The 123,920-nt window shown below is 42.6% G+C and overlaps 2 protein-coding genes across 6 annotated transcripts; one reads left to right on the plus strand and one right to left on the minus strand.

Annotated features, from left to right (window-relative positions):
• The first annotated feature begins 21,161 nt into the window (after window positions 1–21,161).
• Window positions 21,162–50,501, plus strand: SPMIP2 (sperm microtubule inner protein 2). The gene is made up of 5 exons (XM_060247319.1): window positions 21,162–21,340; window positions 28,851–29,083; window positions 32,667–32,725; window positions 49,635–49,749; window positions 50,369–50,501. The coding sequence occupies exons 1-5, from the start codon at window positions 21,226–21,228 to the stop codon at window positions 50,438–50,440; spliced, it is 594 nt and encodes a 197-aa protein (XP_060103302.1). The 5' UTR covers window positions 21,162–21,225; the 3' UTR covers window positions 50,441–50,501.
• A 3,908-nt stretch (window positions 50,502–54,409) lies between these two features.
• On the minus strand, window positions 54,410–121,579 carry FNIP2 (folliculin interacting protein 2). Of its 5 annotated transcripts, none has more exons than XM_060246586.1 (18): window positions 121,194–121,579; window positions 88,959–89,085; window positions 87,145–87,267; window positions 85,648–85,748; window positions 85,487–85,558; window positions 84,020–84,120; window positions 83,807–83,896; window positions 81,886–81,957; window positions 80,411–80,531; window positions 78,633–78,834; window positions 78,016–78,104; window positions 74,821–74,967; window positions 74,556–74,725; window positions 71,046–72,255; window positions 69,537–69,693; window positions 68,035–68,235; window positions 66,623–66,738; window positions 54,410–57,232 (listed from the first exon to the last, which is right to left on the minus strand). In XM_060246586.1, exons 1-18 carry the CDS (start codon window positions 121,316–121,318, stop codon window positions 57,154–57,156), a joined length of 3,303 nt encoding a protein of 1,100 aa, XP_060102569.1. In that variant the 5' UTR covers window positions 121,319–121,579; the 3' UTR covers window positions 54,410–57,153. The 5 variants fall into 5 exon arrangements, with proteins under 5 accessions (XP_060102569.1, XP_060102567.1, XP_060102571.1 ...); XM_060246584.1 differs by lacking the exon at window positions 121,194–121,579 and adding an exon at window positions 93,826–94,122; XM_060246588.1 differs by lacking the exon at window positions 121,194–121,579 and adding an exon at window positions 87,396–87,440 and having other exon boundaries at window positions 88,959–89,089.
• Window positions 121,580–123,920: the final 2,341 nt, after the last annotated feature.

Consider the following 123,920-nt stretch of genomic DNA (forward strand, 5'->3'; position numbering starts at 1 on the left):
CCTGTAAAAAGTTTGCCAAGAAAATGTCATAATGTGATGTCACCCCATGGGTCGGTAATGACTCAGTGCTTTCACAACGGGCCTATCTTTACCTTTTTAAGAGGGAGGAAGGGTCTGACCACCAAAAAGTCTATGCCAAGAATCATGGGAACTGCTTATAAAACACTGTGGACTGGAAGCTGTACTAAAAAAACAGAGTGGAGCTGAGTGAAAAAGGTGGCTGGATATAGCCCTTTGTTTTTTTCACAGTCCTATTGAAAATTATAGCCTTCATATTAGGTTCCATTCATGAAGACTTTAGGTTCCATTCTCATAGGGTTCCATTCATACAAGACAATTAGCTCAGGTATGAAAAGGATTTTTTTGGCCCAAGAGTTTCAGTAAGATAGATGCAATACCTGTACAATTAAGTGTGTCAACAGCTCTATTATCACACACAAGCCCTTGTTGTACAAACAGCTCTAGTATAAGAGGCCTGCCATGTCTGCAATCAGCAGGCAATCTTTTGTTGATGCTTCCCTGTCCTTGCTGGTGCTCGGTTGAGAGGGAGGCAATAGAAAGTAAGCACACTGGTGATGTGCTGAAAGTTTCTCAGTTCCAGCAGAAAGTGATATCAGCACTTTCCATTTATTTGTATTTCCCTCTTACAATAGAGGGAAGTAAATAGTGGGGTTCCACAAGGATCAGTACTGGGGTTGGTACTATTTAATTAGTTAATACATGATCTGGAAATAAGGATGATCAAATTTCCTGATCCCAAAATTATTCAGGATGAAAGCCAAGGACTGTGGGCTAGAGCTCCAGGAGACTCAACACAAATTGTGTGAGGGGGCAATAATGTGGCAAATGAAATTCAGTGCTGGAAATGGTAAGTGTAAAGTGACACACACTGGAACAAAAAAAGGGGGGCTCTATGCCTGTAGAATATCATCTGTAGAATGTAACATAATAAAAACAGAGGGCTGACTCGTTACCCATCAGCACAATGCTGAATCCAACTAACCATCAGCACAACTAGAACAACTAATCAATACACAATGGATTTTTCCTGTGTCCCTCTCAGTTCCTTTTGCCCCTGGAAAGAGAATGCCTGGAATAACAGGACCTGCACAAACAAAAAAACTCCACTTATGAACTTATGAAGCTGCCTTATACTGAATCAGACCCTTGGTCCATCAAAGTCAGTATTGTCTTCTCAGACTGGCAGCGGCTCCCCAGGGTCTCAAGCTGAGGTTTTTCACACCTATTTGCCTGGATCCTTTTTTGGAGATGCCGGAGATTGAACCTGGGACCTTCTGCTTCCCAAGCAGATGCTCTACCACTGAGCCACCGTCCCTCCCCTACTGGTGGTGATGAATTTTATGCAATGCCCCCTCCTCACTGCAGCCAACCCACCCACTCACCTTTATTTATCATTTAAATCATGATTATAGTGCTTTCTCTTCTCTTCATATGATTGTTAGGAAAAAGAGAACATGGGGGGGGGACTTTGTCCACCAGCACTTCCTGTTGGTAGCTGGATACAGCCAATAGATTTGGAGCACTCTAGAGTTCTGTCTTTGATACTAAACTTTCCCTGTATTCCAGCTCTGGATTCAGAATGAAATGCAAGGCATTTTACATCTTCCAAGTGAGCAGGATCTTGACGGTTCTTTCTCTCTAGTAAATTAACCACAGTAGAAAAAAGAGCTCCTTAATCTGACCAGATGTATATATTTCTGCTATTAGAAAGCAAAATTAGAGCATCTGATGTTGATGACAGCAAGCATAGAATACATAGAATGTTGATAATGTCTTCCAGCTGTATTTCCCTTTCCTTCAAATCCCCCCTCCCTTTGAAATTTCTCTATCACATCCATACATTTGTTTCCAGTTGTGAGCAGAAGGAAGGCTGGAAAATTACAAGGGGAAGGGGAAAACAGCATTCCCCCCTACCATGCAGATTGTTCACTAAAGGGGTGAACCATGTAAAACGTGGAGATTTAATTGGAACAGTTTGTGTTTGTTTCTTCGTCTGAAGCTGAAACTGGGTCTTGAAACATTTTGCACAGGTGTAAAGCGACGTCACCCCAGAGTTGGAAATGACTGGTGCTTGCACAGGGGACGCTCTCTTGGCTTGACTTTACGAACGAAGATTTAAGAAGGGTGCAGTAGTCCACGTCTGCTGCAGGCTCGCTAGTGGCTGACAAGACCAATGCGGGACAAGCAGATCCGGCCACAGTGGCTGCAGGGAAAAGTCTGATTTGGGGTTGGTGCTGTAGCAGTGCGATTCTTCCTCAATCTCCTTTTGTCCTCAAGACCAGCTATGCGTGCGTTCTCAAAGGAAGAGACAGCCTGGTGGATGGTGTGCCTCCATGCTTTGCGATCTGAGGCTAGGTCAGACCACTGGTGATGGTTGATGCAACAGGTGCCAAGGGATTTCTTCAAGGAGTCCTTGTACCTCTTCTTTGGTGCCCCTCTATTTCGATGGCCGATGGAAAATTCACCATACAGAGCAATCTTGGGAAGGCGGTGGTTTTCCATCCTAGAAATATGCCCTGCCCAGCGCAGCTGCGTCTTCAACAGCAGTGCCTCGATGCTTGTAACCTCCGCCCTCTTGAGGACTTCAGTGTTGGTCACAAAGTCACTCCAGTGGATGTTGAGGATGGTGCAAAGGCAGCGCTGATGAAAGCGCTCAAGAAGTCACAGGTGATGACGGTATAAAACCCACGATTCGGAGCCATAGATGAGGGTTGTCATCACAACCGCTTTGTAAACATTGATCTTTGTGCCTTTTTTCAGATGCTTGTTGCTCCACACTCTTTTGTGCAGTCGGCCAAATGCACGGTTTGCCTTTGCCAGCCTGTTGTCAATCTCCTTGTCGATCTTGGCATCTGAGGAGATGATGCACCCCAGGTAGCTGAACTGCTGGACTGCCTTCAGAACTGATTCACCCACAGTGATGTAGGGAGGGTGATAATCTTCCTGGGGTGCAGGCTGGTGGAGAACTTCTGTCTTCTTCAGACTAACTTCTAGGCCGAATAGCTTGGCAGCCTCTGCAAAGCAGGACGTCATATACTGTAGAGCTGATACCGAGTGGGAGATGAGTGCAGCATCATCAGCAAACAGTAGCTCTCGGATGAGTTTTTCCATTGTCTTGGAGTGAGCCTTTAGTCGCCTCAGGTTGAACAGGCTGCCATCAGTGCGATAGCGGATGTAGACACCATCGTCATCATCTAGATCTACTGCAGCTCTTTGAAGCATCATGCTAAAAAAGATCGTAAAGAGAGTTGGCGCGAGAACGCAGCCTTGCTTTACACCTGTGCCTATTGGGAAGGGCTCCGAGAGGTCGTTGCAGCGTCTGACTTGGCCTCGCTGGTCTTCATGTAGCTGGATGATCATGCTGAGGAACCTTGGGGGACATCCTAAACGTTCCAAGATTTGCCACAGACCTTTCCTGCTAACGGTATCGAAAGCTTTGGTAAGGTCGACAAAAGTCACATATAGACCCTTGTTCTGTTCCCTGCATTTCTCTTGGAGCTGCCTGAGAACAAATACCATGTCGGTGGTGCTCCTGTTAGCTCTGAAGCCGCACTGGCTCTCTGGGAGGAGTTCTTCTGCAATGGTGGGCACCATTCTGTTCAGGAGTATTCTGGCAAGGATTTTGCCTGCGATGGAGAGCAGGGTTATCCTTCGGTAGTTGGAGCAGTCTGACTTTTCCCCTTTGTTCTTGTGTAGAGTGATGATGATTGCATCGCGAAAGTCCTGTGGTAGTTTGCCTTGTTCCCAGCAGGTGACAAGTACTTTGTGAAGTGTGCTATGTAGTACTGTGCCCCCATGCTTCCAGATCTCTGGTGGGATTCCATCAACTCCTGCTGCCTTGCCACTTTTCAGTTGTTTGATGGCTTTAACGGTCTCTTCTAGGGTGGGGATCTCATCCAACTCTGTTTTCACTGGTTGAAGTGGGGTGAGGTGGATTGCTGAATCTTGAACTACGCGGTTGGCACTGAAGAGAACCTGAAAATACTCCGACCCCCGGTTCAGTATGGATGCCTTGTCTGTGAGGAGCACTTGGCCGGCTGCACTACGCAAGGGACTCTGAGCTTGATATGATGGGCCATATACTGCCTTCAGGGCTTTGTAGAACCCTCTTAAATCACCAGTGCCTGCACACAGCTGGGTTCTCTCTGCAAGCTTGGTCCACCACTCGTTCTGAATGTCTCAAAGCTTGCGCTGGAGGTTGCTACATACAGCGCGAAAGATTGCTTTTTTTCCCGGGACAGGAGGGCTGAGCAAGATGTGCTTGGTAGGCAGATCTCTTTTTCGCTAGTAATTCTTGGATCTCTTGATTGTTCTCGTCAAACCAGTCCTTGTTCTTCCTTGTGGAGAACCCGAGGACTTCTTCAGAGATCAACAGGATGGTAGTTTTTAGGTGTTCCCAGAGTGCTTCTGGAGAAGGGTCTGTGGGGCAACTGGGGTCCTCAATTCTTGACTGGAAGGCAGCTTTAACTTCGGCTGACTGAAGGCTGCCAACCTGAAGCTTCCTCCGAGGGATACCTCCTCTCCTGGGTGTGCGTTTAAAGTGAAGACGAAGATTGCAGCATACAAGACGATGATCCGTATGACATTCCGCACTGGGCATTACTCGGGTGTGTAAGACATCTCGAAGGTCTCTCTGGCGCACCAGAATGTAGTCGATAAGGTGCCAGTGCTTGGACCGTGGGTGCATCCAGGTTGTCTTCAGGCTGTTCTTCTGCTGAAAGATAGTGTTGGTGATGGTGAGCTGGTGCTCCGTGCAGAATTCTAGCAGGAGGCGCCCGTTATCATTGCAGTTGCCAATGCCGTGTTTGCCAAGTACTCCTTTCCAGGCTTCCGAGTCTTTACCTACTCTGGCATTGAAGTCGCCAAGGATGATCACCTTGTCCTCTGTAGGGGTCTTCCGTACGTGGTTGCGTAGATCAGCATAGAACTTGTTCTTTTCTGCAGGATCTGCTTGAAGGGTTGGGGCATGCACACTGAAGAGTGTTGCATGCTGCTTGTTTTGAAGTGGGAGGCGCATGGACATGATGCGATCTGAGTGACCTGTTGGCAGGTTTTCAAGTTTGGAGGCAATGGAGTTCCTGACCATGAAGCCAACGCCAGCCTTTGACTTACCCGACCAGTAGAGGGTATAGCCAGCACCATGTTCTTGAAGACTACCTTCCTCAGGGAAACGGACCTCACTGAGAGCTGCTATGTCAATATTCAACCTGAGAAGTTCGTGGGCAACTAGAGCAGAGCGTCGTTCAGGGCGACCACTGTCTACTGTGTCAAGCATGGTTCTGATGTTCCAACACGCAAGCTTTAGTCTTTGCACACTTTGTGAGGCAGGTGAATGCCTTTTCTTTGTTGTTATTTTTTGACCGCAAGTAAGGATGCCTGTTGACCGCGGCTAGCCAACTGGGGTGGGGGAGACGAGCTTTGTTTAGGCCACCTTTTCTAGGCCCCTCTCCGTGTGGAGCAAGCAGTGCTGTCCCTAGATAAGGCTGCTTGGTCGTTCAGGGTGCTGCTGAAAAATGCTTTCGTCTCCGGGTCAGCATCAGGCGACCAATACCCTGAACCGCCTACATGCAGGATCGGGACTGCGGCTTCCAGTGGCATCTTCCACCTGCCGTTTCGCCCCTTGCCCATCGCTGCAGGACTTGGTGTGTTGTGGGTTGTGGATGTGGATATGTCCTTCAGGCCTGCGCAGAGGAATTTTTAGGTGAAGCACAGTGTGCACAGTACTGGCTCCACCCTTTCACCTTGGGGTCATCTGCCATGGCCCAGTAAGCCGAGACGCCGGCAGCGAGTCCTCCAGGTGGTAGGTGTTACATTAACGAGCTCTATCTGCCCGGGTTTGATGTTACAGTTTTCCTTCTCTTGGCTGGCGTGGTTGGTGAGCCCAGCCTGCCCATCCAGTTATACCGCCAGACATTCGGTTGCACCATGACGTGGCAAACTCTGTGAGAAATGGGGGGGACCAGCGGGAAGGTGTTGCCACGGACGCAGTAATGCAGGAGAGGCCATTGCAGTGACCATCTGCCAGGCATAGCCGGACAGTTACCACGCGGCGTTCACTACACCGGGAAAGGAGAGGCTATGTATTGTGCATACACTTTCCCTGGGGGGGCAGGATACCCAAGAGGGAGCCCACCCCTCCCCCCCACAGGGGACTACCTTTACCTTTTTAAAGCAGAGAAGCAGAGGATGTTTCTCCCACATGCTGGAATCTGAATCCCATGTACTCTTTTCAGAGGTTCATTTCCATTAGCCCCTTCATGTTTAAACAAAGCCAAATTGTTGCAGGCCATTACTCACCATGCATTTTCCAATCCTATTCAGCTTCACTATACCATCTATGCAGCTCATCCTGGGATCCTAGAAGCACAACCCAGACTGGTTCTCCTACTAGGATTTGCCAGCTTTTAAACTGATCTCCGTCTAGCTGGCCCTTTACTATCAGTTTGGGTCAGCAGCAAATAAACTGGAAGAAGGTGTTCTGACTTAAAACAAGGAAAGGTCACCAACTTGAAAACTGATCTCATTGATTTTAGTGCATTTCACTTCCTAGGAAATGTGCATAGTGCTGCAGCCACACACCATAATTCCATGAAAATTGATGTAACAGAAAACTGCTTTGACTTCAGTGGGTCATGCCTCTGAGTAAACATGCATAGAGTAAACATGCATAGATCATAGATCATAGTTAGTACTTTAAAAATATATATTTCGTGCTACTTATTTCTCTAATATAACAGCAGTCACTCAGCTGTGAGGATTACTGTTTTTGAAAGCAGCAGTAATGTCCTGACTACCTGACAAGAAATAAGTAGCCATGGCTTTGCATATCAGTTCTGTAAAAAGCTGTGCTTATTCATATTTAAAAACTTTTTGTAATAGCATCCATATGCACCTTGAATACAAGAAAGAAATTGCAAGACAGCTTGTCTGTGATGAATTCCCCCCCACACACACACATCCTACTGTTTGGCACTTAGCCAATCTGAATAGATAGTGGAGGGGGAGCAAATAGTGCTAAAAGAAAGAATGTGCATGTTAAGCAGAGGACAGCTTTTGTGAAGGGTGAGAAAAATAAGGAAAACATTCTCCTCTGCCAAAGTATTTGGTGGTTAATACAAGACATGAGAGAGAAAAGAGGCAGGACACAGTCCCTGACCACCAGTACATTTACAGCAACTCAAAATGTGCATAGACTATCAACATTATTCTCAATGCCAATATACATTATTCATAAACCCCCTTCCCTATAAAACTCGGTTGGCTCCAGTAAACATAATGCAAACATTCATATGCAGCCAATACAATTTAAAAAAACCCATCAGACAAAATCCAATTAACAATTCATCCCGTGGTAAAGTCAAATCTGTCATCTATTGAAACTCAGAGGACATGTTAAGCATTTGCCAATAGGGTTGCCAAGTCCAATTCAAGAAATATCTGGGGACTTTGGGGTGGAGCCAGGAGACTTTGGGGGTGGAGCCAGGAGACATTGGGGCCGAGTCAGGAGCAAGGATGTGACAAGCATAACTGAACTCCAAGGGAGTTCTGGCCATCACATTTAAAGGAACAGCACACCTTTTTAAATGCCTTCCTTCCATAGGAAATAATGAAGGATAGGGGCACCTTCTTTGGGGGCTCATAGAATTGGACCCTCTGGTCCAATCATTTTGAAACTTGAGGGGGAGTATTTTGAGGAGAGGCACTAGATGCTATACTTAAAATGTGGTGCCTCTACCTCAAAATACAGCCCCCCCCAGAGCCCCCAATACCCACAGATCAATTGCCTAGAGTGTTTTCCAAATGACCATCACAAATGTCACCTTTAAAAATCTTTTCACTCTTGTTTGCTGCCTCTCTCAGCAGCTTTGGCCCTTTTAAAAAGCACATATACAGTAAAGTTTGATTATATGATAATATCATAAAGGCAAAGCAGAGTGAGGGCAGTGCTTCCTGTCCTCACATTGAATGGGCAAACATTATCACTTGATTGTAGACACTCCTAAATTCTTATCAAAACAAGGGATGTACTTTATAAGGAATGAAGATTCTCATGAAGCAGGTTCCAGTCCCCAGCACCACTATTTTAACAACTCCCATGTTCATCATGGCAAAGTTATGTTTGGTAGCCAAGGACAGCAACAACAAAAATTCTGCATCAGGATATCCAAACTCCTCACCAAGAAAAGCTAAATTATACAACTGGCATAAAATTGTATACACTGAACAGATTTGCGCATGTTTTGTATTCTAAATAATTTACTTTGTAATTTCTAAATATTTTCAATAATTTATTCAGATTTTGCTGGGAAAGGGAAAGGCAATGAGTTTTTCAGGGCATGTTAGCCCAAACCTAGCCACCTGAAATCTTAGTCAGTTCCAGTATGCAATGACCACATGCTTTGGGTCCTGGCTGCCACTAGCAGCAAACCTATATGCCAGCAAAAGGGACAGTTCCACAGAGATCAGTGGGGTGTTCAGACACTCATTGGAGCAGACTGCAAGTGGCATATAAGGCTGCCAGGTAGAAAATGCACATTTTTTACTTAAGTGAGGTGACACTCAGTGGCTCTTTGGCAAGCCACTTGTGATTATTGTGAGCACTATTCCCCTCTTCTAAGCACTATTCTTCTATTCTGAGTATTATTCCCCTATCCTAAACTGTTCTGTTTCTCAGGATGGCACCCACCCTATGTTTCAGGAAAGTGGGTAAGGCCCTTGCCTGGTAGGGCCTGCAGCTGGCATGTAGCTCCACCACCTTGACAAAGGAGGAATGGAAAAGCTGTAAGCGTCCCTGAGATGCAGGCCTTTGTCAGAGATGGAGGTAAATGTGGCTGCTTGGGTTGATGGTAATTGCAAATGTGGCTGTCTGTGAACGACTGAGTTAGTACCACAACATTAGCATCTATGAGATGAGGCTATCTCACTTCGTCCTCATGTCCAGAGAACTTACAGTATGCAAGTCACAACACTGGTGATACAAGCTTTTCAGTAAAATGACATGTTGCACAAATAGCAGATTCAATATAAGAAAGTTATATTGTTAACTCTCAGGAAACTTACAAGCAGTCTGCTTTAGAATTTCAGCAAGCAAAAAAAGTCCAACAGAAATCTTAACTCCTGTCCTCCATTGTATGTATTTCCTCCCTCAAGTCACAGCGCATCACAGACTATGTGAAGCCTACAGCAAGACCAGCAGAAAGCAATCAGATTGACTCCAGCTGTTTGATGGCTCAGTTACCACTTTCTCTTTCTAGCAGAGCTCCTGTGTTTTTGAAAGCTGCTAGACCCACAATAATGTAATAGCCAAGTGCAACTGTATCAAACTAGTCATGCTTTAAAAAAATGAAAAAGAGAAGCTGAAATCCATGTTAAATATTACAAAGGGTCATGGAATTGCAGAATGCACACAGCTTTGATTAAAAGAACATAAAGAATGAGACAGCAAACCGACAGAAAACTGGCATAATAGAACTAACAAGAGGTTTAGCTTCCTTAGTCACTCCTTTTCCCTTTCTCTCCCCTTCCTTAGAGTGCCATAGATGTTGCCATATCTATTCCACATGTCTAGCATAAGCACTGAGTCCGCTTGCGGCGAGGGCGGGATAGAAGTTTAAATAAATAAATAAATGTAATTGTTTTAAATTGTTAGGGAATTTGCAAGGTCAGCAGTTCCCAAATACAGGTATCTGTTGGGGAAGACAGGTTCATTGTAGGGGCAGGTTAATTGCAGACATTATAGGTTTGACAACCTCCAGTTGGCACCTGGAGATCTCTTGGAATTATAACTGGTCTCCAGACAATAGAGATCAGTTCCCCTGGAGAAAATGACTGCTTGGGAGGGTGGACTCTATGGTCTTGTACCCTGCTGAGATCCCTCCAATCCCCACCCTCCCCAGGTTCCACCCCAAAAATCTCCAGGTATTTCTCAACCCAGAGCTGGCAACCCTACTTCATGCAGGTTGTATCACCACAAATCAAGATGAAAGGATGAGAGTGGGTCAGAACGAAATAGCATCAGTATGGGAGTCAGAAACCTGAGTGCTTACTGGCTAGGTTGGTAGCTGGAGCTCCCTCATCATGGCTGGATTCCATGACAGGTAGCATGGAAGACAGAACTTGTAGGAACCAAGGTCTCCTCAGTAGTTAGAGACCCTTTGGAGCCCAAGACACAGCTTCTACAGGAAGCAAGGCCTATCTAGCACCCCCTCTACAAAATATGTGTGCTCAGTATCTCCAAGAAGTTCATAAAGTAGAATATATTGGAAATTTCCAAATGTTGTATCCCACAAATCAGAGGTAAGTTAAAAAACAAAACATGCCAAGAAGAACAGCATACAAGGCCACCATCCTATGCATTCACTTAGCAACAAGCCTCACTGACTTCCGTGTGGGAGCCAAAAAGTGTTGGAATGTTGGACTAGGCCCCACCCCCAAAGAGTCCCATTGCCTCACGCATGTATGGTGCCTGGAAGTGACATATTGTGCTGGGCATGCCACATGGGGATGCTCTAGGAATTCACAGGAAACTCTATGATTTTGCATGGGGATGCTCTAGCAATTTGGGGGGAAACTCTGTGGTGCCAATGGGGGACTTGGCAACCCTAAGACCCAAAGAGACCCTGGCTGAAATCCCTGCTTGTGATTAAGCTCACTGGGCAACCTTATGCTAGTCATTTTCTCTCAGCCTTGTCTGCCACATAAGGTTGTTTTCAGGATACAGTAGAGGAGAGACCCATGCACCACACCCTAAGCTCCTTAGAAGATAGGTGGGATATAAATGTATTTAATACTTACTCACTTGCAGTCCTAAGGGTACTTACTTTCTGAGTAAAGAGGTTTAGGATTTCAGTTTACCTTTTTCTGGCAAATAAATTTCCTATCCAGCCTCTGCCAAGGGCACTTTAGAATGTGGCTCATTGCTGGGGTCTCTGGGCCTTACAAGCCACTGTGGAAAACCATCAGAGATTTCTGTTGCCAGACAATATATCTCAGTAGCTTGTTTTCCTCCCCACCTCCCTTCTTGTTTCTAGCCATCTGTGGATACATTTCCACTCATGCTGTGCCACAGTTGTACATTAATACCAGACTGCTGGGAACAAACATACATAATTGCACCCAATGAGTTTTCCCCTGGTTTCTGATTATTACGCCTCTTGTACCTCCTTAGTCATGTTGTGCAAAAGCTTGAGGAACAGGTGCAACATGCAGAAATTGACTGTTGAACAAGGAAAACTTCAGACAGTCTTCCCAACTGAGCTATTAAAATCCCTCCGTCTCCCAAGATAAAGGGTCAGCTGTCATAGTCCTAGTGGAAGAAATGTAAACATGCTGCATGTTTACTCCAAGGAAATACATGGAAATGCATGCTGTATATTTCAGCTAGTTTGGGACGTGATGTTACTGGCATAGGCTAGAGGGAAACCCACTCCAATCCATAAAATAACTTCTAAAAGGAGAGACGTTAGCATTCTAGTCCTGAAGTCTAGTCAGAAACAATCTCTCAGTTCTGTATATGCATAAGATTACCGGGTGAGGAAGAGGCCTTCTGCACGCGCTTTAAGACATTTTTTTATAAAATTATTTCACAAGGTCAAAGCTAAGCTCAGTCTCCCAAGTAACTCCAGTGCCTGTGGCTGTATGTCTCAATGGCAGCCATGGTGAGCTTCTATAGGCAGAAAAGAGTGAAGTATAGATGTGCAGTAGCAGTGCCCCAACACTGAGCTTCCAGTTAACCTGAATCTCTCTCTAGAGCTAGGCTACGAAAGAAGGGGCTGTTTTGAGGGAGGGATGCACTAGCAGCAGAATGATCAGAGAAGGCCCAACTAGAAGTGTTTGAGAATGAAGCATCTCAGCCTCTGAATTTTTAAATCTAAAACATGGGCTTGGCTGAGTTCTACTTAGCTTTAAACTGTGATAAGATCACAGTAAGAGATAACATGATGTACTTTGTGAAATTTGTTTCCAACACAAACAGCATGCCAGTTTAAGTACATGATCCCTGCTGGATCAGATCTGGATCCATCTAGTTAAGCCCTGTTTTCCTAAAAAGTCAGACATGTCTCGTGGAGTTCGCATGCAGATACTACAAGCCTTCCCCCATTGTTTATCCTCAATATCTAATATTCAGGAGTAGGCTGGCTCCTCTGGACATGGAGGCTCTATTTAGCTGTGTTAGTTAGTCTTTCCTTCGTGAACTTGTCAAATCCTTTTTAAAACCAGCTAAGCTAATTAGTCATGGCATCACCATATTTAGTCACTGCTGGATGTGAATCATGTTTCAGGTTGCTGCTATCAATAGTCTAAGGACCACTTGCAGCATGTGTGATTTCAGGTCCATGAATCCAGTGCTCCTAAGAGAAGTGATTAATTGATCCCTGACTTCCATGCAATTGAGGGTGAACTCAGTCTTCACAAGTTGATGCCAACAGAATTGCATTGCCCTATAGATCTCAGATAATATAAAAGTATTTAGTTGTAGAAATGTCTTGCTGCTTAGGTTTCACATGGAAATAAGTAGCCATGCATGCTCAGTTGTACAAATTTATTGAAGGGGGGAAGTGGAAGGGCAAAACCAGTGAGTAGGATGACATTACACTTCAAGCTAATTTGATTCTGGGACTATCAAATTTTAACCTTCCTCCCCATCATATATTATATATTTCAACCTACATTAAATGTCCTTTTTAAAAATACGGTCTGACTTCTCTCCCCATCCCTGATATGTGTTTGGCGTTACAATATAAAAGGGTGTTTAGCAGATTACTCTAGCAGTCAGTAGGGTAAACTATGCAAAATTAGGAAAGCCCTAGGATTTAGTGATAGTAGACAACAGTTAGGAAGGTTGGAACTATGACAATGGAAAGAGGCATATGCTGGAGATGCCAGCAATTTTGTGTGCATTTTGGATTGTCAGTTACACACAGATGTACGCTGTGTGATCAGTAAATGACAGCACACAGAGTAACTGTCAGTATTGCTGGCGTATTGTGGCAGGTTTTTTCTTCCCCTAATTGGGGTAATTATGTAAATGGTGTGCTTTTTAAATAAAATGACCACATGCAAAACAAAAAGAAGGCTATTGATTCAGAATCTCTGGGAGGTGCTGATATAGAAGATGAGAAGAAAGTGCAACACCATGAAGGATGAACAGGGTGAAAGATCACATGCAGTCTGTGTGCAATGGCACAAAGTGATGAGCTTGGGCACCTAAGCATATACAAAGTGAACTGAATGAGACTGGGCAGAATACTGTGAACTATAGTCCGTAATAGTTGTACTTCAATCTTTCTCCTGAGAAGTCTAATGGAACTTAAGGCCTTCTGTAATTAGGCACATTTACCTGAACTGTGCCGTCGCAGTTCAGGTAAATGTGCCTAATTACAGAAAAGTTCCATTAGAGTTCCAGACCTCTAACCAAGGAGGGAATATTATTCTGCATGTTCACATTTCACATATTACTCTGCATGTTCACATGGAGCTATGGATAATATCAACATTCTCCTGAGGTAAGACTACTCCTCAGAGTAAAACTGAAATTCCTGAGGGAGCCCCAAGAATATGGACTTGGAAACAGGATTCTGTTTATTATAATGCAATAATGACTATGCAGATGTGTTTTAGATGCTCCTTTCCCTTGGATTTTTGCGTGTGTTTTGATGTCTTCTTTGTGCCATGTGTCTTCATGACAGCACTGTACATGCAAGAGAAATCTGCAAATTTCAATTGTATTTCAGAGGACTTTAATTACTACATGCTAGAGAACAAAGCAATTAATGGCAAGACTCTAGGGAGGATAATGCAGAGGATGATAATTAACGGGAGGGGGGGAATCATCCAGGGGCAGAAATAATAGATGTGGAGAAAGAAGATAAATGCTTAGGAGCCATTAAGGAAAGCAAAATTCTATTGTCTTTGTGATCTTCAGCAATCAAGTGAGAATCCTTCAAATGCCAATTTCTTTCCAGCTATTAAAACTTGTCAAAATCATGCATATTTCTAAGATTTATTGGGTACATAACAGCTGGAAGATGAGATGGTCTTCAATATATAAAACAATCCTAATTTCCTGTATACTTTTCACCTTTGTATCTAGTACAGAGATTTAGAATCAGGTAACAGGTAAACTATGAACAGTGGCAAATAGAGTCTAACCTAGGATAGATGTGTAATATATTCACCAATTCCACTTAGTGAGACAAATGGCTTCTCTATGGTTGCTTCCTCGTAGGGATTTTTCCTTGCATGGAACGCAGGATGTCCCTGATCTAAATGGGAGCTTCCATCTAATGGTGTACTCATTCTCAGCACACCTTCCATGATCACAGCCAGCGTGTCCATTAGGCAGCCTTAGGTGGCTGCCTGGAGTGCATTCCAAGGAGAAGGCACAGTTTCCACCCTCCCACCCACCCTCACCCCTGGCAAGGGGAATTTACAAGCTTGGTGGCAGTGGCACAGTTCACACAGTGTGCCCCACCACCAACCGCCATAGCTCTGCCTCCTGTGCTACATCTGTGCTTGAAGTTTGAAACACAGGTGCAGCATGAGAAGTGGAGCAATGGCAGTTGGTGGTGGGGCGTGCTGTACAAACCATGCCACCACTGGCCGAGCTCGCCCTCACTGGGGGCGAGGATGGGGGAGGAGGAGTGTGCCAGGCAGGGGCAGAGAGGGGTGCCATTATTTCCCCTTGAAACTGGATTTTTTTCAAAACTGCCTTTGATCCGATTCAAAGGAAGAACTGTAAGATGGCTGCAAGTGAAGTCTTGGGATGGCTGCTGTACCTGAAACAAGTATTGAAAGAGGGTGGCGTTCAACTCCACATTAAAAATAGAGGCCATAAACTCTTGTGGCTGTGGTCAGACGAGCAGTTTGATCCAGTGTCTGTTCCAGATTTAAAGTGCATGATCAGAGAGAAACATCTGCCTCCAATTTCCCAGTCGTTGGCACCTCATTCTGACTTGTCTTCAAACTGGAATTATTTGACAGAGAAACTCTGGTCTTTACAGATGCTTTCACCCTGCATTTCTGAATGTCAGTGCTTTCACCCTGCATTTCTGAGTGTCTGAACTCCCCAGTTGCAAAGTCAACCGGTTTGGAAAGTCTGAACCTTCCCTTCCATTTTTGCCATTTTTCCATTTTGGTGCATTTCTGTACAAAAACACTCTTTCAGGATCAGAATTCATATGTGGCGGTCATGCCCTAAAGTGTTACAGTTTTGGGAGAAAATATTTTCAAAATGGGAAATATAACTTATCAAATAATATATGCCACACCAGCATAGAGTTGCCAGGTCTGTGTTGGAAAATACCTGAAGACTTTGGGGATGCATCAAGGAGAGGGTGGGGTTTGGGGAGGGGAGGGGTCTCAGCATGGCAAAATGCCATAGAATCCACCCTTCAAAGCAGCCATTTTATTCAGGGGAGATGATTTCTGCCATCTAGAGATCAGTTGCAAAAGCAGGAGATCTCCAGGTCCCACCTGGAGGCTGGAAACTCTACACCAGCATTGGCTCTGTTAACAGTCTGGAGGAACAAAAAAAAAAGTGACATAAAGGATTAATAGTTTATGTTGATGGCAGCCCATAGGATAACAGCAAAAAGTTCAAAATCTGCAGAATTTTTAACATTACATTTTTGCTATCTTGTGCTATGACAAATAGCCATGGTAGAAAAACTGACATATCAATTTAAAATAATCCCTGGCTTGCTGCCGCCTGACTTGCATGACTCAAGCCTGGCTGCTTGTTATTGTTCAATAGTGGCCACCCTATGAAAGCCAGTAGCAGTTAGACCTAAGGACTGGGAGACCGAGATCCAGATCACCAATCTGCCATGGAAACACATTAGGTGACCTCAGGCCAGTCACATTCTTTCAGCCTAATTTACCTCAAAGGATTGTTGTGAGGATAAAAAGATAAAAAGGAGAATGCTATAAGCTGCTTTGGTCCCTACTATGGAGAAAGGCAGGGTACAAATGAAGTAAATAAATAATAAATATAGCTGAAGATGAAGGCAGTTAAAAGATAGGTTGGTAAATGGCTGAGAAGGTGAGAATGAGGCAAGGAAATAGATGATATGGGAGTTGCCAGGAAGAAGGAAAGAGGAAGTAGTGCAGGGAGAGGATATAGGGGAAAGTGAAGTGCCATCCACAAGTCCTTGACATTTTCCTACCATGAAAATGGGCCTGACCAAGTGGCTAAAATCACATAACTGTGCCATAGTTTTCCCTGGTAAAGACTGCCATTGGGGAGGGAAAGCTGAAGAGAGAGAGACACATAATGGTAGGTTGGGTGAGAAGGAAGCAGGAAAAGGGAAAGGGTATGGGAGCTTTTAGGGAAGGGAAAGAGAAAATACTGCAGAAGAGGAAAATTAGATATCATCCCACAAGTCTTTGTTGGTTGCCTGGCTGTATATTATAATAGTCAAGTGTGGCCACCTGCCAATTGACAGAAGGTAGATTTTTCTCAAAATTTGGAAATCTTAAACCTTTTTTTTGGGGGGGGGAGTGTGGGAGGGTTTAAAAAAAACAGGGAAGCATCATCAGTCTCACTCTCAGTGTTTTAAAAATGGATCAAGAGGGGAACCAGGCATTTAGCCTAATGTCTGTCCCAGGCAGATTAGCACAAACTGTAATCAAAGGTACATAGAAAAAGCCCGCTGAGAGAAAATCAGCATAGCTTCTGCAAAGAGAATCATACTTCACCAGCCTTTTGGAGTTACTTGAGAAAGTGAACAAGCATGTAGGCAACAGTGCCCAGTAGATATTATATACCTGGACTTTCAAAAGCCAAAGACTCCTGTGAAACAAGTCATGGGATAGGAGGACAGGTTCTATTATGAATGAGAACTGGTTAAATGACAGGAAGCAAAGAGTAGGAATCAATGGACAGTTCTCACAATGGAGGGAAGTAAGCAGTGGGGTCTCACAAGGATTTGTATTGAGACTGGCACTATTTGATGTATTCATAACTGATCTGGAATGGGGGGATGAGTGGTATAGCAGCCAAGTTTGCAGATAATACCAAATTATTCAGGATGGTGCAAACCAAGGCTGACCGTGAAGAGCTCCAAGAGGACCTCCACAACTGGGTAAGTGGGTGACAATGTGGCAAATGAAGTTCAGTGTTAGTAAGTGTAGGGTGGTGCACATTGTGACAATAAAATTCAGCTTCAAGTATAGGTTAGTGGGGTCTGAACTTGCTGAGAGGGGGAATGATCTCGGGATCATTGTGGAGAGCTCAATGAATGTGTCAATCCAGTATGCTACAATGATGAAAAAGGCAAATTCTTAGGGATTATTAGGAAAGGGTCTGAGAATAAATGGGCCAATATCGTAATGCTACTGTATAGATCTATGGTGCCGCTTCATTTGTAATACTGTGTACAGTTCTGGTCACCATATCTCCAAAAGGACATTGCAGAGCTGGAAAAAGTACAGAGGAGTGTGACCCCAGATGATCAGGGGATAGGAGCACCTTCCCTATGAGGAAAAACTGAAGAGTCTGGGACTTTTCAGTTTTAAAAAAGTCAACTAAGATGGGGACATGGTAGAGATTTATAAAATCATGCATGGGGTGGAAAGAGTTGAGAAAGATAATTTTTTCTTCCTCTTCCAGACTACTGGAACTTGAAGGGAACTAATGAAGCTGACAGACACTTGACACAGAGAATGATCAAAATGTGAAATTCACTGCAGGATGTAGTGATGGGCACAAGAATTAACAGTTTTAAAAGGGAATTATACAGATTCATGGAGGATAATTCTATCAATGGCTACAAGCCATGGTGACTGAAGGGAACTTCCACATTCAGAGGCACTAATCCTCTGAATCCCAGAGCCAGGAGGCAACATCAGGGGAAGACCTCCGTCTCTATGTTCTGGTGTTGGCTGTCCAGAGGAACTGTGTGAGATAGAATGCTGGACTAGATGTACTATTGGTCTAATCCAGCAGAGCTCTTCTTGTGTTCTTATGAGAACAGCTCAGGTGTTGGCAATGGAGATGGGAGGCTGGGTGAGAAGAATCTTCCTCACCCAACTGCCAACCTGCAGCACCTTCATCTGAATCTCAGCATTCAGAAGCTGAGGGGAGAATCTGGGAGGGCAGCTCAAGCTATTCCACTCAGGTTGGCCAGGTGGATGAGAAGCAGCTTCCCCTCACATCCAGTGGCATTGCCTGAGCCATCCTCCCTGACTTGAATCACTGCAAGATGCCAAAACTGAGGCAATGATGCTACAGGCAGGCAGCTGGGCAAAGATTCTTCTCGCCCAGCCACAGCACACCTAATGCAATCTCAGGGCTCAGCAGCCAAAGGGAGAGTCAAGGAGGATGGCTCAGACAACAATCCATAAAGCTTTTTGGTGGGCTCCCACCTGCTATTAGTAAAACTCGGGGGCAAATCTATCCCTGGAATGACTGAAACAACAGTGGCAAAACAAATACATCAACAGTGCCATCCTAAACAAGTTGTACTTAAGTGAAGTGAAGTCAGTTAGTTTAGAATGTTAAGTAGAATTGTGCTATAAGCTTGTTTTTACCCTTTTATTAGTAAAATAATGCAGGTTTCATCAAGAAAATCAGAACTTAAGATCAATTCACATCAGCATAGCTTTTGGGATCCCTACGCAGATTGACTTATAGTTGTGGCAAATTGGGCTCGCAATCATTTGCTAGGATTTTGGCCACCCTTGTGTGAACTGTGCAGAGAAGCCATGTACCATGGCTTGGTTCAACAAGCAGAAAAGCCTACTCACCCACAAGAAGAATGGATGCTCATTTTGTTGCTTGATAAATGCTGATAGTTGGACTGCTCTTTTGCTTGGTGTGGGGCTCGACAGCATTTTGTGCATGATAAATCCATGTGGTGGCTTTTGTAATAACTCCTGTCTGCCCAGTAAAATGTATCACTTTATCTGCTTTTATGTCTAACACATCAAAGAGTTCCCTCTGTCAAAATAACACACAGCAGCATTTGAAAGGATTTTACATTTGAAGTACCAAGCATACTTGAAGTGATGCCAAAGTACATGGAAGATGAATTATCAAAGATATCTGCTTTCACACTTCATTCATCCCCATGTCTTCCTGCTTCAAAAAGACAAATAAGTGTGGATTTCCGTGATCACAATTTAGGAGTGGTATATATATTGTTTGTGAAACCATATAGAAAGGTAATCCAGGGTCACCATCAAATTGGCAATGCAGGCTGTGTGGGCTAGAAAGATGCAGCTGAATTCAGAACATAGAGAAGTAATGATGTGAATGATCCACAGGGTATCTGGTTCAGATACCCAGCCTATGTATATTATCCTGCCACAAAGATACTGAAAGGAAGCTGAGCATTGGCATAGTGAATGTTGAGTTGTAAACTGCCTTCAGCATAATAAATAGTGGTTGAGTATATGCTTTCAGCTTACATCAGTTGCAGTGTTCTTCACTATAGTGAAACCAGATAGTCTCAAACCATCCATTTATCCAGTAGTAGTGCATTCCTCCACCACAAGGACTCTTTCTCTGATGCAAGAGGCTCTTAGGTTTGTGTTATTGGAACGGAAAAGTAGGATACATCCCATCTCAGTACATATTCTCCTTTCCCAATATGACTATGTCAATTAGCACCCCAAACTAAATGGGGCTTGAAAACCAATCATCGTGATTCCAGTTCTCTAAAGAAAGCCAAATCCATTTCATTAATGAAAGCTTTTGCCAAGAGCATATCGTCACTTTATATGAATACTTGCACACAACCCTTGCTGACAAGAAAGGTCACTCTCACTTGGAATGGTCTATTCCTGTTTGAGTCAGCTGATCAGTACAGGAGCAGACTGCCTGGCATGCTGGAATGCACATTATAGCCAGCATCCAAAACTCACAGTTTGGAAGAGGGCTCAGTTGACTAGTGAGCAGCTGCTGCAGTCCCCAATGCAGAGAATGCAGAGCTCCAAACCGCAAATGCTTCTGGCATGTCTGAGGAGACAAACTAGTAACCCCAGGGCCAGGGGGAAACAAAGATGTTGGGTTTCAGTTCCATACTTAGCATGAGCAAGGCAATTAGAAGGGAGTCCAAATGTCAGAGCTGGATGAAACCATGCTGGGTTTCATCCAGCTCCGACCTCAGGCGGTGGCCCCCTTTGCTGCTATCACCTCATTCATGCCCCTTGCCACACTGCCTGAGGAAAAAAGGAAAGCAGTTCTCCAGCTACTGGTGTGTATGCAGTGAGAAAAGGTGGGGGAGGGAAGAGACAGGGACCCATGACTTCAGGCAGCATCCCCACTTCAGGCTCCACTGACACCCAAAGACCATTCAAACCAGCCTCTCCCTACAAAGCCAGGTCAGTGACTTATCCACAGGAATGGCTCTGCCACTAGGCAGACTAGGCAACTGCTTAGTTGAATTCTCCCCATGTGACTCAGTGACGTTAGTTATCAGTGTGTGGGGGCGGAGGGACCAGAAGTTAGCCTTGCCTAGGCTAGGGCCGGCCCAGTTTATCCACCACCATTCTTGGGCACAGGGAAATAAGAGGTTTTCCTTCTCACAAGATAGATCCAGGTGGGTAGCTGTGTTGGTCTGAAGTAGCAGAACTTCAGTCCAGTGAGTCCAGTGGCACCTTTAAGGCCAACGAAGTTTTATTCTGGGTGTAAGCATTGCTTGAAAAAACCCCATGGTATGGAAAGACATCCTCAAGGCTGTTCTGTAGGCTGAAAGCATATCATATCACTGGATCACAGAAGTGCAGTTTCTCTTTCTGAACAGTAAATAGTGTCTAAATAGAAAGAAAAATTTCTTTGTTACAGGCCCATAGCTAGACAGATAAAAACTCCTGGGAAATTTATGAAAGATCTCTCCCTTATATTCTGGGTCATTTCCAAGAGAAAGCCCCTGACCTGCCAGATTGCCTGAGAGGACACATAAGAGCTGGCTCAGTGTCTTCCTACATGGAATGTGTGCAAGGGCTGCAAAGTCAAGCCTCCATTCAGAGTCTTACTCTCATCCTACAGAGTGGAGAAGCACAGGCAGCCCGTGGAATCCTGATGGCTTCCAAGGTCAGAAGGACAATATGTCACAATGTAGCAAATGACACCCAATAGCCTCTCATCCTCCCAAATGGCCTGGCTCACAATTCTTCCTGTCTGTGCTGTCTAGAGAGACAGCCAGCAACAACAGCTGCTGCAGTGCTCCAAACTGGAGGGAGTCTGCCAAGGAATAACTGATGGATAACTCTGCAGACGGTAGCCAGGCTGCCAAGGGCAAGACACAAAGATGTTGTTTGTCTTCTGGAGACCCACCAGAAGCCAGAGATACAGGGAAAAGAATTATCTTTACAGGTAACAGCAGTCATTCAGCAGTAGCTTATACGGATTAGAGCAGATGATGGCAGAACACTAACATCCATCAGATAAATGACCCAGACTGGAAAGTGACACTGCTTTGTAAAAGGCAGCATCATAGGTAGCGTTGCATATCCTGGCTTTATGTCATCAGGTACTATAAATAGGTACTTTCCTACAAGCACTGCTAAAGGAGCATAGAAGGACAAAGAAGTTATGGAACCTGACAAACGTCGAAGGCAGAGTTTATGGCTATGATCTCTATGGCTTGCCAGCAGCTCTTGTAACTGCATACATAGGGTTTCATTGCACACACAGAGCTGGATAGTCTATGAACACATGAATGTTCCTTATGCTGAGTCAGACCCCTGGCCTATTAACCCTGGTTGGCTCTGATTGGCAACAGCTCTCCAGGGTTTTGGATGGAGGTCTTTTCCATCACCTACTGCCTGAAATGCTAGATATTGAACCTAGGATGTTTTGTTTCAAAAGCAGATTGTCTAATGAGCCCAAGACCTTTCCCATTAGGAGGTATGATCAGGATCATAGCAGCAGCATAAGGTTGGTGGGAAAGAATGACCACCATAAACTATACAAATCTAACAAAAAAAATTAGAACTGTGTTAACATTTTGATCCCCATTCTGAGAAGGTGGGGCAATGCTTTATTTCTTAAAAGAAATTCTGGGGATCAAGGCTGCATGGGAGCGCCCATCTGCTGCCCTGGAAGGAAGCCGTGAGCATAAGGAGACAAGCTGCAGTGAGGAGAGCACACTATGTACATACTGATTGGTATTTTTTTATTACTAGTTTTGCTTCATACTTGAGGGTTTTTTTGGGGGGTGGGGGTGGTTATGAAACAAAGAGATGTCTGGTACTTGATAGGTGGTGCTAGGAGATCAGAGGGTTTTTTTCTTCTGATGCCACTTGGACTGGGAGTTCCCATGCACACCAGAGCAAAGGAAATCCTTCTCTCTCAGTTATCTTTGTTTTTCCATTTTCAAATGACACAAAGATTAAACAACAACAACAACAACAACGTTCAGCTGGTACTTGCCTTGCCACATACTGTTGCCTACCCCTTTCTTCTCAGGTTTTCTCTTATAGTTTGAATCAGTTTGGGCACCTTGAGTAATATTTAATGTTGCCTTTGAAGGGCTTAACTCTGCAAGCTAAGGAGGAAAAGAAATTATTCGAGGGCAGTAACAGCTTCTCTTATTCATAGAGGAATAGGTTTGTTTCTCTTTCTGCATTTCTGTATTCTAATTCCTCTGTGTTTTCACCCAGCCCCCTTTCACTTCCACTTTTTGCTCATTATTTTAAGGATATGCTATGTTTTCTTTGGCCTTGAAATATTTGATTGTGAACTCCCGGGGTTGCCAATCATCAGGTGAGATCTGCAGATAGGATTGCCAGGTCTGTGTTGGAAAATACCTGGAGACTTTAGGGGTGGATCTGGGAAAGGATGGGGTTTGGGGAGGGGAGCATGGTATAATTCCATAGAGTCCAAAGCAGCCGTTTTCTCCAGGGGGAGCCTATCTCTACCAACTGGAGATCAGATGTAAAAGCAGGAAGGTGGACATTTTATCTCTCCAAGGTCTGCATGGCTGGCAATCGTACTGTTAGCCTAGTGGAAGCCCATGCTTGTATGAGCTATGACAGAAGTCCTCTGAAGCTTCAGTTCTTTTCTCGTTTCAGTCCTTTCCCCCAAAATTCCCATTTTCTGTACTGCTCTCCAGGAATTTTCATTCTTCTTCAACTTAGACTCAAGTTCTCTCAGTTGTTGTTCCATGGAGCAGCCTGTCCAAGTTCACTAGAAGTGTTCAATTGGATTTTTAGAGGAAGCTATAAGAGCTATATCAATAATGTTCTAAGGGCATTAGTAAGTTAACATCTATGAGGTTTTTAAAATAAATGTTATGGTATAAATTAGTGGTAGATTTCTGATTTTAGAAGTGCTGATGTCTTTTTAAATGTTGTTATTCATGCCTGTGGCCATTTTTTTCTTTTTTTGTATACCACTTGGGCTTTTGGGAGGAAAGGCAGGTAATAAATATCTCCTACCAAACCACTCCGCAGTTCTTCTAGATACAGTCCACATTGCAACATGTCCACATCTCTTAGTCACTCTGTATTAGAATATGTAGAAAGGTACAGAGAGGATGCCTCTTGGAACTTAAGGCATGTAGTTCTAGGATACAAATACCCAATTAGATGGGGAACAAATGGCAATGTAAATGCCCCTTAACCGATTAACTCATTGACTTCCCCCTACACAAGCAACACTACCTTTCCTTTCAAGGGATCTCTATAAGCCGAAGGAACACAGTGGGGAAAAAAGGGGGGGATTAACAATTAATGCATTTCATGGATACTCTGCCTTTGTCCCCAATGGGAACTGAAAGCAGCTTACATAATTTTCCTTCTTCCATTTTATCCTCACAAGAACCCTGTGAGGTAGATTACACAGAGAGTACGAAGGTCAACCAACAGACTTCCATGGTAGGGTGGGGATTCAGATCTGGGTGTTCCAGAACCTAGTCTGACACTCTAACCACAAATTGTAAAAAATATTACAGCAGGGGAACATAAAAAAAAAGCTTAATCTCTTTAAAAAAGAAACCACGTTACTCTAACTACAGACAATCTCCCCCAGTCTTTACTGCCCAAATTATCCATGGTTGCTCCTGAGATGGAGATAGGGGACTAATGATGAGAAATAGCTCTTTGAGGAGTCTGACTAATAAGTTCTATCTCCACCAAAAGCTCATTATCTGCATGGTCCTCTGAATAATGAGGGCTCCAGCTCCCACTCAAATGGTAGTTTCTCCACTGAGAAGAAAAGGTGTTGGCCAGTTCATTTGCCTAGAAAGTTCTAATTCTTGACATAACAGTGGATAAATTTTCTGAAGCAAGGTGTTGACAAGTTAAAATAGATTCCTAGCACTTTCATAAGCCCTAATTAGATAAAGGGTTTTATTTGCTAGTATTCAAAAGGGGTTGGGGGTGGGACAGAAAAACTATTGCATTTTGATTTTTCTCCTAATACTGAAGAAAGATTACCTGATAAAAAGGTTATGATTTTCATGGAACATTACTGCTATTATCTAATAAAGACCTCGTCATGTTTACTTTTGCTTTGTTTTTATGTTTCCTTGTTAAGAAATGTTTAGCTTATTTGATTTTTTAAATGAAGGACTAAATCTTACATTTTCTCTGATGATGGTCCCCCAGTGTGCCCTGAGAGAAACCCATATTGTGATAAATTAAACAGGAAAGCATTTATGTAACAACTATTTTTGTTTTAGTTTATTTTTCTATTTACACTCCATGCATTCCATTTATAAGCTCTCAAAGCACCTTAGCACTGACTACAGACATAGTTTATATAACTTCAAAATCAAAAGTGAGCAAAGCGAGCTCACATTTACAAGGCTGAAACAAGAAGAGTAAAAACAATCCTAGATGCATACATGGATTAGGATTGCCAGTTTTGGGTTGGGAAATTCCTGGAGATTTGAGTACAGATGGGTTTTGTGAGGGAAGGGACCTCAAAAGGAATGTGATGTCATAGAGTCTGTCCTCCCCTAAACTGCCATTTTCTCCAGGGGAACTGATCTCTGTAGTCTGGAGATCAGTTGCAATTCCAGTAGATCTCCAGGCCCCTCTGAAGGCAGGCAAATCTAACATACATACATCTATAATAATAATTCCCTTATGGTGGTGGCCAAATGGGGTTCTTCCATTGGCTTACAAGTGCATTCCATGCACTCAACAAATAATTGACCCATCACAGCTCACTCAGTGTCTCTGGCCTCTCATTGGCTGACTCTCTTGTTCCTGTCTACTACAAGCTATGGAATGTTGAACAAAGCACCAAAACAGCCTTACTTCAGACACAGCCACATTTCCAATGCTTTTCCGTGTCCTCTCCATTAACCGGCCTAATGAAAAGCATCACCAGCAACAGACTTCTGGTGCCCCATCAACAGCCCACACAGATGGCCTCCCAGCACTCGCAGCCTCCGAAGGTCACAGAAATAGCCAAGAAGCTGCTGCCGCCATAATACAACTAGGCCTGGCCCTGCTGGAAGCATTTCCTCAGAGACTATGGCTGCAGCCTCTTATGTGTTACTCCCTCCCTCCTCCCCTCAGCCTTGCCTGTAGCCAGAGGCTGTTGCTAGGCAACCAACTTCTATCAGTAAAGGAAGAGGCCTTTGGTGAATATAATTGCATACAATCCACCCTCCAGAGCAGTTATTTTCTCCAGGATGGGGAGAGAGATCTGTTGTCTGGAGTTCAGTTGTGATCCCAGGATATCTTCAGGCTCCACATGGAGGTTGGCTAACCAAGGCCTTGCAGCACCTTTTGAGTGACTTGATGCCACCTGACTGGCATGACTTAACTAGGCCTGACCGCTTGCTCCTGTTCAGCAGCAGCCCACCTAGGACAGCCAGTGGGACTTAGAATGCCAACTGCAAATGGGCAAATTCCTGGAGATTTGAGGGGTGGAGCTTGGAGAGTGTGGGTTTGAGGAGGTGTGGGACCTCAGACAGGTACAATGCCATAGACGCCACCCTCCAAGCCAGTTCTTCCCCCTGGGGAGCCATTGTTGCCAATCTCCAGGTGAGAGCTGGATATAATTCAGAATTACTACTCTCCAGATGGCAGAGATCAGCTCCCCTTGAAGTGGGGGGAGTGAATGGCTTCACTTGGGTTGGTGGGAAGACAGCAATGGTGGGGGAGCACTTGCCCAGAGCCTCTTTCTAGAGCCCGTTGTATTTCTTAGTACACACATATTTCTCTCTTATCCTCTAGAAACAACAGAATGATTTCCATTTAATGCATTTTGTAATTATAAATAGGATGAATAAGTATTCTCCCTTTCCTGCAGCCCAGTCGTTCCAAGAAAGTAATGTTAGCTAGTCATCATCATGATCCATGGTTCAATAAAGACTTTATACTTTGGTCTGATGTTGGTAGTCGCTTAGAGCTACTATTGTTTATTCATCTCATGCAGTTTTAGCTTCAGACAGGTGGCAGTGGTGGAAAGTGCTATCAGATCAAAGCTGATTTATTCAGACTCCATAGGGATGAACAGAGGTGGTGTGCTATTGCCTGCCTCTGCATTGCAACCCTGAACTTCCTTGGCAGTCTTCCATCCAAATGCTAATCAGGGCTGACCCTTGCTTATCTTCCAAGATCTGACAAGCCTGGGCCATCCAGGTTAGGGTGTCAGACAGGTAGCCACGGTTATCATTACAGACTTGAAAAGAATTCAGTCACTGCCCCTCAGTCCAGATAAAAAGTTTAGCATTTGTTTGTAATGATGTTGATTACTGAGTGCCAAAGAAATGAGTCATAGGGTTCGTGGCATAACTTGCTGGGTGTTATCACATCGTACAATTTATACAAACAACACTGAAGCATTATGCCAAAGTGTTGCAGTCACAATATATAAAGTCAAGTCTAGTGTATTGGGAGCTTTTATTATATGTTAGGGTTAATGCCTGGGGAGAGAAAACACTGTATTCAAGGTATCAAAGGAGCCTGTGTGCACCTATTTAAAATCACATAGGCTCCAAATGATTGACTTCACCCTCCACTAAAAACAAAAAAAGACTGTGAATGGAGCTATAAGCCCCTGTGTAGGGTACATTTCAAATGCATGGATATTGGGGACCTCTCCACCCTACCCGCTACAGTCATTTTTTTCACATAATGCATATCTGCACAGGAATATGGTGGAAATACATTTGGTGATTAGTTGTAATTATGGGAGATTTCCAGATCCCACCTGCAGGTTGGCAACTCAGTTGACCGTGTCCTTAATACTTTCATCCTGCCCCCGAACTGTCAGCTGAGATTCTAGTCTCGCGCAGCTTAGAGTGTTCGGGTCTGATTCAACTAGAATTTTCATGGCCTAATTTTAAATAAAATGAGAACAGAGTTGTGGCAGTTGTTTTATCTCATTTTATTTTTTTTGGCCATCAGCCAACTTATAGCAACCATGTTCAAGACAGAAGATGAATTGGTTTGCCATTGTCTGCCTCCGCACAGTGACCTTTGTTGTTCTCCCATCCAAATGCAAACCAGGGCCAACTCTGCTTAGCTTCTGAGACTGGGGTAGCCTGGGCTATTCAGGTCAGGGCAGTTAAGGAGGAACAGTTTGATGAATGCCTGAATGCTTGTGCATAGCTGTTCCTTGTGCATAGCTGCTCTTTTCCTCTCTTAGTTGCCCATGTGGCAACTTCACACAGCATAATACTTGCTGATTGTCATTCTACTTTATTTATTTGGAAATGGAAGGTCTTCAGGCTCCACCCCCAAAGTCCCCAGATATTTCTCAAGTTGGACCTGGCAACTCTAAAATGGCTGATGTTTTGAGCCAACTTGCCTCTGCTGAATGGATCTGGGAATGGATGCCCGAGTGAGTATTCTAACATGGGAACCCACAGCCAAAGCCAAAGGGGAGCATTACAATTAGAGAGCCACAGGCACTCTGAGAGGATGGTGGGGGAGAGCAGAGAACCTTGCAGTGCCCAGCCATTTCATATCTTCCTAGGCTCAGAGCAGTTTATGTTTTTAGTTTCCGCTGTGCTGCTTGTGCTTTTTCTTGATGTTTTGTTTTAAAAACTGCACTGCCAAATTCTACTGTTCCCCAGCCTTTCCACTTTAGACAGGCATCTTTTAAGAGTGTGATGGGGAAGGTTTGGGAGGTAGGTGTCAGTTATCAAAGACTATTAAATAAACAAAATATAGCAAGAGTGTTATTGTTTAAAGCATGTTTGTATGTTAAGTTAAAAATATCTTTTTATTGTGTTTGTCTCCTTTATAAAGTTTGTGTATATGCTACCTGGCATTACATTTTATGAAACACGTGGCTCAGCCTGACAAAGTTTCATTTATGTCAGATCTGATCCTGTTTTATGGGCTTTTCAATAGCCACTGTGGCCCACTGGAATGAGCTTCCAGGAAAACTGATGAGGACTTTGATTCTGATGCATTTTCATATTGGGTTGCAAAAGCTGAAGTTTTGAGGCCTCCTGCCATTGGAGATGTTTGTGGACTGATACGCTGTCTTGTGGGGTTTCAGATGGAGGGTAGTAGCCTGTTAAGCAGGCATTACACATGGTAGTTTTGTCTGGGTGTGGTTGTTGTTAATGCTTTTAATGTTATTGATTCCTTCAAAACATTTAGTTGTTTTTTTCTTACCAGCCTTGGGCAGGCATTTAAATATGTTACATAAATTTAGCCTCTTGAACCACTGCTGCCTGCAGCTGTCTGATCTAAATGGTTATGGTTATGGCACAAGCACACACCTGTACCAGTTCAGTTAGCAAATACAGGAGACATGGCAAGGAATGAGTGAAGAAAAACTTGCATCACTCTGGAAAAATGCATGTTAAAACCCATTCAGATTCTATAATAAAGCAGCTAATCTTACTTTCTGCAGACTTGCCTTGTTTGTCCTATAAATGCCTTTTCAAAACTTTTTTCTTCTCAAGGTCCAGATGGTACTGGTGATTACAGGTCATGGCTCCCTGCTCATACTATTTATGTAGGAGCAAAAAGTTCACCAAAAGAGGGCACTAGTGAAGCTATGTACTTGTGGCGACCTGCACCAGACAACCCACCTGCGTGGCTCAAGAGACAGTGCACAGTGGGAGAAATCGGCTGGAGGGTAGTAGAATTTGGTTATCTCAACAGACGACGCATCCCCATCAGCAAACCTATTATGGTAACTAACTGATTTCTATTTCTGAAATGCCTAATGAGGTGATAGTCTAGCTGCCTAGTGGTTTTAAGCTAGGTAATTTTAGTGCAGTAGCTAATCTCCTCATGTTTAAATAATAGGTTTTTTTTAAAAAAAATCTCTATGTTAAAATGTACAAAATTAGTCTCACATGATGTAGTTAATAATTGTGGAAATTTAGCCTGAACAAAACATAATTCATATAACACAGAAATATCAGCTCTAAAATTACCCTCACTCAGTGCCAGTTAAATTCAAGATCCAGAAGATGTATCACCTAATATTACTTGTGTTATTTATTTAGAACATTTTAATGCCATCTCTCCAGGAACCTGTCCAAGGTGGCTTACAAAATAAATGTAATAAAAACAAACATTTAAAGATAGTAGTTAAAATCCAGCACTTAAAACCCAGCCCAGCATAATACAGACCCTAAAAACTGAGCACAGATAGCTTAAAATAAGAGTTTCTATACTAACATCGAATTTAAAAATCAAGCCCTTAATTAAAAACCTTGATGAACAGAAATGTTTTGGCCTAGCACCTAAAAGAAACCAGTGTAGGCACCAGGTGACTCTCAAAGGACATTCTACAAGTGAGGTACCACTACTAAAAAAAGTAGTCTCTGGTTGCCACCCACCTCACCTCTGAAGGCAGGAATACTGGGAGCAGGACTTGTGAGGCAGATCTTAATTGGCAGGTTAGACAATATGGGACATTATCAGTCGACGTTAACAATGAAGTTGTGGAGTTACCTACAGAGTCAAAAAGGGATCCATTATGTCAGGGGTGTCAAACTTATGGTCTGCAGGATGGAACTGGGACGCCCATGACTTTAATCCATCCTGTGGCTCTTTTCTCCCCCTCCTTCCACTCCTCTGCCTGTCCTCAACCTTTGAAGCTTAAGGCTGCTGAAGTTCCCTGCTCCCTCAGCCTTGTCTTTGCTGGCTTCAGCAGGAAACTCTTCTTCAGGTCCCGCAAAGAAAATGCCGAATGGATAGACTACTCTGGGACTGGAATGACAGCTCCCAGAGTAGAATGATGGTCCCTAGCAATAGAATCTGTGTTCTAGGACTGGAATGACAGGGCACAGAGTGGAATGACAGCCCCTGGAAGTAGCAGCAGCATTCTGGGAATGACATCCCACTCTGGGAATGGAATTCCACCCTGGGGGTCCTCATTCCAATCCCAGAACACTTCTGCTACTCCCAGGGACTGACATTTCGCTTGGGGGGGCTGTCACTCCAGTCCCAGAGTAGTCTATCTGAGCCCAGATACCTTAATGGAAAATCCATTCCACATTTTCCTTGCAACTTTGTCTGTGCTGCAGTGTATTTCAATGGAATGGAGCTCAAGCAGTTTCACTTTCCAGTGTTTGTGTGGCCAGCTGTTGCGTGCTGGAGTTGTCTCCTTGCAAATAAGCGGCTGATGTTTTGAGCCAGCTTGTCTCTGTTCTATACATACTGCTGCTATACATACTGTTGTAATGTTTAATGTTTTTAAGGTTTTAAATATTTTGAATGTTTTAAATGCTTATATATTTAAATGCTAATTTAACTTCATGTTTGACTATCTGCTGTGAGCCGCCCTGAGCCACCTTCGTGGGAAGGGCGGGACATAAATCATAAATAAATAAATAAATAAATAAATAAAAATAGACCTGAAAATGGGTGCGGGTGCCTGAGTGAGTACTCTAACCTGGGAACCCACTGCCAAAGGGAGACATTATACTGGAGAGCCACTGCCACTCTGAGTATATGGCAGGGGTGGGGGAAGAAACTTGTAATGCCCAGCCATTTCATGCTTTTCTAGGTACAGAGCTTTTTACATTTTTAGTTAATATTTTTTGCTGTGATCCTTGTGCTTTTTCTTGATGTTTTATTTTTTAAATTGAATTGGCAAATCCCACTAGTCCTCTACTTTTATCACAAGAGATTTAAGCATGTTTGTATTTTCAGTTTTTAAAAAACCCAGTATCTTTAATTGTGTTTGTCTGTATCCTTTATAAAGTCTATATCTCCACTACTTGACATTACATTTTATGACATACATGGCCTGATCCCACAAAGTCTCATTTATGTCAGATCTGGCCCTTGTAACAAATGAGTTCAACACTCCTGCATTATGTCTTCATGGTTCCCCAGTGTGATGCCTGTGTTCTGTGATTATAGCTCCTTTATTAGATACAGCTTGGTATAGGGCTGCACTTGGAACTGGGAGATGGGCCAACTATAAAAATACATTCAAGTTCCCATGCCAGCATGCCATTGGATCATTCAAACCAGCAGGGGGCCCGTGATTGGAGCAGGGCAGCAAGGATTTGGATCCTACTGCTCATTGTTCCTGAGTCCCCAAGCTCAGGTCTAAAGGCTCCAATGAGCCAGGCAGGAACCCCTTTCCAAAATCATGACATTAATTTATGTACACAACAGATCCCTAGATTTTTGTTTTTAAAAAAATGCTTGAAGAATTTGGGAAAGAGGGGAAATTGGATCAGGAAAGCAGCACTGGAATAGAAGGTGTTTTTTCAGGCACTTTTTTCCTTATCTAAATCCTTCTTTGTGTTTCCTCTTGTGGAGCAAATAGTAGCTTTGGAAAAGTGTTTTAGATCAGGAAAGCAGTGACAAGGAAAAGGCTAAACATCCCAACCCTCAGTGCTGCAGTCTTTTTGGAGGGAAGAGAGATCAATCAGGGGTCTTCTGCAATCGATCCAGTTTGGGTCTGAAACATTCCACTCACTGTTATCCCAGTTCCTTGGGATGTCTGTCAAGAACCAAGTCCAGTTATTCCATTTACACTGAGATAACACAATGACTTGGGGATAATACCAAGTAGAAAACAAGGCCTGAAATGGTTTTCTATTCCATTTGGCCCATTTCAATCATATCCACATGATCCTCTGAAAAAGAGGAATTGAACTGGTTGAATTCCAACTAAACAAGCCATGTGGGAAGTAACTGTACTAGAACCACCCATGTGGTTTACTTCTTTTCAGTATCACAAATATAACAGCCAGCACTGTTTATTGGCAACCACATGCATACATTATGCCAATATACAAGAATGGTTTACAGAAGGACATATTCCAGATTGTTGGCCTCAGATCCCATTTGTAAATGCTTGGTTATTTCAGTTACTATTCAGTGCCAACTAAAGGCAAGTTGGAAGTACTTGGACGCTTCCACACTAGGATTTTGCCCTGTGTGTCTAGCTAGAGGGAGCTTCCATATGATGTTGTGCTCATTCTGACCATGATGTGTGTGTTTCCACTTGTACTCGTTCCTTTTGTGCTGTATCAAAAAATTCCACTCCCTTTGATCCAAAGTGGGGGTGTAGAAACAGCCCTTGTGACTCTTTCACATATGTACCTTCACTTCAGTATGGAAGTGCACTAGGAATCAGTGCGTGCAGCAATTGTCCCTGCATTTCTGTATACACAGACATTTATTAGTCCTTTGTGCGATTGTGCTTACTAATTTAATAACATATGAAGTGGCCACCAAAGTTTAAGGGTCAATGTAGTATAAACATGCCTGATTAACATGCCGCTTTTGTTTTTCTTTGACAGACTGAAATATTTCCTTCACCTGAAGAGTTTGAGATGATTCAGCGATACACAAATCCTGGGTAGGAATATGCTAGTTTAAATAAAAAATCTTTTGAATGTCAATTTACCAGCCATTGGCACTTAAGAAAGGCATAAGATTGTCAATATGTATAACATTTAATAGAATGACTTCAATAGCTGCATCTGTTATTATTACACATTACTGCTGACAGGTCATCATCTGGTTGATGACAATGCCTAAAGGTAGGATTGATTATTGGAATTGATATTACACAAAGCTGCACAAATTTCAGTTGGCTGGAGGGAATTCACCAAAATAAGCACCCAATTCACAATTAATTGTGCCAAATTTATGGCGGCAGCTAGGAGAATTTGTGAGGATTATGTAAAGAAGGGGCCTTGAACTGACTGTTTTTTGAATATTTCCAATCTTGTATTTTACTTTTTCTTAAATGCCTGAGTACTTTGCATACCACAAATGCTATTGAAACTGATACAAATACAGAGACCATGCATAAAGTTGCCACATATTATTCCCATGCAATCAAATTGCATTCTATGGTTCTTACAAGCCAATGCCGAGGTAACAGATTGAAATTTTAACCAGTGTATTCTGGTTAATATTTTTATGGAGTTGTATAATCTTTAAATTTTTTATTATATGTACTATATCTATTAAGTTAGAAGATGTTTGACCAGTACTGTATTCTTTGTTATATTTCATTATTCATACTAATGTCCTATATTTTATTTTCACATTTATTTTTTAAATATCTTATGTTTTACCTATTTAGGTCCATCTTGATTTTTACAATTTTTCTGTGGTTGTTGTTGGCCTGCATTGTGTTGTGTATTTGGTCATGGACTGTAATAAAGCAAACTGAACTGCACTCCATGTTCATGTGCATCACTAAAATAAGAACCAAGATACTTGCCTTTCTTGGATCTTGAATTGCTGTTGTCTAAATTTGAATATATCTATACACGGCAAAATTTGGGAAAGAAAAATAAGTGACATACCACAAATGCTCCTTTTTCCAGCATCCAAGTCTAGTAGTTAAAGACTGACACTTTTCTTAAGGAAGAATTAACTATAGCTAAACAGTTGGCATCTAAATGATCAACCAAGAGGAGAATGAATCCTTATTAGAGTACAGTTAGATGGTGAACACTGCACAGCCAGGCTAGCTCAGTCTTGTCGAATCTTGGGAGCTAAAAATACTTGGCCTTGGTGAGTTGGGGGCATGAGAGACCACCAGAGATTACCAGGGTTGCTACACAGAGGCAGAGCAATGGCAAACCACCTCTGAACTTCTCTTGCCATGAAAACCCTATGGGGTTACCATAAGTCAGTGACTTTTTAAAAAAGAACCACTTGTCCAAGTGCACCTCCTTTTGCTTACACAGTTGTGGCATCTCAGGCATCCAGCTCCACAAACCAGGATGTAGGTTCAGTTCTCATTTGACAGTTTGATTCCTTCAGCTGTGAGGACAGATGATAAACAAAAAGTAAATGCATCAAATATATGTTACGACACGTTAAAATAATTATGTATACTGGGTTGTTCACAATGAATCTGCACCCACCCTGAGAATAGCAGGCAAGGTAAATGTTAAAAGTTCAAACCAATACTAATATTATGTTTGGCCCTAAATTAGATTTCAGTTCTGTGCTTCTCGTATAGGAATTGATAAGGATATTAGTCCAGATGCACTTGACTAACAATATTTGTGTATGTTTGATAGAGAAATTAATCAAAGCTGCACTTAGCCTCTGACATCCTTCTGTTGATTCAATCAGCACATTGGGTTCAGAAATTCTCAAAGGGGAAGGGCAAGTTACCATTTCCCCTCAATTCCAATTTTTTTTGGCCATGGATAATAATTCCATATTTGATGGAATGTCTAATCTCTTTATAAAGAACGCTGAGGTTTCAGATAGGTTGCAGTGTGTTTTTAAAGTGTATTTTTTGTGTGTGTTTGTGTGTGTGTGTGTGTGAGAGAGAGAGAGAGAAGGGGATTTAGCTATTATGCACAATGCATTATTTTGAGAGCCTCTTCTGATCACGTTTGCTAGATTTGTCTTTCATTTAGACATCCTACTCAGACAGTCAACTGAATTTAGGACTGCAGTAGTTTCCCCTGCCTTGTTCTGAGATACTTGCCCAGCTACAGAGTCTGCACAACATGAGTACTGGGCTTTCAAATTTAAATAGGGTCCTACACATGTAGGCCCAGATTGAAAGCCCTGTGCAGAGTGCAGATTTTGTATGATTTGGGCTGACATACCTGTTGCCTTACTGTGTGCATGCCAATCAAGTGCATTAGGGGCACACTGGGAGGATGTTAACTGAGCCAGCAGTTCCCATTGATATAGAAGGAAGCCTTTCTCCAGCTTCATACAAACATCTGTATGAGTTTAGAAGTCAGTGGTGCTGCTTCTCTTATTTACATTTATGACATCAGCAGATGCTTGAAAGGAAATCATTCTCAGAATAAATTCTTATCTTAGCTGAGGGGAGGAGACGAATATTGTTCAGAACAAGGACCATATTTCATTTTTGCGATTCACATAGCTACAGGTACTCATCAGTTCCTCTGATACTCATGATGATGGTATGGGAACTTCTGCCACCTTATTAAAGCCACCTGATGATCATTTGGCCATGAATGACAGTTATTTTGTAGTGAATCGTTTTGAGCTGCAGTGCTGTTTATCTTCTTTGATGAACACAATGGATGTGGGCAACCATAATTCACAAAAACTGCAACATGTGTTGCTTGAAGCTCGGGGTGAAAGCAGAGCAAAATTCCTGTAATGGGACTTCATGCTGGTGGCTCCCAGGTGGGCCTTATCCAAAGCAGACACACAGCTTGGAGGATATTGATATGCCCAACTGAGCACTATATCTAGAGAGTTTGCCTGATGCTGGCAACACAGCAGTTCCCATTGATAAAGGAGGAAACCATTGCTTTGTGTGCTGCCCAACAGTGGGAATTGCTACAGCAAACTGCAATCAGTGTTGCTGTTGTGTATGCACTTCCTCCACACACATATTTACTTACTAAGTCACATAATAGCAAGCAACAAACAGATATTAGTAAATAGCCTGCCAGTCTTTTGACATGTGCCTCTCTTCCGCCACAAGCTTGAAGTATTATGGAATGATGTGGATCTTTGACAATTAAAGGGAGGTAGGCATAACGGAAGTTTATAAAAATGATGTATGGTGGTGAGACCACTTTCATTGGATGCACCCATTTTCTAGCTTGTTTGAAGAAACAGAAGAAGTTCCCACCTTACACTTTTTCTTTCTCTCAGAATACTAGAATTTGGGGGCATGATGCTGATAGGCAATAGAGTCAGGACAGTTATAAGAAAGTGCTTCTTTATGCAACTAGTAATTAAATTATGGAATTCACTGCCAGATCGTGTAACTATGGCCACCTTTATAAATAAATTAGAGAGATTCATAGAGGATAGATCCATCCATAATTAGTAGCATTCATATACAGAGGCAGCAGACCTCTGAATACCAGTGCTAGAGGCAACTCTGGAATTCTGGGCACCTAGGCAAAGGCACTTACCCCACCCCTCCCCCCACATGTACAATGAGGAGGCAGGAAGTTAGTGACTGCCCTTCTCCCTGCCTGCAAAATGGTGAGAAGCTCATGGCCTCTCTGCTTTGTTGGCTTGCTCAGGCAACTGACTGGCCACTGCGTAGAACAGTGTTGGACAAGATGGGCCACTGGTTTGATCCAGAGAGGCCCATAGTCCTGATTTGAAAAAATGGGTCTGTTACAGCACATACTTTGCATGCAGTATTCCCGTGTTCAAATGAAATGCCTCCCAAAATCAAGTATTAATACCTCAAACAGAGCACGGGTTCTTCAGAATGATAACAAGCATGTATTAGTGATAGCAAATTTCAGTGATATTTGTTGTGAATTGTCATTGACTATCACTGAAAACTATGGATCCTAAGTTCAACAATCAGCTGTGAAAATTGTTCCTGAATGCTCAAACATTCTTGAGCAGGGGTGTCAAACATGTAGTTCGGGGGCCAAATCAGGCCCCCGAGCAACTGGCTGTCATCTGCTTCCTTCTCCCTATATCTGGCTTCCTTCTGCATAACAGCTTGCTTTGCAAAGCTTGCTCAATTGCACAGCAGAGCTACTGAGCCAAGCCTCTCTGCCTTCTGTTGGCTGAGGATCCTCCCCCTCCTGGTCCCTGGGAATTCAGATAACCTATTTAAACTACTGTCACAACACTAGAAAGGTAGATATGATGCAACTCATTGCAGCATATGTTCATGATGATGTAAACAGTGAGGCAGATGAAAGGTTCTAGTTAGCCTCATGCTTAGTTTCTCCTGCACACATGCAAGGTTGGATCATGTCCATAGTTTCACAGCTGCAATCACAGCTTGGATCCCATTTCCTGCTCTTTTTCCATTAAAGCCACAAAGTGTACATTTAAGTTTTTATGTAATCAACAAATCTTTTGGAAACCAAAGATCATCAAGCAGGGGTTGGAAACTAAAGGCACTTGCTTTTATTATCAAAGCATTTCAGCTGAAACACACATGAGGAATCCTTATAGTGTGGGTGGTGGTGACACACTCTTGCCCCCTTGAAATTAGCACATTCTTGAAAGGAATTTAACCATGAGCCAGTAGTTAAACTAGTACAGATGTTGCTGGCAGTGGTTAAAAGATACTATTATTATTTCTGATCAAATGTACAATTTGGTAGTAGTCTTTTTCAGGCTTTCCCACAAGACATACTATTTTCCTACTTAGATTAGGCAAACAACTAAACTGAAGCCAATCTTATATATGTTTCAAATAATTATGTAATTATTTTTGTGACAGACTACATACATAAGCTCTTCAGATGTTATTATCATCCACCCTGGGAGCCAACTGTTTATAGATCCGATATGTGTGGCCACCATGTTGCATAAAGCAGGAGTGAAGTGAATACTTGCCATGCGTCTACAGCCATGGTACACTTGAATGTGAACCCTGAAACATCCACTTTCAGCTGCTGGAATGGCCTTGAGTCAGCCACAGCTCTTGAAACGGCAGCTTCTTTGAGAGCTATCTCAGCCCCACCCACCTCACAGGGTGTCTGTTGTGGGGGAGGAAGATAAAGGAGATTGTGAGCCACTCTGAGACTGAGATTCGGAGTGGAGGCTGGGATATAAATTCATTATCTTCTTTTTCTTTACTTGCTAGTTATCTGAGCACTTGTTCCTGCAGTATCCCCATAAGGTGAAATGTGCCAGATGTTCTCAGCATGACATACATGCTACATTTATCATGCCTTGATCACAACATCCCAGTTCTATAGCTCTTGGGCAGCCCAAAATGAATAGGCTTGGGGGAAGCACTTTGGGGACCAAAAGGAAAACTCCATCTTCAAATAATTAATACAGTTCCTTATCTGTTTTTATGTGGCAAAGTGTGCAAATCAGGCAAACCTCTGAAGCAAATTTCTGTTGCAGGGGACAATTATGTTAAAAGTAGAAAAATATTTTAGTTCTTCTGACATCTGCAAATCTTGGAATTTAAAAATGTATTATAAAATTTTAAAACCAAGTCAGCAGAGAACTAGTTTTTGTTGTTTAAAATGTTTTGCACCTTGCTTATAGGAAGAACCAGATGGATGAGTTTGGGGGGAGGGGGGTTGGCAAGGAAATGGTGCTAAAAAGACTGACACATTATATGTTCAATTGAAGCTAGAATATCAGCTTTTCATCTCAATTAAATTATTATTGTATAATTGCAGTCAGCATGTGTCATTGTACGTCATATATCGGACAGCTTCAAGGGAGGCAAGGACATCAACAGCACGTCCTGTTTTCTTCCTGAAAATGGACTGAATGATGCATACCGAAGTTCTTTCACATTTAGGCACATAAATATATACAATAATGAACATGTTTACTGGTCAGATTTTAAGAACCATGGCAAAAACAGATCGATCTAGTAATTATGCATGAATATGGACTTTTAAAATATATATGATTGTTCCTAAAATAAAATACGCAGCCCACAGCCTATAGGACAGAGCTTGATATACATTTAAAGAAATCACACGCACATGATTCAAACATCATTCATAGCATTCCTGCTAGCAGCCCAGAGTCTATAGATTAGAGCTGTGTAGCAGTGTTAGTCTAAAGCTGCAGAACAAAGTTAGAGTCCAGTGGCATCTTTAAGACCAACAAAATTTTATTGAAGGTATAAGCTTGCTACCACTGCTCCTCCCAGGACTTCCTCCTTATTTGTTTGGCTTTCTATTATGACTCTGGCATTTTGGAATGCCAGCTCTGAGGAGATGCGGAGGGCTCCTCTTTCCTTTCATGCATATATCTGGTAGCTGTTTAATGTAATTTATTGCAGGTGGGTTAGAGTTGCCAGGTCCAACTCAGGAAATACCTTAGGGGTGGAGCCAAGAGACTTTCCCATTCCCTAAATAAAAATAATAATACAGCAGTGCAATTTCCCTGACTACAGTTTTCATTTTTTTGCCTTCAAAGGGTTCCACAGCAGCTGCACTTCTACTACATGAAACTGAAATTTCTAGTGCCCCCACACTTTGGAAGCATGTCTAAGCATGGCTTTTTAAAGGGATACGCACAGAAGCTCACAAAGCAGCCAAAATGAATAGAGTTTGCAGACCCACACTTTTGTGATCTCACTGGGGCGATTTAGTCATGGGAGTTGCTGAATGTAACAATCTCAGCTTCTTCAGACAGAAACAGGAAAGGAGAGCAGCCTAGGGAGTGGAGTTTTCCTCCATTCCATAATCAGGTTCTAGCTAACTCTTTCCTATTCATTTTACTATAGAAACAACTTCTAAAGCTAATGCAAACCAGAGGGACTCTGCTTTCTGCCTTTCTCACAGCTTTACACACTGGTGGCTCTGCCTGCTAGCCCCGCCCCCTGCTTCCTGCTGCTAAGATTTAAAGGCACATACATGTTACAAAACACAAACAGTTGTAAGTGACTTCTAAGTCTGTCGAGGTTTAAAGGCACATGGTGGCTGTTGGGGTGGGACTTTTCCCCACTGGGCAATTGGCTGGTGATGGGGAGGTGCCTGCAAAACCAGGGGATCCCCCACTGGGAACTGACAAGCTTATGGCTGATTTCATAAAACTGTTATCTGTTTGCTGCCTGCAGGCCAGGTTTTTGTAAACCGGGAGTCATCCTGGTCAAATAGAAAGGTAGAACGTCAACATTTTAATACATAAATCTCTTCCTTACACTTCTTTATTGGGCATATATTTGTTTCCCCATGTGGCTATTTAATCCAAAGCAATCCTTGTCAAGCAGCCATCACAATGAATCTTCTCCCCACTTGCTCTCTGCATTTGCAAAGACCTAGGAGGCAGTAGGAATCAGGGTGTGTGTGTGTAAGAAGACTTGAACCCACTTATAGCAAAGATCTAGTTCCCTGCTTTCTAATGTTTGAGATAATTCTGCCACCACTCCAACTTGCCTGCCCTTCAACCTTCCTCTCAGTGGCTTCAGTCATTGAGAGGGGGCTGTCTGTGTGTGTAAGGGGGAGGGAGGGGTGTTATTTGCTCTGCTTTGAGTGTAATTCTCTAGCCTGGTCAGCTGATTGGCTATAACCTGTTGGGCAATTGGACAAGACTCTGATCACAGCCTGAAACGGTTAAAAAGGGGGGGGAAGAATCTCTGTTAAACTAACATACATATCTATTAACCAGGAACACCAAACCACAGGATTAGGTATCTGAAAAATAGTACAAATGTTGCAAAAAACCAAAGAAAATGAAAATATGAGAGTAGCTATGTTCCACATGCCATTGTTTTTACCTTTTTGGCTGGCAGGCAAATGGCTACCATTCTCGTCCCCTTTTGTTTCTATTAATGGGGGGAGCTCTCCTCTCCACTTGTAACAAGAGAATTGTCTGGCTTGGTTTCCATGAGAATGTTTTCTTCAAGGCCAGGGCCTCTCATGGTGTTATTCTTGACATCCTGCATCACCACATCACAACACCCTCCTCTCTTAGATGAGTGTGGATGGGTCTTTACCTCAAGATTCTTGCCTCCACCCATTTCACCTCCAAACTTGATAGAGTATCTCATAAAACAAAATCTAGACATTTCCCAGAATGATAGATATTTCACTTACAAAGACTCTCTAAAATACATACATAGGTATTTGCATATGAAAGCTTATACCTTGAATAAACTTTTGTTGGTCTTAAAGGTGCCACTGAACTCAAACTTTGTTATACATAGGTTGAGTATGCATTCTTGTAATAACCTACCTCCTAAGTCACATTCCAAACATAAATCTTGATCTTGTGCCCTGACCTGGATAGCTCAGGCAAGCCTGACCTTGTCAGATCTCAGAAGCTAAGCAGGGATGACCCTGGCAAACACTTGGATCAGAGACATCCAAGGAATATCAGGGCCAGGATGCATAAGGGGGCAATAAGCAAGCCACCTCTCTGAAATGTCCAAGGCCCACCAGCGGGCACCAGAAGCCAACTGTGCCTTCCAGGCACACAAGCATGTGCACACACAAACACACAAATACCAGAGAGAGAGAGAGAAAGAAAGAGAGAGAGAGAGAGAGAGAGAGTGTGTTTGTTATCAGGTGCATTGTATCCAGGCCTGCAGGAAAGTACCTGCAAGATTGGTTTAGAGCAGGAGTGGCCAAACTTCCTTGATGTAAGACCCACATAGAATAAACATAAGGTATCTGAGAACCACAAAACCTGAACATCATGTTTTGAGAGAAGGAAGGAAGGAAGGAAGGCAAATAGATGTGGGAGGAGGGAAGGAGAGGTGAAAAGGAAGCAACTTTTCGATCTCCCCGTCAACTTTGAGGCAGTTAACGCAACCGAGGCCCCGAGCATGTCTTCGGATTATATCCTGGACGGTTTCAGCCCCCTCAGCCTGGAGGAAGTCGACAGGATCCTCTCATCTGCCCGCCCAACAACTTGTAAACTGGACCCATGCCCTTCCTGGCTTATTAAATCTTGCCAGGGGGATCTCAGATATCCTATACGGGATATCATAAACAGATCCCTAACGGAAGGGCTTTTTCCAGCGCCACTCAAAGAGGCTGTGGTCCGTCCCCTCCTAAAAAAACCATCTTTAGACCCGGCCCAATTTGCACACTATAGGCCGGTCTCAAACCTGCCCTTTTTGGGCAAACTCATTGAGAGGGCAGTGGCGAGGCAGTTACAGACTTTCCTGAAGGACGCTTCCATCCTTGACCCACTTCAGTCCGGCTTCCGCCCAGGTCATGGGACGGAGACGGTATTGGTCGCCCTAGTAGATGACCTTCAACGGCATCTGGATCGGGGTGGCTCGGCAGTGCTGATGCTGTTGGACCTATCGGCGGCGTTCGATACGGTCGACCATCGGTTGCTGACTTGCCGCCTCGCCGACGCAGGGATTCAGGGGTTGGCCTTGCAGTGGCTTTCCTCTTTCCTTGAAGGTCGGGGACAAAGGGTCGCGATTGGGGGGGAACTATCCCGGAGGCGCTCACTCGACTGTGGGGTGCCCCAGGGAGCAGTTCTCTCCCCGATGTTATTTAACATCTATATGCGACCTCTTGCCCAGATTGCCCGAAGGTATGGGCTGGGGTGCCACCAGTATGCTGATGACACCCAGCTCTATCTGCTTATGGACGGCCGACCGGTCTGCGCTCCAGATAATTTAGATCGGGCATTACAGGCCGTGGCTGAGTGGCTCAGACTGAGTGGACTGACATTGAATCCTGCGAAGACAGAGGTCCTTTGTTTGGGCCGTCGGGGGCCGGGGGGGGGGAAATCCCCCTGCCAGCTTTTGGCGGTGTCCCGCTGAGGCCGGCGGACAGGGTCAAAAGCCTGGGGGTGCTGCTGGAGCCGTCCCTAAATATGGAGGCCCAGATAGCGACCACTGCCAAGTCCGCGTTTTTTCATCTTAGACGGGCAAGGCAGTTGGCCCCCTTCCTGGACCCTGACGACCTAGCAACAGTGATCCATGCTACGGTCACCTCGAGGTTGGATTACTTCAATGCCCTCTACATGGGGCTGCCCCTGTGCCGGACCCGGAAATTGCAGCTGGTGCAGAATGCCGCGGCCCGGCTGTTATTGGGCCTCCCAAGATGGGGGCACATTCGGCCGGGTCTTCGGGCTCTGCAGTGGCTTCCAATAATATACCGAGTCCGGTACAAGGTGCTGGTCATTACCTTTAAAGCCCTATATGGCCTGGGACCTGCCTACCTGAGGGACCGTCTCTCCCCACACGTTCCCCAGAGAGTACTGAGGTCTGGGACTCAAAATCTTCTCACCATCCCCGGGCCCAAGGAAGTGCGCCTCAAAATAACTAGGGACAGGGCCTTTTCCACAACGGCCCCTATGTGGTGGAACCAGCTACCGGAAGAGGTGAGGGCCCTGCGGGATCTTACTCAGTTCCGCAGGGCCTGTAAGACGACCCTCTTCCGGTTAGCCTACGCCTGACTAGACAAATGTAGCTTTCTAGATCTTAGATTTTTGTGATTATACTGCACAGTTTTAATGTAAAATGTAAAATTTTAAGGTTTTTAGGTTTTAAATGTTTGAATTTAAATGTATTAATTTGTTCCGATTTTATTGTTTTATTATTTGTTGTAAGCCGCCCTGAGCCACTTGTGGGAAGGGCGGGATATAAGTTACGGAATAAATAAATAAATAAATAAACTTTAACTTTAAATATATTCTCTAGACTAGGCCATTGGGTGCCTTGGCTTGGAGAAGGGATTTAAAGAGAGAATGCCTTCTCCAAACTGGCTGACAGGGCGGTGGGGACTTTGAGAGCCACACAATATGTGTGAAAGAGCCACATGTGGCTCCCAAGCTGCAGTTTGGTTTAGAGTTTTTCTTCAACACTCTCAAAAGCCTTTTGACATGGTCAGTTCAGACTATCTTATCAGGCTGTTGTTCCCAGCATACATCAGTCAAAGGGGCAGCAATTCACTGTACTGCTTTATAGAACACCTGTAATAACCCACCATCTCAAGCAAAGACTGCACTTGCTTCTTGGGGTGTGCCATTTTTTTCAGTTGCCTCTACTTTGCAGCTGTATCTTTCCCTCTTCCACTCCATGTCCCACGTATACAATCTCTGGCTTCCCAGTCTGGCACTTACTGGCCCTTGGTGTGAGTCCTGCATCATCCAGAAGCTGCATGACAGTCTGCACACGCTCAAGCTATTTCTGGAATTTTGAAAATGAGGGAGGCAGACTTCCTCAGTTTCTTTCCATTCCCCAGTTCTTCACTTATGGACCTTGTGTAGACTGTGCTAGAACTCCTTGTGCCCCAGCTGGGAAGGTTGCTGCTTCACCTTTCCTGTAACGGGTTGAAACCTTATCAGTTCCTGCTATTCAGCCTGTATCCAATCATATGTTGAACATTCTTGGTATTTATGGTCTAGCTTAGACCCAGATTGGGATCTAGTACCACAATTCCAGTTTCTAGTACCCCAATTCCAGTTTTACCTGAGGCTTACTGAGTAGACACCCTGCTAGAGCAGAAAGCAAAATGCTGGCATAGGTGTGCATGCCTTCCTTCCTACCTTCCAGGGTTAAATTTTTGTGACTAGGACTGTGAAAATACCTGAACTCATCAGTCCAGCAATAAGTTAAGAAGTTAACATCTAATTCTGTTGGGCACAGATTTCAGCTATGGCACAGAGATGGCTGGATGATGACATGCTCTAACAGCACATTTCTCATCATTTTGGATACAATGTGATTAAAAAACACTAACAGCTGTTAATGCTAGTTCAGATTTCTTTTTTATGGATTTTGGATGTCTAACAGAGTCTGGGATGGAGTTGGGGAGAAGGGTGAGTGAGGAAAAATAATTTGAGATGCAACTTCAGGCTCCAGGAGGGCAGTAAGGCATCAGAAAAAAAAAAACAAAAAAACATCCAAAGTGCTGAGGGAGTCAAGAGGGAAGGACTGACCCCCTTAAGCCAAGCCAGCAGCAATCTCAGCCTCAATCTGGCCTGCATAGTAAGTGAAGGGAGGGCAATGAGGGAGGAACATATAAAAACAAATAATGAAATACAGTGAGGTATAATAAATTTGTTAAAATGCATTTTTGCACACACCCTTTTTACCCATGCAGTTAGTCTCTGCCTTTGTTCGATACATGCTCCTGTACACAGATATGCATATAAATGGGCAATTAGGGATACAGTCAGGAATAATTTCCAAGACCACAGCACCTACAGCTCCACATTCCCAGCTATAGCCTGTAAACTCAAGTCAGTTCATGCTATTTTAAAAGAGGGTACCTTTTTCCTTTGGAAGGGTAACAACCACCAGAGGAGAGTTGTTTTCATCAGCTTCCAGGGTTGCTGTTTTCGTAGCAGAACCAAACACTACAGGCGGCCAGGGGGGGGGGGGCACAGGGCTGGTAGCCACCCCTAAACCTCTGGAGCCCTAGACGATTGCCTGGGGTAGCCTAGTTGGCAGGCCATCTTGTGCCCGTTGTATGGGATACATACTCTGAAAAGTTGTTTACATTGGTTTTGGCATTGTGACTGGAATGTGTAAAGTAGCCTTCATATGACCACATGCCGCCCATGAGAGGCACAAAAGTGCTACTGACAGCAATGGTTCCATCTTGGCACTCCCACTTCAGCTACACCCCTTCTGCAAGATAGTGGCATCTGTAGGATCTGATGCCATCTTGTTTTTAGGGGGTCTGAAAAGTTTTTAACATTATTTATTATGATTTTATCTGTTATAACTGTTCTATAACTTGTGAACTGCCCTGAGCCCAGTTTCAGGAAGGGCTTTAACATTTAATTAAATAATAAATGTTTTCTCTGAGGTGCTAATCACCAGCGATTATAATCCAACAGCATCCATAATTCTAGTAATATCTAGTTGGCCATTTTTACCAACGAAAACATAACAGAGCAACTGTTTACTCTGTCCATAAGGAAAACTTCAACCTTCAATCCAGCTACTGCTACGTTAAAATATAAATTACATATAAATTCCTACAGGCATACTAGACTATCAAAACTGGCAGGCAATTAAAAATTTCATGAAGGAATCTCCCAAGGAAAAAAAAAGATTACAATTAATATATTATCTTAATGTAGGCCTATGCACATTTTTTCCCATTGTAATTACTGTGTACTTTGCTTTTCATATGCATTATGCAAGTATTCCAATGTTACCATTGGCAAGGACACACTGGAATACATGCTCAATGCATGTATTAGTCATGTAAATGCAGAGCAGTTGTTTTCAGTTTCCACAGAAGAATAAATTACTTTGTGTTTATAGGAATTATTAATGCCGGTAGAGTATAGCACCAGTTGCAATTCTGTTTCTTTCAAATGAGAGCTAGCAATAATGCTTTAGTTTTTACCTCAGCCATATCTTACAACAACAGGCTAGATATTAAAATATGGAAGCTTTGTAATGATTGTGAATATCTGCATCAGTTGCTAAAGCAGCAGGATAAGACAGTTAATAAACATTGCAAGCCCACTATCCTCCTGACCACAAAATGATTTTTAGCAAAGAGTCCTTGGCACGAACGCTTCTTTGGGAAGCTGCTTGTGAAGAGGAAAATAGGATTTGCTTAGGTTGCATTACCTCAGAGTAATTTGAAGCCCAGCTGGAATCCATAAGTAGCAATCAGCATTGTGCCTCTGACATCACCATGGAACTGAAACACTCCTCCCCCCCCCCCCCACACCCATACTAAGACAGCAGAAATGCCATTTGTCAGCGCAGGAAGTTATTAAACCCTCCAACATACTAGAAATGTGATAGCTTTGGGAGGACAATTTCAGCCTGCAAGTAAAGTTGGGAGTTTCAAGAGTAGGAAATATACATACACATTTTAATTCCCCCCCCATTAAGTACCATTAAGCACCTGATTAACCCAAGTATTAGCATTAGACAGCACCATGCTGTGGAATAATATGCTCTCCCTTCTTGCTCAAAAAGTGGTAAACAGATTAGCTGAAAGAGATAAACATATTTGCTTCATATCACATATATAAATGGCATATTTTAATATTGAAAATATATTCAGTTTTCTCTGAAATTCATAAACTTAAGTAATTTCCAGGAATAACACATTATTTCTTTGTGCATGAAAAGAGACTATATTTTCTTGTTTGCATCCATCATCTCGTACTACATTTATGCCAACGCAACACAGCCCAAGATATACAGTGAGATTACACTGCTTAATTTGTGCATTTCAAACAAGTAAACATTTGCTAGTATAGTCACCTTCCAAACTGACACACTTTTCTCATCCTGTTTTGTGATTGGGAATTCACCATGTTTTTAAAGACGTTTGTAATGCATTCACTAATGTGGAGATCCAGGGGGGGTCGGCATCTACTTTGTACTCTGCCCCTGTGGTCTCAGCCATGCCCCTGGGCCAGCCAAAGGCCTCAGATGCTGAAAGTGAAATGGGGTAACTCTACCTTGTTCCTCCTCAACTCTTCACAAGCCTCTCCTCCACAGCCTGGAGAGAACCTGGAGGCTCTTCCCTGGCCTGCTGTTTGCACCCTAATATGGGCCATGATTAATCACTTCCAAGCACAACAGCCCACCACATAGTCCTCCTGCCCCTGCCCCCCTTTTGCTTGATGACCTAGCTTGTCTGGCTTGGCCACAGTTACTGGCAACAGCCCCTTCAAGGAGCCAGTGAGGTGTAGTTGTTGGCAGCCTGTGGGAGGCTGGGTGGCTGTTTGGACTATGAAAGGCTGAGCCAGTGGTAAGTTCTCCCATTATGGCCAGGGCCAGCCCAGGGGGTGGCATGGGGGGGGGTTGAAAGAATGTCTGATTTAATTATTTAGTTCACCTTTGATGATGATTTAAGAATGGAATGGCTTTTAACCAGGGGTAGGTTATGTATTTCCACATGAGGAAACCTATGTTATTCTACATTAGCAATCATAGCTAGGGAAATGGAAATAAAGATGCCTCCACAAGATCAGTCATCTTTCAACTGGTCAAATATTTCAAGTAAGTAACTGACATAAGGGCATACTAGAAAATGTTATATTTCCAGAACCTCTGCTTTGTCTCACCCAGGAATTTTTTTGTTAGAAAAAGCCCAGCAGGAACTAATTTGCATATTAGGCCACACCCCAGTGTCACCATTGTTCCACACACGGCTTTTTGAAGAAAAGGCCCAGCAGGAACTCATTTACATATTAGGCCACACTCCCTGACACCAAGCCAGCCGGAACTGCATTCCTGTATGTTCCTGCTCAAAAAAGCCCTGGTCTCACCTCTTCCTGATAGCTAAATGTCTAGAATTTCAAAAAGCAGATCTTATAGATTCTTCTTTTGCTTTAAGTTTGTCAAGGAATCAATTACCTCAGTCAGAACAGGAGTTGACTGGGCGATTGAAACTGCTCTGGAGCCAGCTGGGCCACTTAACTTCGACCCAGTCTGTGATGATAGCGACAGTAGTAGGTATAGACTTGCCCTGGGTCTGACTTGAGTGAACCCTGTGGATCTGCCAGCACAGCACCTGAGGGGCTGCTTGGTTCAGCTTGCCTTTGGTCACCAGTGGCACTCCATAACAATGGCTCACCAAGACTTTGCTGTCAAGTTAGTGGGATAATCCACCCCGACAGAGAGCAATTTGAAAACTCATTCCCTTACATTATACATTCAACTGTGGATACTTACTGAGTATTTCCTCCTTTTTTGCTACCAGACCATGGGCTCCCAAATGGCCATGCCTGGAACAGATAAAAGGCAAAGATCTTCTAACAAGAGATGTAATGGACAAGAAGCATATTGCTCCATGGCCATAATAGCATGTCATTGCTTGCCCATCCTATAACATAATACATTATATACTATATAATGAAGGCCTAGAGGAGAATTTCCACTTATTTGATTTAATGAAGCAGTAGGAAAATAAAGCTGAATGTTTGTCTGAGCACCATCAATTAGATCAGTTTGCTGGCTAGGAGTATAATACAATGCTTGCTTGCATGACTTTTGCTTAAAGGCAGTTTATCTATGTCATAGGATTTTAAGAATGTGCCAAGAGATTGCTCTCTAAAAACCTTTACAGCAATAATCTTCTGATTTAAAAATGGGATGAAATATTTTCCATATTAGTTGCTAATGTTTTCTATGGGAATACTAATAAACACTATTATTTCTCTTCTGATTACCTAATGGCAAAAAGCCTATTGTTGCTATAGAAGAAATCTGTCTACAGCTTCAGGCTACTACAAATTGCTCATAAATTAGAGAGACATTCCCACCTGCTTCTGTTCTAGCCACTCAGCTGTGACATGATACACCTGCTGGATTTTTCCAGCTCCTGAAGAGCTAAAGGAAAGAAATAGTTTACCTACATGTGGCAATTGTTATCAGGGAACACTGCTATTAATGACCTCTCAAAGGAAAATAATTGTGCTCAATGGCTTGAATTGGTAATAGGTCCTTGTCTCTCTGCAGTGCCAGACATGTATGACAATATTCCAGTTTTCCACGTTCCAAAAACTTAGTGAATCAATTTTTGCAGAGGACCTAGGTCAACCCCACTTTTCAGAATCAGACAACTTCTCTTATCTCAGAAATTAACACTAGTAGTTCCATGAACTGCTTCTGGATGATAATTTGGGCCTGCGGGCCATAGAGGTGGTTTAGTGTTGATGTTCCCTTTAAACTGCAGAGTCTTGTGAGCAAAAATTCTACTTCGTGAGCTATTGTGAGTTACTGCATAAATTAGTGTGCTGTGAAGTCATCCTTCCTGAGCTAAGACAAAAATGTGTGAGCTGGAGGCTAAAAATCTGTGAGCTAGGTCATGCTAATTCAGCTTAGAGTGAACAGTAGTGTTGACTGGGTAGAAACATATGGACTGCAAACTGCAGAGAAGCATGGAATCTCAACATTAATATGCTTTCTCAGTTCAGTGTCACTCTTCTCTAAAACACAGGTGGAAAAAGTATCCTGCTCCCTGTCCTCAAGTTTTAGGTTGGGAAGGCTACCAGAATAATCATCCTTCTGTACTGACTATGGATTGCACACATACTCTTTCTCCACAAGGGAAGGTATGCTGTTTTTTTCTTTTATTAATTACAATACTGAAAATACTGGAAAAAAATCATGCCTTATTAGAATGCCTGAACATTCTATTTGTCATAATATCAATTTCCATCAATCTGATGTTGCCACAGAAAACCGAGCTGAAAAAAATTGGATAAATTTAGCAGAGGGGGGGGGGGGACCTTGATCTTTTAAGATGCAAGCAGTTTTTGTGCAAACAAAATATACCTTCCGTTTTTTCCCCAGGTTTGATTTCTGTTGTGCATTGGTAATGTTATGAAACAGCAAAATACTCATTTAAATTATCCACTGAAGTCAGAGCAAGCTATAAGCTTCAATAAAGTAAAAGTTCTCTGTGGAATGTCTATTATTCCTCTCTCTTGCCCTGCAGAACCTGGAGCCAGTAGGCAGATAATCAGTACAGCTGGTTATTTAGGGAAAGGAATCTCAGGGGACAGATGGAGTAAAAGGGGTTTTCAGACACAATTGCATGCATTTGTAAAGGGTGGGTGTGGTGGGGTTAGTTTCTTTTTGTCACAGGGCAGCACTGTAATGGTTTAGCAGCACAATGAACAACATAACAAATTCCCTTGGGATTAACCTCTCGTTTTTTACATTGCACAGGAATGTGGCTTCACTTCTGTGGAAAGACAAGAAAGAAAAAAACAACTGCTTCCTACTTCTCCCCACTTGTAGGACTTAAATGATGTTTCTTTCTGAACAGGGACATTTTAGAATAAAAATATCTCAGTTGGAAGAGTTAACCTAATATTACTTTTACACTAATAACTAATAGTTAATATATTCCAAAAAGCTTAGAAATTGGAAATCACAATTGTTGCCTTAAATTATATACTGTGTGAATAGTAGCAGTATCATACAGTCTGACATTCGCAGTGTAATCCAGGATTACACCCTTCTAAATCAATTGAAATCAACATTAAAGTGTAACACAGTTTAGGATTGCATTGCTAGGTATCATTTACAACTGAGATTCCAGGCAGTAACATCCCACTACTTTTTGTCCTTTCTCTCTGTTCTTCTGTAGGTTGAGGTGCAACAGAATACTTAACAAGAACTTGGGGGAAACCTCAAAATTAAATGCACAGAATGGCCATGTAAAGAAATAAAGGAAATGCAAAAACAATGCTGAAAAAAAATAAGACAAAGGAAAAGTGGTGCTATACTAACAAAATGCCAAACTACCTAACATCTGTGCAGCTCCCATGGTAGGGGAGTTGGTGGCAACTGTGATAGGCAACATCAGTTTTTTTGAAGCATGGGTAAATTTCGAAGTGCCTTAATTCCTTTCTTAGACAAAGGCATATATACACACAGGTAGGTGCCATCAAGCATCACATCCTGGACTTTGCAGGCAGTCTAAATTCCAAGACTCAATTTAGCATTTAAAAACAAATCAGATGGAAATAAGAAAATCCATCCTTCTGAGGCCTGAATTTGCATCATCTCAGCGAAAAGGATAAATGCTGGAGCCAGTAAGAATATGTACATTTAAAGACTGACTTAGCTATGCACTTTCCGATTTTTGTCTGATTCAGATACTTCCTGTCACATGGAGTTCATCCTGAAGGTTAATCTAAAGGCACTAAGTGGCCAAACGGAAGGGGGAAGAAATCACACAATTTCACTTCCGAGTGCTCTTGGTTTAAATCAAACCAGTTCTCCATACAAAGTGGGACTGCCGACTTATTCTCTCTACAGGAACTTTCTTGCTAGTATCAGCATGGAGCTTCCCCCTCCCCACCTCTAAGGGACTTTTGGCAGATTGTTGCAATGCTGAATACAAGAAATCCAATTTAGCTGAGATTACATTTATTTTTAAGGACTTGACAGACTGTCTTGCATAAGCTTCCTTACACTCTCTTGACCTTGCAGAATCCCTGGCTCTATGCAATTCACTGCTTGCAGTTCTTAGGACCATCCCCCAGCATTGGGACTCTGGCAAATAGAGATAAGTGCCTATAACTTGACATGTTTTACAGAGTAGCCAGCCAGCTTGTAGATTTCCAACATGTGGCCATTGAGCTAATTTTATGTGGTACCAGAAGTAGGTCAAAGGCTTGTGCTTTGCTTGCCAATCCCCTCAGCTGCTCCCTCCCCCATCTATCTTGCATATTTTAGTTCCACTTTGTCACTCTCCCTGCATGGACAGAAGTGAAAATGCATAACTGAAATCTGGTTTTCCCTTCTCTTTATTTACTAGTCTCACACTGTCTGCAGCTGAGTGGTGGAGTATATTTCTATGCAATCTGTTTAGAAAGACCTGGAACAGCATTTTATAGTATGGTGCCCCTAGGGTTGTTTGTTTTGTTTTTTGGTCCCTGGTTGGATGTAGAGGAAGGGGCTAGAAATCATCCTAGAGAGGGAGGAAGACTCCAGCTGCAAATAGAAGTGGGTACTGGGGACATGTGCAGCAGTTACCTGATTCTGCTCTACTGTAATTGGGAGGATCACTTCCTGTGGTTTAAGGCAATGCAAAAAAGAAAATTCTGTTAGGAAATTAATCCTTTCCTTCTTTGCCTGAAGTAGGAGCGGAGCATGGAATGGGCTGAAGGACACAAGGGACAGTAACACTTTATTCCAGATAAAAGAAAAGAACTTTATATGAAAAAGGTGAAAACATGTAGAATTCGAATTACGTACATTCAGTATTAATTGGGGAGTCGGCTGACTCTGCAAAACCGCCAAGAAAAATAAAAGCACAAGCATGTCATACTGTCTAAATCAATTTTCTAGTATAACATAAAACAGGATCCAGCCTCCCAAATATATTTTGTGCCAGCAGCAAATTCTGAATGATCTTCAAGGGCAGCCTCATGTAGAGCACATGAATCCATCTTCAAGGATACCAAAGCATGGATTGGCATGGCCAGATGAGGCATCAACAACTAGGAAGTCAGCTTTGCACACACAAACACACACAGAGTATTATTTCCATGAAAGCTGCACCTAGAACTACCCCATGTAAAGTAGTAGCACTCTTAGCTAAGATCACTTCCAATTTACCTAGATTCAGCTTCAGCTTGTTCTCCTTTGCCACCTGACCACTGCCTTCAGACACCCGTACAATTCATCAGATATAATTAAACCCATTATGCACAATAAGCCTGTGAGGGTTCTGCTAGTAAAAGAGAGTGGTAGAAGCAATTTTGTTTGATTCCTCCTCCTCACTTTAGCCCTCTATGCCATTTTATTGTAATTTATACCCCATCTTTCTCTCCAGTGGGGACCCAAAGCAGCTTACATCATTCTCCTCTTCTTCATTTTATCCTCACAACACACTTGTGAACAGTGCTGGCCCTGCAAACTAGGTGATTGCCTAGGGTGCTGCCCTTCTGGCGGTGCCCAATTGTGTGCCCCTTCATAGGACTTGGTGATGTTATCAGTGTGGGGGGCACCAGAAGTTAGTCTTGCCTAGGGTGCCAGACAATCTAAGGCCAGCGCTGCTTGTGAAGCACGTTAGGCTGAGATAATATGACTGCCCCAAGGTCACCCATGAAGTTTCCATGGCATGAATGGGGATTCAAACCTGGGTCTTCCAGACACTAATCCAACTCTTCTAACCACTAAACAGCACTGATATTCTATATGACAATTTGTTGGTGAGGTTCCCTTTATCCCTAAGCATCAGTTCTGGGATTACAGGAAGCTGCTTGTGGAAGAGAAAAGCCACATTAGTGTGCCTTGCATTCATGGCTCAAAGGATCTAAGATGCAACCAGACTCTGATTTGCTGTAACTGAACATGGCTACCCCCTCCAGAGCTTTTCAGTTCAATGACCACTTGGTACACAGGCATAGTATATAGCCTGAGAGATCTGTTAAAGATGGCTATAAAATGAATTCACACACACTGAAAAATTGATAAAAGTGCTGCTGACATATACACCCGGATCAAATTATGTAGTAAATGATCATATAGGTATCCAAATGTGCATAACACAAAGCCACCATAATTTATTTGGACCACAGCAGTAGTTTTGGATATATTCTGTGCTAGCTTACTGCTCTCACAAGTAGTTATCAGTGAATATAAAACTAGCATGACAGAGAAGAGCCTAAACGATTAATCATCTTCTTGATGTTTACGTTTTCCATAGGCACAGACGGTATTTTGATATGAGGGAAAATTTAGATATTCAATCACCCCAGCTGCAGCTAAGTAGTACTGTACAGTGTAGGAAGAGCTATACCCTATACAGCTTGGCTTAGTCTCTGCTGTTCAGGTTAACACATGGCACCAAGCTGCCAAGAAACAGATACCATGCACATGTAGATATTTTACAATAATCCTGTCTAGATATTACAAAGGGGTGAATCAATATAGCTAGGTCAGCAGAGAACTGTATGCAAAGTTCCTTTCATAGAACAGATCCTGATTCTCTGTCTTTTGCAGCCTCCAACATCAGCTGGAAAGTTGCTGCTAAGGATTGGGGACCCTTAAGTATAATGTGGGATGCTTCTGGAGGGAAAACAAATCTACAGAAACTGAACCCATCTTTAGCTTATGGGGAGGAGCTGCTTTGAGTTCAATTGATAGCATATGCACAACCTCACATATAATTTCATATCAAATATATAATGGTCAGTGAAACTAACCTGGTTCTCAAAATAGAGACAGTAATCTGACAGATGGAGAACTCCATTCAGTGATGAATCTGTAAATTTATTGCACTAATGCCACAAAGAAATTGACACAAATGATACTGTTCATTAAGAACTCCAAGTAAGAGGTTTCCACGGGTATTCATTCAAACACACACTACTCATCATTTCTCTCTGAAAACATGCTGCAGGATAACACATACATCTTCCATGGTCTAGTTTACATGTTACTTTCTTTAATTCAGGTAATATGGTCCATTGACACAGTTTGTGAAACAATTACGATTCTATAAAATGCAACTTCCGTGGACATCTCATTCCACCGTGTAGCTATTGGTTGGGAAATTGAAAGATTTAGTGGAAAGGGGGGGGGGGAGGCTGTCTAGAATGATGTTCAATATTTCATATCAATCTTTTATAAATGCTAGACAGCAAGCTATTAGCTTTTGATTGCATTAAAATATTATACAGTGTAAAAGTTCATCTATCTAAACAGTCACCAGTAGCCTTTCTGCTTCTGTTAATGAGTATTAAAATCATTTTGGAAAAACATACTCATGTTTTAAGTTGCAAACCACGGTCCATGGAAATCTGCCTCTACTTAAAAATACTGTTAAAATTCCAAGGAAACAAACAATAAAAGTCTTTGGAATCATAAAGATTTAAGACAAGCTTTCCTCTCATTGACAGTTTAAATGTTTCTTATGTACATTCAACAACACTTTTAAACTATTTAATAATACCAAAACCTAAACTATGTCGCTGAAGATAGTCACTGGTACAGCTTTTGCTCTGTCAATGCTACAACACAATGATGCAGAAAATTCAACAGGTGCGCAAACTTGAAGTAGCCCACTACTAGCATTATCCTGTCAACTGAGGTAGTATTTTTAGTGGGAAGGAGGAGGTTTTATTTTTCTTAAATATAGGATAAAAGCTACTTAGCCATCCAATTTAATTTAGGGTGATGTCTCCATGTGTTAATTTGGAAGAACAATCTGTATTAAGAATTTATTCTGAGGTAAAGAAACATTTACAGGAAAGACATGCGCTCACAAAATGTGTACAAGGTAATAAAGACTGCCAAGATATTTCATCCCTTGACCTTAATATGAGAAAACAGCAGGCATTTTAAAGCCAGTGTGGACCCTTCCTGCAAAAATGGAGCCTGTTTCAGTTTAGAACAATAAAGTCTGAGTGAAATTGATTTTTGAAGCTAATTTATGACAAGAAGAATTGCAGGGCATGCAGGGGAAACAATGCTGCTATGGATACACACTGGTATCTGTAACAGTGATGCCTGAAACTGGGTCTGTATGATTAAGTATTGTCACAAAATAAGACAAGAATGAAAGAGGAAGGAGACAAAACTGTGACAAGCCTTGAACAAAAAAATGTTACATTAGCAAACTGGTATTTAGAAGATATGGCATCGAACTGCTGGCACCATTGTGGTTGTAATATATGTCTTTTCTACTTCCATGTAACATTTTCATTTTCATATACTGGGACAACTGCACAACTTAAGCACAGTGCTGATTGGGGGCTTTTTCATGAGGCTTTGCTCTTCTTTATTCTAGTAATTTGCGTTCTTGATGTTAAAAGGCTAGCATTTATACTGAACCTCTTGAAAATAAAAACTTATGCTTGAAATACATGACTGATGCAGTTGCACAACAATCCAGAAAATGAGGTGGATATGATTAATTTCTAATTTAATTCTGAATGAGAAACTTCTGATTAAGACATACAAGATTGAAGGCACTGAAAGGCTAGTGCAAAACATTCTGTGGGATCGCTTTGAATACTTAGTCATAATAAACTGCTGCTGCCACTGTTTCTATGGCCACCCTCAATACCCTTGCTGGGGTTTTGTCTGTACATTCCATTTATTCACTTAACAAGCTGTTTCTGCTTCAAGTGCAGCTAAAGAGTGATCACCTATTCACAGGGCAATGAAGCAGTTATGCTTTAAAATAAATCTGCCAGGATTTATGCCAAGTTTGTCATATTGGTTCTTTTGTTTCAAACCCATACAAGATGAAAGTAGGATGCTTGATCTACATTTTAATAACACTAGGAAACTGGAATTCAAAGCAGTTGCATCAGGACAAGTTGGCCACAGAAATTATGCCAGGCTCCACAAGCATCCCCCACTTTCAAAAGGCCATTTTTATACAAAAGTGATGCAGGATTGTGTACATCCAGAATGTCCTTTTCCAGCAACACCATCCAATGAAGTGTCAGTTCTGGCCACTTCTTTTGTCTGTTTTATGAATTAGCCAACTGCATGACTAATTAGTTCCTCCAAATGCTGAATCTCTTGTTCCAAGGAAGGCCAGTAGTATAACACAAAAGCACATGCATACATGCTCCAAATCATCACGTCCCATCCAAACAGAGCACAGGAATGCTTAGGCTAACAGCTTCCCATTTGAAAAATTCAAAAGAACAAGACACTGACGAGTGCAATAATAGGAAAATCATACTTGGATAGTTCTGTTGATAGTTCTGTTTCAGTAGTGTTTAATCCTTTTGTCCATTAAAATACCAAGATGCATTCTTGATTAGCTTACTCCACAAAGAATATAAAAACCCTGAATGTCTTTTACATTATGTAAACTGAAATCCCACTGGTAAGCATCCAGACAAAATGCAGAAATGGATACGCAACAGAATGCAGTGCTGGCCTCCATTTGCCACCTCTTCATGCTTGGCATCTGTTTCGTGCCCCAAGTCTTTTCATTTTGCTGGAGGGGGGTGCTTTTCCTTCAAGATGATAGCTTAAAGGAGTATTTGAGCAACATATGGAGAATGAGTACTCGCTATAGCTGCCAGCAGAGGCAAGTCATTGGATTCAATCCTAGAAAGAAAAACCACAAAGAGAATTTTCAATATGCAGATTAACAGCACAGCTCTGAAAAGTATCAGCCTGGGAGGGTCTCTACTACAGCAAGGTAGAGGAGGTCTGCGATGAAATATGACGTTCAGAGAGGGCAGAGAAACAGAATTGATATGAGGACCTCTGAAGCTATGTATGCATGACTTAATTGCTCCTTGACAATTCTGCTTCCTCTTCCTGCATACATGCATGGCTGAACAGAAAGAAATGCACTGACCTATTACGTGATTCCACCGCATCCTCCATAAACTCTTCCTGTTTGGAATGACTAGAGTCAAGCCAAATAACTTAAAATGGCATCACAATGTTGTCACTGACCATTCAGCCTCTATGCTGCTGGGCTTGTTCCCTGCCCTTCACTCTGTAACCATTCCACCTATCTTGCCAAACTCTGAAAGGTCTAGCCAATGCTTAAGAATTGTTTGCAGAAAGAATTAGGTAAGCCTTAGTTGGAAACTATGTGCAAGAAAACAGGATGCAAGACTGGTCAGAAGAACAGCCAGCAACAGCCCACTTCACAACTCAATTTTAATCTTAAAATACAATTACTAACTAGCTTGTTGTGGAAAGGAATATCCCCGTGATGCAAACAGAGTGCAACAAGTTTATGAAGCACTGTCCAGTCTATGACTACTTTCTAAGCATTTCAAATTTAAAATGTCATTGGACATACTATTTGGTTGCCTTTTCTTAGTTTTCTCAAACAAACTTCAATAACTTCAGCTTCCAACATAATGAATTTTTATTTCACAGCTTCCTGTTTTAAGGCCCCTCCATGACATGCCTCCTTCCCATCTCAAAGCCTCTCCATTGGTCTTCACTGGGACTTCCCCTCACTTATCTCACAGCCTGGAGATAAATTAAATGTCTGCTCCCATTTCTCTCTGGCTCATACAACAAGAGTTGCTTCTCTGCTTTCCAAACCCTGCTCTATTCTAGATTGCATTTCCATACCCTTAGGGTCTACACTCACCTGCTGTCCCCCAGTCCTCTTCCATGTACTTTCCTCTCTAGATTTCCGTTGGATCACTGCTGCAATTGCAGCAGGAATACCTCTTGAGCTCCCCACCCCTACCAAAGGCTTCCTTCCTGGAACTCCAAACTTCAGTTCACTGTTTGTTGGAGGTACATTTGGATTATGCATACCAGTACTCATAAGCCAGCCTAGATAACATCCCCAGGCAGAAAAGGAAATTATATTACTTAACTCTTCTTGATGTCCCTGTTCTGTTTTCATGCCTTTGAAACTCTTCATTCTCTGAGATTCATGTTGAACAAGGGCTTTGTGCAGGCACCAGGACGGTGTACAGACATTTGTGGGCTTCTTAGTATTGAGCCATAATGTATCTGAACTATCCCTGCTACTACTTTCAAACTCTCCATCTATTCAGCTGAATTCTCACTTCCATTTTCCATTGATGCCTTGAGTTTCATCCCTTTATTTTAAAAGTTCCCTCAAAAGTGTGCTATTATTCCACTTTGGATAGGCTTGTTGTCACAACCAAAACCTGGAGCTCTGTTAGGAGCGGGAGGTGATGGCAGAGATGTTTCTTACACTTGTCTTCCTGGAGTGAATCTGGATCCAAGTAACAAGCAAGTCTTGCTCGCAGATTCATTTCTAGTGTACATGTATCATCTCAAGAAAGGTAAGAAAAATCAGTCTGCTATCAAGAAAAGAATACTGGGGTCCCAGGCACTAAATTAAAGCATCTTTCCCTAAGTGACTGCTAAGGGGCAAAATGAATCCCATTTTTTTTTTAAAAAAGTGGTGGCAATTTCATGAGAAATCATGTTTATGTATAACCAAACAACTACATGGATTAGGGAGTCTCATGAGAATATGCATAGATTCCACGAGGAGGAAAAATGCTGTTAAGTAACAGCCTGAATTGTAACAATACTCACTTTTCAGAAGCAGAAATCTACCAGATGGACAGGAAATAAGGTAAACACCACAAAACATGGGAGTGTTGTAAGACACTATTTCTAAAGGGAACGTTTCCGACCCAGACATGGTAAAAACAGGTTTCCTACCTGTAACTGATGATCTTCGAGTGGTCATCTGTGCAGTCACACTGATGGGATATAGGCGCCCGCGCCGATCTCGATCGGTATTCTTGAAAGCTGCGGATTTCCGCGCCCCAGGCCCAGTGCGCATGCGCAGAAGCCCCACCGCGCATGCTCACAGGGACCGGAGCGGACATCCCGCCAGTTCCTTCTGACCGCTGCGTAAGCCCTTAGAGATGGACCGGCAGCGGAGGGGAAGGAGGGCGGGTAGTGTGACTGCACAGATGACCACTCGAAGATCATCAGTTACAGGTAGGAAACCTGTTTATCTTCTTCGTGGTCTCTGTGCATCACACTGATGGGAGATTAGCAAGCCAGAGTCCTACCTGGAGGAGGGTGCAACGGTCCATCAGCGAGAAACCTCTTGAAGCACCGCACGGCCCACTGATACACGTCTACGCCAGTCCAGGTCCAACGCATAATGGCTCACAAACGTATGCGAGGAGGACCAAGTGGCAGCATCACAAATGTCTTTCAGTGGTATTCCTCTCATAAAGGCTGCCGAGGTCGCTAGGGCTCTAGTGGAATGAGCTCTAACCTGTCTTGGCAGGGGTTGTTTGTTCAACAGGTAGCACAGTTTTATAGTCTCAGTTATCCACTTCGAGATCCGCTGTGGCGAAACTCTCACACCTTGCGACGTTGTGGAATATGAGACAAAGAGTCTAGGGTCCTTACGTTCAGGCCTTACTCTATGTAAGTAAAACGAGAGTGCCCTCTTTACATCTAGTGTATGGAGTCTCCTTTCCGACTCCGTACTTGGATTAGGAAAGTACGTGGGTAGGTAAATTTCCGCGTTCAGGTGAAAGGCGGAGGTTACTTTCAGGAGAAAGGTTATATCAGGGCGTAGCCCCACTCCCTCCGCGCTGAATCTCAAATATGGGTCGTCGCAGCGCAGTGCTGCCAGTTCACCGACCCTGCGAGCAGAGGTAACGGCCACTAAGAAGGCTGTCTTCCAGGATAGTAATTGCAAGGAACATGTCGCCATAGGCTCGAAGGGTTTCCCTGTTAAAGCCCGCAACACTGCTGGGAGGTCCCAAGCAGGAGCAGGGACTCGTACCGCGGGGTACAATCTTGCCAGGCCCTTTAAGAACCGTTTCGTATCAGGGTGTGAGAACACCGAGTGGCCTTCAAGTTGCTCATGATTAGCCGATATGGCGGCTAAGTACACTCTCACAGATGACACTGTCAGTCCCTTGTCAAGGAGTGAGAGTAGAAAGTCTAGTATTAGTGGGAGACCTGCAGTTTTGGGTTCCCTGTTAGTTCTAATCACAAATTGGCTAAACCTTGCCCATTTATATCCATACGATTTCCTAGTGGATGATTTTCTACTGTTTAGCATGACATCCAGGGCTCTATCAGATAACCTTGTCACACCAGTCTCCACGCCGTGAGTTTCAAGTGAGGCACGTCGTGGTGAATCACTCGTCCCTCGTGTGATAGCAGAAGGTCTGAGTTCGTTGGAAAGTGGTGGAACATTCCGCCGGACAGCTTCAGTATCGGGGAGAACCATTGTTGTCTGGGCCACCATGGTGTGATGAGGATCCCCTTGGGGCGTTCGAATTGAATCTTGTGAACCACCCTTGTGATTAGTGGGATCGGTGGGAAGAGGTACACATGTAAGCGAGCCCATGGGATCAGTAACCCGTCTCCTAACGATAGAGGGTCCGCACCCCCTCTGCAGCAAAATTTGGCGCATTTCGAGGTGTTGCGTGTGGCGAAGACATCCACTTCCGGTGTGCCCCACTTCTGGAATACCGGTTGGAGGAACTCCCAATTGAGTTCCCACTCGTGGAGTGAGGCCCCTCCTCGACTGAGGTAATCTGCACAGGCATTCAGATTGCCCGGTAAGTGCGTGGCTACTAGGGTAGCGTCCGATTCTCTGCAGATTTCCCAAATCTTTAGTGCTAGAAGGCATAACTTTCGTGAGACTGTACCGCCCTGCCTGTTCACGTAAGATAGGGCTGTGGTGTTGTCTGTCAAGATCGCTACTGTTTTCCCCACAATTAGGTGTCTGAATGAGAGAATGGCATGATGTATGGCCAGCAGCTCCAGGAAATTGATGTGGTAGCGCAGAAGATTCTGAGGCCATCTGCCCCCCACACACATGCCTTCTGCGTGTGCTCCCCAGCCCCATAAGGATGCATCCGTCGTTATGGTCAACGTAGGGGTCTGTCTGTGGAACGGGGCCCCTTGGAGGAGGTTGTGCTCCTCCTGCCACCAGGATAGGGTCCAGACTACCGTCGCAGGGACAGTCAGTTGGCGCGAGGGGAGATCTGTCTGACAGTTGAACATGCGCAGGAACCACAACTGTAGTATTCGCATGTGGAACCTGGCGAATTTCAACACTGCTGTTGTCGCTGCCATCAGTCCCAGGAGGCGTTGGACTTGGAACGCTGTGACTGTAGGGTTGGTTAGGAATACATGAATCAGAGACCTGATGTCCTCCGCCCTTTGTGTCGGGAGGAATGCCTTGCAGGTTTGTGAGTCCAGAATGGCCCCTATGAACCGTACCCTCTGAGAGGGCTGCAGTGCCGATTTCTTTAGGTTGACCTGTAAGCCTAAGTTTCGCAGAAGGGTTAAGGTGACCTCTATATGCTGTAGTAATAGAGGTTGTGAGCTTGCCACCAGCAGCCAATCGTCTATGTAAGGAAAGATAGTGATTCCTTGTAGACGTAGATGGGCTGCCACCACCACCATAGTTTTTGTAAACACTCTCGGTGCCGTGGAGAGGCCAAAGGGCAAAGCTTTGTATTGGTAGTGGGAGTCTCCAATTGCAAACCTGAGAAACTTCCTGCAGTCCTGATGTATCGTTACATGAAAGTAGGCGTCTTGCAGGTCTAGCGTGGCCATCCAATCGCCTTGGTTCAGGAGGGGTAGGATGTTTTGCAGAGAGACCATTCTGAATTTTTGGTTTGGAATGAACTGGTTCAGGCCTCGTAGGTCCATAATGGGTCGAAGGCCTCCATCCTTTTTGGGAATGGTAAAATATCGGGAGTAGAAGCCTTGTCCCATCTGGTTGGTTGGTACCTGTTCTATTGCGTCTTTTAGGAGAAGGGATTGAACCTCTGTCCTTAGTGTGGGGGATACCCTGGTGTGGATGACTGTGGGAACTGTCGGGTTTTCTCTGAATTCTATTTGATAACCCATCCGGATTATCGACAACACCCATTTGTCCGTAGTGATTGTGGACCATGCCCGGTAGTATGGGAAAAGTCTGGTACGGTCCGGGTCCAAAGGGGAGGGGGTAAAACGGGGGGAAGGGCAGTCAAAGACCCTGTTTAGACGGTCTATTCCCCTTTTGTCTGGATTGCTGTGACGGAGTAGGTGAGTACTTCGTTTTGGGGTTGTACGGAGGTTTGGAGTAAGATGTGGAGCCTTTGGGCCTCCATTGTTGTTCTGCGGGTTGCTTGGAGAACGGCTTCTTACTCCACGGTTTGTTCCAGGAACGTCTGCTTTGGGTCCTAGATGAGATGGGAACCCCCAAATTGCGAGATGTTTTAATGCTTTTATCCATCTCCTGTAGTGTGGCATCTGTAGTGGAGCTGAACAATCCACTTCCATCGAATGGGAGATCTTCGATGCAGGATTGAGTATCCGGCTGGAGCGCTGTAGATCTCAGCCAAGAGTGACGTCTTAAGGTGATCGCTGAGGTAAGTGTCTTTGCTGCAATGTCACCTGCGTGTTTTGCCGAATTGATTTGTTGTTTTGCTAATGCAATGCCTTCCCTTTGTATCTTCTTCATTGCCTGTTTAGTTTGTTCGGACAGGTCTGGTAGAGCCGATAATTGGTCCCATAGGGCGTATTGGTAACGGCCCATACACGCTCCATAATTTGCAACTTTTATTCCTAACGAACCTGCTGTGTAGAACCTTCTGCCCAGGTTATCTAGCTTTTTTCCCTCTTTGTCTGGGGGAGCAGCGTGTGTCTTTCTGGCCTTCGAGGATGACGCTACTACTACCGAGTTTGGTTTTGGGTGTGTAAATAAAAACTCTGCTGTGGACTCCTGGACTCGGTACATATGGTCCAGCCTTCGGGAGCTTATCGGTGTTGAAGCTGGTTTGTCCCACGACGATTTTGTGGTGTGGAGCATGACTGTTGTAAGCGGTAAAGCGACGGCCGTCGAGGTGTCTAGCTGGACGACATCGAACACGTTGTCGGTAACTACCGGCTCCGGCTGGACCGTCGGTAGCGACAGGGTGTGTGCCATCCGTTTAATTAGGTCCCCGTACGATTTTAGGTCCTCGGATGGGGATATGGGGAGTTCCTCGCCCACCTTACTCGATGGTGCCGGTTCCTCTGGGGAGGAAATGTCGTGGACTTCCCGGGGGGAGCCTTCCTCCGATCTGGGGGAGCCTTCTATGGACTCCGAGTGCTCCGAAGAATGTCTGGGCTCTCGGCGACTCAGGGGTCTTCCGGCTCTCCGAACTCCGCCGTCGAGGGGAAGTTTTCTGTGTCTTTGGCGGTGTGTCAGGTGGTTTGGACACCGACGCTGTGTGTCTTGGTCGGTAAGATGTCCGGGATCTGACCGAGGCTTCGGACTGCTGGTCCCAATCTAGGTGTCTAGGTGGGAACCAGGGAAACATGGAGGGCATAGGGCAAGACCCATATAGGTATTGCCATTGCCTCTGATCCCACGACATTGGGGGCGGTGGTTTCCGAGGAGAGCGATCTCTGTTGCGAGAGCTTTCCTCTGAATCTCGGGATCGATGTCGGCCCCGAGGGCTACGCCGAGGGCTGCTTGAGTCGTCGCGCCTGGGATCTTTCCTAGGCGTGGTGGATCGATCCTTCTTGGGGCTTCGGGTTCGCCGCTCGTCAGGGCTGACCGACGGGTCTCGGGCCGGTGTTCGGGGCTGAGCAGTGTCCTCTACAGTATGTATTTCTAGTGGACTGCCCTCCGCTCCCGACCGTTGCGACAGATCGAAGTCGCGGTCCGAATCCGAAGAGATGGCGATTTGCGTCGACATCGATGCCAGTGTCGGGGGGCTTGGACGGCGGCGAGGGGAAGCGAACAGCTTCAACGGCGGTACTCTCGCTGCCGATTCCGACGGCGACGTTGGGAGCGAAGTCGCGGACGATCGATGTTTGTCGGACTTTTTCCTCTTCTTCGCTTCCGACTGGAGTCCCTTCTCCTCCCTTAGCCGTTTTGCAGGAGTGGAGGAGGCGGACTTTGATGCCGAGCCCGTTTTTGTGGGGCGATCGGCGTCGGGGGCACTCTTGTCGGTGCCGAGCGATTCTGATGTCGACGGCTTGTGCGACGGCGCCGACATTTTCTTAGGCGACAGAGCTTTCTCCATCAGTGCCGCCGCCAAACGGCCCGCGCGGTTTTTCTTCGTCTGGCGGGAAAACTTCGCGCAGTGAGCACACGCGTCAGGGATGTGTGCTTCTCCTAGGCAAAAAAGGCAAAGAACGTGCCCGTCTGTGGGAGCGATTTTGCTGCCGCAGTTCTTGCACCGTTTGAAAAATCCCCACCGTTGTTCCATGCGGGGGGGGGGGGGAAAGGGCGGGAAGAGAGATTTGAGGAGAAAGTCCCGAAAAGATTTAGTCTTCCCGCTCCCTAGTCTTTACAAAGACTGTTGTGTGGTCCAAGCCAAAACAAAATTTGTCAAAATCCAAAAGAAAAACAACTTCCAAGAAAGGATTCCACCGACCGTGGCGAGAGATCGACTGATCCAAGCGGCGGTCAGAAGAGAACTGGCGGGATGTCCGCTCCGGTCCCTGTGAGCATGCGCGGTGGGGCTTCTGCGCATGCGCACTGGGCCTGGGGCGCGGAAATCCGCAGCTTTCAAGAATACCGATCGAGATCGGCGCGGGCGCCTATATCCCATCAGTGTGATGCACAGAGACCACGAAGAAGATCAGATGGATGATCCATCACTTCACTAATCTAGACCCAAAAAATCTCAGCACAGATTTCCTGTACTGAAGACTGGGCTATTTTTGAATGTGTAGCAATGCTTTTAAAGCAACAGAAGTTACAAAGTATCAAATGGCAAACTGAACGACATTACTTCTGGAGTCTCATAAAAAGTTTCTACCCAAGATTGTAAATGACTTACACCTTGTGAGTTGTTGTGATGGGCCCATGCCAGCCAGCCCATATGGGGAGGTCTGGCTACGAAAGACCTGGCCAAACAGCTGGTCTTACCTGGAAGACGGCAAGGGACTCACCAGGAAAGGAACCCAGTTTGGCAGCCAGATGGGCCAGTGGCAAAAGCAACAAAGTGTGCTGCCAGCCTCACTACAGAACTAATGAGGGGCTACCAATAAGACCGCTGGAGGGCATCAGGCCGTGCTGGACCCTGGAGCAACAGAGGTCTGGCCCCACCCAGTCTCAGCTGTCATGTGGTGATGGAACAGAAAAAATGTCAATGGGCAGAAAGACCAGAGAGAGAGAGCAAAAAGTGTAAAAGAGGAGGAAGAACAGATGATGGGGGAAGGCTGGCAGAGCTGAGTGACAGCCAATGGAAATGTTGTTAGTCTTAAGGAGTCACGGGGCTTCTCTTTTATTTTACAAGATGCAGATCTTTGCGCTCTAAAGAGCTGTGTTTCAAGAGACAGAGAATGAAAGGAAGTCTAAATGGAAGGAGGAGGTTTGCAAAGAAAGGGAGGAAAGAGATCTGAAGGAACTGGCAATGGTTATGGTGTGGGTCCTCCCTCCTTTGATGAGATGTATGATTCCGGGGAGGATGAGATTAACCACACCAGGTCTGTGATGCAACTAGAGAGTGCAACAAGTGAGATCACTTGTTGGACTGGTGGAAGTTGCTTGTATTACCTGCTCCTCACTGGCCTGAGGGTGTCACAGTTGGGAACAAATTTGTCCAAACCCTTAGTTTATGTAACTGATTTACTTCAGATACAAGTTTCATGATGGAAAATGGGGGTGGCCAAATGGAAGCCTACAGAGTTATTCTATTTCACTGAGAGATCCTACCAGATTTCAATCTGTGTATAGTAAAAACTGTTCCCATCCTTTTCTCTTTCAGAGAATTTAGATTTCTAAGTTTATATTCTATTTTTCTTCCAATTTCATATGTAACTGCATGGCTGATAGCAGAACAATGTATATATGAAATGCATATTGAATTTTAGTGATTCCCATAGCTCTCTCAAACATGTTCTGGGAAGACCCAGTTTCTAAATGCTTACTTAGGGGATTTTTTGAAGAAACTTTTGTTTTTCCTCCCACAATCCCAATTACTCAAATCGTTTTGAATATCTGAGCATTTGACAAGGTAAGAAGCCTCAAACTTTAAAGTAGTTCTGGTAAGAACAATAACTCACCCCAACACCACTCCAAGCTCTTTCACATGAACTCGTGTATGACCTCGTAAATATTTTGACAGCATTGTGCTTTTGAGGTACATTTCCTGTAGCCGGTCCTCAAGATGCATTATGCACTACAGAGGGAAAAAAATCACAACAGTTCATATCCAGCAGACAACACATAAAAGATATGCCAAACAAGGCTGCGCTCAGGACCAAGGACTTTTTAGTACCTGGCTCTACTCTGTATGATGGTCTCTCCTCAAAACACATACATAGCCTTGACATCTACTTCCTTTTGGATGCAAACCAGGATGGTTTTATTTGTCCAGGCTTCTAAAAATGAGCTTTGGTTTGTCACAACTTAACAAGTCTGGAAGGCTGTTCTACTGCCCTTTTGTATTTAAGATTGTGGATTTTTTATTTAACATGCAGTGGTTATGTTTGGCTGTTGTTATTTTTGTCTCATAAATCCACATCAGTGCTGAAAAGCAGTAAACGTATGTTTTGAACATAAATACATACATACAGGGCTTTTCTTGTAGCAGGAACTCCTTTGCATATTAGACCACACACCCCTGATGTAGCCCATTCTCCTGGAGCTTAAAGTAAGCCCTGTACTAAGAGCCTGTAAGCTCTTGGAGGATTGGCTTCATCAGGGGTATGTGGCCTAATATGCAAAGGAGTTCCTGCTACCAAAAAAAGCTCTGTGTACACAGAACAAAATGGGTAAAGATGTGCAATATGTTATTAGTTTATTAAAATACTTACAGTCTACCCAAGAAGATTGTTGTTGAGGTGAGACCAAAAGTCAATCAATATATTTTCCCTGCTAACTGTCAAATGGAGGTTCTGCCTATTCACAGGGAAGCAGCCTGACAATGGGGTTATTTGGGCTGACCACTTGTGCTGGTAGACCCACCTTGTGCTGGTAGACCCATTGGGAGAGCAGGGGCCAAAGCAACCCTGCCCTTTTGGGCTTTGAGATTACAGGGAATAAAGCCTGTAGCCATGGCTTGTCTGGGCAGAGGGAAAAGACTGCAGGCAGAATAGGCAGCGATGTTCTGTATTCTTGGTGTTTGGGGGGCAACAGTGGGATGGCTTCTGGAGTTCTGACCCTGCTGGTGGGCCTCCTGATAGCACCTGGGTTTTGGCCACTGTGTGACACAGAGTATTGGATTGGATGGGCCATTGGCCTGATCCAACATGGCTTCTCTTATGTTCTCCATGCAGTTGCCACATAAAAGAAGCCTATAAGGGGTCAGTCCAGTGAATTTGGCAGAAAGAGAGTAGTATCTGGTATGCTGACCTGTTGTTCCCAGGATAGAAAGTGAATGCAGCAGTACACAGAGTTTAGAACTTGTCACCCTTGACAATTTCCTTGCTAGTCAATACCAATCACATTCACTTATTTGTAGAAGAGAACTTACAAAGTCGGCAGGAAGGTTAAGTTTATAAAGCTGTAAAATGGATTGCAGCAAAGAGGACACTTGGCTGGAGACCAGGACATCCTTGCCTAGCTTCATATTGTCCATTATTTTTCTCTGGCTTGTGGCCACCTGCACAGTCCATTTATCTGTATCAGCAATAATGCAAACAGCTTCTGCGATGGGCTCATCTAGTACTGGATGCTGGAGCAGGCACAAAACACACACCAAAAGGACCTGATTATTTGATAAGTATGCAACTAATGTGTAGAATGGAAACATTTTGCATTCAACACAATTTAAGTAATATAAATCAAATGACTTACTTAAATCCAATGATTGTCTGGACTGTATAGTCTACCTGATAAAGCTTATGATCAGCAGGACTTTCCCTCCACACAGAATATGCTGAAGGTGCACTGACAAAACCAGTTTTGGTAACATGTATCAAGTCAGCTTACTGAAAGTGAATTGTCCTTTCACACAAATATCCAGCTTTAGAAGTTGTGCTACAAAAGCTTTAATTCCTTTCAGTGCAAGGACTTGACAAATATGTGGATATGGCAAACCACCTCTGAACATTTCTTGCCTTGAAAACTCTACAGGGTCGCCGTACATTGGCTCAGACTTGGTGGCAAAGAAAACCGAATATATAGTGTGCATGTATGCAGCATATGCATATTCAGAGCATTTGCACAACTTCAGTAAATACAGAATTCTGAATCAGGGCAAACAAGCAGCTATTCAACACACAGCCGTGGCAAGATCTACAAGGAAATGCATTGTATGAAGGACAGAAAGTTCCACTTTGCAGCTTTGCCACCAAATGTTTAAACATGAGTTTGTTTATAAGGTCAAGTAGACAACTGGACTATCTTCACATGATTCAGTTGCATCTGGTTCTGAACAGAGGATGGAAACAGGCAGAGGAAAATGGGAGAAGCTACCTTACTGTGGGAGAAACACGGCTACATGAGCCTGTCTTCAGAATATGCCTTTCCTCCCCACCATTGCTCACCCTTTGGCTTACAAAACTATGGGATCAACTGATCATGGAGAAGATCACAGAAAGGCTCTCTGTGTCCGATGTTTATCCTAAAACTACATCTTTTGACAAGAAATGGCTTCTATATCTAGAATACATGGTGTCTCAAGATATCTTACTGCTCAACCTGACCTATCTTCAATTTCTCTCTCTTTAAATCATACCCCACCAATCTTCTTTGCTACTTTCAGATCTCTCTTCCTCCTTTTTATTTTTAACTTAATTTTGCTTGGCTTGGGATGAAGCAGGGTAGCCAGACTGCGACTTGGGAGCCACATGAGGCTCTTTCCCCGTTCCCAACCACCCATCAGTCAGCTTGAAGAAGGCATTTAAAGTTGCTTTCTTTCTACTTCTCCCTCCCTTATCCATCCCCTCCATCTACCCCTCTATCTTCCTTCCTTCCTTCCCTGGCCAGACCTGCATACAAAAATGCTTCTTGATAAAAAATGTGTAGACTTACATTTACTGAATGACACAAATCAGCTGGTAAACGAAGCTTGAGTTGTTCATCATTACTTATTCCATGTAATACAAGATCAGGAATATATGAAGCACAATAGCCCCCCAGAAGCGATCGTCCAAAATGTCTCACATTTTGATTGCTGATTGTGTTGGATCTGAAACACAAGAATTGGTTGCTCACTGCATACATGAAAGACACAGCCTTTTCAGACCGCTTTATCAACATGCTGCAAAACTTCAATCAAGTTCAGTTAGTTGTGGCAAGAGTGTATCATCGTCTGACAGGACTACATTATCCACTTTCCTTGCCAGCCAGTATTATAGCCAAAAGTCTAGGAAGCTCATGAAAAATTTACCCTTTTTCTGAACATGCATGTTACTTACATGGCCTACGCTTTCATACTGTTATTAGAATCACCATAGTTAACTGAAACTTCTGCCTATTTTGAATACACCTGATTTATCTGATAAAGAGATGCTTCAACAGAGGAAAGCTACCTGGGAGGGGACTGTTCTATCAGGTTCCCTCAGCTACTGAGAAACATTACCCTCTTTGGCTCCTGACTTTACTTTGGGCATCATCTAAAATTAATCTTTAGGGTTAGTGTAACTATCTCCTTTCCTTTTAGCCTTTTAAGAGATCTCTGTGTGTTCTCTGGTGTTGAAACACATTTGGTCACCAACTACTGGTCTTTGTATATCTAATTAGGTACATCCATTTTCCCTCTCTTCCCAGCACGCCAATGGAATTATCTGATACCAGCTCTTCTAATTACCAGCCTGAGGAAGAGTTCTGGAGAAATAAGATGCTTGCATATAGTTTTCCATTATTTTAGCTGATCTTAATAAGTTATTACAAGGCTTGTTTTACATTTGCTCTAGAATTTTCAAATGTATCTCCCCATCCAAAAGCTGGGAAAAGTTAGGAAGATCGTGTTAAGTGTCAGTTTTCTCTCACCATCCTGTAGGCAGGGAGCTAGGCGGTTGCCTAAGTCCCTAACTAAGCAAATATTTGCCTTACCAGCTGTACCATTGCAGTTACCATGTAATCATACTCTCAAATGCTGTTTTTGAAGCTCTGGACATTTTTTTACCCAAATTCCTGAAAGTCACAAATCCAGCTATGTTTTCTCCATTTTTGATACCACAGAAATATTTCAAATTGAGTCATTTGTGCTCTGTAGCAGTTCTGAAAACCCACCTATTTATAAAGACTGAAAGATCACTATAGTTTCTGTAGCTAAGATAGTAGGAATGTATGTACCACAGAGACAAAAACTGAGACTTTTTGTTCTGTCCAACTAAATCAGTTGTATAAAACTTAAATGGTGATATTTGAGAATTACTCATAAATCCACCCCTCATCCGCTCTAAATGAAAATAATGAAAATGCCTGGCTTAATATGGTCTAAATTTACCATTCTATTTACTGGCATATTCAAATACTGCTCCAAAACAATGCAAAATTGTGGGGAATGACATCTTAGGCTTGTAGAAAGCATTTTACCTTGGCAAAACAAGTTCCACTTCTGAGAGCTCCTCAGGCCTATTGGTGATCAAGCTCTGAGGTTGTACATCTGGACTACATGCACTGCCTTCGTCATCACTCTCTCCCAGGGCACTGTCCGAGCTCTCGTTTCTAGGAATACTCTCTTCCATTCTGAAAGGGTGTTTCCTTCCAGTATCCCCACAGAGGACATCCTCAATAACCTCTTGGTCAGAAACATGCCCATCAGTAGAACTCTTTGCATCACAGTCAAGACAACCACTTGCTAGGTTTTCACAACATGTACTTTTAGCTTCCTCCAGTTTTCCTGAATGTATGGTTTTGCTTTTGCTGTCAGAAGGGACAGACGGCTGACCTGATACCCGAGATGCAGTTGGCATCCGTGTTTTATTCACTTTCTGCCTAGAACGTGGCTTATAAGAGAAGTCAGATTTTTCTCGTTGAGCTTGGGCAGTTGTACGCAAAATATCTGGCACCAAGCATGGGGATTTGCTTTTACTCCTGAGTTTCCCCAGAGATTCACTCATCTTTCTTTGGATTTCTACATCAGACTCTGGTGAGGTGGAGCTTCCAATCTGAAAGGTCACTTTTTCAGACTGAGGCCATCTCTGGTTAGCCCTCACAGGAAACTGTGCAGAAGATGAATTGCTGAGCAGCTGTCCCCTTTCCTTGCGGTGGTTGCCATCATTTATTTCTATGGTTAAGTTCTCCAATTTAGCTTGCTCTACAAATAAAGCTTCTGAACTGGCCACAGTTTTACCTTTGTTAACCTCTTCAGTGGTTTCTTTAGGAGAGCCTATTTTGGCCAAATGGGAAGATACCTCAGAACTCTGCTCCACATTCATCCCTTCATGCTTTTCCTTCAAGCCTTCAGGCTCAGTGCAGCTCTCGTATCTCACAGGGGAATGACTTGTAGTCTTCTGAGGCAGAAGAGGAGGCATGAGAGCAGGTTCCTTCTTAACAGTGACTACCACATAATCCGATTCCTCAATGTCTCCCTTTTCCAGAGCTGTTGTGATCTTACAACCATTCACAGACTGTTCTTCTTCACAGATGTTCCCGTTCAAGGTCAGTTGGTCATCTTGTAGCTCAGAGCACCGTAAGAAATAGGTGAGAACATAGAGTATGCGCTGAATCAAATCCTTATGTTTCCCAACCACCACAGTTCGTGTCATCCTGACAGGAGACCCTATAGCACCATACAAGTCACCTATACGAAGTACAAGAAAAATGAGGAGACTCACATACTGTATGCATTATTAAGTCAAATGGACAGAGATTATGTAAAGAACAGGTAGCTGAAATTCAACACCCGTGCCTGATACTCTAGTGGTCAGGATTCATCACTTTCACCAACATGACTTGGATCTGATTCCTAATGGGGAAAGGATTTATTAGGCGAAGGGATATGGCCCAGTGGTAAAGCACATATGACTCTCACATAAGGGTCCCAGAGTTAATTCTTGGCATTTCCAAATAAAGAATCTTGGACAAGAGGTTTTAAGGAAAGCCCTTTGTATACAGTGCTGATGCCAGCCAGAGTGGACAATATCAAGCAATATATGCCAATGCTACGGTTTGGTTTAAGGCAGTTTCTTACTAAATTCAGCATTTTTTTCCTTTGGCAAAAAAGAGACTCCTATATAAATAAAAGTTACTAAGTTTGATATTACAACTCTGCTTACATTACAGAAAACTCAGGACATGACTTAGCCAAAATTGAGCCCTTTGAAGTCATGCTGATTTTAACGGGAGAAATTAAAGCGATTGCTCAATTCTGCCACTGAAATCATTGGGCCCTTGAGATGTTCAGTTTTGGGTAGAATGTACCCACAGTGTTCCAGTAATAACATGCAAGAACCTTTTTGGAAGAACCTTTCTGCTAGAAATAACATGCAAGAACCTTTTTGGAAGAACCTTTCTGCTAGAAATAACATGCAAGAACCTTTCAGAATGGTTCTTTCCAAGTTATTAGCAGGGATAGGTATCATCTTTGCACAAGAAGAAACTGAATTCTGCAGCCTATGTCGAATTGTGCCAAAACAAGAATTTCACAACTTAGCAAAGAATGCCACTGGATCTTTGATTGGGAATTTCTGTCCACCCACCCTATGACTTTTGGTCTTTTTAAAATTGCATTTATATCCCACATTTCTTCTACAATGTAACCTGCAGACAATACACATAAGACTCATCCCCTCCATCCTCTGACCAGACCCAGACTTGCTTGGCCTTAGCAAGGTTGCTTCATCAATAACAAGAGGCTGGAGCTCAGTGACAGAGTATCTGACTTTGCAAGCAGAAGGTTCCAGGTTCAGTTCCCAGCATCTCTATGCCAAAGGATCAGACAGTATCAGATTTGAAATAGTTGCGGCCAGTCTGAGTAGATAATACTGACCTTGATGGACCAATGGCAGGGCTCATCATTATAAGGCAGCTTCATTTGTACTTGAGCCATCAAGACCACATCCTTGGAATTATCCACATAGCCCTTAAATATTCAAAGCTTCTCTTTTTAAAGAAAATCAAGTTCTAAACTGGGATACTGATTTTATCTACCAAATATATTGTTATTTTACTGAATTATTTGGTTAGAGAGCAGTCAGCAGAGCTTGCACTACTCATGATTGACAGATCCATCCTGGATTTGTTCAGATACTGAACAAAATCTACTGCTTGCACATACAAAGGTGAATATGTAGTTTGTAGCCTACTCAGGTACCACTAGAGGGCACCATGTGCTCTATATAGTTATGGCTGTATGGATTGGGCACCTGGTTATGAGATGCTCCTGAGGAAGTAAAGAAATGACTCGCAAAAGCTCATGCTAAAAAAAAGTTGTTATTCTTTAAGATCACTAGACTTCTGTTTTATTTTGCAAGATGCAAGCCTCTGAGCTTTAAAGAGCTCTTCTTCAAGCTAGTACCCTGGATACCCATGACTAAATTTTAGTAGATACTTCTTCTAGCTAGTACCCTGGATACTCATGACTAAATTTTAGTAGATACTTATGCAAACTTGTAAGTGTACTTCCATGTAGCTCCTGAATTGTTTGGGATATGGTATATTATTGTGCATTATGGGATTTTATATAGGTTACTTTATGGTGTACCACTGTTGTCCTCTACCCTATGGCTTGGATCTAGTGATGCACAAGCAGAAACATAAATGGATTTAGTGCAGTTTCATGTGCATAAGATGTTGCGCAATACCTAGCACAGGCCTCCCTACATATCAGTGCACGAAAATTGGTTGCACATGATTTTGAGCAAGCAGCAACGTAAGTGGGGATATAGTAAATTTGATTTAGCACAAGCAGCACCACAGTCTTTTTCTTGCATTATCACTTGCATGACAGCCCTAGAAAAAGTGGAAATTTTGCACTGGATCCTACCCAATATATTTAACCTTTTTCCATATGTACATGCATTAACACATTTCATAGATTAAAGAAATCAGAAGTTATTCAGATTTTTTTTTAAAAGTATGGCCTGAAAATTTTTCACTGACCAAGTTGTGCCCAAAGTGGATTGTAAGGATGTGATTTCCCCAGCATGTTCACAGACTGAGAAGCACGTTTCTCAGAGAAGGCCTTGATGGGGGGATGGTCAACTGGCATCACAGTAGGGACCCAGGCTAGGTGATATGTCAGCACCGCGGTTAACAAAGCAGCTAAGAACCTATGGATAAGAGAGTCACAAAGTAAAGAACACTAGTCAATCTGCCATTTCCAAGCAAAAGCAGCAGAACAAGGTAGGAGGAAATTTGGACTTACTGGTTTTTGCTGGTCTGTTCTATCAGAACAGTGAATTCCTTAAGGAAGTGCTGGCATAACTGGCTCTTTTCTGAAGCACCAGACATCATAGTGAGCCACACAGGTTCTGTGATCCTTGGAACTGAATACAAATTCCAGACTGTAACTCTGCCAAAAGAGGAAATCCCCAAGAACAAATCTATTAACTCAGAAGTACGTATTATTCAAACTAACCTGATTGCTTTGATCTGCTCTGTATTGATGGAAAACTTCTCAGCTCTCAAAGAACTATCATGCTAGACCCACAAATTACAGCATTCAGGTGACATTGAGACAAGCAAGGTGGAAACTACCAAAAACAGGAAGGAGTAGAATTCCTACATCACTGCAGCCCTTTCCAATTTCCATTTGACTTCATGCATGAGCCAAACATACGTTCCTTCTTGATACATGCAACTGCAGTTTCTTCTAAATGAGCCAACATGTGAATGTTCAGCCTCAGTCCTTCCAAAGCAGAAGGAAAGAGAGTCACAAAGGCCCCTTCCACAGGCCTTCTTTCAATCATTTATGTGGCATTTTTCTTTCAGCTCTTCTTTTCAAAAAGGCGAGATGGAAGCATGCTACTGCTTTGCTAAACTGCATGGCAGAAGCTTTGTCTGTTAGGAGGAGACTTCTCCAGAAGATGAGCCTCTTTCACTGGAGAATGGCTTCTTCTGCCAGACAAAGCTTCTATTCATAACAGACTGTAATGACAGGATACAACCCAATTAACCCACCAGGTGGAGTCTATTTTAAGCATTTTTCACTCACACCTTTCAGACATCTTGCTTCTTGAAGTAGGTTACATTTATAAAAACTGCCAGCCAGAAGAGATTTTTAAAATATATATAACACACACATACACATAGACTGCCCCCCTCCCACTTTGTGCAATCGTTACATAAGGGTGTCAGAAAGTAAAAAAATGGCAGTAGTCCCCCTGTGCACCCACCAGTCATTTCCGAATCTGGGGTGACGTTGCTTTCACAATGTTTTCACAGCAGACTTTTTATGGAGTGGTTTGCCATTGGCTTCCCCAGTCTTTTACACTTTCCCCCCAGCAAGCTGGGTACTCATTTTACCAACCTCAGAAGGATGGAAGGTTGAGTCAACCTTGGGGCAGATACCTGAATCCAGCTTCTGCCGGAATCGACTCAGGTCATGAGCAGAGAGTTCAGACCACAGTACTGCAGCTTTACTATTCTGTGCCAAGGGTGTCAGAAAGTAAAAAAAAATGGCAGTAGGAGTTCATAGCAAAAATATCAGACTGAAGCGCAAAATGGATGGAATCCCACACAATAACCTCAAGCATCATGTCCTGTCAACATGCCCTGTGAGGCTCCAGGGAGGGCACAATTGATTGGCCCTCCCTGTCTGGCTCCACAGTTCTAGTCAAGACCCCAATGGCTGGAAAAGGCCTCAGATTCAGACAAGATCAACCTCACTTTCTTCCTCCTCCTCCCTTCCTAAGTCTCTCTTCTACAGCTGGGAAAAGACCTGGAGCCTCTTCGGTGGCCTGCCATTTGACTCCTTGTATGGGCCAGGCTTACTCAGATGCATGCCCAACTGCTTTCCTCTAACCTCCCACACCTGTTCCCCACTGACAGCTTAGCTAGTCTGGCCCAGCTGCTGCTGGCAGTTCCTTCAAGGGGCTGCTGAGTGCCATACAAGAGTTATGCATTGCCTGGCTGTGCCAGCCCTCTTGCTGTCAGGGTGGCCACAGAAACTGCTGGCAGCCTGAAAGTTGGGGCAGCATCATGGCCACATGCTGTGGCCAGGCTAAGTCCAGGAGAAGCTCCATCCCAGACATGCCCTCTTCTCTCAAAGAGAAACAAAGCTCACAACAGTTATTCATCCACAGAGAATGGTTTTATAGAATTTCCATCTGTTTAAATTCATTTGTTATATATTTTAAATTCTCATATGTTAGGACCATCTTTGGGTGGAAAGGCAGCATACAAATGTGATATATATTCCTCTGTGTGTGTAAATGGGGGTGTTTAAATGGGGGGGGTGTACACACATACACACACACCCAGAGAAAACACCCCGTGGGGAAAAAACATAATAGGGGGGCATTTATACAACTGGCGTCCTGGGCTGCTGAAGAAAACAAGTCATGAGAGCTTTAAACAGCATGTTTAGGTTGTGTTTTGGTTTAGACTCACATGCTTGTTATGTAATCTCTACCCACCCTTTCTTTCCATCTTGGCTAAGGCCCCAGTCAGGTGCTTTAATAATGATCTGAAATATGGCCAGCTGATCAAACACTTGCCAAAATCAGAATAAAGCATGAAATCCTTTCCCAAATACCAATTATTTTTCAAAAGCTAGCGGCTTCCCTTGTGTCACCATGGCAGATGCTTTACAGACACCGTAATGCTATCTTATGTTTTAATGATGTTACTAAATTAGTTACAATAACTTTGTATGTCTTCATCGTGGCTGCTGTTTATGCTTGCGATTCATTTAGTGGCAGGCAACCCAGTCTGCTAGGTTTCTACCAAGACGGAATGAGGAAACATGGAGCTTTTAGGACACAAAATGCTCAGCAGAAGTTTCAGAATAAACAATGGCATGAAGAATCCTTGGTGCTGAGGGAACCAACTGATAACTTTACTTAACATTTGTACAATGATTATGAGAGATCAAAGCATTCTGCAGTCACCTGGAGGTAATCCTTGCAACAGCTGTTGTGAGGACTCAATTGTAAGTTGACTGACAAAAAAAATTGATTGACTGACTGACAATTGTAAGAGGAAAGATTGTTGTGCATTGTCTTGACATTTGTGTGGGAGATGCAATCTGTACTACATACTAAGTCTTTCACTGCCACTGCGCTCCCAAATGGAAAAACTTTAAATAAACCTTGAAAAACAGGTCTCAAAGACAGTCACACAACTGCTTTTTTTTGGTCCCTTTTTAAATCACAACTACTGTAAAAATGGGCACTCTCTACCATGTCATTTGCAGTCTCATCCAGAGGCCAGCAGAGATGCAACTTTGGGGATGGGGGAGAGAATCTACCCTCCAAGAAGAAAAAACAGGCAAAACCTGGAAAGCAAGTATTGTGAAATAGGACACAAGCACTGCTCTGGACGCACCCTAAGGAGAAATACAGATTTGCTGCGGGTGTGTTTGTGTGCCCCTGTACTCTTCCATGCAACAGCACCATACCTGAATTCACTCAGGGCATCCATGACACGGCTGATGTAAACTTGAACTCTTTGACTAGTTTCTGCTATTTTTCTACAGGAGATCATAGCCTTGGAGAGAAAGTAATCAAAAGTGAGTTTAAAAAATGAACATGATCTGCTGAAGAATTTTTAACAGGTAAGCATCAGACACACAGACCAAATTACTTGGCACTTGGCCCTCACTGTTAGTACATGGCGTGATCATTATTCTAAAGATGAGTTTCATGAAAATGATATAAAGTACGTGGTGGTAGAGAGAATGATACAAAGAAACTTTTGGTCTTATCTGATAACATAGGTGGTGGGTGAGTTCTAGTCCATAACCCTTCTCCCTCAGTTCCTGAACACATGTGCTTTCCTACCAAGCTCCACAGAGACTCCTCTCTGAAGGCTCCGCTACACGAAGCAGGTCTACCCTGTATTTCCAATGTCATATTCAGAGCCAGTGTGATACCTAGGAAATAACTGTGTGGCTTGATATGGGGGAGACACAAACAAATTTTCATTTGGTTATGGAACCCCTGTTGGGGGATCCTCCTTGACATTTTTCTCTCTCTGCCTCATAAGACGTAGCAACCAGAGCAATTTGTTCTTTACCATTTCAATTGCGCTCTTCAGCTTGCTCATATGGGATTCAAATAAAGGAAAGTGAGAAAAGAAGAAATCCTGGAAATCCCTCTGGGCCACTTCCTTTTCTGGCAGAGAGAAAATGATGCTGAGAGCTATCTTTTTTCTTCGAATCATTGCAGGGTTGAGGCCACAGCTTTCATCTGCCATGTTGAATGTCTCTTCTGTTGACCTGCAAGGTGTGGAGTGGAGAGACAGAACAGAAGCAGAATTTACTTGTTGGGTTTTTTTAAAAATAGTCCTGGTACTCAGACCTGAGCAATACATTTAAACTAGACAAAAAATTAAAAAATCCTAACCAGTGTTCCCTCTAAGCTGAGTGTGAGCTAGCTCACAGTTTTTTAGCCTCTGGCTCATACATTTTTGTTTTAGTTCAGGAAAAATGGCCCCAGAACAAATTATTTATGCAGTCGCTCACAACTTTAATGGAGGTAGCTCACAAAGTAGAATTTTTGCTCACAAGACTCCACAGCTTAGAGGAAGTATTGATCCTAACCCTCAAAATTTGATGTAGTTTTGTCCCTGAGTTGTTGCATTTAAAATCCATTCTCTCACAACCATTAGGGCTTTTAGAGTGACAGAATCTTTTTTCTGTGCCAGTGGGACCCTAGGCCTAAAAATAACTAGTATTTTGAATGAAGTATACCTTTAAATAAACAACCTCCCTCAAGACAGGCTCCCAGTTCAGATGTCCTTAAGCAAGATGGTCTGGCCTGGTTTTCCTTCCTTTTTATTAAGCCCCACCCCAATCATCACTGAATTTATATTAAAACATTAGGCACTAGCATGTGGTGAATTAAAGGGCATGGTTCACAAGACTTAGCATTAGACATGCTAGTATGGGACCAGGAGAGATCAAGGACACGATGCAAATGAGCTGGGGGCTTCCACTAACGCAACTTGTTCAAAGTGAGGGTTACTCAGTTGGCTACATGATAATTCATCCTAATTAAGCTTTTAGCATTGATACCTTAGAAGATGCCTTTTCTCATAAACATGCCATGGCTCAGTGATAGGCACCTGCTTTGAATGCAGAAAATGTTCAGGTCTTGACATGATCCCAGGTTTAACTGCTCACATCTCTAGGGATCAAGTAGTCGGTGATGTGCAAGATCTCAGGCTGAGACCCTGGAGAGCCACTGCCAGTTAGAGTAGTCAATACTGACCCTAAAAGACCAATGGCCTGCCTAAATATAAGGCAGCTTCATGTGTGGTCATGCTGCCTTCCCCCCCTTTAAACTAAGATGATAACAAGTAGCTTCTTGTAAGTAAGAAAATAATGTTTCCTTAGAAACAGCACATTTGGTTGGAAAAATCTTCACTGAGAAACTCTCTTTCTAGAGAAACCCATCAGGTCGGCGCTATTACAAAGTTAAAAATTTTATTTGTCCTACCAATTCTTCTAATGGAAGAAGAATTCTTCTTCAATTAGAATTCATTTAATTCCTGCAACAGTAGCTTCTATAATCCTTTAGTGTGGTTTATCAATGATTTTTTAGTTATTCTTTTCATTACTTGGGTTGCAATTGCTTTTAATTCATCGATTTTACTGATTTAATATGTATTTTTGTTGTACATCTCCTAGAGTCAGGCATTGACCGGGATGAGGCGATTCATACAAATAAATAATAATTTGTTATAATCCTCTTGGAGGGATTTCTGTTAGAAAAGCATCCTGAACATTCAAATGGAAATAAAGAAGATTCCTTGCAACTATGGTCCAGGAAGAATATTCCTTTGAAACTTACCACCTTGGAATAATGCCATTTTCCAAACTTGTTGTTTGACTTCGGAGCCAGCGGCGCTGGTAGCTACTGGAAGAGGAACTTGGAGATGGCAGAGGAGCCATCAAGAGACTGCTCAAAGATGCTGGCAAGAAAGTAAAAAGATCACAATATTTCCTAGTGACAGAGTAGTTTCCTCAGGCCTCAGGAGCTTGACTCTTACTACTGCCAAAGATGTCCAAAGTTTCAACTTTAATGGAGTTACTATCAAAACACCACAACAAAAACTAATAATTACTCCTGCATACTGAGATTATACTTGACAGAGTTCATCCTACTTAGTTGCCTAGCAGTGGAAGAGAATGGACACCACCTTTACCACCACAGTGATTATGTTTCTACCTTTCAACAAAAAAACAATTAAGAGCTAAATAGGTTCATGTGGTACAACAGATCTTAATAACTGCTATTTTTATATTGTCAAAGGAGTGTGGCCATTGCTTCTCTTTCTTTGATGCAACCTGATTTTTTTCCACATAACATAGTCCAACCTAATTAAGTCCATGTAACACTTTCCCCAGTTTAAGACCATTACTACTATACTTGAGACATGGGCTTTAAAACAAAATCAACCTCATGTCTCTCCCTATGGTTAGGGTTACCATTTTCAAGGAGGGTCCTGTAGTTCTCTCAGAATTACAAGTGATTTCAAGGCTACGGAGACTAGTTTCCTAAAGGAAATGGCAGTTTCAGAGAGTGGACTCTGTGGCATCATGACCCATCTAGTTCCTTCTGCTCCTCCTCAAATTCTGTCCTTGCCAAACACTGCCCCCAAATCTCCAGGTATTTTCAAAACCAGAGTTAGCAATCCTACCCCACTGCGACCCACTTTCAGTGGCAACAGAGAAGGGTTTACACCCAGCCTGAAGAAGGGTTTTAGAAGACACACAAGCTTGCTTACTTTTTGCTACAGATATTGGGGTGGATCCTACTCCAATCTACTGCTTCACTGAGCAAAGCTGGAAGACTTCCTCCAGCCTAAGGAACCTTCCTTCAATTTGAGTGGCTCCTTCTGTTGGAGGAAGAACTTCTTAACTGGGAAGCAGGATACTTGGTTTTACCCTATTGATACTCATGGTTGTTAGTTATGGTTGTTTTTCCTAAATAGACCAGAGTGGCTATTTCCTTTTTTGTGTGTTTTTTTTGGGGGGGGGGGTGAAGTGCTCTTTCTTAAATGATAACAAGATGCCACAGGATTTATAGAACAATTGGCACAATTTATAGGACAATTGGCACAATAGCTTTGTACTAGAGTATCCATCACATTTTTGCACTGTCCTTCCTCTCAGAAGCACCAGGAGGCATGCATGGTTATCTCTTCTCTCCAGTATTTCCTTTGGAGTTCTCTCGTGAGGTATGTTGGTTGGGGAGGAGTTGACTACACCTGTGGCTCTCCTCAGAATGACAGAAAGGAGAGAAAGGAACAAAGGAGTAGATACCTGATCGAGCAATGCCACTGTCTCTGTCTTCATTCTGACCCCTGCTAGGCATGTCAACAGGCGTACTATGTGCTGAATCAGAAAGAGAACAAGATAGTCATTAAGATGTGACAAGTGCCCTCTTTATTACCAGCATTCTAAATCAGAGCTGTATCTGCTGTATAGATTCAGTAATGCTACTTTTTAAAGTTCTGGAGAATGGCTCAAGTTTATTTTTAAAGCAAGCTAAAGTAATTGTAGAGAAAAGAAAGGTACACACACATATACCATTGAGTGTTACTCAGAACAATGTCACAGTGTGTTTAATATTCCAAACAGTTCTTAGCTAAGTTTGCAAACAGCATGGGGAGGGGAGAAAAACCCTGCTCCAGGGTCCCCCTCCCCTCCCCTGTTCTATTTGATCCTGCTGGCTGCTGCTGGTTTCAGAGCTGCTTCTCTTCATCTTGTGGGGGATGTGTATGATATGGGAGGGGGGAAAGAAAGAGTGCATGAGCACCCATCAAAGAATAAACAAGTGAATGGCTATGACCATCATTGTGCTCTGGAGCTCTCAGACTAGTACAGGAGGCACCTGGAATGGCAATTGTTCTCCACCCCAACTGCTTGCTCTGGGCAGCCAAGCCATACAATCCGTACACATTTATATTGTTAAGTATAAACAGACTAGTCAAGGTTTTTCCTCTTCACATTCTGTTTCCCACAAAGCTGTTATTCCAAGAGAAGAAAACCTATTTTTCCAAGACTGTTCCCCTTTCCATTAGATCAAATGACCACAGGCTTCCTTCAGTACATGGGTTTTTGGAGCTTTTCCCACACTTAAAATACAAAGCAAAAAGCAAAGACCTCAGGATTTTGATATGTGTGCATTTGCCTGCATACCAGTTCTCTTTTTGCACAAGACATTCTTATGTGTCAGAAGTGCAAAACATGTCACAACTGCTTTTCTACCACACAGTTGGGTATTAAACACAAACTTCTCAGCATGTTAATTGGCATGCTAAAGAGCCTCATTCTAGGCTCTGCATTCCAGAGAAGAGTATTTTTTTTTCTTTTTGCAGCGCATGAGGAAGAAGAGAATATATCTGTTTTACAAGAACACAGTGGCAGGCTCAGAGTAGGTCAAAGCTACTTGACTCTGTACTTCTGGCTAGCACCTGGAAGTATCCTTATTATCAGTCCATATCTTTCAGCTGAGAGATCTTCCAAATCTCAATTAAAATTTGTTAAGAGTCATTTACCATTACATAAAATGGCACCCCAAGTGATAGCTTTCCCTTCCTTTTCAGCTAGCTTTATTACCAGCTATGAAGAGCAGCAAGAGTTTCACAACAAGATAAAATTCAAATTACAAGAGGTCAACACTATTCAGGAAGAAAGGTCACTTGATTTTAAAACATGCAACATTTGTGACTCATGTGAGATTAACATGCAGTCCTTTGATCAGATGGTAGCTATCCCACCTCCAAAGATAATCATCAACTCTAAAACGAGCATACCCTATAGCATTTAAACCACTTGAGAACTAAGGGTTACCCAGAATGGAAAAGAAACCCCGGCACACCAGGATTATTACATTTGAAGAAAGGAACATAAATGGTCACTGCACACCAGCAAAAAGATCCTCTCAAAACTGGAAAGTTATCTCTGCATAAACTGTAAATTAAGCAGTACACCTAACAGGCTTACATGACTGAAACTGTTACACAGAAGAAAGATGTAGGTGACATGATGCAATTAATGCAGCCTATTTTGAGAAGTCTCATATGTGGGGGGGGGGGGAATCAACAACACAAGAACCACCATCATTGTAGCCCCTTCCATTTGTAAAGAACAATTATTGATCACATGCCAAAAGATTTCATAGAAAGCCGAATCCCGTACATGTTGGCACACTATACTATGCTCAACATTCCACACAAACCTGAAAAGAAAGAAGCACTCCGGATGAGCCGGAGTGGCCCCCCTTCAGACACACCATGCAGCAGTTTGTTGCTACACAGCTGTAACACACCTAAGGATACAACATGGAAAATATATAAAAACAGATTAAATGGTAGCATAAGGAGAATAAATACATACTAAAGGTATGTGGTTCAAGAAAAAAAAAGAGTATATAAAAGCTGCATAGTTTTACCTAGATTATTTCCATTACGACAAGGGCCCAAACTATTTGGATTAGATTGCAGTCTGGTTCCATTAGGATCTTGGTTGATATATTCAAAGCTGCCTTGCAAACTGAAAAAGGAAAATCCAGGAAAGAGTGTGGGGAGGCAATCCATGTTTGTTGCCACCACAGTTTGTCTATAGTTGGCTAGCCGAGACTAGAAAGCCTTTTTGCTTTTATAGATGACAGAAGCAAACTTTGATTTTAGGGTTTGAAATAGCTCTCTGCAGATTAGAATTCACTGAATGTTATGTGTACTGATAACAACATGTACGGGATTTTATCTCTCCCCTGTTGAACCTCCAAGTCTCCTTTGTTTACGATAAATTCTATTAGAATGGCACATCTGTGACCATCATGTGACAAAGGGAAAGCAGCCAATGTTGATAAATGGTTTTATTTTTTCTACCTCCAAGTTATAACCATCTGAAGATTTCCTATATGGAGGTTTTTTTGCTCCTTCATGAATTCAGTTCATTAATGCTGCATTGTCAAAACCTGCAATTTTTTTTTTTTTTTACTCCTTAGCCTATTTCCCATGTGCAGGAAAACTACACTGTTATAGCTTTTTGATATCACACTCCATGAGTACATTTGCAAAAAAGATTATTAGTAGAGATTAGAGTATTGTGTGTAAGTGGTATACCACATGAGACAGGAAGTGAGAAAGGACATGGTGGAAATATTAGAAATGATTTTTGCTGCTCGGATGCACCAGTCCCACCACTTTAGCATGCTTCAGGGCAATGGGTCACAAAGCCTTTGCCAGTATTTCTTGCTGTTAGGGCAATGCACAGAGCTCCTCAGAGCAATGCCAGTAGGCCAATAACACCCTGCCAGACCACAAGAATAAAGGAACAACACAATGCGTGGTAGGACAATAGACAAGGAAGAAAAAGTACTCGATCTGCTACTCTCCCAAAGTAGTTGCTACAGCTATGAAACCTGGCCACAGCCTGTAGGCTCTGCTTGACAGATCTTGTGTATTTACAGATGGCCCAACTTTTGACTCCTCATGGACAGGCAGTGATGACACCTATGTCTGAAGTAGATGAAATAACTCCCAGTAGTTCATCATTGGGTTTTTACACTGTGGTAGCAGGGTTTTGTTTTTTCCTTTGTTATTTGAGGTCTGAACTGGGGCATTCCTTTTTCTTTCCTGAGAACAGGCTTAGTTTATTGTTTTGAATGTTCAGTCTTAGTTTAGAAACCCTGGTCTGAAGGTAAGAAAAACCACAATATGTTAAAGCTCGTAAGTACAATGAAGCAGGTTTCTTTCACAGCAGAAAGACTTCAACCTCAGCTCTGTATGTGAGGGGAGAAGGGAGGGAGGGGCATGTGAACTGAACCCTGAAGTTTACTCCTGATGTCTGAATACAGTAAGTAGAAACATCACCACCCCTTCATAAACACACTGAAGCCGGAAACAGGTCTTACCTATTTGTACTTCCACAAAAACTGCCCACTCTAGCAGAGAATACTTTACTCATCATAAGCTGTGGAGGAGAACTGTAAAGATAAACAATTATACCAGTGGTTCAGTAGTGTCAGCAAAAATTCTGCACTTTGATATTAAGGAACAGGATATATGAGCTCACCGTATATAGTGGATTTTCAGTGTGGAGCCTTTGTAACTCATTGCCACTGAACCAAACATCATCTCTCCCAACATGTTGACATCAGAAGCTGGCCTAGTATACTACAAGTACAGAAGGGGGAAAAATACCTAGTGTAAAAAAGTTGCATTTCAAAAGACATACCAGCTTCTGTTTGTGAATCAACTGGAGTATGGATTCATAGGAACTTAAACCCTAGCTGCAGCAGGCATATAAGCAAAATTATTTTTATATGTAACCTCATTGAACCATTACTCTGTTAGGTAGAATCTGCTTAAATATCTGAAGTAGGCATGTATATTGGAAGTGGAGTACATGGATATTAATTTCTAGTCAGCTCTTTGGGAAGAGTAAAACTGCTTTGCTTCTCTTTAGGAATTTTATCGTGGCCATTTAAGACACAGGACCTATCCACCCTCACTTCCATTTTCTACTTATATCCTGGTAGTCAGTTTCTCAGATGGTTGGATCCAGTACAAAATTTATGCTTGCCCTAGAGTTCTTGCACAATCAGAAGCACAAGAAAAAGACCAAAGCAGTCACTTGCGCTGTGTTAAACTTACTGTACTCCCCAATTGTGTTTCTGTTGTGTAACATCTTATGCAACCACCTCCTCAGCATTACCATACATAGGGAAGAAAACATCAGGCATTAATGAAACTGTGCTGAACTCATTTATGTTTCCACTTGTGCATAACTGGATCTAGCCTGGACAGCAACCAGAGCGCTCAGGGAGATGATGTTTCAAATCTCACTTCTGCCATGAAGCCATCCTTTTTCAGCCTCAGCACTCATGGCAGAACGGACTTAGATGAGCTAGCTTTCAAAAGTTTGGTCAGTTCCATCCATCTATTGCCTCCAGCCTCAAATATTACCCTTCCCAACAACAAGGCTGCCAGGAAGTGAGCCCGTGGGCAGGTGTTTTCATTTTTCTCCTTGACTAGACCAAATGATAAAACATGATCTCACTTCCCTCTATCTTAGTATCATGAGTTACATGTCGTGAGAATGCCCTTCCAACATGGAGCATTTTCAGTGTCTTTTACCATTTTAAAATGTTTATGTGTTTCACGCATCAACATGTACATTTCAGTTTTTTTGATTATGATACATTACTTCAACATTTTAACTTTTAAAAAATCCGTGCCTTGCGTTTTGCAAAACTGCTCATGCTATCAGGATAAAACCCAAAATACATTGGGGTGCTTCTTTTCTTTTCTTTTTTTAAAAAAATAAGGGATGGATAATAAGGTATTTCTGGGAACCTTAACATCCAGAGTGGTAGGATGAGGACATACTAAATACTGAATACTTAGGCAGGGTTTTGTGATATTTTAGCAATTCACTTTCCAGTGCAGTATAACCTACAAAAGTATTTCATGTTGTTGAGACTGATGCAAATTCCTTATGCATCTGGTGGTCTTTGGTTTCATGCCATCCAGATATACAAACAGGTGCTAGTTGTCATGAACAAATTACCTGGTACTTTGGAAGGTCCCCCTTTGCATGCTGTTTGCTGTCTACAGTAGGGCTGCAGGAAGAAATAGCATTGGTCCCATTGTTTGTTTGACCACACTTGCCAAATGTCTTTCCAGAGGCATCCTATAGGAGGGAAAAAAATGAATGGTAATACAGATCTCCCCCCAATATGCCCTCAAACAAATCTTGACTTATGTGCTGTATACAAATTGCTTCCTTTAAATCATTGTGTGTGTCTGGTGTTTGCCTACCTCTTCAATGCATGCGCCCCAACTTCTCTGCATCAACTAGCAGAGCTATGTAGGAGACAAAAAAGAGCAAGTCTTTTCAGTTTCATGAAGCAAATTGATAAATTAGGCCTTGGAAGGAGCTGCATGGCCCACCCCCTTTTCAGCTAGCATAGGTGGTCTGCAACAAAGTTAAATAAGACTTGGCATATTAAAAAATGTGGGGTTTTTTTCTTTTATGTGAGTATCTTCTTTTAAAAGCGCGTAACAGCAATAAAAATGCCACTGCGTCAAACATTCCTTTCTAAGCAAGCCTGTTGCAGCGGGGGTCTTTTATTGAAGGTAAGCCTGAAAACAAAACTTGGTTCTGAAAACCAGGCCATTAAATGAGGCAAATCTGTTTTAGAAACTACATTAAGGGCTTGCAATGGTGCCAAAGCAAAGTGCAAGCAGCCACAAAAGAGCAGTATTGCAGGACGAGAAATATAAACAGGAGAGGAGTTTATCTGAAGACATATTTAAAACCAGCCTAATGCATCACCCAGCACTTGGGCAAAATGGGAAGGAGAGGAAAGGACAAGAAGGAGAAAAAAGGGGGGCATGTGGCCATAAGGCAGTATCTGTCACATAAAATTCCCTGGTTTCTCCTGCATCTCTCCCAAGGAGCTCAGGGCAGCATATATAGCTCTCACCTTCTCCATTTTATGTTTGCCGCAGCCTTGTGAGGCAGGTTAGATGGCAGAATGGGAACTTGAACCTGAGCCTTCTAAGTAGCAGCCCAAGCACCACACAAGCTCAACATCACCATCAGAATAAACACATAAAAGGAGAAAGAATTAAAAGTCAATTCTTTCTGAATTAAAGACCTTTGTGTTTGATGATATAATGCACAAGCATAGTTGGATTCTCTCTCCAGCCCTATGAATGATTGGACTTTTCACATTCACAACTTTTTAATATTACTTTTGTGGAGATTTTGCTTGGTAATACATTAGTGTAGGGAGTGCTTATTTAATCCCCAATGTGACAGTCATTAGGAAAAGAGCAACAAATGTTAGCAGTCATGTGCTTGACACATGTTACTGACAAGGAGAGAAGGAGTGTGTGTGAGGAAGCCTATATGAACTGTTGGCTCCAGGGCCACCAATAGGAAGAGCTACAACACAATTCATTAACTGGACCATATGAATGATCATGCAGTTATACGTACAAGGACTGAAACCAAGCCTGGTGGGGAATTGGCTCTACTTGTACATTTTTTTGCTTCTTTTAAATTGCACAAAAATAGTTGGTCAAGATTACGTTTTGTTGCATGATCCAACTATCTGGGAAACAATGTCTTTGGACACAGGCCTGTCTTGTGTTTCTCCTTAAGGACTATGAACAGCTGCGCGGGGGGGGGGGGAAGCTTGGGAGAATCAGGGAAAGCATCTACTCAAGTGCATAAGGAATGGCAGACCACCAATTAATCTTTTTTCTTAATTGGCAACAATGCTCTGTTCCACCAACATAAACAAAGATATTTCAGGAGTGGTGATACTGCAGTCAAAGAGAAGTTTAGTTTATTAGTGTGTGAACATTTCATACCTGAAGAGTTGCCTCATCAATCTTGCGGACTGCTGTGGAGTCAAATAAGACCTGTCTGCCCCTCCTCTCACAGTCTTGATATACTATCAAGCGAATTTCATTCAGGTCAAACCCTGAACAGGTCCAGCTGTGAATTGAAAATACAATGATGGACATGTGCAACTTATTCATGCAGACAGCAATATATCAATCAGTGAGGCTTACAGGAATGGTCTAATTCAAAAAAACCAGGAGAGGCTGTATACAGAAATGACTTTCTGTGGTACACTCCCAAGCATCACTTGGGAGCCAGCTTTTCTCTCAGCCAGGTTATTCTCCTGCACACTGGCTGGTCTCAGGACTGATCCTAAAAGCAAATTTACTCAATGCAAACAAAAAAGTCATTGATAAAAGTGACTTTGGCCATGGTCAGGCACGCCATTAAACCCATCAGTGAGGTGCTGATTTAGTCCACCCTTATTCTAAATGCAGTTGTTTGATCACACATCCCGACAGTCACTCATCTTTCTGTGCGCTTGTCCTGTCATTGAACGATCAGACATCTCATTCCAACAGCATGGCTTAAAAAAAAATATCCTTTGCGCAAGCACATAAAAATGGATCAAAGGACCACGAGGAGCAGCATCAGCACTGATTGGCTCACCCACTTAGGGACTATTTTCTTTTCATGAGGACTAGTCAATGACTCGGACACTCCATAAGTTCAATTCCGCCCCCCCCCCCCAAAAAAAATAAAAGGGTATTTTGGTTGTTTGAAATGCTTTTCTAGTGCTGCTCAAGGTTACGGCATGCCTCTGTTGTATTTCGCCAAATATGTGTTTACGCACACATCGCTTTTTTTAATGGTGCCGAATGAGGCATGACCGGAACACCAGTTGGAGTGGCATAATAATGCAGGGTCAATCAGACATGGAAAATCCATTCACATCCCATCAACAACCATTTTGGATCGGATTTTGTGCACTGTCAAATTAGACTGGAAGTAAGTTGGGGCAAGACGGGTTTGCCTGTGACTCACTGACGCCCAGATGTTGCTGTCTGGACGTGCACTTAAAATCCGACAGGCATCCATGGCTATGTCCGATGTAAATGTATGTCCGACTGTGGCCTTAGCTGAGTATAAGAAGCAATGTGCTGAACAGAAATCTTACAGTCAATCAAACTTTTTTTTTTCAAAAATACATATACATTTTTAACAAAATGCTAAGAAGATGATTGTGCTAAGTGAAAAGCTTGCTGCTTCTTTTCAGTCTGATAAGTTCTGCATAACTTTAAATTGTGCATTCCTATAGTAACAGCTACTTGCTAAAGTAGGAGAAAGCACTTGCACTGTTCCTTGTAATGTGAAAACACTCCCACATGTACCGTGTGAAGCCACAATTAGCCCTGGGTCCCAAGGGCTTTTCTGTGCAGTTACAAAACCCCAACCAGAGTAGCTCTCACATTACTGGATGCACTGCAGGCATGCAACCATTCCTGTAAGTTGTACCAACACAACTTCTTATCTTGAAGAAACCACAAATAAATGAACAACTGTTCAGTCTTCCAATGGTAGTTTTAACAGTATACCACCTTGACAGACAAGAAGGGCAATTATTACATTCAGTATTTTTAGAAAGGAGCTCAGTTTTTTAAAAATTTGGGGGTAGAAGTTCAAATGTCTTGAAGTGTACCCTGGAGTTAGCACCTTAATCTATTTAGCGAACAGCCAATTGTTAAATTTCACCTGAAGAAGAAAAGAATTCTTTCCCAGTCCATCAGGCGAAAACTCTGCAAACATGAAGCATGCACTTGTAGACCATTATCCTCGAGTCACATGACAGTACCCCTCTGTACCCAATGCAGGCTATATTGACTTTAGAACACGTGCTCTACTGTGACTCCTTCACAGTGCTGTCACATGATACTGTAACCCAAAGCAACACATTTCCAACTATCCAACAATGATATCTTGAACAAATACTTCCAAGACAAATGTATAGACATAGTACTAGATTTTTCCAGTTTACACTGAGGGGTAAACAAATTTTTGGTTGCTATCCTCTGACAAAAAATGCTTTACAGGAGTAGGAGATTTTTTCCTCCATGTACAGAATTCCTCTCCTTAAAACTGAAGCCCATAGCCATGCTGAAGTGTGGTTACATTTTTCAGTCTTCAGTTTATCCTGTTTGCTTGAAATGAGAGAATTTCTTTCATATCTTTTAACATATCTTGGGGGGAACATAGAATATACAGCAACAGATACATTTCTTCAACACATGCACTCCTGAGAAGCTTAAAATCATACAGTAGTCAAACTCTTTCATTTATCCAATAGAGCACATGATGAGATAAAAAGAAAGCTAAGTATCCATTTCTTTGAAAATGGAACAGAGGGTCAATAAAACATTTATCCCTTTCTCATTTCAAAATCCAAATCTAAACATTATTAAAGTGCAACAGATGAGTAGATCTATGAGCAAATCTCATAGATTTTACAGCAAATTTATCACACAGAATTTTAAAATATCAAACATCCACATGTTTGAAAGAAGTTTACAGTGTGCAGTTATACCCATGAAAGTATATACTTCTTTCCTACACTAAATCAATCTCTATATTCTGAAAAAAAAAATCTGTCTTTTCCAAACAATTGTCTAGAAGTACACTGCAGAATGATTTTGTCAAGTGCATATTTGCATGTTCTCCCATATTTTTCGGTTGGATAACTGAATTAATATACTTGGCTCTCACACAACAGTTTAAACCTTTGAAAAATGAATGTTAAGTCTCATTATAAAGTATTTGGTATTTCATGAGAGTTCCACGAAGCAGCAATGTATGTTTATCATTTATTTGGTAATTTTTTATCTTGCCTTTCCTCTAAGGAGGTCGAGGAAGAACACATGGCTCATAGATTGTCCATTTTTATCCTCACAACAACCCTGTGAGGTAGGTTAGGCTGACAGTGACTGGTCCATAATCATCCAACAAGTTTCCTAGCAAAGCATGGGTTTGCATCTTGGTCTCTCAGTTCCTAGTTTAATTCACTGCCCCCCCCCCTTTTGTGTAGAAAAATAAGTATTTGACATAAGCTAACCTTCCCCAAAGAAGATACCAAGATGAATCCCATTCCAACCATGCTGCACCCTTGCAGAACTGCAAGACCCCTTTTGAGCCTCATTCATTGCATTTAATGGCCTAGCAAGGATGTAAACCAGAATCTTTTGCAACCATTTGTATGTTACTTCCAAACATTTTCACTATTGCATCAATGCTATCATTCTAATTCGCCTTTCCTGATCAAAACCTGCCATACCCAAAGAATGACTAGTCCGAACCCCAGTTATAACATGCATACAATTCTTCCAAGGTACTATCTGAACAATCTTTCTCTTCCTTTTTTCTCCAAACCAGCATGGTAAACATCTTGCTTTCTTGGACTAGGTTTGGTATGAAAGAGGAAGGAAAAGAGAACTGTGTTTGGAATGTTGGTATAAAAATTGTGCTTCATGGAGACAGACAAGCTTGCAGTTTCATACTGCTTGGAAGAAATGTTGCATTAACACATTTGACATCTACCACCAAACCACAGTCTAAGCTCTTACACTGCTAAATCATTTGCCAACAACTTTATGTTCTTATGTGAGAAAAGAAAAAGGTGGAAAGCCTGACCGGACAAATGTCAACTATGTCATCATTGGGGGAGCGTCCCTCAATGTTAAGCATTGAATGAAAAACTCCAACCACAGTGGTTTCTGGATCACAGATTTACATTCAACGATTTATTAAAACAGATATTATAAAATCTCAACTAAATAAAAAAAGTTTTGTAAAAAAAAATCTCTCTTGATTTCTTATATCCCCTTATGAATTCACAAAAGAACTGACTGGTCAATTGAGTTCAGTATCCAACCATAGCCAATGTAAAATATTTCTGTACAGTATTTATTATTATTAGCCACAGCTTTGAGGAAAGCCATTATCTTCCTACTTTAATTCTCTTACACAGCACATCATTCTTTTGTATCTAACATATAAATAGTGCGTTTGTTTAAAACAATGCAGAAATCAATGATCTTTTAAAAATACATTATCTGAAAATCTATACCGCCCCTCTGCATGTCATCAAGAAAAACCCAGTTACCTTAACTTCATGTACAAGTTACAGGTATATACAGTAGAAACTCTGAATGTAAGCATGTTGGGGGGCTGTCTTATGTTCAGGGTTGTCTTCTAGATAAACACAGTAAATTTAACTCCTTTCTTCACAGCAGCTATGTTGCATTAGTTAACATTATAGATAACATACTGAAACAAACATGGGAGATGAGTTGTCACAATTTACAAGCAAAAAAAAAATCTATACATTTTTAAAAAGGGGGGGAAAGGTTATTCTGAATAGGTTTCCCAAGTAGCCACTTTCAAAATTAGAATGACTGAACATCCAACTCTACAGATGAAAACTGCAGCAACACTTTTTGTACATTAAGAAGAAAAAGTGAGCTTATGCAGCTGTAGCACAAGACAACACCAACCATATCCCCTATATTACTGCTGGCTGATTTGACAAATTCAAGACCCACAAGCAGAGGGGCAGCCCTTAGGGATAAAGACAGCACCAGACAAGTTTATGCTTGCATTTGAAACCATATTTCACCATCCTCCCAGCTTGAACCCACCAATAATTTTGTAACACCCAAGAAATAATACATTCAGAAGCTGAGAATAATGATCCTGAAATACCACCTATTTGGAAAAGAACAGCTTATCAAGACTGATGGTTCTTTTTATATTTCTAGCATTTATGTGAGGTAGAACATTAGGTCTCCCAATGTTCCCAATACATATTTTGAATGAAACTTTTTGGAAATGAAACTTTCATACCTGTTTGATAGTTCTTCAGTAGCTTGGTTTAAACATTTGGTGTTTTTTACCCCACGCAGTTTTTTAGACCTTTTCAACCTTGGCTTTGAAAAACTACTGACCAGAGCACTAGGGGAACCAGGAATTTTCCTTGTGTTCTCTGTCTGGCTTCCTGAACTGCTTGAAGTCTTCGGCGTACCCCCACACATGTTGAGTTCTGATGGGTTCTCAGTCAGATACATTCATAGTTTCTTCAAAATATCCGGCATGCTTTTATGAGATATCCAAATACGTTTTTCTCCATTATGGCTTAGTAATTATTAGCAAAAAAGCTCCCTTCAGACAATAAGAAATACTAATAAAAAACTTGTTAGCATTTAACTGGCCTCCTCCTTCATAAAAGAAGCAGGCCTTGCTGCATGATAAAAAAACAACAACAAGGTATCAGAAGGTATCTTTATCTACCATATTTGTTACAAATCACAAAATGTTCCATAGAAAATATGTTTTAAAAATCACAGCAGAAAAACCCAGCCAGCTCTACATGTTAAAGCCGCTCAGTGGAGGAGCTATTAAAAGCTATGACTACCTTGCTTCCTGGTATGCTTCTGAAGCTAGCAATTATTTGATCACAAGACCTAACCAGATGGCCTTGGATAGAGTGAGGTTGCTTTCCCACTGACTCCTTAGTTGCAAAGTTGTTTTAGAACTGGCTGCAACACCCTCTTAATGGTATCATGTGAGCAAGTGTCATCTGACAACTCTTAGCAACCCTTGTGTCTCAGCACCATCATTTTCAAGGCAAACAGGAACCTGTCACAAATGCCACAGGTTATCAGTAGGGAATGATTAACACACAATGGAAGGGAACCCCTTTAGAATTTTGTGCAGTCTAGTGTTTTTACTATTGTAGGTAACCCAACAAACAGGCTCTGATAGCTGGGAACTGGTACACAGACACGCAAGAAGCAGTTCCAAGACCTCAAGAGCAGAATGCAGAGAGAGAATGAGACTTGAAATATCTATCAGGATTCTAAATCTGACAAGCTATAAAAGTTAAGTAGAAATGCTTGTTGTCCTTCTGGCTAGGGTTGCTGGACCCCTGTTGGAGGTGGGGGTTTCCTGCAGCCAGACCCTGCTCTCCGCCAGCCACTTATCAGTTGGCTGTTGTGTATGTGTGTGTGTGTGTGTGGGGGTACTCAACAGTAGAAAGAAGGCAGCTTAGGCCACAATGCCAGTATCATACAGAATGTAACATCATTACACCAGTGACTTCTGGGTGATGCTCTGGCATTTGGGCAAAAACCTAATGGCAGAAGCCAGTTTACCACAGAGTTTTGTCCAAATTCCAGAGTGTCACTCAGAAGTCACTGACACAATGATGTCACTACATTCTGCACAGTGCCAGCAACATGGACTGAGATGACCCCCCCACCCCCACTCCTGGTAAGTCCCACCCATTCCCCTTCTGGCTCAGAGGTATATACAGCCTGACTGAAAATTTCAGAAAAGTATCACAAAAAAGATGTTCTTCTGCAGTGTGGTTGGGCCATGCCAAAACAACAGAATTGCACCCCAGGAAGCTATATTAGCTCCTCTGTACATAAACAGTCTTCTGCACATACAAAAGGCAATTTCACTTCATTTTCAACATTATTTTAGAATTTAATTTGTATCCATCTTTTCTCAGGAACAGAGAAGGGCATGCAAGATTCTCCCTTCCAACCCCCATTTTAACAGCACAGTGAAGTACGTTAGGCTGAAAGTTAGTGACTGGCCCAAGATCACCCAACAAACTGAATGACTGTAGAGAAATTTGATAGGGTTGCCAATCCTCAGATGGGAGCAGGGAATCCCCTGATTTAGAGTCCCTCTCCCCACTTCAGGGTCATCAGAAAGCTGGAGGGGAGGGAGGGAAATATCTGCTGGACACTCCATTATTCCCTTTAGAGACCGATTGCCATAGGGTATAATGGAGAATTGATCCATGGGTATCTGGGGCTCTGGAAAAGCTGCTTTTTTAGGTAGAGGCATCAAATTTTCAGCACAACACCTGGTGCCTCTCCTCAAAACATCCTCCAAGTTTCAAAAAGATTGGAACAGGGGGTCTAATTCTATGAGCTCAAAAAGAAAGTGCCCCTATCCTTTATTATTTCAAATGGAGGGAAGGCATTAAAAAGTGTGCAGTCCCTTTAAATGTGATGGCCAGAACTCCCTTTGGAGTTCAATCATGCTTCTCACAGCCTTGCTCCAACTCCACCCCCAAAGTCCCCAGATATTTCCTGAATCTGACCTGGCAACCCTAAAATTTGAAGCAAAGTCCCCCCCCCCACACACACACCTAAATCCAGCATTGTATACATTGGTTGCTTTCAGATGGAGCCTTTGCTCTGCATTCCCCTTCAAACAACAGCAGTTTTTATTTCCGTTTTCACACAACACTGTGCTTGTATCAACCTGCCAGGTTTTCCTTGGCTTTAGTGTGGTTTTCCCTGCTCCACCTTTGAGAGTTCTTTCCTGGAAGTTTGGGGAATGTGAGGACAGGAAGGTATTTCACATCCAAATGCCATTTCCCCTTGGGCCCTCTACACACACATACACAGCTAACAGGCTTTATCATTTTATTTTTAAATTACTGGAAGTAGATATATCACTATAGCAGTTAATGCGCTATAGCAACAGACCAACTGATTAAAAACAAAGCGGCAAAAAACTTGTCATAGGTTGTGGGGAAATGACAAAAATAAAACAGCATAAGGAAAGAGCATGAAGAGCTCTGCTGGCACTGCAAAGAAAAAAAAAAGGAACTGCCTCCATGAAGAAGCCACCGTTGACTGAATCTGATCACATTCAATGGTTATGACAACCGCTAAATGTATTCTGTCCCAAGGTCCACAACAGGTGAATGATAGGATTCTTCCAATTTTAGGCTGAAAATCCATATTTACTCATGAGTAAGTTTCAATCACCTCACTTACTTATGTGGGCATATAAAAATCAGTTTGATGAAACATAGAATCAGGGCCTGCCAAGAGCTACTATTGGCATAAGAACATATGAAGAATCCCGCTAGATCAGACCAATAGTCCTTCTAGTCCAGCATCTTGTTTCACACAGTGGCCAACCAGTTTGCCTGGACAACCAACAAACTGGAGATCTCACCTCACCTGGAGTATTGTGTTCAGTTTTGGGTGCCCCAATTTAAGAAGGATATAGGCAAGCTGGAACAAGGGCAACAAAGATGGTGAGGGGTCCAGAGTCCAAGTCCTATGAGGAAAGGTTAAAGGAGCTGGATATGTTTAGCCTGGAAATGAGGCAACTGAGAGGTGATAAGATCACCATCTTCAAGTACATTAAAGGCATTTGGTGTCAAAAAGCAATTTTTCTCCAAGCCAGGGGTCCTGGAGGTTTTTTGTCATATTCTGGGCATGGAATAGGGGTCATTAGGAGTGTGTGGGGGAAGGTATTTGTGAATTTCCTGCATTGTGAAGAGGGTGGATTAAATTACACTGGAGATCCCTTCCAACTCTGATTCTAAAGCCCTTTCCCAAGGCATCTGAATCAACAAGAAAAAAAAGAGCCAAGACATTTCTGTTTTTCCAAATTATGAGGCAACTCCAGTGTTCGCTTATTTATCTAAATTGACATGGACCCCTTTAACAGTCAAAGCTTGGCACGACAAGAATTCAGAAGCACAGACGGTCCAAAATATTTTGGGCAAACCATGTATTGAAGATATGAAGTAGTTCATAAACCCATTAGCCCTACCAAAGGTTTTAGTAAGTCAGGCAATATCTAAGATAGGGGAGGGACGGTGGCTCAGTGGTAGAGCATCTGCTTGGGAAGCAGAAGGTCCCAGGTTCAATCCCTGGCATCTCCAAAAAAGCGTCCAGGCAAATAGGTGTGAAAAACCTCTGCTTGAGACCCTGGAGAGCCGCTGCCCGTCTGAGAAGACAATACTGACTTGGATGGACCAAAGGTCTGATTCAGTAGAAGGAAGCTTCATATGTTAAGATTAGATAATTATCTGCTTTCAGAATTTGTGAAATGTTTTAGAGTATACACTGAGAACCCCAAAACTAGCTCTCAAAAGCATGGCTAATACTGCCATCCTATGTAGAGCTGCTCCTCTAAGATCATTGATTGAAGTGGATTTAGAAAGGTATAAAAGTCTACTTGGGATTACACTGTAAAACACTTGTGATGAGCAGCAACTCCCTCTCTACCAAGATGACAGCAATTTTAAAGAATTTTTCTCAAAGAAAAAAAAACTTATGTATACAAAAAGATGGAGCCATGGCAACATATGAACTGCCTCTGGCTTAATCTATTACAGGGGTGACCAAACTGTGGTTTGGGAGCCACATGTGGCTCTAACACATATTATGTGGCTCTTGAAACCCCCAATGTCCCTTCAGCCGGCTTGGAGAAGGCATTTCCCCCCCCATTAAATCACTTCCCCAAACCAAGGCAGCCAGCAGCTTGGAGAATGCATTTAAAGTTGCTTCCGTTCCACCTCTCCCTCCCCCATTTTCCTTCCTTCCAATATCTGACGTTCATGTCTTGTGGCTCTTAAACATGTGATGTTTATTCTATATGGCTCTTACATTAAGCAAGTTTTGTTACCCCTAGTCTATCAAGTACAACATTCTGTTTCTCACAGTGGCCCAACTGAAGCTTCTGAGAAAATTACAAGCAACATATGAAAGTAACCATGGCCCCTCCCACCCATAGCTTTGCTGTAACATCTGATATTCACAAGCTGGATGCACCTGAACTTGGAGATTCAACTTACAAATCATAAGCAATCATCACTGATAGCTATAAACAGGACAAACTGATCCAGGGTAAGCCAAGCCTTCTCCACATATTGCATATATTCTTCTGTTACACCTCCCCCCCAACCCCTTTCCTAAAACACTTGTGTAAATAAATGTTCTGTACACTCTAGAAATCCAAATAACTGAGCAGAAGCAAACAATCCCCCAACCATCTCACACAACCAAATTCTATGTTGTACATATACCAGACATAACAGCAACACCGCACTAGACCAGTTCAATACCATGCACAATTCCACAATAAAAAGGATCAGCTATTTTAACATTATCCTGCTAAATTTCGATGCTATTAAAAAGTTCTTCAGCTTGATGCAAAATTCACCCTGAACAAACAGCTAGTAGATCAGAATGTGTCTGCATACCCACCCCCTTGAAATATCATGCAACATTAACAGTTTCTCATAGTCTATTGACACATCAAAAGTAATGAGCTCATGTGAATTACAAATCTAACTTTGGGCTGTTTTCATGGAATTGCATTGTAAAATACAGACAACAACAGAACATATTGCTAAACAAAGGAAAGGAAAAGAAAATAAAGGGGGAGATTACAAAGTTCAGAGTGAAAACTGCAACCCATAACACATTTATTTTACCTTCTATATAATAAAAAAAATTCAAGTGATTATTATTGTTTATGGCTCATAAAACTATAAGAATTTCCAATATATAGAAGTTCAGCTATGGCAAAAAAAATATTTTGAATACAAATCCAAATTGCTGGTTACTTCGAAAACACATAAATACTTGGCTTAGGTTTTTACAGTGTTTCTGTTACTATAATTCTAGCAATAATGTTAATGCATCCTTGCTTATTCTAGTTAGCCTTCATACAAAAACAAACAAATAAATAAAAACCCATCTTCTCTGAATTCTCCCAAATTCCACCAAATGGGGGGGGGGGGGAGGGAAATAGATCTGAGCTGTATTCTAACTCCATGTTTATGGATCATAGTACATTATAAACCCTCTGAGTATTCTGATCATTCCAGGAAAAACAGAACTGGGAAAATGGTGAAGAAGTTTCAAAGGCAGAAAGTTTTAAACTGGCAAAATCATTAAAGCAACTGACCATGTTGAGTAGGGCTGCTAAGCCCCTGGTCTGGGCGGGGATTCCCCCGCCCGGGAGGTTCCCAATTCACTGGCTCACATTGGGCTGGAGGGGGGAACCTCCCCTGACGTTGCGGCGTGACAACGTTACCTGGAGGTGACGTCATCGCGTCGGCGACGTCACACATTGGCCTCTCTAGGTGTTTCCGGGAAAACTCTGTTTTTTCCTGGACACTCTAGCCATTTGGGAGGGAAAACTATGGTACAATAGGTACCATAGAGTTTTTGCCTCCCAAACAGCTAGAGCATCCAGGAAAACCATAGAGTTTTCCTGGAATTGCCTAGAAAGGCCAACACGTGATGTCACCGGCACGATGATGTCACTTCTGGGTGATGTCATTGCGTTGTGCATATGCTTTGCACACGCGCAAAACTCCCCTGCCAGGGTGCAAAGGGGACTTGGCAACCCTAAATTGAGATACCAGTGCTTTGACTACTACTGAGCAGCTCTGGCTTATAATAAATCATCCCAGACACCAGTTTTGTAAAACAGGATTCATGAGAACCATTAACACTTTTTCACTGGTAATTAGGTATGACCAAGATTCAGGCAAGTAGCCATGTTGGTCTGAAGCAACAGAAAAAAGTCTAAACCCAGTGGCACCTTTAAGAACAACGAAGTTTTATTCAAGGTATAAGCTTTGGTGTACAAGCACACTTCTTCAGCTACAGCAAAACAGAATTTCCTCAGCCAATTACATACAGGAAAAGAGGGTTAGTTGCCAGAAATGGCTAGTTAGAATCAAGATGCATAAGTAACTGGGAGATTATAGTTGAGATTGGATTAAGGCGGTTGGTAAAATTAGTAGAGTCAGTGAATGGCCTTAAATTAGCATACAAATACAAGAGTTAATAACCAGATGTGAGAATGAAGTTTGAGTCCAAAGGTATGACAAAGAGCAGATAATGGCTATGATCTTTCACATAGTTACTTGAAGTATACCCCAGTATACTCAATGGAATTTACTAATGGAACCATTCTGAAGTGCGGCAGCTATGAAGGATCTCCCCCACCCCACCACCCCTACAGATTTGCCATGCCTTTAAATGGCTGTGCAACAAACAGCAGCTGAAAAGTATAACCTGTGCTGACGAGGAGATACAGTGATTAAAAATGATTCTCATACTGAATTTCTGCTGCTCACAAACACATATTTTGGCAACCCTACAACTACAAAGCAGTCAATAGAGTTTATTCTTCAAACCCTAAGATTTCTTAAGTTGCCTTAAAAAAAAGAAGGTGCCTCTAGATCCAATTAAAAAATTAATTCAGTGGGAGTCCATAAGGGACCCTCACAACCTCTCTCCTCTTTAATCAACAAAGTCTAGCTTTCAATTTTCAACAGCTACAATATATTTGCCTACAACACTGATGGAACATGGTTTCATGGGTGCTATGGCACCCAGCAGTCAGTGTTCCCTCTAAGCCTCATTAGTGAGAGCTAACACATTTTTGTCTTAGCTCGGGAAAAATGGCTCCAGACGAAAATTAATTTATGCAGTAGCTCAAAACTTTAATGCCAGTAGCTCATGAAGAAGAATTTTTGCTCACAAGATTCCACAGCCTAGAAGGAGTATTGCCACCAATGTGTTTCCTGGTAGCCACCTGCTTCTCCCTCAATGCAGGTAGCCAATGCTAGCTTTCCTAAACTTCATTGGGGAAAGGGGTGCTTTAAGAGCAGCAAGGAGGGCTTCTCTGTGTCTGTGGGAAACACCCATTTGGAAACAACTTCCTCCAGCACAGTTTGCTTAGCACTTGCTAACATAGTGTGAAACCTCTTGCTAACATTGTGTGATACCTACCCCAGCAGTAGGTATCCCATTTACATGTCTAGGTCAGAGAATTACCTGTGCCAAGCTCCAATTTCCTGCCGCTGAGGAACTGAGGTGGGGGGGGGGGGAGAGATAAAATCTCCACATAGTGAGATGCTAGGAATTTCCTCTAGTTTCTATGGCAAAGCCCACAGCCTCTAGAAGAGGCAGCCTAGCACATTACCCAGAAACAATGTCACATCCTCCTGAAATGTCACTTTCCCCAGGCAACACCCCCGAAATCATCTTTAGAATCGGCTGAGGCAGTGTTGCCAAGCAGCTATTTCATGACTCCCCCCTCCCCCAACCTCAGCAGTCCTTCTAGTGTTGTAGTCACAATCCAGGTTTCCCAACCTCCAAGTGGGACCTGGAGTCCTCCCAGAATTACAACTGATTTCCAGACTACAAAGAACTGTTCTCATCAAACAGCATCTTTGAAAAGCAGATTCTATAGCACCACATCTCTGCTGAGCTCCCTCCCCTCCACAAACACTATCCACCCCAAATTGTCAGGAATTTCGCAAGAGTGAGTTGAAATCTTATCACTACCTGTTCTCAAATTCCCAGATGTTCAACAATGCTAGGGACCCCCTGGTCTAGAATTAAGTTATTTAACATATGCCACTTTCTGAGGCAAGAGGGCTGGTTTTATTCACACTAACAGAGCTTTACAGACATCTTACCACTTCTCAGCTGCTGCCTTATTTTATGTGGTACTTGAAGGGCTTTTTTAAAGCAGGAACACAGAGGAATGCAGTTCTGGCTGGCTTAGTGTCAGAGGGTGTGGCCCAATATGCAAATAAGCTCTTGCTGGGCTTTTTCTACCAAAAAAACCATGCTAGTTTCAGAAAATCATGTCATCCTACTGACGTCCAAGAATCCAGCATAAAATAGAGAGGGTACCAGGGTACATTTGACTTGAAATCTCTTTGTATGCCAGTGAAATATGACTATCTCTTCCACTGCCTCCCCCTCTTTCCATCCCATCCACCATTTGCTCCCAAACTACTTTAACAATATGAATTAGCCAGTGTGGTGTAGCCAACAGAACACTGGATCATGCCCAGGGAGGCCTGGCCTCAACTCCTCACTCCGTCACTGGGTAACTCTGGGCCAGTTTCTCCTTCTCAGCCCTGCCTAGCTCACAGAGTGGTTATGAGGCAAACAAAGAGGAAGGAATCACCACTTATGCAGCCCTGAGCTGCTTGGAAGAATAAAAACATGAGACACTATAAACCGTATTTAAAAACAAAACCCACAAAAATGCAGAGGTGGATTAAAGTAACATCTAGTGTCTCAAGCTGCAGTTACACCAGCTTCATTTTTTGTCCTTAATTACTGGCTGATGTCAATACGTAAAGATTGTAATACAGCTTGGGCACATCAATTCAATCTTCTGGACCACACCTTAGGTTTGGTGTCCTGATACACAGGCTTGCCAACCCTTTCCGATTTGCTCTTCTTAGTTTGAGCAGTTCTCTTCCTTATGGCTCTCATTCCTGTTGTTCATGGAAAGTTATTTGGGATCCTTTTTTCATGTCACTTGAATAACAATTGTTTCTACCACCTATTCCTTTAGCTGTAGTTTTCAGGGACACACACACAGAGTTCAGGAAGCACTGGCTTGATGAAAAGTGCTGCCCCAGAGCAGTTTCAGTGACACAGCTCAAAGGCCTTTTCAGTTAAGTAGTCACGAGCAAACCCCAGTACAATAGTACAGGAAACAGTGCTGGTATTCAGACAATGCCTCTTACACTGAACTCAAAGAGTATGTAACTGCTCTTCCAGAATCAGACTTTCAGGCTACTATCACCTAGCAATAGAACAAACATTGAATGGAAAAACTGGCATGGATCAGTTATAACCCTGGCCCACACAAACACATCACAGGTAAAAAAGAAATACAAACCTGATTAGGGAGTGGCAAATAGCAGCTTCAGATGTTCAGATGTGTGTCAGACATTTAATTCTTTTTCAAAACCAGCATTTCCATGTATTGCCACGGACTTACTCAAAATTCTTACATACCACTTCTCCCTTGAAACAGGATCTAAATCTGCTTTCAGTAAGAGTTAAAATGCAGCATTTATAATAAAATGACAAGGGGGGGGGAATCTAGTCAGAATAACATTGCTAGTATCCCTCTGCCAAACATTCTTCAGTACCATTCAGTTTTACTCAGAAGCCATGGAAATGCATGAGTGGCTGCTAGACACAGGAAGGACATTTCCCAAAACAGGAGCAGCTTCATAAAAGTCTAGAGACTTCATACCTGTGATTGTTGCTGCTGCCCAGAAATGGACAGATAGACAGAACTTGAAGCATTTAAGTGCCATCTCCTTATTCCCAACACCAGTTTCCTTGCATTTAAACAGCACCACATAGTCAACCACACTGAATGATGTCAAAAGACTGAGCAAGAGACTCATTCTCTCTATCCATCTGCAAGCAGAGATCACCTACCAGAGCAAATAATAATACCTGGATCCAAAGACCAACTGAAAGGCGCCAAAGCTGGACAAGACATCCAAAACCCCCCAGCATTGCTCTGCCATCATGTATTTAATTACTTTTACAGAAAAAAAGGTCAGTTGAAAACCAGTCTAAAGTTGGACCCAATGCATTTCTCTGGGCTTCTTCCTACAGCCTATTTTAGAGGTTTCCTCAGGTAGGGAACCATTAAGAATTTTCATTAACAGAAGTGTCATTTCTCTACATGATTTTAACAGTCACGGAAGTCAGTGTTCCAAATTATATGTTCTGGTCTTTATAACTCCCAGAAATTCATTCAGGAATATCAGCTAAAAACTATCCATGATCAAGGAACTGATGGTGCTTAAGATACCTCTACTGCATGAGTATCCTGATACCCATGTCAGAATACATCTAAGAGACTTTACAAGAAAAGAACCATGCAACAACATCTTAGTTGAATTCATGGCTAAATCCCATCATTATGGGACTCAGAACTTGAAGTTATTGATTGCCAAACTGCCCAACAGAACAGTGTTGGATGCAGTGGTAGTAGAGAAAGACAGTTTCATTGCCACTATCATCACATTGTGGCCTCATAGTCTTCCAATGCACTCTATAGCATACTCTGTCGGAACTAGCTTGAGTTGTCCACGAACGTCTCCCAATTTCTTTTGTTCCCCCAACTTTAGAGCAACCAATGGGACCAAATTCCTTTTCAAGGAAGGAAGATGATATCAAGCAGCAACCTTTTCTATTGCCCCAAGAAGCTTAGCATTTCAGGTCCCCACAAAGGCTTCTGCAAAGTTGCTGTTTAGATTCCCAAAATCCAGAGCACTCTGAAATCCCCACAGGTTCCATCAATTTCCAAATATGAACATCCTAATGGATATAATCTGCCATCTCTGCAGGGGGGAGGTAGCATAGCTATTTGTGCCTTCTAGAGAAAGTATTCTGACCATGGCATATTATATAATTAACCCCCTAAAAAGGTAAAGGTAGTCCCCTGTGCAAGCACCAGTCGTTTCCTACTCTGGGGTGACATTGCTTCTCGACGTTTTCTACCAGAATATTTATGTTTTTGTCTTTAAACATGTGCCTTGGCATGCTAAGCAAAAAACAAAGTTGGACTGACACTATGCTGACATCACGCTGTCATGACAGACATAAATTTATCAGTATGAACTATCGCAGAAGACCCAGCATAGATAGTAATCACCAGCACTATTATTCTGAAGGTGGTGGGGTCTCCAACACTATGCCAGAGACCAGCGCAGATAGGGTATCTAATGCTGTGCTAGGTATATCAGCAAAATAGCCCGTGTCTGCCTGGAACTCAGCACTAGGAATACACAATCATAAGTGGCAACAATTGCACCATAATTCTGAGGAAAGAGAAAGAGAATTACAAACACTCTGTTTCCATTCAATTTGGTGCTGATGAAGAACTGTGTACTCAACAGAGGTCACAAAACAGAGTTACATTATCTGATCTCCCTCCATCCAGAGTTCAGTCACGTACACCAAATCAATCTTGCTCTCCACCACTACATTACACAGTGAGGAAATATTTTGTTTATAGACCAGGCATTACACAACACCAAGGGCAAGGTAAATGGTTCACTGAGTCTTTCTGCCCATATTTCCAAGTTTGGGATAAGACTGGTTGGGCAGGAAGTCTGAATGTCTGCCTCCCACAACCTAAACTCCTCCTAGAGCCTTCCCTCAATAATGTATACAGCATCCAATTATTAAGCAGCCGCAGTGATTATCCAATCTCATTTGCACCAGCAACATACCAATCACACCAGGCATTCCATCACACCACCAGCCCCCCTGCAAAAAAAACCTACTCTGAAAACTCAACCTAGAAGCACAGAGCTAGGTCATCAGAGGTCCACAGTGAAGGGTCATGCCAAAATCCTCTAATGTTGCCCTCTATACCATCTTCTGATACTGCCTCTGCAACAGTGCTTGAGGTGAAAGTGCTCGTTCACAGCTCTGGCTTGGGTGACTGCTCGCGCCCCCCCCCCCCCCACTTTTGCCTGATGATTCTGGACACTCATTGAACATGAAAAGACATTGTGGGGGGAAGCAGTTTTGTCACACGCTGCTTTGTTAGCCAGTGGTAGGGCTTAAACTGGCAACACCATTTAGGTAATTGGCCACTGTTAGATAATTAATTCTGATCATAAAAAGAATAAGTTTTATTATGCAAGGTGATTATAATGGAGTACTATAGTTTCAAAGGGTGAACTATGTTACTAGTACTCTCTTATAAGTAGACAGAACTACCACATAATACATAAACTCAGCTGTTAACATGCTAACATGTATCTGAGCAGGTGTGCTTAGTGTGGTATATAAAGAAACAAAACTAAAGAAAACCTTGAAGTCTGTATAAGGAGCTAACAAATGGAGAGGGGAAGAAAAATGAAGATAAAGCCACTACCACCATCCTTTATACCTTGTGCAGTAACAATAAAAACAGTGCTGGAGCACTGTTTATGCACCCAGTTGATGATGAATACCAGGAAATCCTGCCTCAGAGAGGACTAATTTTAACTACAGCCTGGAAACAGCTTGTCACAATATTTTCAACAAACATAAAAGCAGGTATATTGGATCTGTTAAAAATGCAGAAATCATCTTAATAGATTCATTTTGCTAAATCAAGGTTAAAAGTTTTGGCTTTTTAGCAAGAATGAAATGCTCATTTTATAATAAATGTATGGATTGAATAATTCATATTTTGTCGAGACATGAGATGCTTTAATCTACTAATGTAGACATGATGAGAATTCTTAATATAGCTGAGCACTGGCGATGGCTCATCAACATGGATGTTATTAATTTGAAAATTAATTTAAAATACCAATATAGATATAATTATTTCCTCTTCTAGGAACGCTTTCAAATTACTATGTCCTTAACCATCTTATTTAGTGAAAGTGTTAAAAGATTCTAAAGTTACTGCACATTGCAAGCTAACAGCTGTAGGCATCCTGACCCACCAATGCAAATTCAAGTCTTGTGCAAGGTCACTGAGCACTCAGGAACCATTTTGCTAACATTATGTTATGTCTCCATGATTAAATGTGCAACATGTACATTGGAAAACATATGTGTGCTTCTTTTTAAACAGTATACACAATACCCTCAAAACCCAACAACAGGTAAGCACTGCAGCGGGTGTCCCTAACCTTTTTGAATCTGTGACAACTTTGGAATTCTGAAATAGTGCGGTGGGCACAGCCACAAAATGGTTGCCACAGAAGGTAGAATGAGCAACAAAATGGCTGCCACTGATTAAGTACACAGTGACCCTTGTGCTATGGTGACAGCTGCTGCCAAAACAACATTTTTAAAAAGCTGCACAGCCAATCTAGTCTCCAATGGCCTTTCAGGACAAAAGCCTTACCTGGCCCTGCTTATTTTCTAAGAACAGGAAAGGTATCAGCAGGTTCCATGTTATACAAGGAAGCATTCTCATGGGATTCTAAAAAAGTAGAGACAATGGTTGGGTGCTTTCACACAGACTAAATAATGCACTTGCAATCCATTTTCAGTGCACTTTGCAACTTGGTTTTACTGTGTGAAATGGCAAAATCCACCTGCAAATAATTGCTGAAATGGATGGAAACTGCATTATTTAGCATGTCTGAAAGCACCCAACCTGTTTCACAATTAGAGCTGAAGTCTCTTAAACTGTATGGGTACACAGAAGAAGGTAAAGAAGAGGCAAGAAGCATCTACCACATATTATACACTCACAAAAAAAAATCTAATGCAGCTGCACACAAAGGGACTGCAGAAGCAAGCCCAGCGCATGGGAGTCGACCAAGTAGGTGGCCAGTTCAGACACCACCTTGCCTAAGGGGCGCCCCTTCTCCCCATGTGTGGCGTGTGCGTTCCTTGGAGCCTGCCTTCCCCAATGGAAAGCAGGCTCCATGGAGCGCACAACCCATTGGGCTGCTATCCCTTTCCCTGTATCTATAAAGATGTGAGAGCAGGCAGCGCCTGCGCAGCACCCCCCTTGGAGCCTTGCAAGCTCTAAGGACCATAGTGCGCAGACGCCGCAGGGCTGCTTTCACATTTCCCAGGTTTATAGCACAGACCTGGGGAATGCGAAGGCGGCTGGCCTCCACCTCCGGAAAGGCTGAGCAGGATCAGGGCAGCAGTGAACGTGCTCAGAGCCTGGCTCCAAACGTGTCTGCTGCTGCCCTGACCCTGCCCAGTCTTCCCAGTTCTAGGGAAGGCTGGGCAGAGTCAGGGGGTGGCAGCCACAACTGTGCTCAGCCCTCCCAGGCGAGGATGGGGGGGGGGGCAGCAATAGCAGCGAATGTGCTTGGAGCCAAGCCCCAAGCAGCCCACTGCCACACCTCCTCCCCACCCCACTGGAAGTTGGGGGCAGGGGGGTGGCTCTGCCTGGGGTGGCAGAAGCCCCAGCACCAGCACTGTGCAGAAGACAAAGCCTCACGCCACATCTTCAATATGGACTCACAAATATGGAGCTGAGGTTGTGTCACTAGCTATGATTCTGGTATCTTCCAGCACAAAATCCCAAAATAGTAGCAGCAGGAAGCAACTGAAGACTGCTCATAGGATTTTAAAATCCAGTAGAAAAGACACAGGCACTATCAGTTATGGAGGGATCTACAAGTATTTAAGTGTAGGCTTTAAAATACACAGAAGCTCTGGGTGGGAAATACAGGGTTTGCATGTATTTTAAATGCTAGGGTCACATTTCAGACCCACATATGTCATTTATAAATGAAGTAGATGCACTGTCTGTTTTTCAGAAGTGTAACCCTGTGTCATCACACTTCTGATACAATTCTGTTTTTTCCTAATGGTATAACATGTGATGTACATGCATGGCAATTTCTTCTGCAAACATACCTTGGGTGATTATAGTTTGCAGAAGAAGAGAGTTAAAGATACATCTGGACAGGGAACACACTAGGAAAAGTAGTTCGATTTAAGCCTCTGTACAATTAATAAACCACAGTTACCAAGTACAAGGAAGTTGTAATGGGAAGGTTACAGATTAAGTGCTTCCAAAACTGCAAATTTATTTAGAGCTCCTATAGTTCCCAGGAAAGCATTCTCCATTGTCTGCTGATCATTCCCACTGCTTCAGAAAACTCATATTTTCCCTGTGCACAGCGCCCCCCTAAAAAAAAAAAAAAGAAAGCCTTGGCTTTCAATCTAGCATCAACTAGTAAGGAGGAAAAAAATGCTGCAAAAGATGCTTTTCATTGACGGCTTCACAAAGCAGAGTGTTTGGTAATTGGATGATTACATAATAATTCTTCTTGCCCCATCCAATCATATGACAGTAGACAAACAATAATTACATGGGATACAGATTTCAGTCACTGGAATAAAGGATGACAACAAACAAAGTGTTAGATGCAACACTGAATTTATCACAACTTTCTGTCTTTTTAAAAGTAATCATCTGCCATAAAAGTTAAAGGCTCCATCAACAAAACGTATCAGAAGTTCTCTCTAATCTTTAAAATACTGCAGTTTTACCATGCAGGACCCAGCAATAGCTTCATGCACTCAATGGATGTGTAGAGCTTGTCTCAAATGGAATCCTTTTCCCCAGAGCAAATATTTTAGATTAATATGGATCCTGGCACGTATTTGGGCATTGTAGTTCATTAATTCTGAATCCTACAATATTGAGACTATCTAGGAAACTCACCCAATCATAAGCAAGATTTAACAGGGCAAAAGCAGGTCCTCTCCAACAATAGTGGCTCATGGAGGGAAGGTGGCAAGCAAGCCGCTTTGGGTCCTCATGGCTTCTTTGATGAGGGCTGAAGCATATTCAAGGTATGATTTTTTTCACACCAAAAAGGACACCACCACTGTAACCATAGAAACTTTATATTTAAATGAAAGCTGATATTATAAAGAAACAAGTTCTCCTGATAATTTAGTTCTTAGTCTTGATTTAGTCATAGATTAACCTCTTCAGTGGCTAAATTCAACCAAGATTGACCAGGCCGAGACAAAGACTCAGTAGGTTGTATTCAACAAACTGACAAAGGTGTGTGTATGGTTGGGGGGGACCACAGATTTTTCCACACGTTCCACTCCATTATCCTTTCTGAGATCCAGGAAAGATTATTCTAGGGACAGTGGAACTAGTGGATGAACAGCCATGTGGGTTGATGAAAAACTACAGGGAAAGGGAAGACTGAAACTGACTCCTTTTTCTTCCATCAGTTGAAGTATCCTAACAGAAGAGGGAGATTAGGTGATTTCATCCTCCCTCCTCATTGCAGTCCATCCTCGCTTGTAGTTGCTTGTCTATGCAATAGCAGAGGGGAAAAATCGGCCTTATACTGCAGTGTTCACTGGATCCAATAATTGTATCCAGTGAAACAGCAACTGAGTTTCACCGCTGAGCAGAAGAGTGAACCTGGGTATCCCCCATCTTGTATGCTATAACTGTATGTCTATCCTATGGTGTGAGGGGTTATCCTATTTATTGGTTCAAGAACCTTGTGACATCCATGACCACACATGTTAAGTGAGAATACCACTCCTAAACCAACAAACCTGCCCAAGACTAACTTATTCACTGCAACACATCACATCAAGATAGCCCTGTGAGGATAGAAGTCGTGATCCAGGAACAGCAGTAAATCCAGAAGGGACGTTGTCTGAAGACTTACTGGAACATTTTGAAGTGTGTTACTATGGTTACCAAGAACAGCTATCTTTGGAGAAATAAAATTACAGTATTAAAAGCACCTTCATTTTGAGGGAAGAATTAAAATTCTTACCAATCTTCTCATATACCTCAAAGCATGGGAATTGCTAGAAAAGTGAGGTTAAAATGTTTAACGTTAATGTACACCCCAAGTGCATAAGATGTTGCATAATCTCAAACACTTTATGCATGTTGAATAACCTCACATACTTTATGCATCCACACTTTGCCTTGGTTTTTTCAATCCCAGTTCTTAAATGGAGGACAGTAGCCCTAAAATGGCAGTAGCCATTTAAACGCACACATGCCAAGCCTAAGGGCGAGAGATTATAGAGGTACACAAGACTTGAGCAACCAGGCAATGAAGCAAGTCTGTTCTTCCTCATGAAGATACCTATAAACAGGGCTTCTTTTGAGTAGGAATGCACAGGAACGCAGTTCTGGCTGGCTTGGCATTAGGGTGTGTGGCCTGATATGCAAATAAGTTCCTTATAGGCTTTTTCTACACAAAAAAGCCCTGCCTATAAGCAATAGAAGGGAAGGCAGCTCCATGTCTCTGAGGACAGAATACAAAGCTTTACAAGGGTCTTAGTACATAATTTAAAACAAGCTCCCTAATTTAAAAGGTCCCGCTTCCTCGTGCATTAGAGAACCAACACTTAACTGTTTTCTTAATCCAAGAAGTTTTATTTTGGGGGGGGGGGGTTAACTGCAAAGTCCTCTGTGTGTTAGCAGAAAAACATATCTTCACTGTGTATCTAATTGTTAGTATTTACCTCAAATATAATCTCAGTAATGCTAACATCAGCTCTTTCAGGCAATACATTTTATTACCATCATCAAAGTTTTGTTAAAGCATACAATTCTGCAATGGAGTCCATTATTAGCCCTATACTGCTCCAGAGATAAGGGGCTGTAATAATGGTTTATTACAGTATAGTATGAACAACCCTAAATCATCCAAGAGGATGGAAGGTGTGCAGACTAAGGCAGAGCAGTATGACAATTCTACTCTAACTGCTAAGCACAAACACATACTTCTAAGTTCACTGGACACTGTAAGAGAGATTCCAAAGGCCCTCAGACATCCAGAACTAGAACTGTTCCCCCTTGCCACAATTTTTAACTGGTTTAACTCAGCTAGGTTACTCAGTGACAGGATGAATTGTACCTTAAAATTCATTTTGCCTTAAAATTCACACAGTTCTATAATATTACTGATGTTAACAGTAAAGAATTCAACAAAACTGACTACTGCTTATTTCCGATTTAACTGTCAGTGGAAACATAGCAAACACTTCATAAAATGTTCTTGCATTGGGAAGGGGGAGGGTTGCACTCTAAGATCTAAACACTGCAGCCGCATAGTCAAAGTAACGGCTTGCTGTCTCCTGCCAACTGAATGATCTCATTCTCCAAAGCTAACATACTGTTACTGGCTGCAGACCCTGCACTGTTCCAATAAAGCATCTATTCAGTTACAAATGCCTGAAAAGACACAGCTGAAGTATTTCAAGCTGAAGTCACAGCCCAACCACCATTTTCAAAGCCAGCTAACGTATTGAGAAGAGCCCCATGGCACAGAGTGTTAAAGCTGCAGTACTGCAGTCCTAAGCTCTGCTCACAACTTGAATTCGATCCCCAGTGGAAGTTGAGTTTTCAAGTAGCCGGCTCGAGGTTGACTCAGCCTTCCATCCTTCCGAGGTCGGTAAAATGAGTACCCAGCTTACTGGGGGGAAAGTGTAGATGATTGGAGAAGGCAATGGCAAACCACTCCGTAAAAAGTCTGCCGTGAAAACGTTGTGAAAGCAATGTCACCCCAGAGTCAGAAATGACTGAGATGGAGTCCCTTCATGACAGCAGCAATCCTTTCCATAAATTCTTGCACCTGGCTTTGACATCTTTTTGCTCTGTTTTTCATCAGAGATGATGATATTGAGACTGTAGACACCACATACCGGGAGCAAGAGATCTCCTAATATTGCCTGAGGGCAATATGCCATATGCAGATTCAAATTTTAAATGAAGCTTGAAAACACCTGCTCTTGGAAAAGTGTGTTAATAAAATTACCTGCCTCCGAATATTATGATATAGTCCACCATGAATTACAAGTCTGATACATACATAATGCTTTTCTATTCTTGTTTGGGAACTTGTACTAACCAAGCAGCAAAATCTCCTTGATGCACTTAGGCAGAAATAACAGAGAATCTTGTGGAGCCCAAAATACTAAAAAATTGTGGCATAAGCTTTTGGGGTCCAGAGTCCAATGCTGAGGCACTGGTCTGTGGTGCAGCACAATTGTTTTTGCTGCAAGAGATGAATACGGCTACACCTTGGAATAACACGCTTGGTGGTTAGAAGCCAGGATAAGAGAAGCCTTGCCACAATTCCCCTCTTAGCAGGTTGTCTGAGGACATAACAAAGATGCCCTCCTCAGCTCAAAGGACCCATGAGCAACAGTAAAGACTTCCCTCAGGGACACTGCATGCTTTGTTTTTCCATGACAAATATTTAAGTAGAGCACTAGGAACATAATGAGTATTTACCTTTCCTCAGATGTCTGTAAATTTTTTTCCTTGCTCCTTCCACCATCTACAGTGGGCAAGTCAATGGCAGATTTTTCTTTTATCCAAATGGTCAGAGCTTATACATTATTGTAGGAGTGGCCTACCTTTTATATTTTAAAAAAATTCCCACCTAACTGGTCTTTTCAGAGATTTATAGTGGAATTCCAGTCTTCCAAAGCAGCTGGAGCAGCATCTTACCCTTTACTGAGTCCTGGTCATTACTCTACTCCCTACTATACTGACTTGTGATGCTTCTTGCTACCAAGCAACACGACATAATATGGGTCACAAGAATATTTGTGTACAAGTAGTAATTTAATACTGCTTGAAGAGTCCATTACTATAAATAGCAATGTTTTGGGGCAAAATGGTCTGTTGGTCCACGTAGCAAAGCACTTCTTTAACAGGAGTTCAGGTAGATCTGCAGATCCTTTGTAAATGCATTCTTGCACCTATTTTGCTAGTGTGAAAACAGAATCATCTCTTTTGGCTAGGAAGAAGAAACACATGGGTCACATCCTGGAGTAAGAAGGGGAAATTAAATTAGAGTGAACAAAAAAGTTGGCTAGATCCAACTCACTGGCAGAACTTCAAAAATGTGTGTGTGAGAATGCATGCATGATGATGATATTGAATTTATATCCCGCCCTGTACTCTTAATCTCAGAGTTTCAGAGTGGTCATAATCTCCTTTACCTTCCCACACACACACAACAGACACCCTGTGAGGAAAGTGGGGCCGAGAAAGCTCTCCCAGAAGCTGCCCTTTCAAGGACAACTCCTACAAGAGCTATGGCTGACCCAAGGCCATTCCAGCAGTTGCAAGTGGAGGAGTGGGGAATCAAATCTGGTTTTCCCAGATTAGAGTCGTACACTTAACCACTACACCAAACTAGCTCTCTATGAGCTAGGCGTGTCATATGCCTGCTTCTAGCAGGCAATGTTCCACCAACTGGAACCTCCTATCAGCCTTTGCCTTCAGTCTAGGGGGGAAAACAGAAATCACACTGCAGGACGTGTTGCTGTCATGGTCAGGTGATGTTTCCAGAGTGCTGGCTGACTTGCCTTGCCCCCAAGCTCCCAGGGGTGCCAGGAAACAGCCCAAGTTAGCACTCTTTTAAACAGACTCTACCTAATCAAGATCTAAATAACATTCACCTTCAGTTAGTGCTAATTCCAGAGGCGCAAATAATAACAATGCAGCAGAAATGAGACTGGTACAGATGTCTTCTACACCAAATAGTTTTGACATTTATAGGCATTAGATCAGATGTGAAACACAGGATCACTCCAGACTAATTCTTAAATTTTAAATTAATAAATGCTACTTAAGCAGCACCAGCCTCTGAATATATAAACCCCTAAACAGTCCAAGCGCTGCTCATGACCTGAGTTCAATCCTTGCAGAAGCTGAGTTTAGGTAGCCGGCTCATGGTTGACTCAGCCTTCCATTCTTCTGAGGTTGGTAAAATGAGTACCCAGCTTGCTGGGGATAAAGTGTAAATGACTGGGGAAGGCAATGGCAAACCACCCTGTAAGAAGTCTGCCATGAAAACGTTGTGAAAGCGACATCACTTCAAACTTGGAAACGACTGTTGCTTGCACAGGGGACTACCTTTACTTTTTAAAACAAGACATACAATGGACCAACTAGCCCAGAGGTGGCCAAACTTGTTTAATGTAAGAGCTACACAGAATAAATATAAGATGTTTGAGAGCCACAAGATATGAACATTAGATGTTTGAGAGAAGGAAGAGAGGGAGGTGAAAAGAAAGCAACTTTACATTCATTCTCCAAGCTGCCAGCTAGCTTGGCTTGGAGAAGTGATTTAAAGAGAGAAATCACTTCTGCAAGCTGACCCGCAGGGTGGTGGGGGCTTCAAGAGTCATACAATATGTAAGAAAGAGCCACATGTGGCTCCCAAGACACAGTTTGGCCACTCCTGAACTAGCCTATAACCAATCCTACTTAGTAAAAGCTGTGTGCTTCCCTTGCTTACAGAAAACAATTTGGGAATCTATATGGACACCCTTGTTCTACAGATATACTGGAATAGCTGCTCTGCAATTTTTTTTTTTTGCATCGAGGTCAGAAGTTTACAGCTGCCTAACAAAATTCTTGGGCTTCATCAACACCAACTCCACACTCCATAGCCACACAGGAAGAACTCAACATAAAGATATTCAGTGTTCTTGTATCAAAACAAGAACCCCTCCACGTTTCAAACCAACCAAAGTAGCATATTAACAGCCATATATTGATTCTAAGAATTATTCCTGGGAGATAAGAAAAACCTAAACATGTAGCATAGCACCATACAAAGTGCAAAACCTCAAACAAACTGTGCGAGAAAACAAGACAGTTCTCAAATCTTCAGGCCTTCAGTGTGCTACTAGTCTCTTGCTCTTTTTTACATAATGATTGGAAACAGAAACAGAATTATCCAGATAAGGATATACATAGCCCACCTTTCCTTAAGATGTGCTTGCTTTGTCACAACCATAAACCAATGTCAAAAATAAAATCAAACAGCAAGAGAACTAAAACATGTATCTGAAATAACAAAGTAATACAGCTGGAAGAGGAAACTTCATCATTAAAAGCTATAGAAAATAACATTTTCACCATTCCCTGACCTCTACGGCAGTCCATTTCAGAGGGCAGGCAACATAACAGGAAAAGGCACAAGCTCTGGAAGAGTAGAAATGAACCAGAAGAATTGCAAGAGGCAATGAGCACAGCTGGCACATGGGTTCATAAAGGGAGAGCACTAGGATTTCACATATAGCAATCCCAGGTTGCAAAGAGTTTTAAATGGTAAGAACCAACACCTTAAACTGAGCTCAGAAACAAGCTGGCAACCATTGCAGCTGTTTTAACATAGCTGTAATGTATTCACACCAGTCAACCCCGCTCCAGTGGACAGTGAGTATAGTGTAGTGATTAAGAGTGGCAGACTCTAATCTGGAGAACTGGGTTTGATTCCCCACTCCTCCACATAAAGCCAGCTGGGTGACCTTGGGTCAGTCACAGTTCTCTGAGATTCAGAGCGAAGAGCTGGCCCCCAACCTGGTGGAATCAGCTCCCTAAGGAAATTAGGGCCCTACCAGAACTTCTACCATTCTGGAGCAGCTGCACAACAGAGCTGTTCCGCCAGGCTTTTGGCTGAGGCAGGTGGGCGTCCTCACACCATCTAATTGGTCTCCCTGAGCTCACTGTATCCTGTATCACAATCTGTGAATGATATTTATATCAACTGGCGCCGCCTTTTATCATTTTTACTTAATGGTTTTAACTGTTTAATTCTTAACTCTTCTATTGTGTGATTTTAACTGTTTTTATTGTGCTGCAATCTGCCCTGAGCCCATCTTGGGAAAGGGCAGACTATAAATTCACAAAATAAATATAAATCCAATATCTTCTTCTAGAGCAATGAACACTGCAGTTGAACCACAGATAGGTTAGTGCTCGGCATATACTGGGTGCAAAATTCAGTTTTTTCCATGGTGCAGGATGTTGATTACCATGACAAAGGAAAGAAAAACAAACAACTGTGGAAAGGGACCTGGATTCATATCAACAAGGAACAAATTCCAGTCCATCAGTCCACTTTACATCTAGCCATTTGACTCAGACAGGAAGAGTAGGACAAGACCACTGTTTGCCACCAAGAAAGACTACACATTAAGTAACAGCCACAAATACTTTGGATTATTTCAAAAAGAGATATTAGAACTGGCAATTTTACACAATGTGGTGGATAACTGTTAGCAAAGCTTCTTAGGATCCTTCTGGATTTTCCTTACTACAGAGCAATGAAAGCCACACTCAACAGAATGTAGGGCTAAGAGTTTCCACACTGGCTTGAGTTACAACACTTACTTTAGAAATAAAAAATGGAAAAACACGGTGAGAGCTGGCAAGTTGTATGTGGGATGTTCACAGCCTGCACTAATATGCCACAGAACAGTGTTTCCCAACCTGTGGGAAAGGACCCAAAAGTGTATTGAGAAGCCTCTGAAGGTGGGTTGCAGGCCAGTCCTACCTAATGGCCACAACTGCCCTTTCCATCGCTCTCTTTAGTGGTTAAAGGTGTACTCTAATAATCTAGGAGAATCGGGTTTGGTTCCCACTCCTCCACATGCAACTGCTGCTATGACCTTAGGTCAACCACAGGTTCTCAGCAGAGCTGTTCTCCCAAGAGCAGTTCACTGAGAGCTCTCTAAACCCCACCTATCTCACAGGGCGTCTGTTGTGGAGAGAGGAAGGGAAAGGAGACTCTGAGACCCCAAGTGAAGTGCAGAGTATAAATCCAATCTCCTCCTCCTCATTCATTTTGGAAACCAAGATCTGATCTTGGAAGCAGTATCTTCCATGTCATAAAGTAGAAGTTGTTGTTTTTACCCCTTCACTGTATGTATATATGTTGATCAAGTAAAACGTGTCCTGATGCTTACTAGCGTAGGGGGAACTGGAGTCACAGAAAGGGTGATCAAAGGCTGGAATGTGACTTCCAAATGTAAAAGCTGTGTATGTTGGAATGCCATTTGCTTGACGTTCGTCGTGCAGGTAGCTACGCTCTTTGTGCAATATTTGCTGGGGGGTTTTTAGAACTATCTGGTTAGCCACCCTAGAAAATGGAATGCAGAATTAGATGGGTGCCAAGATCATAGTTTGCCTAGGGCACAAAAAAAAACAACCCTGGGGGCAGCCCTGAGTGGGCCACCACATCAAGTAAACTTGGCTTTGTGAGTCACCATATGGAAAAGGTTGGAAACCACTGCCATAGGAAAAGCAGGTATTACCTGTAATCTCTCTGTGTGTCTGATGTAGAAAATGGCAAGGTTTCCATTAAGCAAACAAACAAAAAAGAATTACTTATTTGAAAGTACTTGCAGGGGCATAAGGGAAAAACAAAACAAAAAGCCAACCCCTTTTTTCTCACTTTCCACAGCACATTTTGCATTTCAAAAGAAAGGAATCTGGCAAAAGATCCAGACATTACCCAATCACAAGACATATCTCCAACACAATGAATGGAATGGGAAGTCATGTGAAAGTGTGCTGTCTACACATGTGATGTCACCACACTGGCCTTGACCCGCTTCCCTCAAAGTGAACAGTTTTATGAAAATGACAAGATTTCTGAACTATTCGATTAGTCAGCTAAAGCACAAAGCAGATGACGCTCTGACATAATGCCCCACATCAGCAGCGAGACTAATCACTGCAGAAGAAGCTAATCCATGACCCCACTATAAACTGCAAAAGAGAAGCACTTTCACTATACCGTCAAAAGTTATTTTCTTAGGCACAGCTGGATTTTGATTAATAACTCCTAATGTTTTGTTTATATTATGTTTTGTAAGCTGATTCCGGCAGGTTCTTAGGAAGAGCAGCATAATTTTTTAAAATAAATAAATCTCCCCAGCCTCATGACAAAATGAAAGTTTGATGGGATCACATTACCACCTAGAAATGAGTTTAGAAAGGGTATGAAAAAAAGTTAATTTTTGCTTGTGCGAAGATATTCAAAACAGATGCAGAGTAACAGAGAAAGGAAGCCATGGACTTGGACCTATGTACTGCTCAATTTTAAAGTTAGTCCATGGAATGTAGTGTTGCTGTCTGTCTATTCATAAACATACCAGCCAAAAGCCCTGGGCAGCCAAGACCTACTGTTTCAATTACGACAGACAGCAGTGCATTCCTGCAGTCATACTACTCAGCATCTGCCCTAGTTACCAATGCTGTTCTGGGTGTCTGTGTAGGACCCCCTGACTTTTGTGCTGGGCTAGCCTTCTGTTTGCTTGTCCTTATCGGCTATGCTTCCCCTTGAGGTTTGTTGCTTATGTTTGGTGACCTGCTATGCTTCCCCTTGAGGTTTGTTGCTTATGTTTGGTGACCTGCCCAAATCTGCCTTAGTCTTTGATTGATTCCATACTAGCCTTTGTCCTGGTCTCAACTGTTGAGTTTGTGCATGACAGAGAGCAGGCAGGGAACATGCAACCCTGCTCCAGAGATGCCAATGCAGCATCTGGAAAAAAGAGCCGCTGTGAGGAGCCCTCAGCCCTGCACAGAAGGGAGGGAAGTGCTAAATGTGGAATTGGTCAGAGTCTCCTGTTTTTGGAGTACCGCATTGAAAGGGTGCAAGGTGTGGTCCTGATGCCAAATACAAACTAGCATAACCATTTCTAGTGCCTCCTTTATGTCAGACCATATTCAGTCTTCATACACCTAACACCCAAACTTCAGGTGTACACACGGAAGAGCACAACCTAGTTTTCATGTGTACAGAAGAGTGTAATAGAAAATGGCAGAGACTCAAGAATATGAGTTGTCCAATGGGCACATTTAACACATATCATATTACTAGAATATCCAAGAATTCACAATGGGACTGCCACAGCTAACAAGTTTAAACAGCTCTAAACAATAAGCATTAAAGTCCTTTTATGTTTTATATATCACTTTAATAACTGCATCAGTGGTTGTGACATTTTTAAAGGGTGACCCCCTAGGAAAAGACCACCTTACTCCAAAAATTAGACAATAAAAATGTGAAAAGTAAGCATGGGCCAGCAAATCAGCCTCATTTTTGCCTGGTGCCTTCAAGAAAAATATGTACACAGAAAAGATGTTTGCACAAAATAAAAGTCAGCTTTACGTGCAGCCTGCTCTTATGTCCAGACTTGCATGCAACATTTTAAAAGTACTATACCATGCAAAATCAGGACAAGGATGTATTGGCTGGTAAAGAGTGTTTTCAGATATCCTTTAAGACCAACGAAGTTTTATTCAAGGTACAAACTTCACGTGCATGCACACTTCTTCAGAAGTGCATGAACACGAAAGCTTATACCTTGAATAAAACTTGGTTGGTCTTAAAGGGGCAACTGGACTTAAACTTTGTTCTGCTACTTCAGACCAATATGGTTACCGCCCTGATTCTAGCTTCAGAGATCATGTCAAAGATACATATGTTTTTGCTTTAAAAAGTGTCACAGCATTTTATATGTATATTATCAGGTTCAAATAAGCCTGCAGTGTGCAGGAGAGCAAGGATGCACTGATCCTTAATTATTTTACCATGAAAGTTCTCAGACAGCCCCTGGCAGTCAGGAATAAGCTCAGTCAAGCAGCCCCTGTGGTGCGGGTAGCAGCAAGGACTCAGGCCTGAGTCTCAGCAAAAGGACAACAGGTGTTAAATTCACTCTTCCCCACAGACCAGCCTGCACTACAAAGGCCATTTAACACTCCAGTCTGTTTCTGTGGGAATGTTCACAAGGCTATTTTGCTCCACATTATGGTAGACCCAAGTTGATCCAGTCAGCTTTATAAGGAAGCCGGGATTTGAACCCAGTTCTGTGTCAGTTCTGACACTATCTCCTACACTAAATACCTATGCATGACAGATTCCACATTTGAAGCTCATTACAGCAAAAGCCGGTCTAAATTACCATGAAAAGCAATGAAAAATACCCTAAACGAAGAACCACCCTGGAGTCTAGAAAGAGCTAGAGATGTCAGCCTTTGCCTACAGTAAAGGCTGTTACGAAACAGATGCTGAACATGTGCAACATGTCTTAACCATTTCACAGCCATTTTTAAATTACTGTCCACCCCGAGCCCCACAGCGTCCGCTCCAAAGGCTGCCCACAAGAACCTGCGGTGGGATTCTCTTTTTCCTCCCCATATCTCACAGACAGACTTGCCACTTTCCCCACACCCATTAGGGAATCAAACAGGCTGCTGCATCAGCCAAACACGTAAGTGTCTCTCTCCCACTCGGTTCGAACGGGAATTCCAAACGCACGGATGACTCAGAAGGAAGGCATGCATTTCCTCACCTGATCGCCGGCCCTTCCTTGGACGCTCTACCAGAAGGAGAACCCGAGTTGTTGTTGCTGCTACTACTACTGCCGCCGCCGCCGCCCCTTTTGTTGAACAGCTTCTGAAGCAGCGTCGGAGCCATGCTGCTGCTAGTGTAGCCTATCCCCCGTAGGGAAGCATGAGGGTGTAGTCAGGACACACGCCAAGCCGCTCAGTCCGGAGCTGCTGCAGAGCTTGGAGCAGCATCCCTGGCAGATGCAGCCCAGCCACCCGAAGGGGCGAAAAGGTACAGCGAGTGCCCGAGCCGACACCTCCCTGTATTCCCAAGCCAGCAGCAGCAATGGAGGCACCACCAGCCAGTCATATGACTGGACGAGCCAAGCGCCTTTACCCAGCCGCAGAGACAGCTCCCCCAAGCGGCGCGAGCTCCGCGGCCCGGAATCCTGGGAACTCTTCCATCGTTTGTCATTGGATAGTCGGGGATTCCGAGCTTCCCCCAGGAACGTGGCAAAGCTCCAACAGGGAGCTTAAAGGGATACAAGCTAAGTTTATTGCAAGGCATAATCATTACCAAAAAATTTTTTAAAAACCCCGACAGTTGCCTATAAGGTATGACTAGAACTCGATGGAAAGGTAAAGGAAGGGGAAATAGGGTGGAAGTATTTTCTGTAAAAATAGAAACAATGAATACACACTCATTTATTTATTGTGACTAAGATTTATTCTTCTCCTTTATGGATTAAATATTCATCTCCCTGGAATTTGCTATAATCACATCAGAATTGGGACAGTCTCCTCTTAATCTCCACTTTTATATCTTCTATAGCGCCTTGTATTCTTTCTGTTTTAATCCATTTTATTAGTTTCTGCTCATAATTAGTCAAAATTTCCATGGTGGTCAGTTAGATTTCCACTCACCAGTGAACATTAGACTGGAGCCCTGAAGCCACTATGTATATTCACATGGAACTAAATTCCACTGAGTTCAGCGGGTCTTACTGTCTAGTAAAAGTGTTTTAAAATTAATTCCAAAAGTATAGCAACATTCTTGCTGCATCTTAGAGGGCCACAGCAGTGAAAGTTACCTGTTACAAAGTGCTTAACATCCAAGGGAGGCCTCACATGGGAGGTCTGGCTACGATATTTGAACTATAGCTCCATGGCCTGAACTTAGAAGCTGAGCAGGGTCAGTCCTTGGGAAGGGAGACCAAGGAAATGAGGAAAACAATGGCAAACCATCTTAAAGATGTATATTGTATAACCACAGTATTCCAATGCAGGGCTTTTTTTTGAGCAGGAACGCACAAGAACAGAGTTCCGGCTGGTTTGGCATTGGGGTGTGTGGCCTAACATACAAATGAGTTCCTTCTGGGTTTTTCTACAAAAACTGTGTGTGAAACAATGGTGACATCGAGTGCGGCCTAATATGCAAATGATTCCTGCTGGGCTTTTTTAAACCAAAAAATGTATTTCTCTTTTAGAATAGTGTATCTTTCTCCAATGTATTTCTCTTTTAGAATAATGTATCAGACGAATGTTTTTATATTGACATATTCAAATAAAGGATATTGGCTGTTTATCTCATTACATATACTAAACCCATTTTCATTATATTTTAATGTATTCTTTTTTCCTTATGACAAACTAGAATGATGTTTATAATGCATGTTACATTTTAAAAAGTAAATTAGGTGGACAAGAACATCTTCAAGAAAAAATGCGTCCTTAGTTTAACCCTACTTGCTAGTAATAGGGCAGTTAACAGACAACTTTTATTACCTTTTATTGGTTTTCCACGCAAATGCTACCCAGACCAAATGTTCTTTCAATTTGTTAATTATACTATTTTGCCTTTGGATTTTAACTTCGTACCATTTTGCATTCTAAACCACTGCCCACTGTGAACTCTGCCCACTGTACCCCATTCCCTCATCTGAAGAAGTATGCATGCATATGAAAGCTTACATTCTGAATAAAACTCGGTCTTAAGGTGCTACTGGACTCCTACTTTGTTCTATTGCTTCAGACCAACATAGCTGCCCACCTGAATGGAACCACACAGCATTCTGGAGAAATGGGACTAGCAGTTAGAGATGGCACTTAGCAGACTTCAGTGCCGAAATAAATGTTGGTTCTGAAAAACTTTTAGTTCATGTTTGGTGTGTTTCTTAGAAACAAAAACAAACATTTTCTACACAGCCTGTCATTTTTCCTGAGTGGGTATACCATTTTAACAAGCTAGTCCAGGAAGGTTTAAAGTGAGAGTCCTTTACCCTCCAAGAGACAAACGTACACAACTAAGAGAGGAAACAGAAGAAATGCCTGAGATAAAGAATGGAGCAGGTCCAAGTGAATTAGAGGATGAGGGGCTAGCTACTGAAAGACCAGATTGCATGGTTCAGGGTTGCAACCAAGAAGGCAGCACTTCAAAAGCAACATACTAGAAAGTAAAAAATACTTGAGGTTCAGATTCAGGAAAAGATAAAAGAAATAAGACAGTAAGATGCTGGTGGAGGGGAAGCTACCAGTGTCAGTGGAATCAATCCAGAGGAAAGATTCCATGATACGTATAATATTTAGCATGCCAAGATTTCCTTGTCAGATTGCTGGATTTGAGACAAAAAACAGCTGAAATAGATAGTTTTAAAAACAAGCCATTCAGAATACTGGCCAAAGTACATACCACATGGGCAGAAGAGACATCAGTAGACAATTCTATGGAAGAGGCTGTTGGATCTGTCAAC

The sequence above is a fragment of the Heteronotia binoei genome, chromosome 9 (genome assembly GCF_032191835.1).
Source record: "Heteronotia binoei isolate CCM8104 ecotype False Entrance Well chromosome 9, APGP_CSIRO_Hbin_v1, whole genome shotgun sequence".
Classification (NCBI taxonomy): Eukaryota; Metazoa; Chordata; class Lepidosauria; order Squamata; family Gekkonidae; genus Heteronotia; species Heteronotia binoei.

What these genes read in the sequence shown, in the direction of transcription:
- FNIP2 (XM_060246584.1), bottom strand. Translation starts at nt 94,046, where the DNA reads ATGTATCTGACTGAGAACCCATCAGAACTCAACATGTGTGGGGGTACG. An exon ending in GGGACCTTCCAAAGTACCAG is followed by an intron (nt 85,749 to 87,144) that starts GTAATTTGTTCA and finishes CTGTACTTGTAG; the next exon opens with TATACTAGGCCAGCTTCTGA. An exon ending in GAACAGACCAGCAAAAACCA is followed by an intron (nt 74,726 to 74,820) that starts GTAAGTCCAAAT and finishes TCTTATCCATAG; the next exon opens with GTTCTTAGCTGCTTTGTTAA.
- SPMIP2 (XM_060247319.1), top strand. Translation starts at nt 21,226, where the DNA reads ATGGATAACTCTGCAGACGGTAGCCAGGCTGCCAAGGGCAAGACACAA. An exon ending in GAAAAGAATTATCTTTACAG is followed by an intron (nt 21,341 to 28,850) that starts GTAACAGCAGTC and finishes TTTCTTCTCAAG; the next exon opens with GTCCAGATGGTACTGGTGAT. An exon ending in CTCTTTCTCCACAAGGGAAG is followed by an intron (nt 49,750 to 50,368) that starts GTATGCTGTTTT and finishes TACATTGCACAG; the next exon opens with GAATGTGGCTTCACTTCTGT.